We start from the raw sequence: 144179 nt of genomic DNA on the forward strand, positions 1-144179 counted from the left end.
TACCATATTTAAAATTAAAATTGATTCATTTGTAGAATTTTTTTAATTGAACCATGTAAAATTAACAGCAATAAGCGCATTAGATACTAACATATTTTTCATTTAAAAAACCTTATAATTTTAACATAATAATGACGAGTTTTGCAAATGTCCTCAATAATTTTGGTTTAGCAGACCCTTGAGATTGTCTCCAGCAATCCTCAGGCTACACTTTACAGTACAGTACAGTACAGTACAATACAGTAACAAACAGTATTTGTTACTGTTTAGAAGTTGCTTCTTTTCATTGGGAGAAATCTCGGCTGTAAAAGATGGCACTGGACGGTGATACGTCCATCCCAAAAGACACAAGAAGAGATCAGACTTTACGCTTGCTCTACTAACTCAGTGTTTCTCAAACTTGCCATCCTTAAGACATGGACCCAAAGGTGCTCCCCCCACCAAAAGATAACCTTACTGTTTTTTCCTTAAAGAAAGATCTCCACCATTCAGTCCGAACTGAAGAAGTTTCTTGGATGAGAATCAAAATGACTTCAAAGAAAACCAAGAAAGTCCAGTTGCCTTTTGAAAAAAGCACCTTTGGGACAACCATGAGCTGGATGACTGAGAATCTCCATATAAAGGTGAAACTCGAAAAATTAGAATATCGTGCAAAAGTTCATTTATTTCAGTAATGCAACTTAAAAGGTGAAACTAATATATGAGATAGACTCATTACATGCAAAGCAAGATAGTTCAAGTCGTGATTTGTCATAATTGTGATGATTATGGCCTACAGCTCATGAAAACGCCAAATCCACCATCTCAGAAAATTAGAATATTACATGCAATCAATAAAACAAGGATTGTACATAGAACAATATCGCACCTCTGAAAAGTATAAGCATGCAGTACTTGGTTTGGGCCGCTTTTGCAGCAATTACTGCCTCAATGCGGCGTGGCCTGGAAGCTATCAGCCTCTGGCACTGCTGAGATGTTATGGAAGACCAGGATGCTTCAATAGCGGCCTTCAGCTCTTCTGCATTGTTCGGTCTCATGTCTCTCATCTTTCTCTTGGCAATGCTCCATAGATTCTGTATGGGGTTCAGGTCAGGCGAGTTTCCTGGCCAATCAATCCCACAGTCATTGAAACAGGTTTTGGTGCTTTTGACTGTGGGCAGCTGGAAAATGAAGTCAGCATCCCCATAAAGCTTGTCTACGGAGGGAAGCATGAAGTTGCTCCAAAATCTCCTGGTAGATGGCTGCGTTGACCCTGGTCTTAATGAAGCACAGTGGTCCAAAGTCCTGTTGCTCCTTGGTCCAAAGTCCTCTTTTCTGATGAGAGCAACTTTTGCCAAAAGCACCAAAAACTGGTTCTATGACCGTGGGATTACTGTGCTTGATTGGCCTCTCCATTCTTCCTCCATAATCTGGGTCCTTGGTTTCCAAATGAGATGCAAAAGTTGCTCTCATCAGAAAAGAGGACTTTGGACCACTGTGCTTCATTAAGATCAGGGTCAACGCAGCTGTCTACCAGGAGATTTTGGAGCACTTCATGCTTCCTTCTGCAGACAAGATTTATGGGGATGCTGATTTCATTTTCAAGCTGCCCACACTGCCAAAAGCACCAAAACCTGGTTCAATGATTATTGGATTACTGTGCTTGATTGGCCAGGAAACTCGCCTGACTTGAACCCCATAGAGAATCTATGGGGCATTGCCAAGAGAAAAATGAGAGACATGAGACCGAACAATGCTGAAGGCCGCTATTGAAGCATCCTGGTCTTCCATAACACCTCAGCAGTGCCACAGGCTGATAGCTTCCATGCCACGCCGCATTGAGGCAGTAATTGCTGCAAAAGGGGGCCAAACCAAGTGCTGAGTACATATGCATGCTTATACTTTTCAGAGGTCCGATATTGTTCTATGTACACTCCTTGTTTTATTGATTGCCTGTAATATTCTAATTTTCTGAGATGGTGGATTTGGGGTTTTCATGAGCTGTACGCCATAATCATCACACTTATGACAAATCACGGCTTGAACTATCTTGTTTTGCACGTAACGAGTCTTATCTCATTAGTTTCACCTTTTAAGTTGCATTACTGGAATAAATGAACTTTTGCACGATATTCTAATTTTTCGAGTTTCACCTGTAGACACTTAAGACGAGGATGTCAACTCCCAGCATTCCCCAACCAGCAGGCTGAAGATTACATGATTCGAAGTCCACCACATTTCTTAAAGTTGCTCAGTTGGGCTAGCTGAAATCTGTCTTGACGATAAAAATAAGATTTTCCGGGCGTCCTGTCCCTTTAAGGCACAGCTCTGCCAACACCAATACAAACCCACTTCCTGGAATAGACTGTTGAACTCCCTTGAGGAGCTCCACGGAAAGCTTCGGTCTATTTCTCTTTCCGGCGGCAGGATCGAAGCGACGCGTACCGGAACGGACCCTCTAGTTCGCTTCTACAGCTCTCTATGGTAAATTGGACTGGTCGGCTGGGCGGGCTTATTCGCTCGCCAATTGATTCCTTCTCTTGGCTACTATGGCGCCTCCGAAAGGTAAGCGAAGCGAGCCTCGGATCCTAACGCCTGATCCCGCTGGTGCTCGGATCGCAAAACCAGCTGCTGCGATCGACTCTGCTTTACCACTTGTGCAGAAAGAGAGAGATCCATTTCACTGGGGCTAATAGTTGGGCATCCCCACGTGCGGGTGGGGGATTCCATAAGGAAAAGGCAGAATTCTAAAGCTCCCCCTCCCGGAATGAAACTCGGTCTGATTAGAAGAAGAAAGTGGCTAGTTTAAATAAGGCGCAAGCAGACATCTATTTGTTGCCACCCATTCTGCTGTCTGTGGATAGCTGTTCCGTTGCACTATAACAGGTTTTCCCAACCAAAGCTTTTCAGGTGTATTGGACTTAAAAAAAATGCTGGCTGGGAATGATAGGTTTGGAAGTCCAACGGATGTGGTCCCATGTTGGGAAAATGGTCGGAGTGATTTTGGTTGGAGTATCTGGTACCTTAAGAGCCTTTAGGCAGAGAAAAATGCATGCCTTCCCGTCTGTATTGCTAAAATAAGTCTTGAGAGCTGTTGAGAGAATAGTGGAAATAATGCTTAATTTGTGCAAGTGATGTCCAGATCTAATGACTGCTTCTCCCATTCTTGTTTTCAGTCAAGTAAATGTTCTGTTGTCAAGTGTGTGACAAGTGATTTATTTTACATATGAATTGATCAGGCTGAAATAACAGAATAGCATAGGAACATAGTTTGGAAGCATATGAGCTAACTATGGAATGAAATTATATTTTGCTTACCAAATTAGATTTGATATTAGAAATTGTAGAAAATGAAGACAGTTTTCACAATGATCTGGACATGTGAAGAAAGTACACAAATTGTTCACTGAACTCAGTTTATTTTGAGAAAACTACAATATCTCTTGCTTTCAAATATTTGTGCCATGAGGGTCCCTAATTTAAATGTATTTCTCTGTATTTCTAATAGTTCCTTGTGGAAGTGGTTCACGTTTTACAGATTCATCCAGTTTTTGGCATGTTCATATGTAGGCTTAGTATATATACAGAAAATTTTTAGTTCACTAGAAGGTTGTTAATAATATGGTCATTAAAAAAAACACACCTGAATTGGCTTCATGAAGCATACTATAAATATGCAATGCTATTTTGAAGACAAAGCTAAATTATTATATGGTTACCGTTGTGTCTCTGCAATTTAATGTTTTAAATAGTTAAACGAGTCTTTCTCTTAATTTTATTTAATCACCTTGCCACGTTGGCACCATGTGTAACACTTTTGCATTCTGTCCTGGTAACAGAATAAACAACCCCTCCACTCCCCAATATTATGAAAAGTAAGTTTCCTTGTTACTACTCAAAGGAAGAAAAACTTTTAATAGTGCTGTTATCACCTGGTTGCTCTGAGTGATACTTGCATCTGCTGCAGAACTTAGCCTCGTGTGCCACATGTTGAGGCAAATGAGATCTTATCTTTAAAAGATGAGCATAAATTATATGATTGCACAGCGTAACCTGTAATACCTTGGGGGAATATTTACACAAGGTGGAACTCCCTTGAAAGAATAACTGTTTGAGCGACTGAATTTGGGAATGCAAAGCTGTATTAAAATAATGGTATAATTATCTATATATACACGGTGTTGTGGGAATACAAAAAACAACAACAACGTAGTAAAGCAAAGAATCCAAGGCAAACATCACTAGTCTTCCTTGATCATTAGAGATAGTACCAATTCTAAATCATTACCTGGAACTGGATGCTGTCAGGATTTCTAATTATTAATTTCTTTTTAAAAAAAAAGAATTTTATTGGTTTTAAAACATTTATGGGGAAAAGGTAAAAAGGTACATAGAAAATTTTGGTAGCTCCCATGCTAGTAGTAGAAATCCCTCCAAATCTCACAATTTTACAAGTTTAAAAATAACATATAAAGATAAGCATAAACAGAATTCTTACTTTGTATCAACCATGTGTTCAATCATCTCTTTCTTTGTCACTTTCTAGTATATCAACAATTACAATAATATTTCAAATACATTTATTTTTGTGTCCTGAGCCTTTTCGATGTTGCTCCCTCCTCCCTGTCCCCAGGTGGAGCCGTAGCCCCCCCCCTCCCCATGTCTTGTACATTGCTGCCTTTTCCCCCACCTCCGCTGTCTTTGTCCTCTAGGAGAGAAAAATATTTTTTAATAAAGGCTTCAGCCTTATCCACTGTCTTAATTCTGATTCTGCTTCCCTCCCAGAAAATCAACATTCCCTCTGACAATAACCATCTAAACCAAATTAATTATTAATTTCTTATATAATTATTAAAACAACATCTGTACAAAGAAATAAAATTCCAGATTATCCTATTTGAAAAATTGGGTAGAATTAGAGATATCTTTATGAAATGCTGTGCAATGAATATCCTCATGTTAATTACTAGAGACATGAGGAGAGCCAGTTGCACACAGCAGCTAGATGACCTTGGACCAGTCACTCTTTCTCAACTTGGGAAGGAGACAAGGGCAAGCCACTTCTGAAAAACTGCAGTTCGGGCAGTTGCCAGAGTTGCCAAAAACTAATTCAGACAGTTGCCAGAGTCAACAATTACTTAAACTCACCCCCATCCCAAAGACATGAAGATGTGAGGCTTTTTGCTCCAGGACAGCTCACTTTTACTCACCTTCTTGTTTTAGGTTGGTTGGCATAGAAGTAATAGTGAAGCACAAAATTGAATCTCTCCCAAATAGGCTGTTTAGGTGGGAGATGCTTTGGTAATGATCATGAAAAGAAATAGTGGTTGACATATGGAAAAGTTGTTGCAGTGCACACTGTGAAACAGACCTGACCAACCTGACCAATTGTTATATATAGTGCCTGTGAAGATTTGTGTATCACTCTGTAATGCAGTATTTCTGAATCCTGGCAGTGTTCAATTTCCAGAATTCCTCAGCCAACCGTGGAAGTTTAAATTTGCACATCTTAAGATTGCCAAGTTTCAGAAACTCTGCTCTAATGGTTATCAGATATTCCTCTGATATTCCTCTGTGGACAACCAGCTGTCATTGTTGGGGTACCTAGAATTAATTCATATTCATTCTCTCTCTCTCTCTCTGTATCTCTTTCTCTGTAGCTCTCTCTCTCTGTCTCATCAGGATGATTCATGTGAACTTATTTGTGACTGTTGAAGGTGGTGTTTTAATTCTTATATTTCAAAGAAGGATCCTTTTGCTTTTTCAGAAAATGTCAGCCTACTTTTTAAATTGTACTGCTTGACGGTGATGACCTTAGTGGCTGCAACATATACAGTTGCATTGCGGTATACAAGAACAACTGGAGCAGTTCTGTACTTTTCTTCTACAGCCGTTTGCATTACAGAAGTTATCAAATTATTCCTAAGTTTGGGCATTTTAGCAAAGTAAGTATGAATACTGGTGAGGATAGTCAGATTGCTCTTTTCTGATTTATTTTCTTTCTTTAAAAAAAACCCTCCCATAGTTCCTTTTATGATTCATATGTACTATATTAGATTTGCTTCCTTAAACATATTATTTTCCAAGCAAATAGAAACATTCCGGGTTGAGTTTTTGTTCTAGATTTTTTCTCTCCCAGCAGCTTAATAAATAGATGTCATCACTCAAATTACCTGTTCATTGTTCTGGCTAAAGACCAGGATGTTAGTATGAATTGAATTCTGAAACTTGAGTGGAAGTGATTTAGTGCAGGCATGATTTTTGGCAAACATCCAAAAAGATCCTGTATTCTTACAAGAGGGCATTTAAAGATTGGCAGTTTATTCATGCTGTTTGTCCTCAATTATGACTTTCTTAGAGCTTTTGAACAAGGCAAACTTAGAGTTCATGTAACCCAAAGAATCTGAAAACAGTCTCAACAAATTTATAACTTTCTGTCCTTATTTAGAGATACTTCAGAGCTGCTGCCTTGAATTTGCTGCATATTGTACTATGCTGCCTTTGTGGCATACATAGGCTGTTGGTCATGACAATATTTAGACAATAATTGTTCCCTTGCTTTGATATAATACCATCTGATGCTTAGATACATCGTACAAATGAACTCTCCTGCTTTTCTTCTTCTGTGTGTGCTGAGTTTCTTAAGAAGCCATAATTGAGGAGTCAGCATTGTACCCTCCAGGGATATACATAGGTCAGCAACTTAAATTACCCTCCTTTTTGTCATGACCACGATGGATGGAGATGATACAGTCTAAATGCATTTGGGAGGGCAATTAGTTGGAGAATGCTGGTGTAAAAGATTTATAATGAATTTTATTCATTCCTCAGTTTTATCAGCTATAAGAACCTGGTTCCTTCTCCACAGTCTATTCCCTGAAATTACTTTTTTTCCAATTGACTTAGGCACTGAGAGGAATCCTGAATGGGAAAGAAAAATGGCATTCAGATGGGGCTGGCGAAAGAATAGGCTCCACAACTGGCCATGTGTCCCTACTTCTCCTAAAATTGGGCATTTGGCATTGTTATCAAGAGAGAAATGTTCTGACACCAAGTCTTAATTATCTCTGAAAAGTTTGGGTTGTTCTGAAATCAGAGTTTCAATAAGTATAGTTTTCTAAATATCAAGACGCCTTGCATGTTTGCCGCCCTAAGTTACTTATAAAATAGGAAAAGCAGGATAAAAATCTAACAAATGTAATAAATAAATAAAAATAAAACCTTGCTTCTTAGGGCATTATGTTTTTTCTTATGTGTGAAAAAGGGAGTGAGTGGTAGCTCTCCTGCCCTTCCCCCACCCTTTCCTGCACAGATAATCAAACTATACATGAAGGAGCACCAGCAAATATGGGGCCACCATAATGGATGATAATGGGAAAGATGTTTAAGGGCAGGGAAGACCTATTCAGAATTACTGTAGGCCAATCCAAGTCGTCAGACAGGACAGATTAAAGAAGTGTCATGTCCTTTTGCGCTTTCTTAGGAATCATCTGCTTAATAAGTGCATGTTAGCAAAGTGGAATTCTATCAAGCTCATCTCAGATAGAACTGTTTTCACTGAAACTGCTGGGAAACAACTTTGGCAAAGGGGAAAGTTCTGAGCACAGACCTCTCCGATGGCCTCTTTCTGGTCAAAGACCGAAATAGACTGACTTTGAACCTACATAATGCCTGTACCTCTCTACTATAAGAAGTGGCGATCCTGACTTCCTCTAAGCCAGGGGTGTCTAAACTTGGCAACTTTAAGACTTGTGGACTTCAACTCCCAGAATTCAGCAGAGCTGGCTGGGGAATTCTGGGAGTTGAAGTCCACAAGTCTTAAAGTTGCCAAGTTTGGACACCCCTGCTCTAAGCACTATGGTGAGCTAATGCTGCCTTTCACTGACTAGCAAGACATTATTAAGAGATTATTAAGATCATCCACCTGATTCCACACAGCTGTTCTTCATGAATAGACCAACTGCTGTTTTTAGAGCTGGCTTATGAGTGCAGTTTTTTTCTGCTTGTATTTTTTGTAGTTTGTATTCACTTCTGTCCATTTATAATTCTTAATAGAATTATTTGGGGAAAAAAGAAGTAGTAGTAGTCCTATTTCTCCTAAAATATTTTCCTTTTTTATTTTCCTCAGGGAGACTGGAAGCCTGGGTAAATTGTCAATGTCTTTGAAAGAAAATGTTTTAGGCAGTCCTAAAGAATTATTGAAATTAAGTGTTCCTTCGGTTGTGTATGCTGTTCAGAATAATATGGCCTTCCTGGCTCTCAGCAATTTGGATGCCGCAGTTTATCAGGTAACTTGTGATTGATGTTCTAAAGTTGAATCCTTTGCCATGTCAGCCTGTTGTGGCCCAGCAGCGGCCGGCTGAGCTGTTGGTGGACTCTGACAGCTCAGACCCTTATGAGACTGCTCTGGAGGATGAGGAAGACTCTGGAGGGTGTTTGGAGTCAGAGCAGGAACTAGGGAGGCCTGTTGGCCACCAGGTGGCATCTGAGTCAGGGAGCAGTGAGGAGGAACAGAGGGAGGTTGTCCCTGATGGGCGTATGCGTAGAATTGATAGGAGAAAGGAACAGCTGTGGAGAAAACATCATAGAAGGAAGTAAGGACAGCTGGCTAAGGGTGTGGCCCCTCATAAAGAGTTTATAGGTGGAACGACGGGGGGGGGGGAATCTTTGCAGAAAACAACAGTCCATTATACGAGCCGTTGAGAAAGCATTCCGTAAGTTTAATCTTGGGTTCTTGAAGATAGCTTTCTAGGCTCCTAGCCAAGGGATGGCTTTATCTATGTAATTAGTCATGGCAGACAGCCAAGCCTGTGTCTGCATATTCATTGGAATCACGGGACAGAACACAGCCAGAAGCAGTTGTTCACACATATGTTGGCGTCCCAAAAGTGCTTTTCCAAAAGGCAACTGGACTTTTTTTTTGTTTTTCCTTGAAGACGTTTCGCTTCTCATCCAAGAAATGAAACGTACTGTCCTAAAACTGAAGAAGCTTCTTGGATGAGAAGCGAAACATCTTCAAGGAAAAACAAAGTTCAGTTGCCTTTTGGAAAAGCACTTTTGGGACAACCATGACCTGGATGACTGAAAATCTCCTTAGATACACATGTGGGTGTTTTTCAGTCAATGGTTGCAATGTCTAAAACAGTGATGTTGAACCTGTTTCTGATGGTGTGCCAAAATTATTGCACATGTGCTATTGTGCACGGCAATTCAATCCTCCCCACTCACCTGCACGTGCATGCAGGACAACCCCCCCCCCCCCTGACACACATAAATGCACGCAGGATCCCTTACCAGGCTCCGGAGGCTTTCCTGAATCCTGGGGAAGATGAAAAATGACCCCAACGAGCCAACCGGAAGTTCGGGAACAAACTTCTGATTTGCCCGTTGGTGCTGTTTTTCGCCCTTTTCACTCTGGAGGCTTTCCTGAAGCCTGGGGAGGGCAAAAACGGCCTTGCCCAGCCCCCTGGAAGGCTGAAAATTATCTGGACGACATCTGGTACACAAGGACAAGGAACAGCAGTGCTACTGGAAGAAGGGTGGTATTATACTTCAACAATTTTTCAGTAAAAATAGTGTACCCTTTTAGCCATATGCTTCCGAAGGAAAAGTCAAGAAAGAAAGATAATAGAAATCTTCCATAAGTGCTTTAGGTCCTCCATAATTGTGCGAATTTTTGATGTTGTAGGGAGCGAAGTTGGTAACTCAATGGGTTGTTTCAACCGTTTCATTACTGAACAATAACAGGGAAAATACAAAACGTTGGAATGTGGGGAAGCAAATGATTAGATTTGCTACCTGGCATTCAGTGCCATATGCAAAATTAAAGATGACCTGGGTGTGCAATTTTGATTGATGACAACTATATTTGGCATAGAAGTAGAATGCTGCAAAGCACGTTGCAAAGAGGTGACACTGCAACAGTAACAGTTGATATAATGGGTCCCTTACTGGTAATCAAAACAATTACATTTAACCATATGCTATTAGCATTAGTCTGCGTATCATTTGAATGACACAATAATCCCTTTTTCCTTACTTGTCTCTACATTAAAAAAAATATTTTTGGAAGACTTTTCGGTGCCCTGTAGATGGGATGATGCATCTCTGAAATAAGACATGTCTTAAACCCAATGGTTTAGGTGACATACCAGCTGAAAATCCCCTGCACAGCCTTATGTACTGTCCTGATGCTGAACCGTAGCCTTAGTCGATTGCAGTGGTTCTCCGTGTTTATGCTGTGTGGTGGAGTCACGCTGGTGCAGTGGAAACCAGCTCAGGCTACTAAAGTTCAGGTAAGCTTTCTCCCTTAAATTTCATTTTTTGTTATTGGGAAAAAAAAAGGTGACTTGTACAAAGAACAGCAGTTTTTTAGGGAACAATGAGCTGGAAACCTGTGTTCCATGGTTGAATGTTTAACGGAAGTGCACATGCGTCAAATCATAGTTTCTGCTTTAATATTTAAACATGGGTAAGGTTTTTTTTTGGGGTGCTCCTAGGACAGGGGTGTCAAACTTGCGGCCCTGCTGGCCACGCCCACCCCTGGTTTAGCAAAGGGGGAAAACACCCGCTGGCCACGCCCACCCCTGGTTTAACAAAGGGGGAAAACATCACCCACTGGCCACCCCCACCCCTGGTTTAGCAAAGGGGGAAAACATCACCCGCTGGCCACGCCCACCCCTGGTTTAGCAAAGGGGGAAAACACCCGCTGGCCACGCCCACCCCTGGTTTAACAAAGGGGGAAAACATCACCCACTGGCCACCCCCACCCCTGGTTTAGCAAAGGGGGAAAACATCACCCGCTGGCCACGCCCACCCCTGGTTTAGCAAAGGGGGAAAACATCACCCGCTGGCCATGCCCACCCCTGGTTTAGCAAAGGAGGGAAACATTACCCATTGGCCACGCCCACCCCTGGTTTAGCAAAGGGGGAAAACATCACCCGCTGGCCACCCCCACCCCTGGTTTAGCATTACCCGTTGGCCACACCCACCCTTGGTTTAGCAAAGGGGGGAAACATCACCCGCTGGCCATGCCCACTCCTGGTTTAGCAAAGGGGGAAAACATCACCTGATGGCCATGCCCACCCCTGGTTTAGCAAAGGGGGAAAACATCACCCGCTGGCCACGCCTATCCCTGGTTTAGCAAAGGGGGAAAACACCATGATACGTTACATGACAATGTGGCACCATGAATTTGACACCCCTGTCCTAGGACGAGAGCACGCCACCTTTTCTCAGTAGAGGCGAGCTATCCCCTGCCACAATTGTTACGGGGGCTGAAATGAGGAAAGAGTGATTTCAGAACTTCCAGGAAGTTCTTATATTACTCTCTGTAGCAATTATTATTCCTTTCTGTCCTCCCTCTTTTTGCCTCCATCGTTTCCTCCTTTCTGACTCTCTTTTGCAAGAAAGCGATAAGTGTGAACCAATAGCAAAAGCTTCTGAATTTAGCTTAAGAGTCTAATGAAATAACTTAATCCCAATGCACCCAAAGGTTTCCAATTCCTGTCTGGGATCATAATAAGCTACTTTATGTGTTACATAAATGCAAAATGAGATCTGATGGGGGAAAAAACCCCAATTTTGTACATACTTACTTGGCAATTGGATTCGTTGAATATAATGGGACTTGAGTAAGATCTACAAAAAAATATCTTCACATCCACTCTCTATCCAAAATAGCCAATATTTTCATCCAGAATCAGTTTTACAAATGTGTTCTCTATTACTTCTTTAACAGAATTCAGTTAATCCTTCAAAAACACTGACTGTGTTCTTTGGAAGATAGATTATAGGTAAATGAAATGTTACCTATTTGTCTAATGGTAATGCAAATGGCAATAGCCAAAGGACCTAAAGAACAGCAAACCTTACAAAAATAGAAATAAGGTACCTGTGTGCAGTGGTTGAGGTGATTCCCTCCTTTAGTCCAGAAGGATTGGGCACTTGATTTTGTTTTCTTGAGATTATATATTTGCAGCATATCAAATGTTGCAGTTCAACTCATAGGCAAACAGTACAGGGTGGCCCAAATCTGTTCTGGCTTAATAAATTGGAGTCCTAAGTTTTGAGAAGTAGATGTTGCCAATGGAGGAGAAATAAATTAATGTTCTTCTTTATTACATCTTTAGGTGGAACAGAATCCACTGCTAGGATTTGGAGCGATAGCAATCGCTGTTCTTTGTTCAGGATTTGCAGGTAATAATAAAACACAGAACATTAAGCATGGTATTGGCTTCTCTGATCACTCTTGCTTCCTATTTCATACTAGTGCTGTTGCTTAACAGTCATTGGAACTTGAATTTTCACTGCTCAGCAACCAGGTTTTAATATGCAATGTCACATAATCGCATTGCTTAGCGATGACAATCCTGGGAGTTTCCATTGCTATTAGGGTCATTAAGTGAGGACTTCAAATGACCAGGACTTGTAACTTCTTCTTGCCAGTTTCAGTATGCAACTCAATGGAGAAGGCAGTAGAGAATGTCTCCCACTCCCATTGCTCTCTCCCCTAAGGAACCATCTATGCATCCTACTGCACTCACACCCTTTTGCAGTGCACAGACCCCACCTGCTGGCACCTGCACTATGTGGCAATACTCAGCCATATGCTTGGTTGCAGTCATGCATGACAGTGCCTACTGTACACTCTGATAGATTTGTATGGTGGTGATCATCCATGTGCTTTCTATTTGTGGCATGTGGCAGTGCTCAGTCCATGCCTGACTGCACATGTGTCGCATGGCTGCGACCACCTGCATGCCCTGATGCACTTGCCCCACCCAGCCCACTTGTGCTCCATAGCTCTGACCTGCCTACTGCAAGCTGCCTTAAGGAAAGTCTTGTGTTGACAGGGACTTGCAACTTCCTGCCAGCTTCACCATTGACTTTACTTGTTGGAAATTGTAGTCATATGACCACAGGGTGCTGCAGATGTTCATAAATATGAGCCAAGCACATGAAATATGATGGGATGCAGCAGATGTAGTTTTGAGGACAGGTCATAACTTTTGGGAATTTGTTGTAAACTTGAACGGTGGTTGAGCAAGAACTATCTGTACTGATTCCCCCCCAAGTCTGTGCACTTGTTTGCAAAATTTGAAAAAATACAAAGCCTAGGAAGTTTACCTTGCAGTTCGCTAGCTTGGGATGTAGAAATGCATCAAATATTTCTACATCAATGTCATTGATGCAAATATTTGATGTATTTCTATACTGTCCATTGTGGAAGTTATGATTCAGCTAGGCTTCTTATTTTGGCTGTCAGAAAGTTAATGCTTTCAGAAAAACCTATGGACCTCCTGCCTTTGGCATTTAGCCATAAAAGGCTAACAATCCTATTCATCTTTAAAATTGATTGATTGACGTGCTTCTTTTCCAAGGTAACTTGCTGATCTTTTGCTACTTTCCTTTCAGGAGTGTATTTTGAGAAAGTGCTAAAAAGCTCTGATACATCTTTATGGGTGAGGAACATCCAGATGTATCTCTCTGGAATTGCAGTGACATTGCTTGGAGTCTACACAGCCGAAGGAGCCCAAGTACTGGAGAAAGGATTTTTTTATGGCTATACGCCATATGTCTGGTTTGTCATCTGTAAGTACTGGCTTTAAATTGTAATTGTTACAAAGTGTTAATAGTTTGTGATGTGTTTGTAGTAATGCTACCGTGTTTTCCCCAAAATAAGACCCTGTCTTATATTTTCTTTGTCACCAAAAAGGCACAAGGTTTTATTTGAGGGGGAGGGGGAGCCATCCACTGGCTCACCTCGCTTGCCTGTGTCGCCCCCGGCCTCCTTTTCGTTGTCAGAGGCCCTCAGGAAGTTTTTCAGCTTCGGATAGTTGCAGCCAAGCTTTGCATACCTGCCCATTTCTTCTGCAGCCAGCAAGTCTTTCCCGAAGGCCTCTCTAGCCGATAACAGAGCTCCGGATCGATCTGGAGCTCTGTTATAGGCTAGAGAGGCCTTCAGGAAAGGCCTTTAGGAAAGGCCCCTCTAGTCAATAACAGCTCCGGATCTATCCAGAGCTCTGTTATCGGCTAGAGAGGGTTCAGGAAAGGCCTCTGTAGCCGATAACAGCGCTCCGGATTGATCCAGAGCTTTGTTATCCCACTAGAGAGGCCCTTTAGAAAATGCCTCTGTAGCCGATAACAGCTCCTGATCCGGAGCTCCGTTTTCGGCTCGAGAAGCTTCAGGAAAGGCCTTTAGGAAAGGCCTCTGTAGCCAATAACAGAGCTCTGGATTGATCTGGAGCTCTGTTATCGGCTACAGAGGCTTCAGGAAAGGCGTTTAGGCACAGAGTGTTGCGGGAGGTCGGGGAGACCAAAAATGGGGGGGGGGCTCAAGAGGGCCCTTTGTGACCAGCACAGGCCCTGCAGGCTGGTCCTTTGATATTTCCAGGCTGAATCCAGCCTGTGGGCCTTGAGTTTGACACCTCTGTTGTAAGCAAATGTGCAAAGAGGTGTAACCTTTTGAAAACAGGTACGTGCCTTTCAAAATCACACCAAAATGCCAAAATTCAACAGTCCTTTTTGGGGAAGATGGAAATAAAATTAAAAGCAGCTGCATTATACATTTGCAAAGCTCAAAGTCCAGTTTCTTATTAACTCTCCTAGTATTCATCAAAAGGCATATTTAAAAAAAAATTATTTATTCATGTGGGAATGATCTTGGCAGATAGAAGGCAGAGCCACAGACTAGGCAACAATCAGACAAGTGGCAGCTTAGCCTGCAGAAGAAATCAGGATCAGAAATAAGAAATATGTCTCAGAAAAGACCCTCTCAAAGTTCTTGGACTGTAAAGGCAAAAGTGTGGTGACTTTTAGACTTGCAAGATGCTGTTAAAATAATCTGACAATAAAAGTTGGAGCTAGTACTTCTGGATGTGCTTCTTTTCTGGACTATCTCGCAAAGCTGACATAAGCTCTATTTTAGTTCTGTTTCTGCCAGTTATCCTATCCTATTGTCTGTGGTGTATGGAGGCTAAGCAATAAAACAAAAAAGAAGCCTCCCCCCTCCCACCCATGCCAATCCATTGTTTAGATTCCATATCAGGTTGGGTGGTTATGGGGTAAATACCTATTATCAACTGCAATTATAATCTTCAGATGGTGGTACATACTACATCACCCAGGCATGTAATTGTGTTGACAAAACTGGTACTCAACAAGAAACTCTCTTGCTCATTCGTCCAAATAAATGCTGTAATAGTTCTTTCTACCATGTCAGAATTTATTGTCCTAACCGCATCTCTTTTTTTGTCCTAGTTCTTTCTAGTGTTGGGGGCCTCTATACTTCGGTTGTTGTTAAATATACAGACAACATTCTAAAAGGTTTTTCTGCAGCAGCAGCCATCGTCCTCTCGACGGTTGCATCAGTCATGCTCTTCGGTTTACAAATCAGTAAGTAGCCTTGGACTATTTTGCGTTTTCATTCAATCATTTATGATCCATAGTATCATGGGATAGGTTTCAATCAGTGATACATTTCCAACGTTACATGGTTTAAATTGCTGTTTATCTCCAGCTTTATTCTTCTGCTAGCACCATTTATTTATGCAGCTTCACAAAGAAACTAGTCAGATTATCTTGTCTTGAATTATTTTTTCAAAGGTAATCCCTTTTCATGTTCAAACATTTTGTCTTTATAATGTATTTGTTATCATATTTCATTGATTCCACTGAAAAATATTTTTCTGTAAGATTGTTATGAAATGACAAGAGTTATAATACAATAGCAGAGTTGGAAGGGACCTTGGAGGTCTTCTAGTCCAACCCCCTGCCTAGGCAGGAAACCTTATACCGTTCCAGACAAATGGCTATCCAACATCTTCTTAAAGACTTCCAGTGTTGGGGCATTCACAACTTCTGGAGGCAAGCTGTTCCACTGATTAATTGTTCTAACTGTTAGGAAATTTCTCCTCAGTTCTAAGTTGCTTCTCTCTTGATTAGTTTCCACCCATTGCTTCTTGTTTTGCCCTCAGTTGCTTTGGAGAATAGTTTGACTCCCTCTTCTTTGTGGCAGCCCCTGAGATATTGGGGGTGTGTTGTTGTTTCTCATACAGATAGTCCTTGTTTAGCAATCACAATTGGGACCAACAACTCTGTTACTAAGGGAAGCAGATTCTAAGTAGGAAATTAGATGACCATGCATTCCTTTTCCCCCCTTTGGAATGCTCACCCTGGTATTGGGATAATTAACCAGAAGAGAATTCATGTTTAGATTTACATTCATTGGCAAGGAAGAGATTACAAGAGAGTTAGCAGGCACACAATGGGGAATACGGATTGAAAGCAATGCATTGGTGCCCGCAGGCATGAGCATGTTGTGCAAACAGCTCAGTTCAGTCCCTATTGTGTGCTTGCCTGCTCTCTTGTAATCCCTTCCTCTCCAATCTCTACTCTGCAAGGGAGGAGAAAAAGAATAACAACAGGTTAGGCACAGGACAACATTTACTGACTGCAGTGGTGATCACATAAACTGATGGATGCTGCAAACGTCATAAATGTGGGCGTTGGCCATGACATTATTTTTTCAGCGCCATCATAATTTTGAATGGTCACTGAATGAGGCAGTTGTTAAACAAGGACTACCTGTATAAGTAAGCTGAATCTTAATCTTGCAGTCATGAAGTGAAGGTGAATGTGAAGAATTTTTCAATCTTCTTAAGGTCTCAGTCATACTTAAATTTAAGATGAAGTTGGCACTTAACAGTGGTACTTTGGTGCTTGTCTTTTATTGGTTCTGGGAGGCGCAACGAATATTAAAAAGGACAAGTAGTAAACAAACCGTGTGACTTACCACATGACCCTGTTTCAGCCGGGAAGGACTTCCTGTCCCTTTTCCTATGCCAGCGACCTTCCCAGCATGGTTGATTTCCTGTCTGCCCTCTGTGGCTATCCCCTGCTTCCTTTTTCAGGGACCTTCCCTGCCTCCCACTTCCTTTTTCAGTGTGTCAGGTACTAAATGATGAGTACTGGGACAACATTTTTATGTCAAAATGCTTTGAGTATCATATTTGATGAGCTTTGAAGCAGTCGAGTATTGAGGTACCCCTGTATTTAATAATATAATGCCTGTCCCAGAGAAGCTGTAAAATGGAAGTAGATTGTAGCAAGATACGAAAACTACTTTCCAGCAGTGAAACACAACCAAAAAAACATTTGGAGAATTCATAATCTAAAGCTGCAAACCAGACTTTTTATTTCCAGTGATGAGGCTGTGATCAGCACACTTTGAACGGTGCATTTTCTTTTTCCCTTCCAGCTATAACTTTCTCTCTGGGCGCACTGCTTGTCTGTGTTTCAATATATCTGTATGGATTGCCTCGACAAGATACAACAAAAATCCAGCCAGCAGAAACAAAAACGTCAAAAGGGAATTTTACTAATGTGTGACGTCTGCCTTCATGAAGAATAGAAAAGGAAATACAAAATAAAAGAGACAGTTTGTATGTCTGTCCCCGCCCCGGATTTTCTTTTTGAATGAAAGCCTTCAATTCTTCATGGAAAGCTTCTGATGGGACCGAAAATGAAGCCGGTTATTCATTGGGTAAAAATCGACACTGAAGGAAGATTCTTCGCTAATCTGTAGAATCTCACTTTTCCTTATAAACTTTGGTCTTTTGCTATTGAAGATGCCTTGGTGGAAAAGAAGGAATGGAAGGCACCCTTACACGTAAATAGGGAGATGGTCATGGAATTTCCTCCTGTGTTGTAACATTTTATGTAGGCTTTGTTGCCAGAAATGCTTGTGGTTGCAAGGAAAGGATAATTCAAATTTAAAAGTCTTTTTCTCCATGGATACCTGACATGAAGATCTAGCCAAATGCTACACTCCTTTAACCATCAAAATCATGGTTGTAATAGGAAAAACACAGTTTTGAGACAGAAGAATGCTGTTGCTGGAGCTTTAAAACTGAAAATGGTAATTTATTTTTTAATATCCCCAGGATTGCTACTTTTTGAAAAACCACAAGGAAGAAAAAAAAATACTGTGATTTCTTTTAAGAATTTTCTATTATAAAAGGGAAGGAGATAGAGCACTGTACATACATTTACTCCTGCATTGAATTAACTGGTAAATACATACATACCTTCTTGTGCAGTATGGCTTGTGTGTGCACTGTTACAGTTTGTTTGTTTTTTTAAAAAGATATTTGATTAAATACATTTTAGAGAAAGGGAACACACCCAATTGATTAAATATCATTTAGGTTTATATTTACTGATTTTTCTCAACTCACTTTTCTTACTGGAATCGTTGAGAGGTAAACATTTTTAAAGCTTTTCTAAAAACGTTTTAAGAAATTAAAATGCATTATTTCTGTAAATGGAGTTGTTACAGAGGGAACCAATCAAACTAAGGCTTATAATTAGAGTCTGATAAATCAGATGTCAAGAAGTGATTTTCAACCTTAAAGCCAGCAAGTGTAACTACTTCCAATTTTGTCATGAACACAGCTTAAGAGGTTTTTTTTTTAAAGGCTGTCTGACTCTAAATGAAATGATTGGCCTTACTTTGCCCAGAATTTGGAGGAAGTCATTGTGATATTGTAAAAGTGCCCCACCCAACTTTTGGGGAGGGAAGGGAAAATCTTAAGGCAAAACCTTCGGGCAACAACTGAATATGAAAGGGGGGGAAAAGTAACATGGAAGATAGATTTGAATACCACCTGCTGAAGCTGTATTCAGGTAGTCCTCAACGTATAACCATTTGTTTAATGACTGTTCAAAGATACAGTGGCACTGAGAAAAGTGACATGATTGTTCATTGCAGCATCCCTGTGGTCCACATGATCAAAATTTGGAATGCTTAGCAACTGGCATGTATTTATGACGGTTGCCGTGTCCCGTGGTCATGTGATCACATCTTGCTGACCTCTTGACAAGCAAAGTCAGTGGGGAAGCCAGATTCACTTAACAACCATGCTACTAGCTTAACAAATGCAGTGATTCACTTAACAATTGTGGCAAAGAAGGTCAGGAAATGGTGCAAACCCCACTTAACCCACTCTTGCTTAGCAATGGAAATTTTAGGCTCAGTTGTGACCGTAAGTCAAGGACTACCTGTAGTTATTTATAGGGCATTTGGAAGAAAAAGGACAACAGAACATGGGAATAAGTGCAGACAAACCAAATGTGGAAGCCCTGTTTGCAGAGATTACTGGGAGAAAATACCGGTAAGTAGAAGTTACTATCATTAGCAATTACTCTCCACAGAGAAGAAACTTCATAGTAAACCTTTTATTTGTTCTGCAGCTCTGTACTTTTTTCTGTATTGTCGTAAGAAAAAGTACAATGGTAAACTTGAAAGCGGTTGCTTTATTTTTACAGTGGAAATAGAATGGAGGCATTTTTTCTGGGAATAGAGGTAGCTCAGTTTCGCAGGACACACCTCGCAATCAGATTCTTTTGGGGAGATTAGTATCGAGGTTTTCTATAAACGTTTCACCCTGCATCTCCATGTAGGCCTCTTTTACAGATCGGTGGGGCAGGGGAGAGAGGGGTGGTTCCATGCAAGCACTCATGCGCAACTCCATTTGTGCAACCGGCATTCACGCGCAACTACCGGTCACAGAAATGGAGCACACGTCCACATGCTCGCCCACTGCTTGTGCAGTTGCAAACAGCTCACAGCCCACTAGTGGGCAGCGACCCAGAGGTTAGGGACCTCCACCCTATACCATTTCAGACAAGTGGCTGTCCAGTCTCCTCTTAAAAGCGCCAGTGATGGAGCATCCACAACTTCTGGAGCCATGCCGTTCCACTAATTACCGTATTTTTCAGAGTATAAGACGTACCAAGGTTTTGAAGAGGCAAATTTAAAAAAAAGTAGGTAGGTAGATAGAGGGAGAGATAGGGAGGGAGAGAGAGAAATACAGTAGGTAAGTTAGGGGAGAGAGAGTAGTTAGGTAGGTAAGTAGATAAAGGGATAAAGAGAGAGAAATAGAGAGAGATAGAGGGTGGGTAGGTAGGTAGGTAGAGAGAAATAGAGAGAAATACAGCAGATAGGTAGGGAGAGAGAGAGTAGGTAGGTTGGTAGGTAGAGGGAGAGAGAGAGAAATATAGTAGATAGGGAGAGAGGGTAGGTAGGTAGATTAAGGGATAGAGAGAGAAATAGAGATAGAGAAATACAATATGTAGGTAGGGAGTGTTGTGTAAGTAGGTAGGGAGAGGGATAGAGGGAGAGAGAAATAGAGATAGAAATATAGTAGATAGGTAGGTGTTTCTGCTAGTACAGCACTTGATCAATGTAATTCTCATCAATCAATTAAAGAGCTTTCCAAAAGGGGGGAAAAAGTGTTTGCACTCTGCAAACCTCCCCAAAATGGCTTGCTTTTCATGAAAACGTCAAGGTTACCTTGCAATGAACCTCTCTTCTGAACCATTGCAGGAGCCAACCTGATTTGTCCCTTGGTGTTGATTTCCCAAAGCCTGGAAGATCCAGTTATATGCAGGAAGCACTGCTTGGTATAGCATAATAAATATTTCTCGTCTGTATTTTTGAAGGGACACAATACCCCAAAGCTGTAAGGCACAGTCTTTGAGGATCAGGATGTATACAAGAGTTGACGTTCTCAATAGTGAGGAGTAGGAGCTATATGGTCCTATAGCCATGATGGCAAACTTGTGGCCCGCGGAGCCATTGCCCAGGTCGTTCCACTGCGCATGCGCGCATGCCTCCTGCTGGCCAGCGGATTTTTGAGTCTCTGCTGGGCGATGCGTGGGGATGGAGGGTCACGCACATATGCGCGTGGGGTGGGGCTGCAGTAAGCATTGAATTAGGGGTCGGCACACGTGCATGCTATCGCTTTCGGCACCCGAGGGACAAAAGGTTTGCCATCACTGTCCTACAGATGCCCCCACCCACCACTGTCTAGGGTAGCCAGGCTGCTGTAACATTCATCCCAATATTGGAATGTGCTTGCCTTGTTAGTCCTAGTTGGTATCTAAAAGAAAACAGGAGGAGGAAGTGTAAGTATGTTCACTGCCTTGAGCTATTTATAAAAATAGTAAAGTAGGTTAAACAAAAATCTAAAAAGTAAGTTAGTTTTAAAACATGGCATTCCTTAATAAAACATCAGATTGCAATGGCCTACTGTGCAAATGTACAGGTAATCACAGAGGGTGCGCTTTAAAATTTTTTTACTGGGAGAGGCTGGTGATTTTCCTTGGGGCATAGCAGCTTCATATTTCTTAAAGTCTGAAAAGTTTTAAAGGCAGATGAAGCGCCAGGTAAGGACTGCATCCACAGGATTTCCATAACTCATAATGGCAAAATAGCTTTTAGAAATAAATATACCACATATATTTAAAAAAATGCCCGCATTTCAAGCCAAGTGCATATGAGGAACAAAAGGGAAAAAAACCCACACTCCACAGGTCTTAATATTCTCATAATGACAAAGCTTTTGTATTGCAAAAGTACAAAATGGGATTTAATTTTTAAAGCACTATTATTTGAGGCCAATTGCACAGCTGCTGAAATTTCCAAGTGGTTCTCAGAGCAGGTCAAAGCCATAGTCCTACAGCCTGGCCCACCCATGGTGCATCTACAGCCATTTAATTCAAATACCAATAAAACCTGGAACTGGCTTTAGAAAAGAAAAATTCATGTCACGGGGGCTTCCGAACATTTCCATTACTTTGGAAAGACCACGAAGTCCATGTCAGAGATCAGATAATCTTCATAAGCGATACACAGGAAAAGCATCAAGGAAATTGCCCCATTACATTTTATCTACAGGTGTGATTCCTAGAAGCTTCATTCCATTGGCTAGAACAGACCGAGCAGCGTGAAAAAGGCAGAGCCTTGCCTGAAAAAGAAAGAAAAAAGAAAAGAAAAAAAAGGGGGGGAAGATATAGAAGAAGAAATGGATTTTTTTGTCATTTGCTTCTTATGAAAGCAGCTTCTTATTCATGCCCCCTCCCCCCTGCTCCATGCTAAGGTAGTATAAAACACTTTAAAATAAGAACTATAAAAATGCCCATTTGTATCAATTAAATTTGCAGCTTGATTGTTGTGAGGATCTACTATTTTTAGTTCCTCCAGAGTCTCGTCCCACTTCCCCACAGGAGACCCTGGCCATCAGCACAAAACAGATTTTGTATACATTATTTGGTCAATGGAACTTTCCCACTTTATTGATGCAAGTGGTTTCTTCTTCCGTGAGAAGAAAAGAATAACAGAGTTGGAAGGAACCTTATAGGTCATCTAGTCCAACTCCCTGCCATTCATTTATTCCTTTAACTCATATTCCACCCTTCAACAGCAACCTTTCCACCAGAGGTTTTTCTCCAGGTTTACTGCTTAGGGATAATAAATTACATTCAAACACCGAGAATTATTATATTGTAAGCTGGATCATGAGATGGATGGCATATAAATTTAATAAATAATAAAATAAAATTAATGTTACCTGAGCGAGTTCCAGAGGGCTGCCCTTCACAGGGAGATTTTTATGAGCTGCAGATACTAAATGGCTAAAACAGAAATACCAAGCCTCAGAACAACACTTTCCAGAAGAGAGCAATCCTAAACCAAGCAGCCACAAACAGTAGTGCTGATTTCTAAGTGAGCTACACATGCTTTAAGTTTCAGCTAGAATAAGAACATTTTTTTTGGCAAAACACAGCAAGAGCTATATGGAGCATATAGAACTGCCATTGTTAGCTAGAGGATGCTAATCCTTGTTTCTGGCCAAGGAGAAGAGTTGTTTGAGGGGGAAAAATCCACATTCATAACCTTTGTTCAAGCTCTACAATAGTTGCTGACCATCTGTGTTGAACATAAGGCAGGGGTGTCCAAACTTGGGAACTTTAAGACTTGTGGACTTCAACTCCCAGAATTCCCCAGCCAGCTATGCTGGCTGGGGAATTCTGGGAGTTGAAGGTCACAAGTCTTAAAGTTCCCAAGTTTGGACACCCCTGACATAAGGCCTGATTTGGCCTTTGTGTATTCTGCTGCAAAAGCCTTTCCCAACCTTCTAAATTCTAGCTATGTTAGGACAACTCCAAGAATTCCCAGTGGGCAGAAGCAATAAGATTTCCAGATATTATTGCCTTCACATTCTGGAGGACACAAGGTTGGGAAAGGCTGTGTTGACTCACTTTAAGTTGAATTTACCTTATATATTGGCTGCTTTCCTATAACTTGTAAAGCCAGCCCAGTTAAACATCTAGTGGTTACATATGCACAACCAATTGAATGATTAGTTTAAACCCTATTCGTGACTTGTGTAGCCTGGTTGGTTAGATTATAAGTCAATGTATTATGTAGAACATGGCTTAATTCACATATTTCTCTAATGGTAATGGTGTCTCAATTTAGTCTTGACCTACCATGTGCACAGTAATTAATGGAACACTGTATTTTTTCTTTCTTTTTACTAATATCAATTTTTTATCCAGGCCCATCTGCTGCACAGTATAACATACATGAATCTTAATTTCATCCTTTGAGTTATCTATAAAAACAAAATTATGCCACATATGTACATGAGATAAAAGCAACCTTTCAAACACTGGATAGTAAAACTCTAGGGATAAAATAGCCCAATTAGACTGAGCATGCTCAGTATCCATGAGATGCTGAATAACTACTACAAGAGATGAAAAATACAGGTGTGGAGGAATAAAATACCATGGAAAGGGCACAACTGGCTAGCTAGGATTTTGCTACAACATTCATTTCTTTAAATATTAAAATAACGAAAAGTATAATTTTGCTCCCAGATTTAAAACGTTTTCCTGTTTCTGGTAGGTTGTTCCAGGAAATGTCATGTTTAGAAATGGAATGTATCTCAACAAGAAAAACTAGTTTCTTTTTATGATCTCTTGAAAGTTTGTCATCTGATTTTGACAAGGACATTTTTTTTGTCCGAAGGCTTATCATGAACTGATTTTCCACCAGTCACTCAGGCCAATAATGTACAGCATTCAACAAAATGCCTAAGGCATTTGGAATATTTCATAATGAGATACCAATTTTGAAATTGATGGGCATTATTAAAACATAAAAGTAATATTTTTGAATGAGTTTCGTTTCATGCCAATAGAAAGACTTTGAGTAGGTTGATCTGAAAGACTGATTGGCTCAGAATCACCTATGAATTTCCATGGTTGAAGAGGGACTTGGATCTCAATCTCCTCATGCTGCCTAGTCCAACACCTCCACTCATCACTGAAGCCTTCAGTTTCAAAAAAACTGCATTTGATTATATCAAACTATCTGCTTTGAGGCCAAACACTTTTAAAATATGGTATCTGTTCTGTTCAAAGGCTCCAATGTTTGTATATTTTACCTGAGTTTAAACAGATAATTAACAATATGCTTCGGCTGATGATCTTGTGAAGATTGGTAAATAATTTCATCATATCTGAAGGGAGAAAGGAACACATTTAGGAGCACTTGATTAAAAAAAAATAGAAGCCACATCACACCTGTCTCTTTGAGTGAAGGGCTGTATATTAAAACCTCCACAGTTGGAGTAACTATTCCAGGAAAAAAAATACTATCAAATAGCTGCTACGTATATATTAGCTTTGGTTCAGTACCAGCCATACAATTAACCACTCTTTTGCTATTCTGAAAAGGTGGTTAGATTATTTCCTCAAATGGCCCTGCATTTGCGGAGAACAGAGTAACAGTGTCATTTTTTTCTCTTTTATTTTAGCATGGGGGATGGTGGAAGATGAGAGAGATATTTTTCTTTTTAAAAAATTGATACCTTTTGGCCTCAAATAATGTTTTACAATATCAGAATCCCATACTTATTTCTAACTAATTAGTGGCTTACATAAATGCCCTTGCCTGCTCTTTCCTTATTTCCTCTTCAATGAGGAAATCTAAGAAGCTATTCTGTTTTCCCTCCATTTCTCCTCAAGCACCTTAAGCAACCTTGCTTTTGTCACTGTCAAGGGCTTTTGCTATTCCTTACACAGTGTTCCTTCTGCAGACCCAATTCATTGGACTGTGCAGTGTTCACAGGCCCAAATGCAACATATTTTGCCTCCTTTGTTTTATACACTTACATGTCTTTAAAATATATTTTTGGTAAATATTACCCCAAAATGTCTCCTATAACTCAATAAGTGCAGCTGGGCACACATACAGTTTAATGTCCGTGGCACTATGCTTCACATCATGAATAGCCGGAGGCACCTTTAAAATGCCTGCTGTTCCAAAAAATAATAGCTAATATATATCACAGTCATTTCTGCAGGCATCACAGATGAACAAGATGCCAATGGAATATAAAGGATGCTTAATGATTTCTGGACATTTCCTTATTCTAAGGAAATAAAGTATCACTTCAAAACAGTGATATTCTATTTCCAAATTTTTGAGGCTACAGTTAGCATTCTGTTGATTCTAAACCAGTTAGGATAGGCAGTTAATTGTCTTCAAGAACTGTTGCATAATAAGACCAAACATAATTATCAATATATATATAAATTGTGTTCAGTGCTGTTCTACATGCAAAGACTGCATTAAAAACTTGAGAAAATGCTGAAGTACCTGAGAAGATGTTGAAGTAAGGATATTGCTAGTGGATCTTGTAAACAAGCAGGGTTCATGGGAGTGCCTTGATTGACAGAACCACATATTTCTTCTAAACTAGGGAGGGAAACAAAATTGTCAGTAACACTGATGGTCAACATACCTTTGAAAGTTCCTTATTTATTTATTTCAACTGATAAGCTGCCTTTCCTGTAGGAGCTCGTCAATAAGCAAAGAATCTTCATGCAATTTGTGACTACCCATTAAAACATCCCTGAGTTAGGATAGGTTGAGAGGGAAAGTCTCTAATCCATTAATAATGCAGCAGCAGGTATCTGGGAGTAAACTTCCAGTATGAAAAGCCTTTTTAGGCATTGGTCTAAAATCGGAAAATTATTATTATAATAAAAGAACACTTCCTCGGTACTCATCAGCAATCAAACATGGAATGCCTTATTTAAGATAACAAAGGAAAGTAGGGATGCGGTGGCTCAGTGGCTAAGACATTGAGCTTGTCGATCAGAAAGGTTGGCAGTTTGAATCCCTAGCGCTGCATAACAGAGTGAGCTCCCATTACTTGTCCCAGCTTCTGCCAACCTAGCCGTTCGAAAGCACGTAAAAATGCAAGTAGAAAAATAGGGACCATTTTGGTGGGAAGGTAACAGTGTTCTGTGCGCCTTTGGCATTTAGTCATGCCAGCTACATGACCACGGAGATGTCTTTGGACAACGCTGGCTCTTCAGCTTTGAAACGGAGATGAGCACCGCCCTCTAGAGCTGGAAACCACTAGCACATATGTGCAAGGGGAAGGAAAGTAGTTTAAAGGAAAGTAATAACTGAAGCAAAACACTTGGACTTGAAACTTGTTCCACTTCAACTGACGCAAATCATGCAAGAATGAAATAAAACAGCACAGCACAATCTTAAAAGGACCTTAGTTGTTTTGTTGAAATGGTACATTAATACAAGTATTTGACTGATCACTACAACAGAGTTAAAACTGCAAAGTTGTAGTTTCAGAAGAAACAGGAAACTACCGAATCTTCAGAATAGTTCTTTGCTTCTTGGTGGACTGTATATAAACAACAGGGCAATTATAGCAGGATTATATATTTTATTCTATACGTTTAAAAAAAATCTTAAATGGTTTTTCTTTTTGTACTTGGTTGAGTTCTGCTGTCTTTTTAAAGTTAGGATTGTTTCCATTGCTGTACTCCAGAGCTACACTCTTATTACTGAAAATTCTTCTGCAGCCTTTCTGGGAATACAGCACTCTATGGTTGCATTCATGGGAACTCTTCAAAGCAGCTAAGTGCTTTGGGACAAGAAAAGGAGAAAGTTCCATTATATGAATTGGATGGAACTCTTTAGTAAGACTTGCCCATTTGCCTTCTGTATGTATTTCATCTTCTTTAAGCACACTGAAGCCGAAGCAGAAAAGTTACCAATCCCTTTTATTTGCAGACAACATTCATTCTGACCCAAGTGAAGGCCAACTCAGAAAAAATGGGGCCCAAATCATCCCTCCATACCTGTGCAGCCTAGCATGTGTATATTGCAAGAAGACCCCAGTATCGCCTTTGCTTTGAAGAACGTGATCCCAGCTAAACCGATAATCAGACGATAAAAGAACTCTGAAGTCCTGAAATGACAAATTATTCACGAACTGAGCAGATCACTTTCAACGTTCCTGAAACTGATCTTGCCATTTAATTGGATGACAGACCTGAATGATAAGTGCTGCAAGCCCAATCCGTTCTGCGGCCTCAGGAGGATTGTCACATTCTTTTGTGGCTGACCAGATAAAAGGAGAAAAGCCATTATTTCCCCAACGGGTACACAAGGCTGCTGGTAGAAACTGGTTCTGAAGCTCTTCTTTATGAAGCGGTCTGCTTAGTTATAGGAGATAATAGGAACATACTCTTCCTCATATCTTGACTATGGTTAACAAAATCAGGAAACCATATATACATAATTTCATAATTTATTTTTTTAGAATTGTATCCTGCTGCAATTTTAAAAACCTCTTGGAGGTTCGGCTTCCTTTTACACTTCTAATATACCGTGGCGTCAGCTATCATTAAATAACTTTATTTTTCAAAATGATTGCAGAAGTCTTTTAAATTGTTCATATGAAAGTTTCCAATATTCTTCAACTCTATACTGTGTAACATTACATATGAAAATTAATGGAGGCTTGTGCAATTAGATTCATGTTTAACGTTATCTTTTAGAGAAATAATGTAGAATGGAATTGTGTTGGAGACCTATCCAAGCAACGTCAGATGTTAAAGCTACAACTGATAGATGCAGAAGGGAAAAAACCAATGCAAAACGTTTCAAAATAGTAAAGTACCATCTATTAATAAATAAATAAATAAATAAATAATAAATATGAACTGAAAAAACTAAATTAGTCAAAGGTGTCTTGAAAAAGGATATAATTTCACTGGCTGACAGAATGCCATCAGAGTAGAATGATGAAAAGATCCAGATGTCTTTATTTGTAAAGGCTGGATTATTTTCCTGATTACTTAAACATATTTTCTTACTAGAGTCTGTTTTAAATATTGAAATATAGGGTACAGAAAAAGAGGTCCTTATATGGAAAGCAAAAGAAGCTGAACTAATTGTGGCTTAGACTGTGCTATAGAGTGGTGAAACACACGTACTTGTAGTCTTTTTTCTAGAACCAGAATAAAATATTAATTTAACAGAGAAAATGTATTGGCTAACTTTTTGTTGAGGCACGTCTCTCTAATACCAGGGAACAAGTTTCATTTAAAACATCTTCCAAGAAAATCACTTCTCCTTGTCGAGTTTTCATGCCTTGAATTCTCCCAAAGGGCACATGTTGGCACCTACAAACATAGAGGACAAAAACATCAGTCCATCTTATGCTCAACAACTCCTGATAACTGAGGGGTCTAATAAACATCATAGATAAAAAGTGACATTCTCTTAGAGACAACGAACATATCCCACAATAAGAATTGGCATTTTCATACTTTTAGAGTTAAACCTGATCTCAGAAAAATATGCTACTTCCACCCTCCGCCATAGAAGCTCTATTTCACAAGAGTTGCTGAAGTGAAGGAAAAGGGGTGAAGGAAATGCTGTAGATGCTGCTTTGAGCTTCTAAATGAAAAGTAGAACATGAATCTAACAAATAAACTACTAATCCAAGTACGAAGTGCTCTGTACTTACATATTACAGTTTCTCATACTCTACTTTTACATATGTAGGAATGGAGGTTTGCTTTACAGTTTCAGACTTTATTCCCTCCAAAACAGGATTAGATACCAGATATATCCACATGTGTACATTACATAAGCATTCTTTCTTTCATTGCCCATGCTATAGCTGTAATATGAACTATATATACTGTATATTTTTAACAAGAAGCTCTACCATCTCAATAATTATGTAGGAAAGCTTGACATGGCAACATTGTGCCTTTATACACAGAAGGCAGAGAACAAACACACACACACACAATTACCAACTTTATTTTTTATTAACCCAATAATAATTTAACCTAAACCAGTTAGAGCAACTTCATATTTGCTTAACCACCAATCAATCACTTCCCAATGTGGTAATTTACATTAGAAAAGATGAATTTTCACCTTCTCCTATCTGCTGCTGCTGATTCAACACAAGGGTGGCTTTTCCTAAATATAAAATGTTCTCTGAGATGCATATCTTCAATATTGAATGAGAATCTTAATGAAGTGGTTGCTGTTGAAACGTTCTATAAGCAACCAATTAGCCCCCCAGCAGGAAACAGAACTAATTCCACAGCCTTACTCTAGCATAAAGGCAGATTCCAGAGCAAATACTGAAATGCTATATAAGGAAATTATATCTCAATTTTCTAAAATTATTTATTTTATTGCATGAATAATTTCATATGAGAGTTTAAGGATTCACAAAGGGTTTTCCCCTTGCAACAGGGGTGTCAAACTCAATTTCATTGAGGGGCTCATCAGGGTTTTGTTTGACCTTGGGGGGGAGTGCGTGGCCAGCCCAGCGACACTCATGTCAGGGCACCTGTGGTGACCCGAGTGTTCTGCCAGTGAAAACAGGCCCCGGGACTCCGTTTTCGGCTGCGACAGTTTCCTGCAATAATCTGCCAGCAAAAAGGGAGCTCGGGAAGGTTGTCCACGGCCCTCCTATGCTGCATTTTCACTGGCAATGGCACCGTGGACCGGTAGTTTGATATTTTCAGGGTGGCCCCGTGGGCCATTTCTAAGCACCCTGCAGGCTGGATCTGCCCCCCCCCCCCCGCACCTTGAGTTTGACCACCTTGCCTTATAACAAACCTCTTAGGTAGGCCGAATTAAGAGGGGCACCACACTTCCCAAGCTTCACCAGGGATGGGATATGAACCTGGGTCACTTCTGCTCCTACCTAACATCTTAACCACTGTTAATGTTCTTGCTTAAAATTAATTGTTTTCTGATTTTTCCAGAATGTCAAATTCTTGCAATCCATACTCTGCCCATCTAAACATTTAGAACATTTGGTTTGTCATATTTTCCTCTTCTAATATTAAAAATACCATTGTTCAGTTTTTTTTTTTTTAAAAACTAAACATCTTGATATGTTCACATTTACCTTTCTGCCCAACTGAAACCAAGTAATTTCAGAATCTGGAACATCTGTTGAAAATGAGAGCTCTGACTTTTATCTGTCTTAGAAGAGGGGGAAAACAATTTAGTCATTTAGTGCATAACAATCAAAGGCAAAAGAACATTGTCACAACTGATTTCCAAGGAAAAGGATAATGCTATGAAAATTGAATTTATCTCATGTGAGTTTTCTTCAGAAAACTGGAAAAGTTCCAATGTTCAAATCATAACTGGGGCAATGGAAATATTATTGATAATATTTCATATTATATCATTGTTTCAATAATAATAATAATAATAATAATAATAATAATAATAATAATAATAATAATAATAATAATGTATATCATAATGGTATATTAATATTACAACATTTTTGTTTATATATATATATATATATATATATTATATATATATATATATATTATATATATATATATATATATATATATATATATATATATATATATATATATATATATATATATATATATATATATATATATATATATATATATATATATATATATTATTATATATACAACAAAGATTGTTCTTCCTGCATTAACCCAGAAAGCTCAAACTGTCCAAGAAGCTGCTGATATAGTTATACAGAGGAATTATTGAGTCTGTCATCTGTACATCTATAACTGTCTGGTTTGGTACAGCAACTAGACAGGACAGGTACAGACTTTAATGGATAGTTAGGACTACAAAAGAAATAACTGCAGTAAACAGCGATTACTCTTCAACCCAATTAAAGGACACTTGGTTGGAAAATACTAGTTTGAATTGCAGGTTTCCTGAATCTACCAGCAGTGCCTTATCAAGCTTACAGAAGTTTGGAATGATCCACATATGACCATAGACCCCTGAGATACAAATATTCTCCTTTATTGGGGAACAGCATATTATATCATTATTTTCTTAGAAAACGCTTACCTTTTGAAATGGTTAGCTGAAGTCTAATAAAATTTTTTGAAATGCTTAGATGCTTATAAAATGTACACCATCATCAACTAACAAATATAAAACATAAAATACCTACAACATATAACATAACATCAGGGTTATATTTTTCCATTCGGTCTATAGCAGCAGCAAGATCTCTGGAAATGAAACATAAAGAAATGATAAATCCTCCAAATGAAATATTCATTTGTTTGATTTGTTTTTTCAAGCTTTATAAATAAACTTCTATCTTTCAAAATCATGAGCAGTTATATCTGTCCATCAACAATATTCTATTAAATATATCAATAGGAATAAAATAACGTGCTGTTTCCTGATAAACAATTACATAACATGCTTGCCTTGTTAAGTAAAGCGAAGTTCCATCACTTCGCATCACAGCAACCTGGTCTCCATTTTCAGAAAGTTGAACTTTCCCTACTCCTTCTCTGAAAATGATGAAAAAAAGCAATGAACAATCTACTTGCAAGAAGGAATTGTACACTTGTTTTCTTAATATCCACTTCCATCCATCCATCCATCCATCCATCCATCCATCCATCCAGCCAGCCAGCCAGCCAGCCAGCCAGCCAATAGATCAATGATGGTGTACCTTTTAGACACCAAGTGTTCAAACTGCATACACGTGCATGCCAAAACTGAAAGGTGTGCATGTGGGTGCGCATACGTGGACATGCACACGCATGCGCAGCAGAGCCTTGAAGACCAGCTGGCTGGCAGGAGACTGGGCATCCCAACACTGGCAGCGTGGCAAGAGGTAAGATCTTTTTCTTTCATGAGCTTCTGTTTTGTCGTTTGCAGGGAAATGGAAGTTCACAAAAGAAACGCCACAGAAAACTGAGCTGGGGCAGTGGAGTCTGCGGCCACCTCTGGCACATGTGCCATAGGTTTGCCATCACGGCAATAGATGACAGCTAGACAGCTAGCTAGACAGACAGTGTTCTGATATGTCAATAATTAAGATTTTAAGGATATGCAAGAAAAATATAAACATTCTTTGAAGTTGTGGTTTTATGTTAATGGGAAATAAAAAAGGCAATTAAAAGCCCTGAAAAATAGCTCAATGTGTTTTTTAAAAGTGCTCCCCCCCAACAAAAAAGAAAGTTACATCCCCATGTATATAATACACCCCCAATTTACCTACTGGAACCCCCGTACACCTGGACAATATAGAAAAACAGTCCCTGTCATCAAAAGGTTTTTCATTATCTCATTTCATTATCATGTACAAAAGACTCCGCCTCCTCCAAAGCTGTTGGGATAATAAATTGTAGCTTATTTTCCCCAACTTCTTATTTCCTGCTACACTCAAAATTGGTTCTGTGATTAAAATAAAAGCTGGTTTAATGAATCAAATTTAAAATTGAAGATTTGACATTAGCTTCTTCAGCAGTTAATCAGAAATGACTTTGAATCACACGTTTGAACTAAAACACAACCAAAATATAGATCTTGGGGAAATAACATTCCTTTACAAATTACAATGGCAAAGGAAGAAAAGGAAGAAGGGAGATCTGAACACGATACATATGTTCAATTCACATATACACTAACTGTACTCCTGTGTACAAATACTCCTATTTGTGTTCCAGAATTTTTGGGGCTAGGTTGGATTAAAAAAAAATCTCAGAATTCAAAGACAAGCATGGCCAATGTTAGTTCTGGCTGAAAAAGAAAGAGATTTAGCTCCATAGATCTGGAGATATAGGTAGGTAAGATTGTCCTAAAGAAACTTTATGTTAATACATAAAAAAGACCACAGAAAGTCAAAGATGGTATTGATGACTTTCCTTTTGTCCTATGTGCAGTCTGCTGGATGGAAGGAAAGGTACATATGAAAGTATGGGGAGCTAGCTGGCAGTTCACCATTTACCTCCGGCCTGCAAGTCTTATAAACATTACAGATTCCATTTATCATCTTAAAGATGTATACTCCCCCCCACCCACACAATAAAGTATCCCTAAGTGAAACGTTCCTTGTTATCTGCATGTCAGTATTCACAAAGTTACATTAATTATTTAAATCAGCAACTATTAAAAATATAGTTCAGACAAATGGTCCAGCTTTAAAGTGATACAGTTTTGATTCAACATACAATACATTAAGACAGAATAAACAGGCATTTCAAAAAACTGGAAATAAAGAATCCATTCATACATTTTCGTAAGAAGTCCTTTTGCATCCAGTCTCTTTAGAACTTCTTTGCTTTTTTCTTGATAAAATGATTCTCCAGAATATTCATTAAAGTAGATTCCCAGACGCTGGACAACCCATCAAGAAAAGAGGAAAATAATTATGATCAGCAAGAATAATCTCAACTATGAGCCTTTTGACAAAAGGCTGTAAGCCCCAGAATTCCCTCAGCACAGCCATGTAATCTTTGCATTTCTGATGGGTTCCTGCCTGGAAGACTTTTTAGAGTCTGAACCAAAATAGACAGAGCAAATGAAAATGGAACTTAAAAAATAATAATCAAGAGATATGGGGAAAAAAAGAGAAAATCATACTCAGCCATGTAGGAATATTGCAATACTTTGTCAAATTTAATTGCTGACATTTATATTATTGTTCCATTACCATGCTATTAATTCGCAAAAGGTTTTTTATATTGATTTCTACCAGTGGTGGGTTCCTGCCGGATCGCACCGGATCGCACGCTCCCTTTCGGCGCTGAACCCGGAAGTACGTTCTTGCCCCGCCCCTGGCGACGGGACGACGCTTGCCTGCGCTCCACCAGCTCGGCTGGGACCGGAGACGTTTCCTCAGCGGAGCGGAGCACCTGAAAGGGACGCAGGCTCAGCCTGCCAGGCTGCCACCGCTCCACTGAAGACATTGCTGAGCAGAGAAACGTCTGCGGTCCCAGCCGAGCTGGTGGAGCGCAGGCAAGCGTCGTCCTGTCACCAGGGGCGGGGCAAGAACGTACTTCTGGGTTCAGCGCCGAAAGGGAGCGCGCGATCCGGTGCAATCCGGCAGGAACCCACCAATGATTTCTACCCTACAGATATTCCACTTAAATCAGCAAGACTCCATATGCAAGTTATGTGAAACAAAAAACAAAACAAAAACAATGCATCAGAACAGTATTTTACTCCAAATGACACACACTTATCCATCTCATGTATCTCTTTACATCTGCTTCATCTATCCTTGGCTGTCTCAACTATAACTCATCACAAATATTTTGCTAGACTTTACAATATAATTTATTTCTACATTGTCAATTATTGCTTAATAAAGTTCACTTACAAAAAATGTATTTTTCTTTCTTAGTTAATTAAAGTGCACTTTCATTAATGTCAATATACCAATGCTGCATTCTTTTATTTTTATTTAAGTATGTTATGTCTGCTGGATTTTGTTATAGGTTGTTCTAAGCTGGTTATTGAGTAAAATAAAATTATCTCTCTTCCTGACTCATATAGTGGCAATTTTCAGAAATACAAAGATATTCAAGTGTCGTTATACCTAGAATGGGGTAATTCCTAAACACTGAAAAAAAGGGTCAAGTCATCACCTTATATACCCGAGCATATTCTTCAATGCTAACATCTCTAAAATGTTGCCACAGTGACACAGCGTCTTCTTCCTGTGCTTCCAATTTTCTAAAGAAATCTTGTGCTAGAGTTTTTATGTTTTCATCCTCTTCTGAAGCTTTGTTGACCTGTACATAAACCTGTATAAAAATCAATGAAAAATACAGGGCAATTCAATCTGACAATTCAGTCTTCTCCATCAAGAAAAGATTACAGTCCATGGTGAAATATTTACTTTGTACGCAAGACATTCCAGATTCAAAATCCAGTAATCTTTACCACAATGACAAGGATCACAAGAAGCTCAACAAGGAAAAACTGCTACCCCAATATACAAGAGCTGATACCTCTCTCCAGAAAATGGCAGACTCCTAGTCCATATTCCTTGGCTGTCAGCCGTGCTGATGGGAGTGGTGTCCAAGAATACTTGGTTATTTACTTTAATTTTCCACCATGCCATCTTCCTAATAAATGTCACTTCCTTAAAGAAGGAAAAAAGGACATGTTTCTACTTAGCCCACTGAGCAAAACCAAACAGTTATAGGAAGCTGCCATATAGAAGGCCAGCTCATTTGTTTGGCCACTGTTCACTGTGTCCTGATTGCTAGTAGTTCTCCAGGATCTCAAATGCCTGTTCCTGATACCTTCTCATTCTATTTAGTTAAATAAGCCAGAGACTGAAATTGAAAGTCTACGCGCAACACAGTTTTTACCTTTTTAAGGAATTCATTTTGTTCCAGAAGTCTGGTAATACAAACAGGAAATCAAAATAAAAATATTAAAAAAGAAAGAATTGCAGGGTCGATAAATTTATGGTCATTCGCATTATGATTCTAACAGAGTGCCACTATATTAACATACCTCAAAAAGATGCTGCAAAGGATTAGATTTTAGTTTTTCTTCAGATCCAAACCACTGGAAGCCAGCTCCCAACAGCCCTGAAAAAAGTAATTATTTCACATATAACAAAAGATTTTTTTTGAATAAAATCAGCGAATAATTTGCCCTTCTTCTATTTTCAGTAATAAAAATGTGGATGGTAAAATCATTTAAGTTTATAACGTAAGTCTCAAGAATACACCAACCAAAAACACATTTGTGCATGCTATAAATTTCAACTCCCACAGAATAAGCCACTGGCGATAAGGATATTGATCAAGTGACATGCAAGTTCTATAAAAGGACATAAATTGTGTAACTTAGATACTGAAACAGGATTTGTACTGGCGGTAGGCAAGGATGTGCATAAAACAAAGGCACAGAAAATTTGTCCTGCATGGCACAAACCTACTCATACCTAAAGATTGACTTTTACACCATTAAAAGTATGTGATACTGTGGCAATCAGTGACGTGCAGTGAGGTTTATGGCTGGTGAGGCTGGTGACATCATCAAATGATCATCATGAAGAGAGGACTGTGACAACTTTGATCTTTGCAAGTGTGCAAGCAAAATACCCCAGGATCACGGGACAGCAACTCCTTCCGCTGCGCTGCAGAGAAGAGCCACACTGTGCTCCTCAGCACTAGCCTCAGATCAGCGCAAGCCGCGGTCCCCTTCATGTTGGCTCAGGAAGGAGGGGAATGGGACCGCGTGTGCAGGAGGCTTCTCAGCGCTAGCCTCAGATCAGTGCGAGCCACAGCCCCATTCCCCTCCTTCCTGAGCCAACATGAAGGGGACCGCGGCTTGCGCTGATCTGAGGCTAGTGCTGAGAGGCCTCCTGCACATGCGGTCCCATTCCCCTCCTTCCTGAGCCAACATGAAGGGGACCGCGGCTCGCGCTGATCTGAGGCTAGCGCTGAGGAGCACAGCGCAAGGAGCTGCTGTCCCTGCCACCGTGATCTTGGGGTATTTTGCTTGCACGCGCAAGAAAGAGATGAAAGAGAAAAGGGGAGAAAGAGAGAGATATAGAGAGAAATGAAAGAGAGCTGGAAGGAGAGAATGGGAGAGAGGAAAAAGAGAGGGAAACAAATCAGCGCTAAAAGCCACCCCCGTCCTCCCTCTCCACAACCTTTCCAGCAGCCATTTCATCTCCACCAAAGTAGATACATTACACACACATGTGCGCAAGCGAGAAGGGAAGAAAAAGGGAAGAGTTGAGTCACAGGAAGAACGAGCGCCCTCTATTAGGAGGCAGGAGAACTGCATGCCTACCCTACCTCGGGATTTTTTAGGCTTTTAACCTTCGCTTAACAAGTCCTCCTTAACAGTTCTCCTGCCTCCTAGTAGAGGGCGCTTTTTAGAGGCTTTTTTAAGCCTCACCTCAGCACTCGCCTTTTCCCTTTTACATTTTTTTTCTTTTCATGATGAGAGCGGTGAGGCTCTGCCTCCCCTGACTGCACGTCACTGGTGGCAATATAGCATCATACAGTGTGGGGAAAATGCATAAGGAATGTAAGGAATGAAGAAGCAAAAAGAGGTTACACTGGAGGAAACTAAGTTGCTAAGAAATGGTGTATTCCCAAAATTAAGCAGTAGTTTTCTACACAAAGAGGATCCAATTCAACTTATCCTTAGATGTTTATTCTTTACTTACTGATTTCAAAGCAATCTCAATCAGAAAGTGATTCTAGCTGGGTTACAGAATAGGATTAAAAATAAAAACACACACAACCCAAACACTATAGAAGAATAAACTAATATGCACCCCGCCAACCACCACATTTGGATCATCTCCCTATATTTTTGAAGATCCATGAAAACATGGCCCTTCCTCAAGACATTTGGAGATCCTTGAAGAACTCACTGAGATTACTAGTAGCATATCAGGGCCTTCCTGTTGTTATGTTATTGATTTTTAAAAGTATATTTTAAATGTATGTTTATTATTTCTCAGTCACTATAAATGTTCAAAAATGTAGACATGTATCTGAAGGAAAACATCCTGGACTATGGGGAGTCTCAGTCAACCAGCTCATGGTTGTCCCAGAGGTGCATTTTCAGGAGGCAACTGGACTTTCTGGTTTTTTTCTTTGAAACCATTTTGCTTTTCATTCAAGAATCTCACCATCCAGTCAGAGATGAAAAAGCTTCTTGGATGAGAAGCAAAACGTCTTCAAAAAATAAACAAACAAGAAAGCCCAATTGCCTCCTGAAAAAGCACCTTTGGGATAAAATATCTGCCGTTGCAGATCCTCCCCGATGCTGAGGAGTCCCGACACCCGCAAATTAACAATGGAAGTCTGCACTGTAAAAATAACCATATATAGATGTTTATGAATCTGGCTTACAGAATCCTGAATCCTGTTTGTCATGTAAGGATTCACCACACAAATGTTCCCATTCAATGTGTAGAGAATGAAGGGGATTAGGGACAGGGGGAGCTGTGTCGTATCAGAGCCTGGGACTATTCTGCTGTGAATAGTGAACCTCCCTTTGTGTCAATAATGTGAAAGGCCCCACAGAGGCAGCCAACACAATCTAATGTTTGGATGTCATTGTTTGCACACTGATCAGATTACCTGCAGATCAAATGGGATATTGAATCTATTTGGGCAATATTAAACTTTTTGCTTTGCATTCTTGCTTCGTTTCATTAGCAAACAGTAATTTCTACTGCTTTGCAAGGGAGTTAAAGGAGAATGATTTACTGTATAAATCATAGTTATTTTCATATTCTGAATGTTAAAAGGAATTTCTGCAGTTACCTATTTACATAATTTCTTCAGCTCTCTCCTCCTCCCTATATTATTTCTGTTTTTTTGCTTATCTTTTTTCATTTAATTTCATTGTGAATTCTTGAATTAAACAGTAATTTATTCTTACACAGAGATTTCCTGGGTTAATTGCTTGTGCTCTGTAAGAAGACACACAGGGAGCTAAGTGTGGCAATAAAAGCTAAAATACAATTGTTAAACTCAGACATTATTATCTGATCTCAGCCTGCGAGGAAACGGTGCACAGACTGTAAATATGGAATCAATAAAGCTAGGTTAAAACCTATTCAAAATAATAACTGCGGAAAAACAGAAGCTTTGTGCTAACAGTTTGCTTGCCCAGCAGATTTCAGAAGGACACAATTTAAAACCACACACGTCCAATCATAGAAACAGTGACAAGAGAAACAACAATGAAAACAATAACAGAAACTAATTATTATAGTAATATATCAGGGAAGATCTGCTATTTCAAAAAAATATGAAATTTTGATGTTTTGAGCCACGATCATATAAACTCCAAGCACCCTGGAACAAACATCGAATGTCAGGCATGTCTCCTTCAATATCCAAGAAAACAACAACACCTCAACTCCATTTGAATAGAGATAAATACTTTTACTAGATATGAATTGATAGCAGCGAAAAGAAAAGCAAGATCTGAGCCAAAAAGGCGCAAACATGTACCTATCAAATGTTTACCCAGCACCCACCCCCAATTCCCCAAACCAATGTCCAATCTGCATCTTCCTAAGGTGTCATGTGGGGTGCATCTTCAAAAAGCCTCATCAGGTTGGTATGCGAGACGGTTGGCCTTGACCAAGTCCAAACACAGGCCACCAGCACGCACAGAAAATGGTGAGAACAAAATTCCCTTCTTCATAACTCCTCCAGCACCAGTAATTCCCCCTCCCAAATATCTCCAGCCCCCTCCCTCCTCATTTCTGTGGCAGCCGATAGCAAGCAAGGCAAGTAGAGGCTGACATTGGGAGTTTTTTGCATGGGAATAAAAGATTATTTACTTCAACTGAAATAATATATTTTTCCATAGAACATTAGGATCTCACTACAAATGGGAAATACAATCCCAGAACAGCTCTACAGTCAAAAGAACATGGCTGTTCTGGAATTTGTTACTGAGAAATTTAAAGTTTCTTGCACTCACATTCTTATTGTTTTTTGGTGTAATCAAACACATATAGATACAGATGGGATGGTTCAATACCTAGGTCTCGTTTTATGGATTTTTAGAATGAAGTCCAGTGATTTATCTTTAATGTATAGAACAATTATCTTAAAGAGCAAAGGAATTTACAAACTGTACATGTCACTGTTCTCAGTTTAAAAAAATAACTTAATCAGTCTTGGCCAGCTTTGGGTCCTCATATGCATTTCCACAATAGAATTGAAATCTTTTCATTAAAAAAAAGCTCATTACGACAAGGTTGAAAATAAACAGCAATAGATTATGTTACACTAACCATAAGACCGATTTAAAAAAATATTTACCAAACTGCATGCCCCAGTCTCCAAGATAATTTATTCTTGTTACTTGATGCCCAATCGCTTCATTGATATTTGCTATGAAATTCCCTGAAAATAAATCACAGTAGATATTTGTCCCAGCTGTATTCTTATCTCCAAATGCTCATTGTATGTAATCTAATCTCCCTTTTCTATTTTTTTTATTGTACAGGTACAATCAAGTCAATTACTGTTTGAAGATACAATTAGTATTGGTACCAAACAAACGGTGGTTACGATTGGTCTTCAAAGTTCCAGTCATCCCAGCATCCCTCTAGTCATGTAATCATGATGTGGCAAATGGCTCACACTTACAACCAGCACAACACCATGCAGTCACATGATTGTCATTTGTGACCTTCCCTGGCAGGTTCCTATTACCTAACTTTCATAAGAAGAACTATGAGTCCACAATAATAAATTTAAGGGAATGCAAAACAGAGGGAGAAAATTTCGAGGCTTGAAAAGAACTGATTACTCCTGTAGGCTATAGTTTTTTATAGCTTTTATTTAATGTACATTATCTAGAAAGGTTACAAGTTGATTCTGAGTCTTTCTTTTGAACTTTTCAATCATCTAAAGTTCTTAGATGCAAAATAATTCACTCTCGCTGTTTCAACATTTGAGTTAAAACTAGCTGGTTATTTTTTTCCTTACTCCCAAAGTCATTTTTTTAAAGACTTTGTTTGATTCTATCTCAATCTGGTCCTCTTTTGAGAAACTTCCAAAATGCACACAAGCAATACCCATTCAAAGCATCTCAAAGCTTATCATGTAGCCTAAGACTAAATATCAAGTAACTAAGATTAAACATCAGCACCTACTGTTCATAGGGTAGTTACAAATACTGTCACTTAGACTACATCACCATATTCAGAAGGTTTCCTCATTTATAGGCTACTATTTAGTTATGCTTAGATATTACCTATTAATGTAGAACGCAGGTGACCAACATGAAATTTCTTCGCAATGTTGGGTGAACTGCAAGAAATGTGAACATTCATCATTTAGGTTCCATTCCTCACCTTCCAAAAAAGGAATAGAGAAGTCAAACCAGACTTTACCTCAAAGCTTATTTATTTATAACCCTCCCTTCATTATTTTTACAAATAAGTAAAGGTGGTGAACATGTCCAATACAGCTTCCTCCTATTTTCTCCACAACAGCAACCCAGTGAGGTAGGCTGGGCTGAGAGAAAGAAATCAGCCCCTGGTAACCCGGCTGGCTTTCATGGCTAAGGCGGGACAAAGATATTCTCCATTTAGTTCATACTGCGAAGCATGTAAAGGAAAACACGAATGACATGCTAATAAAGGCAAACAATATAATATGTCAGAGTAAACTGAACCATGGGCATTTCTACTGCCAATAAACTAAACACTTATGAACAAAATCAATATTGAAGGACATCCTTCAGAAATATATACTGAATGCTAAATCACAGGTCTTTTAAAAAACCCCAAATTGCACTTTGTATTTATGATCTTTCCTATATTTTATTGCAATACAAAATAAGAAAATTGTGTCACAACTGAAGTGGAAGCCTGCATATTCATTCAAGGAAAACTGAACCTGAGTATATCATATGTTCAGATGTAAAAAGATTGGTTTCAGTATTCCCTAAACCAAAGCGCATGCTTTACTAGAAAGTAATAAACTAAACCAATCTTAGGGCAATGAATCAATGCTGATTTTCAGACTTATATAACCTATCTGTAAACCTGCATGGTATTTTAATCATGCTCCAAAATAAACAAGCCTGTATACTCACCTAAAATCAATCAGAACCTTTCCTTTTGGCAAGCCTGAAAAAAGTTCGCTCTTTATTCCATATTCAGAGCCGTCTTCAAATACTTGCTGCAGCACTGTCTTAGGAAGCAAAATACACATAGCTACAATGGGAGTAAAGAATTAAGCGATCATTTTAAGACTAAGGTAATGCCTTTCATTGATATTTGCAAGATCATGAATCTCTCATTCCACAAAAACCTTCAAAGACTTCACAGCAGCTAAGCAGACATCTGCAAATGCTTTTCAAATGCACAGATAGCAAGCAGCCAATGCTAATTCATCTTTTTTTAAATTATTTTTTTGAACTGAGAACCCTCATTTTTCAATCTGCCCATGCTCTATTCATAAAACATGGTATTCATATCCATATACCGTATATACTTGAGTATAAGCCGAATTTTTCAGCCCACTTTTTGGGCTGAAAAATCCACTTCGGCTTATACTCCAGTGAACAAAAAATCCGAACGAACCGGAAACCGACGGACGCACATGACCCCGCTAGAGTGAAACGCCGCCCACGCTTTCCCTTCCTAGCGTTTTTCCCCCCTCCCGTAGCTCTCGCAATCCGTGACGGAACTGATCGCCGAAACCAGGTACAGCAAAGAAGCGGGATGGAGTGTCAGGGGAGCCGAGTCGGCAGAGGGGAGGGTGGCGCTGGAAGCGCGTTGTGTATCGCGGTAATATATATATATATATATATATATATATATATATATATATATATATATATATATATATATATATATATATATATGTATGTAAAAAAAGTACCAGTTTTCTATTCGTGTTTATGTGTATACAGTCCCACCGCACTCCTCTTTTCCACATGCCTCAATTAAAGCAATTTTATTGTTATCCAGCTGCTGCATTTCCCAGCCTCGGCTTATACTCGAGTCAATAACTTTTTCCAGTTTTTTGGGGTAAAATTAGGGGTCTCGGCTTATACTCGAGTCGGCTTATACTCAAGTATATACGGGTAATTATATTTTTAAATAAGTTAGCAATATTATTATTATTGTCAATAATTACTTGTTGATATAAATAAGAACATTAATACTCATGCAAAAATGAATTATTTTTTTCAAAAAATCCTGCTTTTAGATGATTTCTACTCCTTTTTATCTGATGTGTTTATTTGTAAACTGAATGTTACTATTTTATATTTTTAAACTGACGTCATTGGGAAGATCGTTTAAGTTAAAACTATGGAATAGGAACTATATGCTCTATACGGGTATCTATTATAGAAAACACTAGCTTCAAATTTAGCATGTTTTTTTTCTATTCTACAGTTCATAAGACATTAGCTCTTACCTTTGCTAATAAGTCTCGATTTATTGTGAAATCTACTGTTCCTTTACCTGGGCTGATTTGGCTTATGACTGCATCACATTTTAGCTAAAATAAAAGTAAAGCATATAGACAGAAGATTATGTTAAAAATAAGTAGAATTATCTTGTACACTGTGTTATGTAATTACTCATTTTCAAGCAGCCTCTGCAAGGAGGGCAAGGAGGTAGAGCAGCATTGCACTGGGTAGCCTGCTATTTTTCTATGTGCATTTTCACACACAGCAACCACATTCCAAAGGGGCGGAGCTTGCGTCAAAATGCCGCTGTGTCTTTCTGACAAAAGTTTTCAGGTGTTATAGCAACTGTAGCTGGGTCATCCATGCAAACAGTATTTAACTGTATTTCAAGCAAATTTTGAAAGACCATAAATTGCAATTGTTGAAAGGTAAGAATGGCTTTTTTCTTTTCACTGGTAAAAACAGCAGGGTAAAAAATTGACACTCCCAAAGCCTTTGTAATCGGTAGATACCATTTTTCATAGTATTTATGCAGTACAAAACATTTGATAAACACATTTTATTGATGCTTCCAATCAATGCTTATTAATACATACCTTGTTTGCCAGCTCTTCTGCCTGAAGATTAATATCTGAAGTTGTGTAATTTGTAGAATTTGCATCTAATACAGGACTCATAGAAAACTGGAAATCAGCAGTTTGCCTTTGAAAAAAAAGGGGGGAAATGTAAAGGTTCAGACTTTTTTTCGTGACAGGGGGATCAGGATTCCCAAGGTTTAGAGTTAACATAGCTAGAAATAACTATAATTTCTTCTCCAAAAGTTTCTGAAGCAGCAAATAATCTGTAAAACTAATATTCCTAGTTAACAATATACAAGCTAGACCTTGTAGTTCCTATTATTCAAACGCTAAAGGTAATAAAGTAGCCCTTAGGAGATGTGTTTGCCCAATGATGCCTAATGTTAACCACCCTTATGGAAATGTTAGGAACTTTTAGTCTCTCAGATGTTGCTGAACTACAACTTACAATAGTCCTGGACAGCAATGCAAGGGATACTGAGAATTACAGTTCATGAATCTGAAGGTCACTGATCCTACTCCTGAGTCTTAAGCAATGCTAGAAATAATGTGAATTAGAAACAGAGATTGAATGAGTTAGGACTTTATCCCTAGTTTTATTTGCTATTTTGTATATGTGACAAAAGAATCTCAAGAAATTAAATTCTAAAGTATAAATATCCTACCTATTTTTTGATACTGGAACAGCAGAGATTGATTTTATCAGGTTTTCTGGGGGGATCTTCAATACACGCGAAAGCTATTTGAAATAAAATTGCTAAATTTAGTGTGGAAGAATAAACAGGCAACAATAATGCCATCATTTTATCTTCTATTTCATTATATTAAAATGTTTTCACGTATAAACCCATACAGAGGCTACATTCTTGCAGTGCACAGATGGAGATTCATCTTTCTTTCCTATTTCCATAAGAACCGACCAATATTTATTAGAAGAATGAATGCGATGCATCAGGGGTCACCAACCTTCAGCCATTATTGGGCCATGGCCTATTTGGAATTGGGCTGTGGAAGCAGCGGGTGAGCGCAAGCACAGCTCCATTCAACCAAGCAGCAGAGGGGTGGGTGAGAGGGCGCAAAGCTTTATTTGTGCAAGCTGTGGGCACGCCTGCAATTGGAGCTGTGTTTGCATGCATGCGCACGCTACTTGCACACAACCATTCCCTCTCACCTCCATTCCCCCGATTCGCGAAGCTGGAAAGGTTGGGGGCCACTGTCATATATTATCCTTTGTGAAACTGGAGTTATTTTTTGTATCCAAGATCAGCATTCAGATAAAAATGTATAGCTTCACCATACATTTCCTTTCTGGAACTGGAATTATCTTTTCCACTGAAGATCAACATTCAGATAAAGAACTACAGATTTGAATCTAGAAGGTACAGGGGCTTCACATCCAAGCAAGTGAATAGATAAGTCTAGCTTCTGTAAGACAAGTGAGGGAATATCTATTGCTCCCTTTTAGGTAGCAGCACCATACTTGAATATGGACAACTACCCAACTTGAAGCAGATCTTCATAAGGAACAAGAAACAACAGAGCAATGATTCCAATATGGAAACAATCCCTGCAACAACAGTACATCTCTACTTTGCCCCTATACCAACATCACAGACCCCAGCAAATACCTACAGAGAATTAGATGTGTCTTGATGTGTTCATCTTCCAGTTCACAAGAATCAATAGACATAAATTTGACATCAATACTTAAACCAAGGGCAAAGCTATATCGGAGCATTTCAATCTCCCAAGACATTACAAGACAGACCTCAAAGTGATATTTTTTGGAAAAGCAGGTCTTAGTAGCATAGATTGTTAAACGTGGAAAGGGTTCATGGTATTTAAAAAGGAATCAGAAAACACAGTTTTTTTATATATTATAAACTCATAGGTAAAGGTAAAGGTTCCCCTCGCACATATGCGCTAGTCATTCCCAACTCTAGGGGGTGGTGCTCATCTCCATTTCAAAGCCGAAGAGCCAGCGCTGTCCGAAGACGTCTCTGTGGTCTTGTGGCCGGTAGGACTAAATGCTGAAGGCGCATGGAACACTGTTATCTTCCCACCAAAAGTGGTTCCTATTTTTCTACTTGCATTTTTACATGCTTTCGAACTGCTAGGTTGGCAGAAGCTGGGACAAGTAACGGGAGCTCATTCCATTATGCAGCGCTAGTGATTCGAACTGCCGACCTTTTGGATTGACAAGTTCAGCGTCTTGGCCACCTTATAAATTCATAAAGATGTGTAATTTCTCTCATAAGTAACCTACATCGCATAATCAACCTGTCTTCCCCTTCCTCTCTCAATCAACCTACCCATCTTAGCATCTGATGAAGTGAGCTGCAGCTCATGATAACTCACACTTTTTTAAAATAAAAATTTTCATTGGAAAAGGGGCCACCAAATTCCCGATTTTTCCCCCCTGCGAAAGGAGTACATTACAGACGTTTTTGAACAATATTTTCAAAAATATCTCTTTGAAAAAATAGACAGGTATTTCAGCATCTCTGGCATGCCAAAGGACAATGCATTACTTTACTGATGTCCAAATAAGTTATATCCACAGCATTTCCCTGATGCATGGAACAGTTTGCCTTCTGGACTTATTTATTTATTTATTTATTACTTGAACTTATTAGTCGCCCCCTCTCCCCACAGGGACTCGGGGCGACGTACAAAAGTATTATATAGCGTACAGAGGAGGTAAGAATAAATAAATAAGTTACAATACCTAAAAAAGTTAAAACCCCAGTGAAATTAACCCTTAAAAACTAAAATTACCAATTAAAAATGCCCTGGGCTGGAGAGATTGTAGTATTATGCCAGGTCAGCTAGTCGAAACAGGTAGGTTTTCAGCTTCATACGGAAGGAGCGAAGGTCGGTTGTTGTCCTGATGTCTGGGGGGAGGTCATTCCAAAGGGTGGGGCCCACTACAGAGAAGGCCCTACTCCTGGGCGTCGCCCTCTGGCACTCTCTGGAGGACGGCACCCGGAGTAGTCCCTCTCTGTGTGAGCGGACGGGTCGCAGGGATGTATGGGGCAGGACGCTTGCGGGTGCTCCATCGCTGGAGGTCTTCAAGAAAACACTGGACAGTCATTTATCTGTGATAGAATAAGCTCTCCTGCCTTGGGCAAGGGGTTGAACTAGAAGACCTCCGAGGTCCCTTCCAGCCCTATGATTCTATGAAAAAGGACGATCAATACCTGAGCGGCAATGCACTTCCGGAAACGACACCTCGCCATCGTTCTTGTTAGAGGGGCGCTCTCCGTTTTTCCATTCCTCCGTTATGGAACAGCCCACTTGGGGGGAGGAGCCACTCCAGCCTGACTTCCCTTTCTGGTAATAGGGGGCGGGCGCAGAACTCGCCTCAGAAAAAGAATGCGCAGATGACGAGCATGAGACGGACGACTAGATTGTACCGTTCGCGGGGCGGGGAAGAAACGGCTGCACGCCGCTGATCCCGGAAGTGGGACGGGGGCTAGAACTGGCTTCCCACCCGGAAGTCCGTTCGCGAATGTTGGCGGGTCTATCTTGGCGCCGGAGGAGGCTTCAGCCTTCGCTATGAGCACGTGCTCGGTTTCCAAGGTGAGTCGGAAGGAGGGGGAGTGGATTCAGTCGCCTCCCTCGAGGAATCTAACGGACACCTTGCTTTCGGGTCCGCGAGGGAGTTTCAGTTCGCGGTCCTGCGGGTCGCTTATTAAGAAAAGCTCACTTTTTGGCTATTGCATATTTTGTTGTTTGATATATGCAATATTATCATGTTATGGGTAGCTTTTAAAACGGTGTTCTCTTCATACTTTCCCTGAAAGCGAATCTATATCAATGTTTTTTTTTATGAGAGTAAACAGTATTTATCAAATGACCCTGTCATATTTAAAGGTTTTTTTTAACATAAAATATCTAGTAATAAAAAGGCAGTAAATAAGAACAAACTCTTATTTTGTTTGGTTGTACATATTTTTTTGAAAATGTTGCTTATTGTTTTGAAACTGTGAACATTGTAACGTGTAAAATATATAATTTTATGTATGCTGCATTTGATTTTTTTTTCATAATAGAAAATGTTTATTTTGAAATCCATATTTTGAAGTAAAATTTCTTGAAAAGTATTTTTCCTACCATGAAGAAAACATTCTAAAAAGTCCTTTATGAAACTGGCAATTGCAGATATTCAATTCTTTGTAAAAGTGAATGTGTCATATTTGTTAGTCCACTTAATAAATCGTTTGTTCATCTTAGAATAAATCTCTGATTGTTCTTTGTTGAGACATTAGGGAATATATGCACAATAAAACGTAATTATCTTCCTTTGATGCCTGCCCTAGGGAAGTCCACATGGAATTCACATACTTGTTTTTAACTTGAGTTGATTTGGCCCACGAACACATGATTTCTTACGTATTATTTGCAGTAACTCATTCACATCTACTTAGTTTACTGAAACTGCAATGTTAAAAATAACTATATAAATAAAAGAGTTTCTAGATTACAAAAGATTGAAATATGGAGGAGCAAATGGTAACAAAGGAAATATAAAATTAAATAAGTGCCTCACTTATTCTAGGTCATTTCTGTCTGTGTAGAATTAGGACAAAATATGTAATGGAATCAATACTTCTCTCTCTCTCTCTCCCCCCCCCCCCCACCCCTCTTTAGGGCTGCTTTGTATTCAAGCCAAATTCTAACAAGAGGAAAAGGTCTTCAGCAGGTTAGTGTGAAATTTTCCTGCAGCAAACTGAAAATTACATGACTGCTTATTTGTTGTATGTAGTAAAATGAAAAATATGACTGAGGGAAACGTTACCATTTTAATATGACAATGAAACACAAATGAGAGATTATGCTTAGAGGGGGAAAAACCAGAAGAATAGTTGTATATATAAATACAAATGTGGCTACATACTCTTCAAACAACAGTTTTATTTCATCTTGAGCTTTATTTTCTAGCTGCAGATTTGAGCTTGTGTTTAAATTCCTCTCTCAAATGAAAAGAAACAAATCTCAGTGTTTTTTTCAGTGCTCTCTTAATTTTTTCTCTGAGAAGTTTGTTTTGTTTTTGTTTGTTTGTCTTTATTGGATTTATATGCCGCCCTTCTCCCAAAGAACTCTTTGGGAGAGAAGAACTCTTAATTTACGAATACTCAAGAGTGAATGCTATATTTTTCTTTCTTTTTTTCCTAGCTGACTATTTCAGTAAGGGAAACAATGACTTGGATAATAGTGAGTTACGACTTGATACTTGCCTGTTGTTATGGAAACAAATTAAATCTGAAACAGCGGTGAGTATTGCTTTTAATGTTGAATGAGGAAATGGATTTCATGTCTGTTCTCTTGAGATCACAGTAAAATGTTGCTTTTACAGGGAAAGGCTTCTCACTGTAAATAGTTCTGTTATAAGTACTGGCAACTGGCTGTTTGCTATCAGCACTGTGATAGTTACAAAGGGGGACAACACTTGTCATAATTCACACCAGAGTTCTGTATTTATATAAACTGAATGAGTCTTCTCTCTCGACTTCTTTCTGTCAATGACATATGCTGCTGTAAAAGCATGGATATTTCTCTACAGTTACAGGTTGAATCCATAACACTTCGAATGAAAATAACCAGGATGCTTTTCTGCTAGAAAACGAGGGATGGATGATACGCTGCTTTAGCTCCCCTTTCCTTTGGTGTCCCCCAATACATCCTACCAGTTCTGAAAGCTTTTTCAACCTCTTGAGCAATACGAGAAGGATAATTAGGGCTGCAGGAGAAAGTGTGAATTATAAAAAGTGATGACTCTTGTTCTCTCTCCTTTATCACTTGTGAAACCCGAGGATTCTAAATGTGGATTCAAATGAATCTTAAGAACAAGTTTATGCAACAATGCAGCTAGTTAGAATAAGGTTTCTTAGATGAATATTTAATTCTTGTCCTGATGAAGGATGAGTCTTCTCTCTGCAGTTAGTGTATTTATGCAGAGGGAAATATTATTAATCTGGAAACAGTTACTTGTGGCATAAGTTATTTGAGGATAAATCTAGCTGCATCAATAAATATAATTTCTTACTGTGGTGTTATGTACTTCTGCATGAAATGTTTCTGAATAAACACTATGCAGAAATGCATATATACCTACGTAGAAATTTCTACATAAGATAAATATATAGAGATGGAGTAATAAGTTAATAGATTTTGTCTGTATGGGAAAAATAGTCTTAGCATTTCATCAGTTCTTTTGCAGACTAATAATATATAATTTAACTGAAATTGTGGGTTCTTTTTCCAGCAGGTTTTTTTGTCTAGAAAAACCTGCAATAAAAACAGGTTTATTAAAAGTGCTATGAGTAGCACAAGATGTATAAAATTATGTCGTACAATGTTTGAATATTCTGCCAAAACATGAAAAATGTATTCAATTTACTTTAAAAAAGGTTGATATATTTCTCAAAGCCTTAGCTCTTCTACTATCTTGGGATCACTAAAGTAGAGTAAAATGAAGTAGGTTAAAAGTTTTCTTCCTTCTGATGTTCTACAAAAACAGAATAAAATTAGTTGCTAAGGAAATGTATGTACTTTAAATACATTTCAGTATTTACCTTCAAATTCTCATTATTGAAACCAGGAATTTAATAGATTATTGAAATTAAATAACCCAATATTAATTAGTTCCCTGAATGGTCAGTGCAATTTCTAAAGCTAATAATGACCAACATCTTTGGGTAACTGCTGCTCCTGATCATGATAACAAATGAACACAGAAGCCCAGAGGAAGTGCATTGTCTGTTCCATCTTCTGGGTATCAGAAACTTCTAAGTTTCCCTTAAATATACATTTGTACTATTCTGTACCTGTACCTGTGATTAGCTATAAAGTTAGTATAAAGTTACAATAATTTGGTTGTTATTCCTGTTTATAATGACTCATCTATAAACAGAAGCTTGAGATTGTCTTTTTTGTATAATTGCTTGGTGATATAATGCCACCTTACCATAATTGAATTTCCATTCCAATTTGTTTCAGATTGTTGGTATATGCTTTGTTCTGCCTCTAGCTTATGGCAGGCAGAAAATACTTCATTGGTAAATAAAATGAAATATTGTCATGGTTTTGCTAGATGCCCAAATCAAAGCTTGATTTCTTATCACTGCTGTTTAAGTTAGTGGAATTAGAGCAGTGGTTCCCAAACTTTTTCAGTCCACTGCCCCCTTGGTGCTACAGACTGATCCTCAGTGCCCCCCACCCAGTGGTGGAATTCAATTTTTTTTACTACTGGTTTTGTGGACATGGCTTTGTGGGCGTGGCTGGGGGGGTCATGTGACTGGGCGGTTTGCATGACAGAAAGAAGATAGTAACAGTAAAATTCAAAACTAACAATTAATTGCACATTTATTCAAAATCCAATTTAAAAACCTTTTTAGTTAATGTTAATTCAACAAAATTGTTGAACATGATCCAGTGATACCAGGTTTTCAAAGTCTGATAGTTATTTATCAAGAACCTTAGTAACTAGTGACTTAGTAAACTCGGTAAAATTTAGTCACTGTTCAGTAAATTCTTAATGTGATGGATGGGCTTGATGAAGTAGTACCAGAAAAAAATGTCTTTTCAAAGGAAGTGGCAATCAGCTATTTCCCAAACTGTAGGCAGAACTCCAGGATGTGGGACCCGGAGGATCCCCGTTTTTAAAAACCTGGTTACAGGCAGAGGAAGAGCTCAAGACTCTGATCCTCTCTTTGTCTGCACAAGCCACAGGGGGAACCTGTGGTACCCAAAACTAGAACCCCTGATTTTTAGATTTAAACCTTAAATATTGAAGTGGCCCATTTCTTCCCGACTTCCAATGAAACCATTCCATTTACTGTCACACAAATCTCCCTTGCGGGTACGACGGATTCCTTCCCCCCAAGTATTTCCCATCCGCCTCCTCAGCTTCCCTGCTGTATTTATAATTGGCAGGGCACTCTTCTCTCTCGCCACAGACTAGGGCCAGGGAGCAGCCCGAGCACCGGCGGCAGGAAGGGCAGTGGCAGAAAAATCTGGGCCAGAGGTTTTGTTGGAGGCGGGGCGGAGGGAGGGAAGACGTGGTTTTGGAGGAGAATAAAGCTCTGTCGCCATGCAGGAAGACCTCTGCCGTTGCATCACTAGGTCTCCCTGCAGCCCCCTTTGCATGCTCGCCTTCCCCCAAAACCTGCTCCGCCTCACCTTTGCCCTCCTCCGCATTTAATGAAACTGGCGGGGCTTGGGCCGAAGCAGCCGGGGGGCGCTGCAGGCTTGACATGCGGTGGGTGGGAGAGAAACAGAGGCTTTAACGGCGGGACGGGCGGCGCCCTCCTTCCGGGCTGCTGGCTTGCAAGGGCTGCTGCTCCAGCGCAGGCCGGCAGAGAAAGAGAGGCAGCCCCCTCCTCTACCTCCTCTTGCAAAGAGACTCAGCAGCCCTCCAGGACCCTCCTCTCTCTCTCCCCCCCCTCCTGGGCTTAGGAACCCACCTCTCCACTCTCCCACTTCCGGGCTGCAAAGCAGATGGGAGGCCGATACTCTCGGGCTTTGGTGCCTCAACTCGCCAAAGGAAGCTCGGCTCCTATGGCGACCCTGGTTCGCTTTTTTCAATCTGGGTTTTAAAAAAATAAATAAATCAGGGAGGAGGGGCACAAAACGGAATAGCCAGGAAAAGCCCTTGCTTTGTGGGTAAGGATTTCGAGAGGATCTCCCAAGCGGGGAGAAGGAGCCTTGGGAAAGAAGCGAGTTGGCTTCTCTGCTTTGCTTTTAAATGCACCCATAGGTGTGCGTTTTTCCGTTTTCTTCCCTATCACTGGTATGAGGCTGTCGTTGGAGGCTGGATGGCCTTTCTGGGGCTTGTTATTTACACACAACACACTATATCCCCTTCTATGGCCCTGTCATTCCAAGTAGAGTCTTGGGTCCTGCGAGGGGGCCACCTCCAGCACTTCTCTGCCACCTTCCTTGCCTCTTAGCGCCCCCTGCCACCCCCTTTGCCTCTTAGCGCCCCACCTAAGTCATCCCACCGCCAGAACAGATTTTAAACTGTCAGGAATTTCAACCAGTAGGTTTTTCACATTAAGGTGATTTATATGTTTGATTTTTATCCTACCTTTATTATTTTATAAGTAACTCAAGTGAATGAACATACCTAATACTGTTTTCTCCTCCTTTTTTACCCAATAACTACCGTGTAATAATGAAATAGCTAGAGATATAGAGTTATAATGGAATCTATTTTATGCCCTTAGCTCAGTGCTTCTCAATTATTTTCTGTCATGCCCCCCCTAGGAAGAAAACATTTCGCGCCCCCCGCGCGACTGTAAATAGTATCATTTGTCTATAAAATTGTTATAAGTACCGCGCCGCGCTGCTCCCTCTCCCCAGCCGTAGAGTTGCTAGGCAACCAACGCCGTGTGGGACGCCGCTTGTGAGTGAGTCGGATAATCCGATCTGGACATCCAATATGACAGTGTTTGCTGAGGTCAAACGAGCCCCCCTTTACGGAGCCTCGCGCCCCCCCTGGGGGGCGCGCCCCACTATTTGAGAAGCACTGCCTTAGCTTAAGATGCAAAAATAGAATCTGTCTTGTTCTCTATAAAATATGTTAGGCAAATCTAATACATATGTTTTATTTATATTTATATTTTATACTCTTTTTCTTTTTTACAGCAACTACAAGATGACTTGAATAAGAACCTATTTGATAACCTCATAAAATTTCTGAGACAATCTCATTTAGATTTCAAGGAAAAGAAAGCAGAGTGGATGTGTCGGATGAAGTCCAGTGAAATTCCTACTGCAGCTGTTGTTCTAGGTAGTGCTTTTCTGGTATTTTGATTTAATTAATTAAAAAAAACACTTACTTTAAAAGTATTTTTTTAAAAAGAAATGAAACACTTTACTGTAGCCGTTGTATCACATTTAATGCAATTAAAAATAACTGATAATTAATTAGTATAACCTTTATGAATGGCAACCATGTGCTTTTTTTGGTTTTCTTATAGCACAATGTTTGAACCTCTATCATTGGTTCATTCCCCCCCCCCCCAAAAGAGTAACACACACCCTATCGTAAGTACATGCAATTTGTGAACCAAGCTAATTAGTTCAACTACATATTTGCCCCAGTGACGTAGGATGTTATGTCATCGAACGTAGTAGCAAAACCACACAGAAGCAAACTTCTCTCACTGTAAATGTGATATTGAAGAGTTTCTCTTTGTGTCTGACTTCCAAGCTACTCTACTCTGGAGGAAGAGTGCTTGGGAAAATGTAAACTATGCAAAGAGAAGAGGATTCTAAGTTTCTCATTTACACGATGCTAAAATGTTTGTGAATTCTTTTTAATAGTTCTGCGTAAATGTGACCGATAACGTGATCTATTTTCCACAAAACCCCAAAACTAAACAAGGATGTCTAATATTACCCATATTTTTTTCTCTGAAATCATGTGGCTTGTACTGGTAACACATAGGTCTAACTTAATTTCTCAATGATGTTCTTACCCTGTGTACCTTCTTAAAGGCAATAGGATGGTTAACTTCATTTTAAATTCTTACAGAACATGTTTAAATTATCATTGATATAAAGCAGGGGTGTAAAACTTGCAGTCCCCGGGCAGGATGCCTCACACCCTGATCATGCCCATCCCCAGTTTAGTGAAGGGGAAAAAATACATCACGTGATGACAACAGTGTGACGCCACGAGTTTGACACCCCTGGTATACAGTATAATATGCTTTACATTTTATTGTTCCATATAATCCCTGTGTATAGCACCCCAAGGGATTTTAAGTCAACTTTGGCATAGCCAATTTCAAATACTCTACTAGCAATATTTTATCCACTGTTTCAAGTCTTTGCATTTTGCAAATTGTTAATGCATTCCTAACTAACAGTTAATTTGTTGACAAGTTATTTTATGTATGTTCCCTGCAGTTCCAGATTGTAGTCTTTTCCAATTTATATGTATATAGCACATTTTTTTTCTTTCTAGGATACTTCACTTGTCTTCTCTTAGGTCAGCAGCCTTTGATGCTTCAGACCATCCCACGATTTTTGTTTTAGTTTATTTTTACTTAGTTTTTCAAAACACAGGGCCCCTGCAGTATCACAATCTGCTATGGTCCAAGTTTTAAATGCAGTGTAACGTGCAGCAAGGGGAGCTAAAATGTTAAGTTCAAATACCTCTTACATGACCATAATAATGATTAACCTGCCTCCATCTCCAGCTTTTCCATTCCCACCATTATCTCATGGTCTTTGGTACAATCTGTTTTTCCCCTGAGAGAAAGAAGGAAAAGATGAATGATAATGCCGCATACAATTTTAAAAGTTATGGAAGTACATTCTTTATAGACAGCATTATAAAATAACCAATTTTGGCTGCTTCCTGATATTTATAAATACATTTCTGTATTTGTTCCTAATACCACACAAATAAAAATTAAGTGAACAGGTTCAATATTTTTTCTTTTTGTAGTCAAGCGCTATGCTTTTCTTTTCGTCATTTACATTCTGGTATTTCTTCTGTATTACAGTAAGACTCAAATGTGTGCATTGAGTTCTGTCATTATTGCTTATTATGTGGAAAAATAGTTAATAGTCATTGACACATTTTTGTTTGATTGATTACAGCACATGCTTTACACTTTGTCTTTCTTCTGACACGCTTGCATTTTTTCCTTTCTGTTTTTAAAGAAATGAAAAAAAGAAATTGACTTGGATAAAATAGATGAAACACAGCATACGTTTATAATTATTTCTGGAAATTTCAGTGTTTGTACAAATTATTGTAATAATTTAAAATTATTTACTTATCTTATTTTGGGACCAGTGGGTGCCTTTTGCAATGGTAGTGGATACACTTTGACTTTCAGGCCAAACCTGCTGATCTCAGGAATATAAAGAAAATAGACTCTTAACATTCTTGCACAGTGAGATATTCAGTATATCAGAATAAAATTAAATGAACACCAGAGGTGGTATTTAGCTGGTTCTCTCTGCTTCGGGTGAACCGGTAACGGCGGCTCCAGGAGGCTCCACCCACCCTGACGTAATGCACACTGCACATGCACAGAAGGCGGTATGCATGCGCAGATGCTCACTCACATTAGGGAAGGTAGGGAAGGTAAGGAGGGTAAGTGAATCCCACCGCTGATTAACACAGTGTAATTTGTTTTTTAATCAGCCTAGTGTTCAACATTCTGCTTTTCTTTAGCTTTTTTGCTGCAAATGTAAGATAGTAATATGATCACATTAAATTGATTTTCCTCAAAGAGCCCTTCCTTTAAATATTTTGGATACGCGGCAAGCTATCATAGGGAAAATCAATTGTTAAGAGTATATAGAATTCCATAATACCTAGTGCCTAAAAATTCTCCAGTGCACTGCTTAGAGAATCCAAGGAATGGTTAATTTTGGTCTGCTTTCCTCAAGACTAAATTGAATGAAACTTGGCCACGCCTCCTTTTGCATTCGCCGATCAGTTTTTCCAATTCAGTCTGCCTAACGAGACATAGTCACCTTCTCTCTTCAATTTTTCTATCATGAAAACCTGTTCCTTGATTCTCATTGCAGGTAATATGAATTTATTTGTTTGTGTGTGTTTTTGGTTTCACAGGTTATTCCTAGTGCGCTGGTTTCCCTGGTCCGCCGGTTAGAACTGCTGCTTGTTTCCCTTCCTACTGGAAGGCACTGTTAAGTTTGGCCCAATTGCCCATTTTCCGGGCTAGCATTCTGGATATTGGGTGTAAGGGCTGTGAGACCGGTGCGCCATTCTCGGGTTCCCTTGTTGACATGTTAGGAGGCTTGGTCAGCCATCCTCTTGCCGTTTGCATTTGAATTCCACGGGCGGGGCTGAGTGGAGGCTCAGCGAGTCTCCCTATTGGCTGTCACGTCTAGACTAGCCTCGCCTGTTGCCGCCAAGCCGGGCGTTTTTCCTGGGAGCCTATTGGCTGCTTGTTTGAATTCTGGCCGTTTTTCCCCTGGCGCCAAACGAGCCGCTCCATTGCGTCGGCAGTTTTGGTAGCTTGTGCACCGCATTGTGAGTGAGTCCACGAGCTAATCGGCAGCGTGATTGCGATCTAGCTTTGAGCTCTCGGATTGTTAACTCTTTGTGGCTAAAAGTCAGTGCTCCAATCATTGTTCCCTCCTCTCAAGACCAGAATCACAGGGGTCCTAGGCAGGTTTGCTGGTTAATTCCCAAGGGGCTATAAGACTTCCTATGGCCGAACATTCCACCTGCCCTGCCTCTGGGGAAGGCATCTCCCCAGGGAGTTCCCCCTTGGCCGCCCCTCCTTCGCCTACAGCAGGGAGGGCTTCCACCAGGGTCGCGACTAAAAAGTCTAGAGCTAAATCCAAATTGGCGGCGGGCCGATAGGGGTGCAAAAGACAAGCCTTGTGCTTCTGATAAGCAGGCTTCTAAGAGCTCAGATGCCCCAGGGAACACCCCCCCCCGCCGCTGCTGCAGTTGGAGGGCCTTCCGTCCCTGCTACATCGTAGCTCCCCCTTGCGGTCACCCAGGGACTGGTCTCCCAACAACATTCAAGGGCAGGGCCTTTCAGCCAAAGAGGTGGGCCTAGACCTAGACTCCACACCTAGTGCTTCGGATTTGAGTGGGGTCATCAGCCCCCAAGCCAGGCAAGCCACCCCAGAAGCCAGGCATGCATCACCTGAGGCAACTTTCATCCCCACGGCTGCTGGGCTCCGGGGGGAGGATGGATAGATCATGAGCCCGCCCAGGGAGTTTAGAGATCTTATTTCTGCACCATTTCCCAGGGGGTGGATTCGGAACTGCGTAAGGGATCCAAAGGCCCGAGGTCCTCTTCTAGGCCTTCTTCAGCGCTTACTAGGGATCCCCCCTCCCCATTACACTCCACTCACAGCGAGCAGTTTCTGTTGGGTGATGAGGAACAAGGGGATCTGGAATTTTTGGATGATGAGGGTGGACCCCTGGATACCCCTCTTCCTGGAGGTCTCTTCAGACCGGCCTTATTTAAGTCCTTACTTTTTAAAGCCAGGACCACTGTTAAAATGGGTGATAAGGGCACTCCAGTAGAACCTTCCTTGGGGCTCGACTCCACTGAGAGGCTGTTTTTCTGAACCAGTTCATTACCTCACCCAAGCTATTTTTAGATATTATCCAGAGGCAGTGGGCTCAGCCAGCCGCTGTTCTTCCTCCTAGTAATAATGACAAATGGCTGTTTGAACCAGGTCTGGATCTGGAGGGGATCCTCCAATTGCTGACTGTGGATGCCCCTGTCGCAGCCTTAACCTCTCCCGCCATTGTACCTTCGGATGCCTCTGAAGGCTGAAGACAGTAAGGCGGAGCAGACATTCTGCAAGTCACACCAGGCGGCTGCCTGGGCGATTAGGGCGGCCACGGCCACATCCTTTTTCAATAGGAAGTCGCTAGTTTGGCTCAGACAATTGCAAGCTAGGTTGGCACCTGAAGACATGTGTCTTCATCAGGATGCGAATAAACTAGTGGTGGCATTGGAATATTCGGCGGATGCCATCCTGGCAGCAGCCAAGTTTGCTTCCAGGGCTCTGGCTACTACCGTCACTTCCCGCCGTTTGCTTTGGCTGCGCCATGGGCAAGCTGACATGCGCTCTAAATGGCGTTAGCATCCTCACCCTTTAAAGGGGGGAAGCTCTTTGACAGAGCCCTGGATCCCATTCTCACTAAGAATAGGGAGAAGAAAAAGGTCTTGCCCTCAGTGCAATGTCACAGGGCCCAGCCTTACTATCTCAGGCAGCCCTTTTGTGGAGACTCAGGGTCAGCAGGACCCCAATACCACAGATCCTACAACTAGTCCTCTGATATAGCCCAAGACAGATCAGGGTTTAGAGACAGGTCTAGACAGCAGCAACAGCCTCAGCAGCAGCAACAGCAGTCCCAGTCCCACCGGGGAAGTTGCGGTGCCGGATATGGACCCTTCTGTCGATAATGCTGACTCCCAGGTTGGTATTCTCATTGGTGCTCGACTCAAAAACTTCGTCCACCACTGGGAACAGTCGACCTTGGATGCTTGGGTTCTCCAGACCGTGCAGATCGGCCTCACTCTAGAATTTCTCTCCACTCCCCCGAGAAGGTTCGTCAGGTGTTCCATCCCGAGGTGCACGACCATGAGGGCCCTCATGGACGCCGAGATTCAGCACCTTCTAGAAATTCAGGCCATCGAACCAGTTCCAGCAGGCCAGGAAGGGAGGGGTTTTTACTCCAGCCTGTTTTTAGTGCCCAAAAACTCAGGGAGGTGGAGGGCGATCCTAGATCTCAAGAGGCTGAACATGTACCTGGCGTACAAGTGTTTCAAAATGCAGTCGCTGCAAACCATCTTGGGCTGCATTCGCCAGAGAGATTATCTGACATCAGTAGATATCATAGGCATACCTTCATGTGCCGATTTGACACTCGCACCGGAAGTTTCTCTGCTTGTCATACGCGGGGCGCCACCTCCAAATACCGGGTGCAGCTGTTTGGCCTTTCTTCAGCCCCATGGACATTTACGAAGATTTTGGCCGCATTGACGGCCCATTTAAGGTCATGCCCCATCAGACTTCTATCTAGACGATGTCCTGATACAATCATCATCTCTGGAGCAGGCCTGCCGGGACCTTCGCACGACAATCCAATCACTGCAACTCCACGGCTTCATGGTAAATATGGACAAAAGTCAGTTAATACCGGCCACGTCCTTGACTCACCTGGGGGCGGTAATAGACACTGTTCAATGTCAGGTATTATTGTCACCCAAACATTATGCCAGCATTCGAACTCTGGTGAATCAGGTACTGTCACAGAGGACAGTTCACCTCTCCATCCTCTACACATTACTCGGGAAACTGATATCTTGCATAGGACTCGTTCCCTGGGCCTGACTTCACGCGCATCACTCCAATGGTTCCTCCTTCCACATCAGCAGAGGCACAGGGGTGTTCTGGACATTATGATGAGGCTGTCCTCCAAAGTGATCCAATCTTTTTATTGGTGGACCTCCTCCGCCTTGTGGAAAGGCTGTCTGTTCAGAGAACCGGATCGACTCACGATCACGACCGACACCAGCTTGTACGGTTGGGGCGCTCACACTCATTCTCGAGTTGCTCAGGGACGCTGGAGCCCCCAGGATCTGATGAACAATATAAATTGGTTAGAATTTCGGGCTGTCCATCTAGCCCTTTGAGAGTCCAACAACCTGGTGATGGGGCGGCATGTGTTGATCTTTACGGACAACATGGCTGCCAAGGTGCACATCAACCGTCAGGGGGCACGCATTCCAAGAGGCTGATACACTTTGCCTGTGGGCGGAGTCACACCTATCCATCAGGGTGGATCACATCTCCGGCGCCTCGAACCTACAGGCAGATTGGCTGAGTTGCGAAACTGTGGACCAGGCAGAGTGGCGGCTCCACTGGACTTATTCCAGGAACTGACCCGCTGATGATGGACCTATTTGCATCTCCGACCAACACCCACCTGCCTCGATTCTTCAGCAGGTTCTGGTCTCACGGGGCAGAGGGGGCCGACGTCTTGCATTGTTCATGGCCCTGCGGCCTTCTGTATGCGCTTCCGCCTCTACCGCTAATTCTGATGGTGATTTGCAAGATTCTTTCGGAACAGGCAGAAATGCTGATGGTCGCTCCCCACTGGCCCCGCAGGTCCTGGTTCTCTGACTTGACCAGCCTGGCTGTTCCCCCCCCCCTTCGTAGGATCCCAGACAACAGAATAATCATCACCCAGGGGGCGCTGATACACCCTGACCCACAGTTGCTCCAGTTGGCCGTTTGGCCATTGGGGGGGACATCTTGAGACGGGACCATTTCTCGGCATGAGTCATTTGTACCATCCAAGCAGCCAGACGCCCATCCACTATACGGATGTACAATGCGACCTGGTCAGCCTTTTGCAGGTCGTGCCATCCCCTGGGAGTTACTCCAAGGTCAGCTTCTTTTCCTCAAGTCCTGGATTTCCTCCAGGATGGTTTGGACAGGGGACTAGCCACAAACATCTTATGGAGACAGAATGCGGCGCTTTTCATGCGGAGACACTGGCCGTTCTCTGGTGCTCCATCCCAGGGTTTGTGCCTTTCTCAGGGGTGCTTCCAACCTTAGGCCCCTGATGGTGCATCGTTACCCGTCGTGGAAACTTCCTGTCGTACTCGAGGCCCTGACGTCTGCGCCTTTTGAGTCCATCCGATCCATCAGTCTTTGTTGGTTGATGCTGAAGGTGGCCTTTCACGTGGCCATTACTTCAGCTCGCAGGATATCAGAGTTGGCGGCACTGTCAGTTCGGAGCGACCTCTGCATATTCCATTCTAACAGAGTGGTCCTCCGGTTTGACCCTTCCTTCATTACGAAGGTCAACTCCTGGTTCCACAGAGCCCAAGAACTTGTGTTACCTGACTTCTGTCCTCAACTGCAACATCCTTGAGAACGGAAGTGGCATCATCTCAATGTGCGATGAGCCCTGCGACGATACATCAAACGTACTGCATTGTTCCGGCGGTCAGAGGCCCTGTTTGTCACCTTTCTTCCCGGCTCTATGGGTCAGAGGGTATCATCCACCACCATTGGAAGATGGCTGAAAGCCTGTATCGTCAAGGCATATGAGGTACAGAGGTGCCCGCCACCGCATTGCGTCACAGCTCACTCAACGTGCAGTGTGGCCACAACTAGGCCTGGGCCACGCAAGCATCGGTTGAGGAAATTTGTAGGGCAGTGACGTGGTCATCTCTGTCGCCCTTCATCAAGCATTACAAACTAGACGTCTATGCTTCGGCTGAAGCGGCCTTCGGACGTCGGGGGCTGCAAGCAGTTCACTCGGACATGGGTTCCCTGGACTGGACTTCTACCCACCCTTAAGGTAGTACCGTGTTTCCCCGAAAATAAGCCACGCCCTGCTAATAAACCCAATCGGGTTTTTCAGAGCATGAGCCAAAATAAGCCCCTCCCCCCAAAATAAGCCCCCCCAAAACCGGAGTGGGAAGAGGGGGGGCATGCCCCACGCACCCCACAGCCCTTGCCGTACCTACGGGTACAGTTTGCCGGGCAAAAAGAGGGCCCACCGCAAAAAGAGCGGTAGGCTAGCAATACGTTTCAAAAAAACCCTGTTCTGTCCCGATCCCGCGGCAGCAATGCACTTCAAAAAACCCGTTCCCTCCCTTGCAAAGAGCCCAGCGCAAAAGGAGCAGCAGGCGAAGCAAAGTGCTTCGCGCCCCATTCCGTCCCATGAAAAAAAGAGTCCGCTGCAAAAAGAGTTCAGCAATGCGATCCCCCCTCCCCCACCTGATCCCTCTCGCACCCCATTCCCTCCCGAGCAAAAAGAACAACTCCCACCAAGCCCCAATGATAACGGCTGCCTGGCTGCTTCCCTTCCCCAACCTCCCTTTAGGGAGGGGGTAGCAGTGGGGGGGGGGGGGAAGCGACGCGTATCTTAGTGCTACCAGAGATTGACAGCTCCGCTGTGTTCCTTGCCGTTTCGTCCAGGGAAGCCCCATGTAAAAAAAAAAACCCCATGAATTCAACTAGCGAGGTTTTTTTTAACAAGGGGCTTCAATGGGCAAAGAACGCAGCGGAGCTGTCAATCTCCGGTAGCTCTAGGACACGCGCCTGGTGGCTCCCCCCCCTCTACATTGGTAAACGTTGCTACAAATGAGACTCCAAACAAATGATAGAATGGGGGGGGGGAACGAAGGCAGAGGACAGAGAATGAAACAGAAAAGGAAGAGAAGGGGGGAGGGAGGGAAGGGAAAGGAAGGCAAAGGACAGAGAATGAAACAGGAAAGGGAGAGAATGGGGGGGGGAAGAAAGGGGAAGGAAGGGAAAGGACAGAGAAAGAAAGAGCAAAGGAAGTGAATGGGGGGAAGGAAGGCAAAGGGTAGAGAAAGAAACAGGAAAGGAAGAGAGGGGGGGAGAATGTTTCTTTCTCTGTCCTTTGCCTTCCTTTCCCTTCCTTCCCTCCCCCCTTCTCTTCCTTTTCTGTTTCATTCTCTGTCCTCTGCCTTCGTTCCCCCCCCCCCATTCTATCATTTGTTTGGAGTCTCATTTGTAGCAACGTTTACCAATGTGGGGGGGGAGCCGCCAGGCGCGTGTCCTAGAGCTACCGGAGATTGACAGCTCCGCTGCGTTCTTTGCCCATTGAACCCCCTTGTTAAAAAAAAACCTCGCTAGTTGAATTCATGGGTTTTTTTTTTACAAGGGACTTCACTGGATGAATGGGCGAGGAACGCAGCGAGGTAAGAGGCGCGCTTCGCTTCTCCGCCCCCCCCCACCCTAAAGGGGCGGCAGGGAAGGGAACCAGGCAGGCTGCCTTTACCATTGGGGCAAGGTGGGCGGTGTTGGGCCTCGAGGCGCGCCTTTTACCTTTCCAGGTCCGTCGCAGTCCTCGCCATTGTGTCCAGGGAAGCCCTGGTAAAAAAAAAAACCTCTCGCGAGTTCAAGAAGTTTGATTGAACTCGGGAGGAGGTTTTTTTTTTTTAACCAGCCGCTTCCCTGAGCACAATGGCGAGGAACGTGACGGAGCTGGAAAGGTAAAAGGCGCGCTTCGCTTCTCCTCCCCCCACCTGCCACCCCTCGCTCAAGGGGCGGCAGGGAAGGGAACTAGGCAGGCTGCCTTTACCATTGGGGCAAGGTGGGCGGTGTTGGGCCACGAGGCGCGCCTCTTACCTTTCCAGGTCCGTCGCAGTCCTCGCCATTGTGTCCAGGGAAGCCCTGGTTAAAAAAAAAAAAAACCTCTTGCGAGTTCAAGAAGTTTGATTGAACTCGGGAGGTTTTTTTTTTTTAACCAGCCGCTTCCCTGAGCACAATGGCGAGGAACGCGACGGAGCTGGAAAGGTAAAAGGCGCACTTCACTTCTCGCCTGCCCCAGAAAATAATAAGCCCTCCCCTATAATAAACCCAAGGCCATATTTCGTGGGGCAAAAGAAAATAAACCCCTGTCTTATTTTCGGGGAAACACGGTATGCTTAGGCATATCCCATTCCTTGGATTCTCTAAGCAGCGCACTGGAGAAAGACCGCTGTACTTATCTGAACGGTCGTTCTCGGTGCACTGCGTGAGAATCCAACCCCGCCCTTTGCGATTTGGTCCAGGGTTGTTGGGGCTGGGAGGTTTCGAGGTTAGTGGACTTTCAGGTGCTTTCTTCTCGAAACAGCCATTCCTTTCATTGAAAAAAACTGATCGGCCAAGTGCAAAAGGAGGCGTGGCCGAGTTTCATTCAATTCAGTCTCGAGGCAAGCAGACCAAAATTAACCATTCCTTGGATTCTCACGCAGCGCACAGAGAACGACCGTTCAGGTAAGTACAACGGTCTTTATCTCCTAGCTGATCTAGCTGGACAAGCCTAATTTCCATAAAATGCAGCTCTTTTTAAATTTGACATTCAACTGATTTACTGTATATTTTTACTTCCTTATGTGTTAGATTACTTTAGCACTTACAGTGATTAGTCTATATGTCTGAATTTTTTCTGAAAATTGACTTCTGATTACAATTGATGAGGGATATCATTTTATGTGACCTTTTATTATCAAATGGAAATTGCAATTGTGACTAATTTTTTAAAAATCCCTTATGAAATTCATCTTTGTGAGAAAGGCCTAATTCTCCTGCTGCCAGTTCAGAGTATATTAACTTTCTTTTGCCCAGTGGCTTTGCCCATCAATCTTAATTTTAGCATTTTTTCAGAAATGTTAGTAGAACCTAAGCATCTCTTTTTATTTCATCCTGAAAATGGCTCTGCAATTAAAATTACATTGTGTGCTACCACCTTCACTGATATTGAATGTGTTTGTATTTGTTTTGAATTGCCAATTGAGTTTGCAATTTTCTCTATTGCTTTTAGCTATCCATAAAGAGGAATGTTATAGTTTTTGCTACTCTTTTCTCCTAGGTGTGAATGTTACAGACCATGAACTAACAATTAAAAGTCTATCTGAGGTTCTTCGAGATGATGTTACTCCTTTTGTGGTGTCACTGAAGGCCAAAGAATGTCCAGGTAAACATTGTAATATATTGGGGAGACTTTTACCATAATAATTTCAGCAACATGGTAGGTACTTCTAGAAAACTGTTTGTATGTGCACTGCTTCAGATCCCAAGAAGAAAAACTACTTTTGAACTGTGAAGGGGCACAAAAATAGTGCCTTTCAGCAACCAACATCCCCTTGATGTTGCTGTAAATTAAGTAAAATAAAGTTAATGTGCAAATTTGCTTCCTATAAATGATTTAGATTGTATAATTAGGTTTCCTTTTCATGTAAGGTTTTCAGTTGGTTTGATATAGAATTTGCATTTGTTTATGTAGGAGGATCCCAAATTAAACAACAATCAGTTATGGGAAAAACTGGAAAAATATAATTCTATTTTTTTTTTTTTAGAATAATTCAAAACATTTCACATTTTTATTGCCTTTTCAATTTTGCCTTACTTTAATTTTTTTGAATTGGGAAGGCATAAAGCAGCTGCTACAAAAGCTGATTATACAGCTCATGGGATGTGATATAGAGGTGGATTCATCTGAGGAAGAAGAATGCCCCAAGAATTTGCCCACACGGGTACGCTGCTCTGTAACATCGCTTATCGATTGGTATAAAAACGTAATCAAAGTAAGCTTCAAAATTATTTACATAGTGCTTATTCTTTTCAAAATTTTGTAGGCATTCCATAACTTGTATATTGTGTCAAAGTGATTACATAGCTTTTTTTTATAAAAAAAATGGACTACTAAGATGTAGAAAGACAAAAATAGTATTTTTAATAGAAGCTTTTTATATATGTCTCCTATATTCCTTGTAAATCTTGGAAATAAAATACTTAATTTGGAATGGTTTATTAATGATGGATGAACCCAACTATTATAGGAAACATATGTATCATGGTATTTATTACTTTTTTTCTGTCATAGATATTTTGCATTCTGGAGTTACAAATTTTGAAGAGATTATTTAGGAAATCAAGTCCAACCACGTTTTCAGTACATGAATCCAAATTAAAACATGCCCAACAGATGCTTCAGTAAATGGGAAGTTACAACCTGTGTGAATAATTTGTTCCACTCTCTTATTGCTAGAAGCAGATTCATCAGTTACTTAAGACTTTATTCCGCATTCCGCAATGTTGGACCAGAGATACTGATTTTTTTCTGGGGGAGATTATTTCTATTATTCGAATAATAGAAATAATCATATTTTCTGAAATCCCCCTCGGTCAGTCTTCTAAGACTGAACCCATCTTTTTTCAGTCTTTCTTCATAAATCAGTCTTAGTCCAAACTAATTTATAGGATTATTGTGAAGAAAAGTAGAGGCAGTGTAATGTTTACTACTTTCAGCTCCCAATCATAGGATACCAAGAAAATAAATATATGATGAGAGATAGCAATATTTTTGCTTTTATATATTCTAGCAATGTGTAAATTGTAAACACAAAAACATTGCTTTTTTCCCTTTGGATTTTTATGCTGTTTTTTTTTACTATCTATTGCTCTCAGTAGGTAAGCCAAGTATAAACATTTTGAGTTGGTGTCACCCATCATTGGAAGACATGCCTGGAGAACAATGTTTTTGGATACTATACTGTATATTTTAGTCTTGCATGGCACTCTCTTGTTTATTTACCTTTTTTGTCCACCTCTAATATCTGATATTTTTACTACTAAAATGGAATGGGAGTTAAACATATTTTAATAAATAAATATTTCAGGAAAATGGGATATGTTATTTTGCTGTTTTTTTATTTACTTACTACATTTATAACTCTCTTGTTTTCTTTTATGTTGGAAAATGTGGTGGTACCTGGTTGGATTACACAGTTTTAGATCATGGTCTAAGAGACTGTATTTTTTCCTCCCAATTCATTGTTTTAATGTATGCAATATGATTTGCAGAAAACGGATACTGAATCTCCATGTAAGAAGAGAACATTTTCGTCCAGACACTGGGAATCACCTCCAGTTGTTATTATTTTCAAGGATATAGAAAGTTTCACAACCAAAGTTTTGCAGGATTTCATAATTATGAGCAGGTAATAATAACAAATCAAAAATTGAAGATATTCTGGACCATGTTCATTTTCTTACAGGAAATAAATTAATAATTGGATTCATGTTTACTTTTTCTTTATTGTTTGTACTAAGTAGAGATGTTGACTGGAGTGAATTAGCTTTGTGTATGGAATTTACATTGTAGGGAAGGTTTTATAGTAAAAATGTAGTCCAATTCTTGGATTATTTTTTTTTCCAATTCACTCATTAGGTTTGCAAATATTTATTAGTTGGCCTGTGAGCAAATTTAATCCAGAGACAAATTTGCTCAGCATTAATAAAGAATGAAATTCAGAATTTTTAAATTTTGATTAGACTCTTACTTATCATATCGTGATTCCACAGCAGTACAAAAATAGGTACTAGGCATGCTGTCAGGCCTGCAGAGGTTCCTTTAAGAATCTTTGGCCTGCCACACTTTCTTATAATTTCCTATGATGTTTTACTAGTGTAGTCATTGGGAGGGGGGAATCGAAAGGAGTAGAATTGTGGAATGTCGTCTTGTCAATTTTTCCTAGCAGCCAAAGTCATCTTTTGTCTCAGCACCTCGACATTTGACCGGAAGAAGCTGGGTGGAGATGCCAGCGTGGAAGAAAAGGATTGGGGCATGTGATTGATTATGGGTGGGGGGATGGATCATGAACTTTCAACTGGGGTAACTCCCAGGATGTAAATCAGAGTTGAAATTCCACAGTAGGTTGCCAACATGCCTGTATTATTAAATTGGAACTTTAAGGATGATTCTGCCTTGGACTTTGATTTATTTCTACATGGTATTTGGAACGCTGAAATAATGTCAGCGTTCCAAATACCATGTAGAAATAAATACAATACATTCTTGAAATAATGTCAGTGTTCCAAATACCATGTAGAAATAAATCAAAGTCCAAGGCAGAATCATCCTTAAAGTTCCAATTTAATAATACAGGCATGTTGGCAACCTACTGTGGAATTTCAACTCTGATTTACATCCTGGGAGTTACCCCAGTTGAAAGTTCATGATCCATCCCCCCATCCATAATCAATCACATGCCCCAATCCTTTTCTTCCACGCTGGCATCTCCACCCAGCTTCTTCCGGTCAAATGTTGAGGTGCTGAGACAAAAGATGACCTTGGCTGCTAGGAAAAATTGACAACAAGACATTCCACAATTTACTCCTTTCGATTCCCCCCTCCCAATGACTACACTAATAAAGCATCATAGGAAATTATAAGAAAGTGTGGCAGGCCAAAGATTCTTAAAGGAACCTCTGCAGGCCTGACACATGCCATTTGTCATGTTACAGCAATAAATACATTCTTGAATATATCCAGGTATCATCAGTTAAAATCTCGCAAGCCAAAAAATTACTGTGTGTGGAAGAGTATTGTTACTCTTCAGAACAGCGGAAGCTGGATATCTATCCTGAGGCTGACCTGACCAAAGCCATTTTTGACAGCTTCATTGTTGCCACACTGGAGCTGAAGGATAAGGAGGGGGGATTTGAGATAGTTGGGATTCTGTAGCCAAAACAAAATATTTTCTCTTGAGAACCAAGGACATTCTAATACCTGGTCAGAGGAAGGTGGAGTGATGTCACCTGGCAGCCAGAACACACCGTAATTGGACCATGTGACTGATTGTTTTAGGAAAATGGGAAAACTTACTTTTAATTATGTGAAAATGGCAGAAGTCTTCAGAGATGGTTTTCACTAGATCTGTGTCAATATGATATTTCCAATAAAGCTATTCTTAGAATTCTGCCTTGGAGTTTTGCTTGATATGGAATTATTACTTGGAACCCTGACACTGGACAAATGATTAAAATTAGCAGAAATTGAGATGATGTGATTTATATACTGGTCAAAGCATCTTTCTATTCAAATGTGCAATTCAACTAGATGAGATTTCAGACTAGACACAGCTAGTTTGTATAGTATGATAGCCAACTGGGACTTTAAAGCTTCTGTTTTCTGATTTCTGACTGGGACTGCATGGAATTTTACAGACTGCATTTCTGCTTTGTATAGATCACATTAATAAATCACCTTAATATATGATGATCGGGAAAATGGAATGATTACATATAAAGTGCAAGTCTCTTTTTTTAGTTTTTGGAATCAAGGTGGTTGTTTGTATTAGTACAACACTGTTGATAAATTATGTGAACTTGAAATATATGGATGAAGTCAAATGCCAGCTGATTATCTTATACACATTTTAATTTTTCCCAACTGTTAATTTTTCCCTTAGTCATTGTATACGTGAATTTCCACTGGTCCTTATTTTTGGAATTGCTACATCTCCGATGATCATCCATAAGCTGCTTCCTCACACAGTCTCCTCTTTGTTATGTATAGAACTTTTCCAGTCTCTTTCTTCCAAAGAACATTTAACTAAAGTGATTGATAAGGTAATGCTTTAAGAAAAGAAGAAGGGGTATATTCTGTGCAAATTCTTGATAAAAACTAAAATGTTCATAGCTGTTCATTGTTAAAAAAATGTTTTAAAAAGTCGGTTTTCTTGAGGAGTTGTACATGTTTTCCTCAATCTATTGTAATTGAGCCCGGAATTATTGTAACTTGTGGCAGTTATTAAACAGGCCACTACATGACCATAACCAATTTTACTAGCTTTTTTGCAGCGGTCATTAAGCAAATGCTATAATTGTTAACCAAACACTATGGTTTTTAAGTGAACCTATTTTCTCCAGTGGGAGTTTTTTTTTGCTAGAAACCAGAAGTAAATGCCCAAAATTGGCAAAAGTCCCCAAAAAATGCAATGAGACCCTATAAACAGCCATAAATGTAAGCTGGTTGCCAAGTGCCCAAAATGTGATTATTTGACTGAGGGTGTGTGCGTGAAATTGCAGACACTTTAAGTTCAAAATCAGATCATAGGTAGCTTGGGGGAGCTCTGTCATATCTTTGAATGGATGCAAAAGGAACAGTCATTTCAGCAAGGACTACCTGTACTATACTTTTATTACAATTGCCACTGTAGATTTCAGATCATAATTCTATGTCTATATTCAGTACAATAATTAATTCCACTAGCAGAGCTGAACATGTGGGTGATTTTTTTTCTTCTTGTTGGCCCTGGAGCAAATTTTGGATATGTGGGCAGGAGAGCTATTACACAAGTAGTCGTCTGCTTGCCAGATAGTGGATTTTACTCTCAGACTTCAGTGAGCAGTAGGTTTATCAAATTAAAATATATTCAGTACATAGGTAACAGTCTGAGATTGGCTAATGTATAGATTCCAGTCAGTATCAACTGGATCCATAATATAAAATGTATAGAGAAAAAATCATTATATAGTTGTTAATTAGTCCATCAAATTATGTAATGGAAGAGAAAGGGGCATGTAATTTTTATAAATATTTGTCTATTTAAAAAAAGGAAATTTAACACAGAATTTTGATTTAATGGTATTCATGGTATTTATATAGTGTTTAAATCAGACCATTTCAGTTGCAATTGTTTTCATCTTAAAAGTCTATTATACTATGTTCTTCCATTTCAAAATCAGTTTTTTGCACTTAAGAAAATACTTTCTGCACTGTTTACTTGCTTTTGAACTGCTATGCGTTAAAGTATATTCTGAAATAATACAGGGTGCACAAATTTGGGTTTTAATTTTATCAAGCCAACTAGACCTCCATTTTCTCAATCTTATTCTCTGTTCTTTAAAAAATTTCAGTTGCTTAGTTCATACAAAAGTACTAATACTGTTGAATTTAAAAGAACTTTTGCCATTATGGAGTCTCCCATTAAGAAACTCCATGATTTAGAGAATCCCAACTGTGGAAATAATTAGTCATCTTATTTCAGATAATTTATAATTATAATTCATAATTTATTAATGTCTATTTTTTTCTACATCAGCTACTTCTGACGAGTCAATTCCCATTCAAAATTAGTGAGAAGGTTCTGCATGTGCTGACAAACATATTTTTGTACCATGACTTCTCCGTCCATAATTTTGTCAAAGGATTTCAGGTAAGTGTTAGTGAAAATAGCTGACTAACTTTAGAAAGCTGAGTGATGGTAAACTTTGTGTCTAATTTTCACCATGAATGATGATACTGTGTATGAATGAGAGATTTACTGAATATTCCTGCACACAAGAAATTTTCCTACACATTAAAAAGTAATATGAGAGGGAACAGTATATGGTAAAGTACTTCTCAGTGACAGCCAGTTTTTAATCTTTAGATATTTTTCTGCATATTCAGTCATAGGAATGTTGTCCCTGTTTACAAACAGTTGGGAAAGTGTTAAATTGTGTTTTGGGAATCAGGGTGACAGGTGTGATTCTCAACCCCCCAGTCCATGGAACAGCACTGCTTCGCAGCATGCTAGAAACTGGTCCGCACAAACAAGCGGAGCCTCATCTGTGGGATACAGGCAGCTAATGAGAAACCATACCCCTCTAGTCCATGGAAGAATCTCTCTCTCTTTGGTTTCTGGTGGCCGCTGGCTTAGACTATCATTTTAGCAATAGCACTTAGACTTATATACCGCTTTACAGCCCTCTCTAAGCAATTTACAGCATATTGCCCCCAACAATTTGGGTCCTCATTCTAGCCACCTCGGAAGGATGGAAGACTGAGTCAACCTTGAGCCTGGTAAGCTTTGAACTGCCACATTGCAAGGCAGATGGCAGTCAGCAGAAGTAGTCTGCAGTACTGCACTCTAAACACTGCGCCATCATGGCTCACGGTTTGGAAGATTTTGTTAGAGTGCCTAGAGTGGGGAGGGAATGGAGATTTTGCAGTATCCTTCCCCTGTCATGCCCACCAAGCCATGCTACACCCATCAAGCCATGCTATGCCCACAGAACCGATAGTAAAAGATTTTGAATCACACTACTGATGTGGAAGAGTTCGGATTTTTAACTTTGGGCACTGGGAAGGCAGATCAGAGGCAAAGGACTGCATTGCTGTTTCAGGGACATGGGACAATGGAGCCTTTGTCTCACAAAAATGCCAAAGGTATGTCAGCTCTGGATTTTATTAGAAGAAGGAAAATACAGAAATAGATGGCGGGGGGACTGAAAATATCAGCAGCCTACTCTGCGATTAGACAAATAAGAATCAAATAAGAGAAGGAAAGGCTTTTCTTCAGGCTGACAAGCTTTACAAGCACATTGCTTGATTATGGAAATTCCGGTCCCACTTTAAAGATTGGGTCCGGCATACATTTCCATCAGCAGAAAAGTTTTGATACAGCAGAATTTTTCAGTTGGATGAATATGGGCATCAGGTGATACTTGGAAATTTCTTCCTCACTTTGTAAGGATAGTGGAAAAACTGATGCCAAGATGTAGCCAATATGGCTACGGAGGGAGGGAGGAATCGATTGCATAAATGCTATTTATGTCAGAAAAATCATTCTGAGTTTGGAATATTTTTACTGGCAGAATAAAACTCTGAATGGGTTTGAATGTTGAATATTCCAAATAAAGAAGTGATCATTGGTAGAATTAGCAGTGACTATTCCGGATGATGGCCAAGAGTCATCACTGGCTCAAAAGTGCATGCACATGTGCATACACAAAAGATTGGAACCAAATAGATATGAAGAGCCACGGTGGTGCAGTGGTTAGAATGCATTGCAGGCTAATTCTGCATTCCACTGCCAGGAATTTGATTCTGACCGCCTCAAGGTTGATTCAGCCTTCCATCCTTCTGAGGTCGATAAAATGAAGAGCCAGATTGTTGGGGGCAATATGCTGACTCTGTAAACTGCTTAGAGAGGGCTGTAAAGCACTGTGAAGTGGTATATAAGTCTAAGTGCTATTGCTATGTGTTATTGCTAATCACGCTTACATCCCTAGCTCAGCAGTAAGCCTTTTTTTTAGTGTCAGACATCATGTTGTGCTTACCTCAGTGATCAGTTAGCCAAAATTCCTTTTTCTAGAACTTACCTGCATTTTGCAACTCAAATTGGATAGAAACCACCTAACATGTTTTATTGTACTGCCCTTATTATCAAAGTAGCTGTCATTCTCTCATCTGTTGCGTATTTGAATATTTGCCAAGATGATTAGATAGGTTTTATCTTGTTTTCCTCTTATCAGACCTTAAACCTAACTTTGCATTTAATGTACCTACATATTAGGACACTGTATTAAAGAACAAATTGCTACAGAATTAGAGCTGCTATAAAAAAGAATAAATATATCCAGGGTAAGTTAGGTTACATGTTATGGGGTTAGAATTTTACATACAATTTTAAATTAGTTTATTATAATTTTTCTGTCCAACTTTTCTGATACTGGAGTGAATTAATGTATATGTGTGTATATTAACAGAATTACAGAAAGGACTTTGAGGTCTTCTAGTCCAATCCCTGCTCAAGCAGGAAACTCTGTACCATTTCAGACAAGTGGTTGTCCAATCTCTTCTTAAAAACCTCCAGTGTTGAAGAACCCACAACTTTTGGAGGCAAGCCATGTTTATCCTGCTGTCATGATTTACAACTATATTAAAATTCATATTGTTTCAGCTTCAAGAGTTCAGGAGAATGGATTTATTTTTCTAAAAGTTATAATAATATTTGAATTTTTTTGATCAGTGTTCTTCCAGGTTTTCACTTTACATTTCGACTTCCTTGTTCTTACAGCTGTCTCTGCTGGAGCATTTTTATTCACACCCTCTCAGTGTGCTATGTTGCGAAGTGCAAGAATCTGAGAAAAGAGTACAACTTTTATCACATAATCAGTTTGAAAATATTCGAAGGTTGTCATCTTTTAGAAGGTACATAATTAGCTCAACTTCTTGTCATTGCATTTTTTTTGCCATTTCTTAAATCTTTTTGATTTAAGAAAAAATAAACCATTCCAATTTGAAGTGAATGATACAGGAAAATAAATGTCCTAAATTGCATGTATGTGCAAATGCATATCATCTTCATATTATTTTATTAATTTATTGATAAATATATATGGCCACTCATCTTAAATGAATAATTCTGGTCAACCAACAAAATACTCTATATGTAAAAACATTATAAAACATAAACCAAGACAAACTATAGCATTAAAAACATTAATAATACAAAAGCTAAGGTGTAATCACAATAATAATAACAATAACCAACACACAAAAAGACACATTCTGCTTTGCTAACATCCAGCTCTTAATGCTTAAAGGGGAAAAACCATGTCTTCATGAGCCTCTGAAAAGCCATCTGGATGTCAGGGCTGGTTATTATATAGGACAGGTGCCACAACAGAGAGGCATGTTTCCTGGGGCCCATCTAAACCCCTTCCTCATCGTATGATTCAGATTGGAACTATTATTAAGGAGTTGGAAATTAACCTCTCGTTAATTACCAGGTTTGAAATTAGCTTTTTCTTTTCTTCTGTTCAGGTTTGTTGAAAGCCAGGAAGTAGAGAAGCAAGCTGCATTGCTGACAGATGACGAATGTTTAAAGGTAAAATCTAGTACTAAAAAAAGTCTGGTGTTTCTTATTTCTTCTGTATAAGATCCAGAATTTGATTTATATAAGTGCGCCCTCATATCACTCCTCAAATCTTCCAGATCTGCTCCATTGTGAGAATTAAGTAGAAGAATCAGGTTTGCCACTTAGAATTCCTATAACACGGAAAATGATACATTACAAAATTGTATTTTTATTACAGAGAGACTACATAGTCATTACATAATTTTAGTCATATGGAATAAATACATTTCAGTCTAGTCTAAAAGAAAGAAAAACATACTTCCCAAAATGTATCTATTAAAATAAAAAAATAAGGAAAATATGCTACTGTAATGACCGCTTTAAATGTTCGCTATGCTTTCTGGAAAAGCACCTTGTAGAGAAGAATTCTAAAACAAAGGGGTAATTTCTTTTGATGAAGGACTGAAAAGAGAAACAGCCTAGAATACTTATCAGCAAACCTCCTGACATAATGAACCCTAACTTCATCTTCTGCCACTTATCGCCCATGCCAGGGCTAATGGGAAATTCAACATATCCAAAGAGAATAATTTCCCCATTTGTAATTTTGAGACTTAAGGAAAATGTGCAAGGATATCGTACGGATTCAGGAGCTGGTAACTGAATGCTGCATTGTGTTTTCCTCTTAATTTTAACTGTGAAAAATGAAAAGATCTCACATGCTGTGTTCTTTAAAATTTAAAAACGGAACAGCAGGTTGATGAACATAATCTGACTACTATAATTTACTTGCTATGATAATTATTCTAAAATGGGACATATTTCAATAACAGCTAGAGAAATAAATTAACATGAGATTCAAAGAGAGGCTGGGATACAGGAACATCAAAAGGCAAAACATAAATCGACTTTATATCAAGCCTTCAGAGGCAGCCAGTACTGAAGAAGCTGTTTAAAATCCATATTTTAAATAGCTGAAAACAGCCACTGTGTATGATGGGTCATAAAAAATCATTTCTGCAATGTCCCTGCATTATTCAATATGTGCCTATCTTTTTATTCTTTATTAAGTTAGTTAACAGCAATGTAAGACAGACATGGTGTTTTGATTTAAAATTGTAATCTATGCTAGCTGCTTCATAACTCATACTAACCCAAACATGGATTGTTTTGGTTTTGGCTTAGTTCAGTATTATGTGTGACCACAAGCTGTAAAGCATGTTTAGCAACCACTGTAAAAGAAAATACACTTAGCATGATGCATATATCCTGAGGAGGTTTACTCATCATGCTAAGCCACAATGTAGGTTTGCCTGTTTATGTCTTATTCTGATATGTGAACCCAACCATTATGATTTGTAAACCACGATTTACCATGTAATATAAGCCCAGTCAATAGCAATTCATAAGGTACAGTTAACTAAATCATGGCTTTTCTACGCGATCCTAGTCACTGAGTCACCTACTGTCATTAAAATAATAGTGAAGTAAAGATAAATCTAAATGTACTTACTGAGTTGCAGTGCCAAACTGCATGATCTTTGCTCTTCTTTATTCTTGTGTACTGCTGTCCCAGGACTTAGTGACAAATTGGCTTGCTGGTTAGATGTGATGACAGCCAATTGTTTTGCACTAAGGAAGAAGAACCTGAATGAATTGGGATGTATGAGGAAGAGAGAGGAATGTGTAAGGAAGCCTTATTGATAATTGTCATGCCAAAACTTGGAATGTTGTGTTACAGGTGGATTCAATTAGTAGAACCTATTTGTTGCTTAAAGAAAATCATTGTATATTTGCAGCCAAATACTCAGCATGTTTATTTAGAAGCAAGTCCCACTGAATTTTCTGAAGCTAAATGTTCAAACATAGAAAATATATAATAATGAGATGGGTTTTGAATAATTAATGAAGTAAAAGAGACTATTGAACGATGAATTGATGATAGCTAGTAAAATCCATTTACAAATACATCTCTCGGTGATATGTCTGTATTTGACTCAGTCTGAGCAGACAAAAAAGGTTATAAAGCCAAATAACAACAAAATCATACTTCATGATAAAAAATGTTCTCACAGCTTTAGGTTTAATATGCATAAAGATTGTGCTCTTTTTCATAAAAACAAAGCATTGTTTCTGGGGAAAAAGAGTTCTTGTTTTGTAAAGGCTTCAGTTCATAAATTATCTAGAAAAATTATTCACCTGTGGAGAAACCGTACAACAATAAAGCAGTAAAAGCACCAGTGTTTTAATGCTACATTATTCTATTAGATAGAAAAAAATCTGTTATATAAAGCTTTCCCAAAACAGTGTTAAATCTTCCTTCTCTGGAAATTGTCTAATTTATTTCAGTTTTAATACAACAGTTGAGTTTAATAATAATAAAAAACCCTATCCTCCCTCCTAAAAAAAGAAGCACAGCAGTTCAGCTTTAGCATTTCATCATAGAACAAAATGACCTGTTGGATCTCTTCACTAAATTTAACGAAACTAATGTACAGATGGATTTTCTCCTTAAATCTGTAGAGTAGCCAAATGAAATATATGGGATAGAACAATATGTTTCTGTCTCCTGGAACAAACAAATGTCTAGCTTTTACAAATGCTTGCCTCTTCTGTGAATTATTGTACTTTTTATTGTCCTATTTTATTATAACACTGAGTCTTCTGGTTTTTCCAAAGATTATTGTAATCTAATATTCCCTATAAACTGCAAGACCTTTAGGACTTGATTCTGCACATTTTGCAAATATTTTTCATTTATTGAAAAAAAACTAGCACACCCACGCTTCCTGGGGAAAAAATGCTTATCTTTCAGTTTACTAGGTACCAGAGATACATTTTTTTCTCTGCTACTTTAAAATGAAATGAAATGCATTGTTAAATTCAATGAAATTACAACAAGATATTGTTAATGTAAATTGAATATTTTCTTATAACTCCATTAGCAGTGGAGTCACTAAAATAATTTGGGATTTTTTTCAAGTAGAATAATTCAAATTAGCTGTTAGAGGTTTGAGGATCATTCAGTGCAATTTTTTTTGTACAGGCTTTGAGAAAGAATAACGATACTAATTAGTTAACTGACTTTCAAATTTTTATTGCTAATCTCATCCCCCTTTTCTCTCTTTTCTTTATAGCTCCCCTTCTAAGTTTTCCAGTAGAGTAGAGGGAGGGGTCACGCGAGGGTTTAACACAACCTGATTGGTCCATTAGACTGAGAGAAAACTTCTTAACCTTCTGTCTCTCCTATTGGTTCCCAGTTTCCTCTCAGTCTTTTGGTCCAAGCACTGTATAGCCCCCCTTCTAAGTTTTCACTTGTGACAAAAAGAAAATCTCTTTGTCTCAATTTCCAAAGAAAAATGCATCCTAGAACCCTAAATAAAGCAACTTCTACTACTTGTGTAGCAAGTATGAATTGAGGGCCCTTGGTTCACCTTAGTTGTATTTAATAAAATGCTTTTCAATTAAAATGACTTATTTATAAACCAATCTTATTTATAGGTCAGATGCTTTGAATGTTAAAAACAGCACCTAGGAGGTTTAAGAGTTTATCCATTTATTTCAACTTGTTATGGCTGTCCACTCCAATATATTCTGGGTAGATTACAAAGTTTAATACAAAGTTAAAACAACATGGACAAGGCAAGACAGCCTGAACTAAACCCAGTCACATGACATGCCAGGGTCCACCCCAAACAGCATAGCCTTGAGTTTGAGAACCACGTTTTAAAGGCTTCTAAGAACTCCAGGGGAGTGGGGTCCATCCTGATTCCTTGAGGGGAGATGCTGTTCCAGAGTGAGTGGGACACAATAGAGAAGTCTCTCTTTCTTGGTCCCACAAGATGGCAACATTTAATAAATGGGACCTGGAATGCACCTCCATACCAGGCTGGCAGAAATGGGAGTGAGGCGGTACCTCAGACAACCAGTCCTTATGTTATTGTATCACTGATATCCAAGGTTCATAATTAGTTGGACTATAGCAGGGGGTGTCAAACTTGGGTTGTCATGGCATTGCCACATGACATATTCCCTCCTTACCCCTCCTTCACTAAACCGGGCATGGGCGTGGCCAGCATGTGACATATCCGGCCCACAGGCTGTGAGTTTGACACTAGATTATAGATTTAATGAGAAAGGGCTGCCTTGCTGTACGGAAGCATCTCCTTCAAATAAACACATGTTTTCCTGGAATTCTGCTCTAGCTGTAAAGGACAGTGTCATGATCCCCCCCCTCCCCAAAAAGGCACAACTGATTTAAAGAGTTGCTGATAGTTGACTGTCTCTCCGTAATTGTTTGTATCCATCCTATGAGATCCAGCAGGAGACATGCTCCAGATCCCGTCTGGCAGAGTGGAATGCCATCTGCTTGCTCATGTATCTGTGAATAAATCCCATTCAATTTCATTGAGTTTACTTTTGGGTATAATGTAGAATAGCAATGCAATTTGTAAAATAGATTTGTAATGAGTAAATGACTAATCAGACACTTTCTTTTATAATTTTTAGGAAACAGTACAAGCATTGCTAAAAAATCTCTATAGTTACCATGAAAATTATTTCCCAATTTTGCGGTGTCTTCATGCTTTCACGTCTTCTCTTCCAAAGTATCCATTAGGCAAACAAGTATGTGCTCTTTGTTTTGTGTCTAATATTTCAAAATCTTGAATTTGGTTTGCAGTCCTGCTGCTTTTTCTTTATTTTGCCTGCAGTGCAGTAAGATAAAACAACATTAACTCTTTTTAACTGCCAGGCCACTCAATATATTAAAAGAGAAAAGGGCCTTGAAAGTATTTTATAGCTCTTTTGACATTGAAATAATTAGGTTTGGTCAAATTGTCCCGGCTTCTTCTGAGAAGCAAATACTGAAAAATGTACCTCAGGGTGGGAAAGAGATAATAAAAAAATACATTTATTGTAAAGCAGTTTATTTTTACAGTGTGAATCTGTCCACATTAATTGTATGAACTTTCTTTATTATTATTGAACTAACATTCCTGGGTAGTGTAGGAGATCCGTGAAGCCTTACCATTTATAAACCTTTTATTGTAAGTAACAAATTGGTAAAAATGAACATTTCATTAATTTAATATTTACAAAACATTTCCTGCATTACAGATCAGAGAGCTGTATTGTGCATGTTTGGAAAAAAGCGTATGGGAAAGAGAGGAATATGAGTCTGCCATGCAGCTGGTGAGGTAGTTCTCTTTCCATTTCTTTCCTGTGTTCAAGACATAGTAAAGTCTCCATTAGCTATTTAAAAGAACTTGGGGTTAGAAATGTGTTGCCAGAGGAGTAGTGGTTTGGGTTTTTGTTGTTGTTATTGTGTCTTTCTTTTTTTGGCAACCGATCATATTTTTTAAATATAAAATAAGTGTTTAATGTCCTTTGTTAGTGGAACTGCCAGTTGGATTGCATAGCCAAATCCTACTTTTTCCCCCCACTCAGATTGTTTGATCTTTGCATGAAACTATTCAGCTCATGGGTCTGCTTCCTTTTTTATCCTTCAGCCGTTTCTCCAAGGACTCAATGGAACAACTCTTTGAATTTAGTTAATCCAGTGATTAAAATAAAAATATAGAAATTTAAACCTGAATCACCATGATCCAGGCCTAATGCACTAATCAGTATACCACTCAGGCTGTCCTATTGCACATGTGTGTATATAAGTCTAGAAATATGTTCCGCCCTGTTAGACTTTATTTCTGTAACTAATATTGAGATGTGTTAATTTGTGTGGTCTCCAAGACAGGAAGGCATACCTGATAGGACAAAGGTGGTAATGCTGAGTTGAGAATCACACTTGTCAGAAGAGTGGCTGTGTACAGTATTTTTCGGAGTATAAGACGCACCAAGGTTTTGAGAGGCAAATTAAAAAAAAAGTAGGTAGATAGATAGAGAGTTAGAGAGGGAGAGAAAGAGAGAAATACAATAGGTAAGTAGGGAGAGAAAGAGAGAGTAGTTAGGTAGGAAGTAGATAAAGGGATAGAGAGAGAGAAATAGAGAGATAGAAAAATACAGCAGGTAGGTAGGGAGAGAGTGTGTGTGTGTGGGTAGGTAGGTAGAGGGAGAGAGAGAAAAAAAATACAGTAGGTAAGTAGGGAGAGAGAGTAGGTAGGTAGATGTTTCCAGGTGTATTTATCCATGTGCTGGAGAAGGAAATTGCTGACAATCTGCAGCACCTAAGACTTTGTTTTTGCTGGCACAGCACTTGATCAATGTAATTCTCATCAATCAGTTAAAGAGCTTTCTGAAAGGGGGGAAAAGTTTTTGCACTCTGCAAACCTCCCAAAAACGGACCGTTTTTCGCGAAACGGGCCCATTTTTTTAAAAGGCATGCATAGCCTTGGGGGAGCTTGCAGAGTGCTCCTGGGGTGGGGGGGAACAAAAACGAGCAAAAAATGGCCCGTTTATGCAAAAATGAGCCATTTTTGTCAAACAAATTACATGCAAAGCCTTATGGAGGCTTATAGAGTGCTCCTGGGGACTAAGGGAGCAAAATTGAGCAAAAAACGGCCCGTTGTTTGCTCATTTCTGCCCTCTCCAGCCCCCGGGAGCTCTCTGAAAGCCTCCTAAAGTCTATGCACGGCCATTTTGGTGAAGGGGCAGGGCTTCGGGAAGCAAAAAATGCTGTATTTGGTGTATAAGACACACCCAGATTTTCAGCCTCTTTTTTGAGGAAAAAAGGTGCATCTTATACTCCGAAAAATATGGTAAATTGAATGGATAGACGGATGGACGGATGGATGGGATAGGCAAATATGATTTCAGGAATTGGTTATGGAATTTGGGTAATGTTTCTTCCCTCCCCTTCTAATTATTTTTCTTTTCATTTTGGATTATGCTAATTATAGCATAATCCTATGGACACAGACTTTTTTTTGCCCAATATACTTTTATAAAGATTATCTAGAAGTGTAATTAAGTAGAGATTTCATTCGAGTATAACTAAGAAGATCTGAAATACTGTGGCTTGGATCCAGGAGTACTTTTGTACAAAGCCAAGCAAAGCCAAATTTTGTGTTCACACTGCATCTGTTAAAAAGTTAACCTGCTTTTTGCCTAGTCTTTATAGTATTTTATTAGGATTTATCAAATTTTTGTGTGCATATATAATGCTAAATAAGAATTTTATCTTTTGAGAAGATAGACAAATACATTGTACAAAACACTGTCTTGTATTGTACATTTGTTAGATAACAGCACCTAGTCTAGGCTGATCTTGTAATGCTAAGCAAGGTTAGATTTGCTTACTATTTGAATTGGATACAATTAGGAAATTCCAGGAATGTAGCCTATATCGGGAAGTTGAAAAAACAACAACATGGAAGAAGATTCAAGTCTGTAGAGATTCTCAGACATCCAGGTTGTCCCAAAGGTGCTTTTTTTCAGGAGGCAACTGGACTTTCTTGTTTTTTTCTTTTGAAGACGTTTTGCTTCTCATTCAAGAAGCTTCTTCAGTTCTGACAGGATAGTGGGGAGTGGAAGGATTTATATTCCTTGCAGACAGCTGGACATTTGCATCCCTGTAGAGGGTCCTTGAAGCAGGAAGGAGATGACTGGTTATTTCCCTATTGCTAAGACCATGTTATGCTTATGTTGTACAGTCACCAGTCATCAAGCTCAGTTTTTTGTTGTACATTTGTCTACACTTGTTTCACTATAACTTTTTTCTATAGTAAATTCTTCATATTCTTGGTTTCTTATTTTTTTAGGATGTTGGCCAAGGATGAATTGGTGGCTATTCTTGAAAAATGTGTGGACATTCTTATATCCTCTTCTGCAAAGTGTCTTAGAAAGGCTTTAGAAAAATTGGAGAAATATGTGCATCTACTTAATAATCTTGAAGGTACTGAAGTTTTGTTAGATATCCTAATCCCATTGTTATTTTCTACATCCATATCCGCTGAAGAGATGTAGAAAATACTCTCATTATAAAAAATGCCTGGCATTATGAAAACAAATAAGGAATAAATTGGCTGGTCCCTTGAGATATTTTAGGCTTCCAAGTAGTAAAAAGAAGTCTACTTGTTAATGTTGAATTTAGTCCATTGGTTTGAGAATTGAAACAATAATGGATAGATTGAAATATAATGGATTGCATTTTAAAATTACATTTCTTGAGGAACACAATGACTTTTAGCTAAACTGTTGCATTGTTTTTGCTGTTATTGGTGAACTCAGCATAAAAACATAAAACTGTGCAAAACTGAAATGTTCTAAATGCCAAATTAGAAGTTGAAGAAAGACAATTAATCAACGATCGATTGAAATTAAAAGGCAGGTTGTGGTTGAAGGTAATGAAATATTTCATAATGATAACAGCAGTTTATCAGTGGAAGCCGTTGCAAGGAAGTGGTGGTCTCTCTTTTACTCAGCATCTTCAGAAAAAGACTGGGTAAATGTTTGTTGGGTGATACTCTTATTTGGATTCAAGTGCGTAGTGGGAGGAAGGAGAAAACAGATTCAGAGGCCTACATGGATCTTATTCTGTGTGATTCTGTGACTACCATTATATTCTTGGTGTATTTAACGGAATTGCATGGGGTGTTAATTACATCTTACACAGTAAAACAGCTCTGGGGATTTCCAAATTCAGGTTTCCCTTGCTCGTTTCCCTTTCCTCCAGGGTGTTGGAGATCAAATAAAACGGAGATAAACTGAAAAGGCACCCACTTTACTTGCCTTTTCCTCCTTCCTTTGAAAACTTTACCCCAATTTTTTATTTGACCAGTTCAGAAGCTAGATAAGCTTGTAGATTCCTCATTGGCTGCCTGTTATACTACTTCAGCTTCAACTGCAATTATACACGGGCAAACAATAGATACAAACTCAAGGTAAATCACTCCAAACTTGATTGCAGAACATATGACTTCAGCAACTGAATGGGCGTTGGTTTCTTACCTGATATGCCCTTTTTCAGGACGGTGGAGACATCATCCAGGCATGGGTATGACTCCGTCAAGATCCAATCAGACTGGGTCTACAAGCTTTAAAGGCATGCCCACGAGGCTCTTCCTCCCAGCTTAGATGAAGGCGTGACTTGTAGACCGCTGTGTAAGCAGTCTTAGATGATAGATATTATCTCTCCTCAAGGCAAGAACAGAGAAAATTCAAGGAGTAAGGCATACATAAAGGTCCCGAGAAAGGGCGTATCAGGTAAGAAACCAACACCAATTCTCCTAGTAGGGGGAGACATCATCCAGGCATGGGACATACCAAAGCCCAGTTTGTCCCATCGGGAGGGACCTGAATAGAATTTAAGAAGCCTAAGTAGAAACCACTCACTGCAACATGCGCCGGCCGAATGAAGCATCAGCTGAGGCATATCTGTCGAGCCTGTAGTGGCGGATGAACGGATAGTAGTCCACATGGCCCCCCGGCAGATTTCCTCTAATGAAGCTTGAGATGACCAGGCAGCAGATGTGGCTGCACTGCGGGTGGAGTGCGCCATGATATTGGGCGGAACGGGCAGGGAGAGAGCGGAGTAGGCTCTAGAAATAGCAGCTTATACCCAACGACCAATGTCAGAAGAAGAAGCCTTGGAGCCTTTCTTATTTCCCGGCTGGAATTTCACGAACAGAGCCTCAGAGCGTCTGAAAACAGCAGTTCGTTTAATATAAATGCGCAGAGCATGTCGCACATCAAGATAATGCCACTTACGCTCCAGTCGATGCGATGGTTGAGGGCAAAAGTCTGGAAGCACCATTTCCTTGGCTCTGTGGAATACAGAATTTACCTTAGGTACAAAAGCTGGATCAAGGCGGAGAACGACCTTATCTGGATGAAAGATGCATAAATCTTGTCTGATTGACGATGCCGCCAACTCGGAAATACGCCTTGCCGAGGTTATGGCTACAAGAAAAACCACATTTAAGGTTGTCATATAAGGACGCAAAATGTAAAGGCTCAAAAGGAGTCTGAGTCAAAGCATCCAGGACTTTGGAGACATCCCAAGTCGGGAACCTGTGGATTGTCGGTGGTTTGATGTTTGTGGCACCTTTCAAAAAGCGACGGATAAGCGGTTCATGAGAAAGGGGCTGAGTGGAACCTAATGATAGGACGGAGGAGAGCAATTCTCGACCTTAAATTTATAAACAAATTTATAGTTTACAGGAGATTTAAAATGCATTCTCTGCTATCCATCTTGGAGAGCATTCGGCCTAACGACCTCCTCTCCTCGGTGGACTTAACGGAGGCATACCTCCATATTCCTATAGTCCCAGATCACAGGAAATTCCTCCATTTCTCCTATGTGGGGAATCATTTTCAATACCGTGCCCTTCTATTTGGCTTGTCCTCTGCCCTGAGGGTCTTCTTGTTGATATCCTGATGAGAGCGGGAATCAGCAGGAGGAATTCTGTCCTGCAGTTGCTTCAGCCAACAGAGCTGCCCTGTTAAAGAAAGAAGCAGAAGAGGCGGTCTGAACAGCCCATGCTGATGATTGATGGCCTTTGACTAATGATTGTTCAAAACGTTCATCCTCAGGACGAAGAGTGTCCTCTGGAGCATTAGAGGCTGCATTAGATGAAGAAAGCAAAACCACAGGTAGGTCGATGGAAGGGACTTCCAAGAGCATAGAGAGCTCTGGACTGATATTGTACAATTGTTTGTCCAGAGTAGAAGGGAGAGGTCCTGCCCCAGGAGATGCCCACTGATTTTAAATTACTTCTAAGAACAGTTTTGGGGAAGGAACCACGTCCTTTTCAACAGGTGGCACGAAAAGAGTAGAGCTATGGTGTCAGATTTGTCAACCTCTGTAGTTGAGGATGGCTTTGAGGCTGGGATGCCAGAGCCTTTTTTGGCCTTGAATAAGAGGGAGCGAAACAAGGCAGGCTTGAATAGGCCCACCAAGGCTGAAAGGGCAGGTGTTAAGTCCTCATCATCTGAAAGGTCAGAATCACGGGTTACCTGTTCCTCAGGTTCTGCAGCAGATGGCCGAGAAGAACTTCCAGGGGTAGCCCCCTGAGAACGGGAGGATTAGCTCTTGTTTGACTTATTGTGGAACACCGAGGGGTGTTAATAGCCAAGCCCCGGTGTTGAAGGCCCACTGCAATCCCCCGTTCTATAGCCGCTGCTATGATGTCAGCCATATCATTAGGATTGACAGAAATAGCTCTGGGGTTAGAGGAACCCACATCTATGTCCGTGGTGACACTGTCATCCCCTTCGGAATCATACCCCTCTTGAAACCCAATCCCATCCTCCGGATTCAAGGGAGAAGCAGGAGTGGAAATATCCGCATCAGTGTCAGTAGAGAGATTGACCACTACTTGAGGAGAAACCACTGGGGCAGAGATAGGAGTAGTGCAATGCTTGGCCTTAGAGGTAGCCTTTCGTGGGATAGAATCTGAGGCCTTGTCATGGTCTGAACCAGGGGCAGTAATGTTTGAGGCCTCCTGAGATGGAACAGACTTAGATGCCTTAGCTGGCTTGGCTGATGGTGGCTGAGAAGGAGAGGTTCTCTTTTTACTCCGTGATTCAGAGGACAGAGAAGGAAAAACGATGGCAGGAGGAGATGGGATATCCCCTTGAGGTGTTGAGGCCTTGTTGGCTGACATTACTCACAATTGGTAGCACACAAAATAGTCGCTGCAATTTTCCCACCCAAAGAAAATGGCCGCCAGAATAGACCAGATCTGAGGAGAGGCTGAGGGAGCAAACCGACAAGGCGGCTAAATACTTAACGGAATTTACTGCCCGACAATGGCTCCGGTGCAGGGAGAATGATCGCCCCAACAGAAGCACCATCTGCAATTGAAAGGAGGAACACTGCTGAGGCAGCAAGGAAGAGCGGCGGCATGCAAAACACCCTGCGCTCAAACGGCTTTTGGGCAGCTCAGCGATTCGAAGACTCTTCAGTCGGGAAGATCGCGACAATCGTAGCCTCTTCTGGTGGCGTGGCTGCAGCGATTGGCTCTTTGGGCGGCGCAGCTGCAGCAATCAGCAACTTGACAAGAGCCTGAGGTAAAACCTTGTAGGTTAGTCGCTAACAATATCTGCGATGGTTTGGACCAAGAGAGAGCGAGGCAAGAGCCTGTTGGAAGGCTATGAAGCCTCCAAAGCGAAAGTCTAAAGCCAATTGAGTTCAACTTGGAAAGGGAGCCAATTAGAAGAAATTTGGAAATTTTTAGCAAGAATTTAGTTTAAAATTATTTAGCAAGGAGAGATACACAGACACAGCTAATCCAAGGATTGACTGGGTCTAAGCTGGGAGGAGGAGCCTCGTGGGCGTGCCTTTAAAGCTTGTAGACCCAGTCCTATCGGATCCTGACAGAGTCATACCCATGCCTGGATGATGTCTCCACCTGCTAGGAGAATGGTCAATGCCTGGAATGCACTACCTGACTCTGTTGTTACATCCTCAAAGCCCCGTAACTTTAACCTTAAACTGTCTAGCATGGACCTCACACCTTTCCTAAGAGGTCTGTAAGGAGGCGTGCATAAGCGCACCAGTTTGCCGACCATCCCTGTCCTATTGTCCCCATTTATTTGTACCCATTTCCTGTGTTCATGTCCATGTTTATACTTATACCTGTGATCTCGTAGATGTTTGACAAACTAACTAAATAAATAGAATGGGTTCTTTGAGTTGTAAGAAATAAAAATTTGGGAAAGATTATAAGAATTAGGCAGTCAATAACTACATGGTGTTTTTTGTTTAAAAAAATAGGATTATTATTTGAAAAATAGTCTCAGGTTCAGTTATATAGATAGATAAAATTACAAATATGAATATCTAAGACGACAAAACATCAGAAATAGATAGAAATCTTGCATACATACATCATACTGCTGATAGTATACCTGGCTCCTCGCTATACATCAGCGGCCCTGCCTGAACTCCTCGAGCTAATCGCATCGGTGGCGGTTGAGACCCCCAAACTTTTAGTGATGGGGGATTTTAACCTGCCATCGATGGGAGAAGCGTCCGAGGGGGTTCGGGAGTTCATGGCTTCCATGACAGCCATGGACCTGACTCAATTGATCCAGGGCCCGACACATGAGGGGGGCCACACGCTGGACCTTGTTTTTGTCTCTGGCCAGTGGTTGAGTGATCTGGGAGTAGGGGATTTAACTATCACTCCCCTGTCATGGTCAGATCACTCACTTCTCCGGCTTGACTTCCCTGGTGCTACCCCCCGCTGCGAGGAGGCGGAGCCGGAAGACATCAGATGGTTCCGCCCCAGGCGCCTGATGGAACCAGATAGGTTCCAGATGGAGCTTGGGCCACCTCCTGTAGCCCTGACCCACCCTTGGGTAGAGGACCTGGTGGTCGCATGGAATAATGCGACTACCGGGGCCTTAGACCCAGTGGCGCCTTTGCGGCCTCTCCGGCGGCAACGATCCACCCTGGCCCCTTGGTTTACCGAGGAGCTAAGGGTGATGAAACGCCGCAAGAGACGCCTAGAGAGTTGTTGGAGATCCTCCCATTCCGAGTTTCACCGAGCACAGGTACGAACCCATTTAAGGACGTACATTGTGGCATTGAGAGCGGCCAAACGTCAATATTGTGCCGCTCTCATTGCATCCGCAGAGAACCGCCCTGCCGCCCTGTTTTGGGTGTCCCGCTCCCTTCTGTTTCAGAGGCTGCGGGAGGCCCCTTTACAGGGCAGGGCAGAGGAATTTGGGAAGTATCTGCAGGATAAAATCGCTCAAATCCGGAAGGAATGGGTCCCTTTCAGTGGTCTAGTGGAGACATCCGAGGCGAGTCTTGAGAGACCATTCTGGGAGGAGTTTGACTTGGTTGCCATCGAGGATTTGGACAGACTGCGTGGACGGCTGCGACCTACCACATGTTTATTGGACCCCTGCCCCTCCTGGCTTGTACTGGCATCCTGGGAGGTTACACGCGACTGGCTCCTGGGCCTAGTGAACGCTTCGCTGAGCGAGGGGTCTCTTCCGGCCGCCTTGAAAGAGGTGGTGGTGAGACCCTTACTCAAGAAGCCTTCCCTGGACCCTACGGAGCTAGCCAATTATCGTCCTGTCTCCAACCTTCCCTTTCTGGCGAAGGTTGTAGAGAGTGTGGTAGCTTATCAGTTTCCGCGACATCTGGAGGAAAATGATTATCTAGACCCGCGCCAGTCCGGCTTCCGACCCGGGCACAGCACGGAGACGGCCTTGGTCGCGTTGGTGGATGATCTCTGGAGGGCCAGAGATAGGGGTTGTTCCTCTATCCTGGTCCTATTAGACCTCTCGGCGGCTTTTGATACCATCGACCATGGTATCCTGTTGCACCGACTGGGGGGGTTGGGGGTTCGAGGCACCGTTTTGCGGTGGTTCGGCTCCTACCTTTCCGGCCAGACGCAACGTGTGTTGACAGGGGAGCAGAGGTCTACCCTAAGCCCCCTCAATTGCGGGGTGCCACAGGGGTCGGTCCTCTCGCCACTCCTGTTCAACACATACATGAAGCCGTTGGGTGAGATAATTCGTGGTTTCGGGGTGGGATATCATCTGTACGCTGATGATACTCAGCTGTACATTTCCACCCCGAACCACCCCAACGAGGCCATCGAAGTGATGTCCCGGTGCTTGGAAGCCGTACGGGTCTGGATGGATGGCAACCGACTCAAGCTCAACCCTTCCAAGACGGAGTGGCTGTGGGTTCCGGCCCCCCGGTTCAACCAATTGCTTCCATCTTTGGCCATTGGGGGCGTACAACTGGCCCCCGTGGAGCGGGCGCGCAATTTGGGCGTCCTCCTGGATGCCCGGCTGTCCATGGATGACCATGTGAGAGCCGTGGCAAGGGGGGCGTTCCACCAGGTTCGCCTGGTGCGCCAATTGCGCCGCCTATTGAATCGGGATGCCTTACGCACAGTCACTCATGCGCTGGTGACGTCTCGCCTGGACTACTGCAATGCTCTCTACATGGGGCTTCCCTTGAGATGCACTCGAAGACTGCAGTTGGTCCAGAATGCGGCCGCGCGGGTGATTATGGGGAGTACAAGGTACTCCCATGTGACACCTCTCCTGCGTGAGCTGCACTGGCTTCCTGTGGTCTATCGGGTGCGTTTCAAGGTTCTGATTACGATCTTTAAAGCGCTCCATGGCACAGGACCTAGCTACCTGCGGGATCGCATCCTGCCCCATACATCCCTACGACCAATTCGCTCGCACAGAGAGGGACTTCTCCAGGTGCCGTCCACCAAACTGTGTCGGGGGGCAACGCCTAGGAGCAGATCCTTCTCTGTGACGGGCCCAGCCCTGTGGAATGACCTCCCCCCTGATATCAGGACTACCTCTGACCTCCGCTCCTTCCGTGCAAAACTCAAGACCCACCTCTTCCAATTAGCTGGCCTGGCTCAACCATAGTTTTACCTTATCACTCCTGACGGGTTTTTTAAATCTTGTAACTTAATTGAGGGTGTTTTAAATTGTCAATTTTAAATTCTATTTTATATTTTTGATACCTCCTCCATGTATATGTATATGTGTACGTACGTGTATGTGTTTATGTTTCTGTATATGTATTGTTTCATTTGTATATTTTATGTGTTTTTATTGTACGCCGCCCCGAGTCCTTCGGGAGAGGGTGCGGCTAACAAATAATTTTATTATTTATTATTATTATTATTATTATTATTATTATTATTATTATTATTATTATTATTATTATTATTATTATTATTATTATTATTATTATTATCAGAGAGCTGTTTTTGAACATTGTATTTGTGTTTTATTTAGTTCAGTTAGACTCTACTATCATAAACCGTGCAGATTATATGAATGTATGGCACACACATATGGCTTGTGAAGGAAGAAGTCTCTCTATATGTTAAAAACAATAACTAAAACTGCCTGGAAGTCAATTGAACTGAATTTTGTAATTTCTGAGAATCTGCCCAGCAAGGCTTAATATGGAATTAAGTGTTGCAGAAGGATTTCACAATGTTGCTTCATTTTATCTCTCATTTTTCTTTGAGTAAATCCTTAATCTTATTTTGTTTGATTGTAGGAAGCCAGAGGAGAGGTGAAAGATAACAGTCTCCCACCCCCCACCCCCCCAAAAACATGCTGGATTCGACCTTGATTTGCATTTTTGTGCATGAAATTACCTACTAAATCCTAGATCTCATGGTGTTCTTTGATTTTGATTGCCATCTCCAATGTCACCTTCAATGAAAGATCTTCCAGTCCTCTGAAATCCTGTTGGGGGGAGGGGGTTTGCTGAATATGTATCTAGAAGTCCATCCAACCAAATCCCACCTCTTTTTCAGCTAGTGCATAGAGCGTCTTCTTTTCTCGGTTGGATCCTTTATGGAAGATAATTATACTTGCTGTTTTTCTTATACAAATCACAGAAGCCAGTGGTGATCAAGAAAAATCCATATCCTCACTGGACGAGCTTCAGAAGAAAACAGATCTGTATCATCTTCAAAAGGTCAGCATATTTAACTGTTGACTTTGTAATTCTAGAGTTACTGATTAAGTTGATTGGTATATAGAATATGCCCTCTGAAATCAAAACTAATCAAAGGTAGACATTTCAGCTTGAACCAAATGCAGGATTAGAATTTTAATATATTCCAACGTGGGAAAAGAAGATGCTCCTCCAGACGGTACTTATTCGTTGTTCTTTACCATCTCTGTTCAACATTTCTGAATTTTCTTAATGCCCATATATATTACATATGTAGAAATATGCATGTTAACTAGTTTTGAGGTCACAGTTTCAGTTTTATTTTGTAAAATTGCTTCTGTCTTGCTGGTTCCCTCTCCATCTCTTTCTGCCCTACTCCTTATTCCTTACCTTATTTACAAAAGGAAAGAGGACATTGATGAAATGTGTTTTGTATGTGCGTGTCTCTCAATTTTAATTATTGTTTTTAATTTATTGGATTCTCTGATTATATCTCATGTGTATGTCAGTCTGCTACAAAAATGTAGGAGCCAGTCCAGTAAGAATAATAGTAACAGCTCCAATTCTTCTATAATCAAGTAACAGGAGAAATGGAAAGACGGTCTTTGCCTGACTTTGCCAACTGTGGTGTTGTTCAATAAAACAAATCAAACCAAGGAAAATTAAAATGGTTGCTTAGATCACTGTGTTGTATTTGCTTGTTGTAAAATAATTGTGTAACTAACAGATACAGCTTAATATCTAAGAACCATCTAGTATTTCTATACTTCGTTTTGCTTTTGTTAGATTTATGTGTGTGTCCCCCCCCCATTTCCTGCAGGAGCTCAAGGTAACTTATATGGCACTTCCTTTTTCCACAACAGCCACTCTTTGCAGTAGTTTTGATTGAGAAACATTAACTGACCCAAAATAACACAGCAAGCTTCCATGGCTAGAGATGGACTTGAACCTAAGTGTCCCAGGTTATCGTTTAATACCTTAATCAATACCTAATTCTAATTTAGTAAAAGTATCTTTGCATTCCTGTATGATCAATAGTTGCAAAAGAACAACTGGTTCTAATGTAAAGAATAGACATTCCTTAAACAATTTAAGAAGCAATTCAAAGGACACATTAAGGCATTTGGCTGTGCGCGCGCGCACGCACACACACACACACACACACACACACACACAAACTGCTTAGTACATAACATGGAAATACCTATGGAGATGATCTGCTTTATGTTGTAGACTTTGTTGGAGATGAAAGAGTCAAGGAGAGTAAAGAAACTAACAACATTTGAAATGCTCCGTTTTGAAATTGTTGACTTTATAGATGGCCTTGTGAGGTGAGCATTGTTTTTTTCTAAGGAGCTTGTGAAATCCATTTTGTCTAACCCTAACCTTTTCAAAGGGGGGGGGGGGGAGAGGTTGTGGAATTGAAATTTGGGTCTGAAAATAAATTGGTAAGGACTCGCGCGGGTAATTATGGGGAGTACTAGGTACTCCCATGTGACACCGTTCCTGCGCGAGCTGCACTGGCTTCCTGTGGTCTATCGGGTGCGTTTCAAGGTTTTGATAACAATCTTTAAAGCGCTCCATGGCTCAGGACCTAGTTACTTGCGGGATCGTATTCTGCCCCATACATCCCTGCGACCAATCCGCTCGCACAGAGAAGGCCTCCTCCAGGTGCCGTCCACTAGACAGTGTCGGGGGGCGGCGCCTAGGAGTAGAGCCTTCTCTGTGGCGGGCCCAGCCCTGTGGAATGACCTCCCTCCGGATATTAGGAATACCTCTGACCTCCGCTCCTTTCGTATTAAGCTTAAGACCCACCTATTCCAAGTAGCTGGCCTGGCTCAACTTTGATCTAACCATATCGCTCCTGACGGGTTTTTAATTGGGTATTTTAATTATATTTAATTATTTAGGGTTTTTTTTAATCACTGTATTCTAATTGTTTTTTATTCATCAGCCGACCTCCTCCTTGTGTATGTCTCGGTATATGTCTCTGTTATATGTTTGTTTTGTCCACATATTTATTTCATATGTTTCATTGTACGCCGCCCCGAGTCCTTCGGAAGAGGGTGCGGCTAAGAAATAAATATTTATTTATTTATTATTTATTATTTATTTGCCTATGTCTGTACTACAAACAATTACAAAGCATGAGTAATATAGAAATTGTTGCACAATTTTACATAATAAATTTACTGGTAGGAAAAAGCTGTTTGAATATAATGGATTCTAGTTTATAAGATGGAGAATAAAACTTATCTCCTCCCTTTTCTCATTTCTCTCCTATAAACTTTTTTTGGTTGTTTTAGTTGTGTTGAGCTTTTTTGTTAGATTCCAACTTCAGTATGTCAGTACACCAAAATTAGGAGAGGGTTTGGGGGCTGCAGGTTGTCCAATTTGCCAAAAATATTTGGGACTAAGTTATAGTATGTCTACCACCAGCCAAGTCTATACAGTTGCTGAGTTCACTTCTGGCCCCACACAGAGGCAGGTGTTTGTTTTTTAAATTTTTAGGATAAGAGTTGCCCTTTAAATTTAAGTGGCACGCGAACATGATTACAGTCCAAATAAAACAACTATGACAAATGAGCAGGACCAAAGCAACCAATAAATTTGATTTTAATTTCATTAATATTTAATTTAATTTACCATATGCAATCATATGCAATTAGATGACTACTCCTTATGTACTGTATATAATAATTTTCCACTTCTGTCATATTCAACTTTATAATTTGATGGTAAATTTTTGAGGAGACCTAAGGATTTCAGAAGTTGCAAACAAACTCCTTGCTGCATATTTTGCCTTGTTGTCAAACAAATATTACTTTGATGATAATATAGTCAGCCTTTGCAGTGGCAGCTTTGCATTTGCGGAGTTTCCTCAGTGCTTTGGAGACATGGCTACAGTATTTTTTTTATGAGAACCATTGTCCTTAGGAATAATATAATAATAATATTAATGAAATACTTCAGTTCCTATTTAATTCTGAAAGTGGATTTTAAGGTGGCCTTAAAACTGTACTGTGCTTTGTATAAACTATCTAAAGACATTATTTTAGCATAATGGAAAGCCATTTTAATTTTTTTCATTAAATAAGGAATTATAACCAATGCTAGAAGTTAAAAAATGTGGCTTGTAGTTCTTAAACTATGGTGGAACAGTTTTAAGCGTGACTTATTTCCAGTCTACATTTGACTTATGCACAATCTTCTAGGATAAGTTTATAGCTTTAATAAGAATATTGTAATTTGAGAAAAAGGAAACACTGAAAGAACTGAATAAAAAGAATAGAAGCAGAGGAAATATGTGGAGTTTATTAATATATTGCAGGATTTTGCAGGCCAAAAAAAGCTCATTATTCTGATTTTAGAGTGAAACCAGTTTTTAAATATGATCCAATGTGCGGTTGTTCCAAATAATAGAATTAAAATCTGAATAGCGTGTAGTGGAAATACTACATGTAGATGTTGGTATCACTAAATTTTATCAATGACTGTAGAATGTTTGTTTTAATCAAAATTATCAATAGTATGTAGAAAATTCGATGTCACCATCTTTTTAAAAAGAGGTAATATAGTCTGCCAACTTAGCAGTTTGAAAGCATGTAAAAATGCAAGTAGAAAAATAGGAATCACCTTTGGTGGGAAGGTAACAGCGTTCTGTGCGCCTAGGGGGGTTTAGTCATGCTGGCCACATGACCACAGAGACGTCTTCAGACAGCGCTGGCTCTTCGGCTTTGAAATGGAGATGAGCACCACCCCATAGAGTGGGAACAACTAGCACATATGTGCAAGGGGAACCTTTACCTTTAATATTTTCTGAGAAGTCTACAATTAAAAAACCTTTTAACACTTAAAGCTAAAAGTGGTACATGATGCCAAAGTGCAATACAATACATACACATTGCTCATTTTCTGAGGTTTAGGATAGAATTAGGAACTGAATTCAATAAACATCCTTCTCTCTTTCCATTTTGTGTGCGATTTAGGAATTACCTTGCACCTGCAGAGATGCAAACACTACATGAGGTGATGTATTTCAGTGCAGCTAATACCCTCCAAGAGCATTTAAATGCCACCCCACGGGCTGCTCTTCACACTGCTCTCAACAATCCATACTTTTATCTGAAGGTAGGAAATAAGAACAAGGCAACAATCTTGTAGCCTCATTTCTCATCACATCCAAACTATTGAAAGTGTCATTCCTTGAAGGATTTGTCCATTTCTCATGCCACTGTATTTTCTACATGACTAGTTGAAGCTGTAAGAGCTGAGCAACATACTAAGTACTTCCTTGTCTTCGTGCGTCTGCTCCTGATAGTACTTGAATGAAAGACCATCAGAAAAATTCCTAGACTGGAGCCAAACTAAGAAAGGACAATCCAGAAGAAGCCACAGGCAATCTACTCTTTTTATAGCTACCAACCAAACTAGAGGGATGTGACAGATTAGCTACAGCCACACTGATGCCAATATGTGTTTACTAGTACACAGATGGCAACATATTTAGACATTGCTATAAAGTACTACAGAAATGTCCAATATTTTGTACTGAAATAACAACACTTTATAACAAGTGTTATAAATCATGATAACTTCCCTGTTATTGTTGCTTGTAGCTATAAAAAATAACTAAAACAGGATAGTGATAGTAATTACAGCTCCTGGAGAGGATTGCTGGACCACTGTCAGAGAGCTCAGTCCAAGAAACTCTTACTTTGCAATCCTAGGAGCATCCCAGACAGTAGGAAATAAGACACATACAGGAAGTTTAGCTTAGCTTTCTTTATCAGATAGTTGCCTTCTCTATTAAAAAGTAGTATTGTTTTCTGTCATCTATTACAGTGAGCCAGAGATGAGAAAATAGGTCTTGTAAAATGGAATAGATTAATACTGGGATGGCGAACAGGTGGCACGTGGAGCCATTTGTCAGGGCACGCGAGGCATTGGCCTGTCAGCTGGCCAGCACGCATGTGCGCGCTGGCCAGCTGAGTTCAGCATTTTTTAAAGCCATTTTTCGCCCTCCCCAGGCTCTAGAGGCTTTATAGGAGCCTGGGGAGAGGGAAAAGAGCCTCCCCGCCTGCCCCGGAGGCCCTCCAGAGGCTTCAGGAACTTCCCTGAAGCATCCAGAGCGCAAAAAACTGGCCCTATGGGCAAACCGGATGTTCGGGAATAGACTTCCGGTTTGCTTGTACGGTCATTTTTAGTCCTCCAGAGGCTTCAGGGAAGCCTCCTGAAGGTCTCTGAAGCCTCCGGGGGGATGAGGTTGTTTTTGCCCTCCCCAGGCTCCTATAAAGCCTCTGGACTTTCCCCCCTTATGGCACGCGAGCCAAAAAAGGTTCGCCATCGCTGGACTAGTAAATAGCCCATAAATGGGAACAGTTGCATATGTTCACTTACAACTACCTGGCCTGCTGTAATTACATTGGGAGACGGAGGTTGTCACTGTTTAAGGTTCACTTAACACAGCTGTGGGAAAATTATGCCTGCATTATCACTGTGATGTTGAGAAGCTGCCATGTGCATTATAGAACACCAGCTATATAGCTGAGATGATGGTATAATTACCACATCAATGAAAGATACCTGGCACCTATTTTTGATTTTGAATTTTGTTTATCAGGATGACTCCTTGAAATGTGATGCAGAATCCCTTTCTGGTGCAGCTCCTGATATTTGTATAGCATACAAGCTGCATTTGGAGTGTGGCAGATTGATTAACCTGGTTGACTGGCTGGAGGTAGGTAAAATGATTTAATGTATACCTGTTATTCTGCTGGATTTTTTTAAAGCCGCTCATTCATGCTTTTAGATACAGCATAAAACTCTACAGTGCCTAGAAATCAGTAGTGGGTTACAGGCGGTACGCCCCAATATGGGTGTACCGGAGCCTACCCGGAGCACCAGGTACCGTTCCGGTACGGTGCTCCGGAGGGCCCGCCTGCCCGAGCTCCTTACCTATCCTTTAAAGCCTTCGGTGCTTCTGGACATGCGCATGACACATACAGCACCTGTGCGACGCTCTGAGCAGCTGGAGCGCCACGAAGGCTTGTGGAGGCGTTGCTGGCAGGTAGGACGCATGCGCATACCGCGCACGCCCATGTGGACAACACCAGGCCTGTTCCAACCGTACCGGGTTACGTGATCCGGAACCCACCACTGCTTCAAATCAAATCTTTATTACAGTAATAGACCAGAATAAGGACAGGGTACAGATAATTAAAAAGCATTGAAGATACATCAGTGCAGATCCTTCATGTTCTTCCAGGGTGTTAAAACCATAATCTCTGTAAATCCTTGCAGATGTTTTATACCAAGATTCAATAAATGAATGCACGTAATGAGGCTCATTTCCCCCCTGCTAAGCATCTTACATTACAATTCCCATTTTTGGTGATATTTTCTTATTGAAGAGCAACTACACATCATTGGAGTTTGTTTTGAAGAGCAGGGAGATGCTCCTTCTAAACGGATTTTATTTTCTGGAGGAAAATAGCACAGAATGTGCCTTGTTTTGTTAAATTGGGACTTTGGGGAGAATGGAAACAGTAACAGCTCATTGCTCCCTCTGGCAAAATGGAAAACTCTCTTCATTTCTTGATCTGTGAGGCCCAGCTAGTGCCACCTTGGTTAAAGAAACCAAGGCCATTTTCTCTGGATTTTTGCAGAATATGCCAGTGATACTTTGTTGCTCCTTTTTGAAAAAAAATGGGGGGGGGAGATGGAGAGAGAATTAAAAACATTTTTTTCTTTTGCAAGCAATTGTGGTTTTTTTATATTTTTAACTTGTCCATAGGAAGTTTATTTTCTGCCTGTAAATTTGGGCAAGTAATTTCTGGAGTTTCTCAGAACGTCCCAATAGAAATGGGAAAAAAAATCAATTTATTTCTCTTCAGTTGTGGTAAGAAGAGAATAGCTTTTACTTCTTCACATATAGCTGCTGATTTTGGCATAAGCACAATTTGCAAAAATGTTCTATCTATGGAGAAAAAAAAGAGACTAAGTTTTTGTTAGATACCTGCAGTAGCCTCAGACTACATTCCTTTAGCAAATAGCAAAAATAAAAAGTATCCAAGTTTGGAACTAGATGGGTAAGAACTGAGACAAATAATGAATGTGGATAATAAAGCCAACCTTTTACCTCCGCTTAGGACTCTCATTTGCTTTTGGCTACCCACTTAAATTAGGATGCAATCTATTTTGCAACTTGTGAGATTTGTTCTGGAATTTAAGAGAAATATTTGAGAATCTTGTTAGGCAATAAATTATATTAGTTTAAAAAACACATTAAAATATATACAAGTATTATGTCTCCCTGTTTACTTGTTGGTCTTTGATGCCCTGCCTCTAACAATGAGAGTGTAATATGTAAGCTAAGATGTGAACTTTGTACAACTTTTCTGAATGCTTTTATGACGTTATTTCTCTAGGCTTTTTCAACAGTTGTAACTGCAGCTGGAAATACAGATTCCACAATCAAAAACCAGACAGATGACATTATTCAGTATCCTTTTTTAAAATATTCTTCTAAGAAAATCTACCTGAAAACCACAGTATTTATTTTGAAAATTATATTTAGATTGTAAATAAAAAGAACAAAGTAAAACATTTTAGAGATTGTACCAAGTTAAGGATTGGTTAAGGTTTTAGAGGATGAAATCAAAATTCAAAATAACCTTGACTGATTTGAACTGCATGCCAAATCTAGAAGGATAATGTTCACTCTGACAAGTATAAGACTGTGCACCTGGGTTGGATTAGGGAAACCTGGGCAGCAGTATGAAGACCTACAGCTACCAGGCCACTAATTGAATACAAGCGAAGAGTGTAATGCAACAATTAAAGGAAACCCAATAGAATGAGCTTTATTATTATTCTCTCCAGATCACAGAAAATACTTGTATTATATACTTGCACTGGTTAAATTGCATTTGAATTGTTGCATCTATTTTTGGACACTGACGAAGGGAGTGGGTTCGGGAGGCCTCTCCCTGGAAGATTAAGGGGTCTAAAAGAGCCCTATGGAAAGCAGCTGAAGATGCTAGACATCTTGTGCAGGGAAGAAAACTCAGGAGTTAGTTGGAATGCAGCCTTGCTGTCAAGAGCTGTTTAGTGATACAGCAGCCTACTGAGAATAGCTCTAAACTCTCAAGGTTTTCAAATAGGTGCTGTATGATATAATGTAGTGACTTCCTGCAGTGAGCATAGGATGTTTAAACCACCTGTATCTTCACTCATACACATCAATTGTTTTACAGAAATCTTTAATCATAATTTCTATATGTGTAACAGCTCACCCAGTCTTTCTGATTTAGGTGTATCTTCTTACGCTAATATTTCAGCATTTCATTCAAATAAGTGCTGCTACTTCAGATTAGTTTACTATAGCAGCATGCAAGGTGATCTACTGAGGAATCTGGAATGTAACAGGTTAATGAGGAAATAATTGAAAATAATTTTCTGGGAACTTTAGGGCAGATTATTAAGGATGCTAAGCAGTAGATGCAAGCAGAAAAAAGGGCTTGGCCACAGAGTAAATAACTTACTCTACTTAACCTACTCTTGAAGATGAATTCCAGATATATCCAAATTTGCTGTATTAGTTGAAGATATATTACTTGGTAGATTGAGCATACATCTAATATTGTTAAGGCTATTGCAAAGAAAGGTGAGCAATCTATAAATGTATTAAGTTGACTAAAACTATCCCAAATTTGTTATGTGTAGTAAATTATTAAATCTTGATTGATGGAGATGCCATTTCCTTGACTAGAACTCCCAAGTGCTCGGTTCATTAGAGCAGTATCAGAACTGGAATTTTTGGGATTCATAAAACCCACAAAACAGAAAACGGATCACGTGGCAAGACTGACATGGGGCAGTTGTTAATAATAAATGATTCTGTAATAGCGAAAAGAAATAATATCCACTGTAATGGCATAAATAAAGTATACAAAATGACTTCCTGGATTATCCATATACATTTCAACATGTAGCTGACCTTGGTTCACCTGTTTTATTCACTGTTTTCAATTTATTTGCTACCTTCCATCTATCAAGGCAGCAAATTTAGATCACTCAAGCTTCAAAAATGCAGGCTTCCTTTTAGTTGACAGCTGGGTTGCAAGCACTTCAAAAGTGCACATTTCCAGACTTCCCTCCTAGCTTGGAAGAAAGGCACTAGAAAAAACTGCTCATTTAAGTCAATTTAACCTTCAATGAGTAGATTCCTTAATGCCATGGTACCTTCTTTTTTCATCAATCTTGTAGAAAAAATAATCCGAGGTTTAAAAAGTGCTGCTTTATATATCACATTGTCCACACTTCTAGCCACATTTTTTTAGTTAAATTAGAATGTTTCATTCATACTAGAACTGCAACCTTAGAATCAATTTTCTGCTATTGTATCATTAACACATTCCACCTGTTCTCTGAACATTTTTGGCTTTCATGCAGGCTCCCAATTTTATCTCCACAACAATTCTATAGAATGGATTGCAAGGGGATGAATTGGCCCAATGTAATATGGTAAGCTTCATGTACATTGTGAGAATTTCAACTTAAGCCTTCTTCCAGGTTCAATTTAGAATCGTAAGCACCACATAACACTATTGTTCTTCTTCTTTGAACATATTTTCACTTTTGTTAAAGACAAACTGACATTCTCAAAATAATGATTTTGGAATGTGGGAGGGCCTCTCAATAAACCTATTATCCCAAACATAAATATGCAAACACATTTTTGCAAGGGACAGACACTGCAACTATTTGCAAGAAAAATGACGTGTAAAGCAAATTGCCAATAATGCACAAAGGCTTTCTTCGCCATCCCATAGGGAGGTTTCCACTTGCAAGCCTACCAACTGTTCACGAACACTGCTGCAGGAGAAGAACAGACTTAGCATTTCGACATGTAAACACTTTAATTAAGGTACTATATTCCAGTGAACCTCCATCTGTGCCCCTCATCCCCATATTAAATACATGTTTTACATCACTTTCCAAAGAGCTCACAGCAATTTTCTTATAGTTCACAGACCTTAGGGAATCAAAAGCACTTGATCTTAGCAGCAGTGAACTACACCATGTGCTGTAAGTCCGTTCTGTGGCAAGTTATGTCCGATTGCTTAATACTCTTGCCCCTTTAGTTTTTCAAAGGCTCAAAGCCAACAATCCAGTGCAAATGTACAGCGGAAGTATATTAAAATCCATGAATCAAAATGGCAGGATTTCTGTAATAGAAATTACATATGTGCCCAGAAGATGAAAGAATACGAACTACTTGCTTAGAATAAATAATTTGTTTCAAAGCAGAGAGGTGAATAGATGGATATTTAAATGCAAGATGCCTGCAGATCTCATGTAAAACATGAGTGTTAACATGAGAATATAATTAGAATGCTTTTGTAGTGATTTCAGTAGCAGCAGCACTGTAAAAAGTCAATAAACGTAAGAGATTCACCTAAGAATGAAAAATAGTTCAAAAGGTCTAATCTAGTTTTCTTTATCCATATAAAAAGCAACTTCTTTACAACCTTGCAGCTGCAAGTAAGAAAATCTGGTAACTCCCTAGAAAAAGGTTCACATTGAATTCAGGCACAGTAACAGAAGTAAAAACATTATCTGTTAAATAAGGTCTGTATGGGAACATGTTCTTTTTAAATGTGGAAAAAAAGAGCCACAGAGATAAACACTGAGGCAATTTTCTCCAACCTCAAATTGCTTCCAAAGCAATGAAATTTTCAATACCTTCAATCTGAGATGAAGAAAGTTTCTAAAAACGTTATAGTTGCTCCTTAACATATACAGCTTCAGAAAACATCTTAGCTAATCTCACATTTCTGAGTGTCAAAAAATATTATTCAGGCATATTATGTAAGGTATGCCTGTCAAGAGAAGAACGTGAAGAGATTACAACTGCTTCACCCATAATTTCTGCCAGCCTCACTTGCAGGAAGGCAGCTGCCTACAGCAAAAAAAAAAAAAACCCACTCCTTCAGTATTAGTGAAGGCTTTGCTAACAGTTTAGAAGCTTAATTTTCCACGAGGAACAATATAAAAAGAGTTGTGAATACAGGAGGTTCTCTAGTGAAGAATTCACTTTTCTAAATAGGAGAAATGAAGGTAGCATGCCCATACCCTCTTCGCTCATATAACATTACGTTAAAGGAATGCTTGATGAGGACCAAAATTACCTACAAAAATCTCAAATTAGTCCTACACATGCCAGTCAACCTTAACAAAGCTTTCTAGAACATTCGTATCTATACCTTTCTTTTTGAACTATTAGCTAATAAATATTAAACATAGATTTATTTAGTACACTCACATCTATTTTATTTGAATGATGGCAAAAATGCCACTTATATAGGTAAAAACACAGGTTAGAAGTAAATGTTTTATTCTTTCAACTAAATTCCAGTACTACAAGGGCAGTAAAACAATGATACACTGAAAAATTGCAGCAATAAACATTTGTTAAAGACTGATAGAATAAATAAAACCTACAAAAATGAGAACTTATATAAACCAATTCTTAACCCCCCAAAAAAGTCATGGAATACAAAAATGCCCTCCTTCACTATTACTGTGGGCTAATTGCTTAGACGTTGTCCAGGGATTACATTCTAATTTAACTGTGAATACAACTTTGCAGTGCACAGTTATGAAAACCACACTAACTTCAGTCAGAAGTGTCATTCTACACTTTTATTTACACAACCAGTTAAGGGCAGAGTTCTAATACACCAGCTTTAATCCTTTTACTTTTCAAACTTATTAACAGAAGCCAAATTGTAATGATACAGCAAATGAGACCACTGGTATTAACAGGTAGCAAAGGTCCACATCCAGGTGGTACTGACATCAGGGAGCACTCCAAAACCAGTTGCTGCATAAGAGTGGTTGCCACTGACAAAAGCTTGAAATAACCAGTGTATACAGAGGAGAGGGGGGGGGGGGAGGAGAGGGAATATGGCATTGTTGCAAGTCTTTAAAGGACAGCTTGCAACAACAGAACAGGTTTCAGGGCTGCCCACGTATGCAGAAAACATGATTCATGAAACATCTGAAAAGGAAAAAAGAATCGAGTCAAGAAATAAGATAACCAAAGAATTTACACAACTAAAGCTCAGCAAAAAAAAAAACAGTTAAAACTATATCCCTGTGAAGATCACTCCACTTTGGGGATGATTTCACTCTTGTAGAGAAGTAGAGTTCCACTACCCCGTTCTATCTACTTTGTCAAGCCACCAAAATCTAACATCAAGGAAAATAGCTTAAAATACTTACAACTTGCAGGCTGTTCTCCATATCGTCGCATGATCTGATCATGCGTAAACTTCACAAATGCGTCATACTGTTCTGTGATCAAGGAATATTTAAAGTAAGGTACCATATAGAAAAGTGCTTGTTTACAAGACAACACAAGGAAAATATCCTTTACTTTAAATACTGCATCCAGGGATGGAATTCAATGTTTGTCACAGGCAGATTAATAAGCTGAAACATGAATCTTATTTTACTCCATGCGTCTTTAAATTTTGTTTTTGGGTTTCTGGTATAATCTGAAGAAATACAGAGTGAATATCAAGGGGATGATGATTTTCTTTCCTTCATGAAAATAAACCATTGTCCCCTTGTTCTATCCATACTGTATCAGCTCCTTCAGTATCACGATTGAACAATTAAGCATTTTCTCCAATCTAGGGCTGTATATTTGGATGACCTCAAAGGGTCACAAGTGCTTAGGGAAGTGATGGCAAACCTTTTTGAAAGCTGTGCTAAAATTAAGTGCACATGCATGTGCCATCATGCATGTGTACGCCCACACCTGCAATTCAATGTGCCCTGCCCATCTGCGCATGGGCACACGACCCTCCCACATGGGGGGTGGGGGTGGGGAGAAGACTTTTTGCCCTCCCCACACTCCGGAGGCTTTCCTAAAGCCTGAGAAGGGTGAAAAACGGGCCCAACTGGAAGGATGTTCAGAAACGATTTGTTTCCGGCTTCTGAAGGGCCTCCGGGGGAGGCTGTTTTCATCTTCCCAAGGCTTCAGGAAAGCCTCCAGAGCCTGGACTGGGCGAAAAATGGATCCAACCAGGTTAGGAAACGAACTTCTGGGGGGCCTGGGGGAGCTAGTTTTCGCCCACTCACTTCAGGAAAACTTCCAGAGCCTGGGAAGGGTGAAAAATGGGCCCAACCGGAAGTTTGGGAACAAACTTTTGATTGGCCTGCTGGGCCCGTTTTTCGCCAACCCCAGGCTCCGGAGGCTTTCCTGAAGCCTGGGAAAGGTGAAAATGGCCTCCGCCGGCCTTCCAGAAGACCGAAAATTGCAGAGCTGACGGCTCCGTGCTGGCAAATATGGCTCCGCATGCCACAGGTTTCCCATCATGGGCCTAGGGACATCATGCTGCAGTATTTTATTACATTTTTGTTAGCACTGAAAGTAATTTTCTTAACTATACAGAAAAGGCTAATAGTATGCTACCAAGATTTTACTAAAATATTTCTAGTTATCTTAAGGACAATTGCTTCAAAAAATTCATTCAAATATCATTTCCCTAGGGGGAAGATGCTCTATTGCAATTGAAACCTCCTCATATGAAAGGAGATATAGTTCACATTCTATATTAACAAAAACCTAGATTCTATCCTTATGTGACTAAATAGTTTACAAGAGTTAAAACAGGTGATTGGAATCCTTATTAATGAATGATACTCAAAATGTGAGGAAACTTGCAGCATATAGTAACTGTTGGTATCTTAATATTTAGTCAAATGCTTCTCAAAATGTGAGTTAACAAGAGTGTTAACTGATACTTATAGTAATCTGTATGAAGTACATCATGTCGGTCTCATAGTGGTGCAGGCAATACAATAGCAGAGTTGGAAGGGACCTTGGAGGTCTTCTAGTTCCACCCCCTTTATACCATTTCAGACAAATGGCTATCCAACATCTTCTTAAAGACTTCCAGTGTTGGGGCATTCACAACTTCTGGAGGCAAGCTGTTCCACTGATTAATTGTTCTATCAGGAAATTTCTCCTCAGTTCTAAATTGCTTCTCTCCTTGATTAGTTTCCACCCATTGCTTCTTGTTCTACCCTCAGGTGCCTTGGAGAATAGTTTGACTCCCTCTTCTTTGTGGCAACCCCTGAGATATTGGAACACTGCTATCATGTCTCTCCTAGTCCTTCTTTTCATTAAACTAGACATACCCAGTATTCTACCCAACCATTCTTCATATGTTTTAGTCTTCAGTCCCCTAATCATCTTTGTTGCTCTTCTCTGCACTCTCTCCAGAGTCTCCACATCTTTTCTACATCGTGGTGACCAAAACTGAATGTAGTATTCCAAGTGTGGCCTTACCAAGGCATTATAAAGTGGCATTAACACTTCACATGATCTTGATTCTATCCCTCTATTTATGTAGCCTAGAACTGTGTTGGCTTTTTTGGCAGCTGCTAAACACCGCTGTGTGCAGTGTGATAGTATCCCATCTTCCTCTCCATCCTCATCAACTGTAATTTGTCAAGCGAAGAAGTGAGCAATTTAGAAGCCACCAAACGTTAGCTAAGAACATTCAGAATTCCTGAACATTAATCTTTATTGTGGTTAAAGATAGCTAAAAACATCTAAAAAACTAAATGATTTCAAAGTTAAGTGGTGTAAATTAACCATGCTGTTCCTACAAAGCAGAAAGATCATTATTTGAAACTATAAAGTACAGAAATTGCCATTCAGAAAACATGCAATCATACAAGCCAAGTAACAGGATGGAAAAAATAACAGCTCACATACATTTTGCTTTTATCATACCTGCAAGTTTTGTGGTCAAAATTTCTTCATATTCTTCACGAATTTTCTCTTCGCGTTCTTTGAGCAAACGTTCACAGATCATTCCAACTTGTCTGAGAGTAAAGAGGGGCTGTTCTTTTTTCAGTGGTGGTGACGCTGCAGATGAAGTACCTTTGAACAAATTATTTCGAGAGGTAATTCAATTATGCTTTAGAGCATGGGTGTCAAACTTGCATTGTCATGTGACATACCACAACTATTTTCCTCTTCGCTAAAATCGGAAGGAGGGGAGGAGGAGGCAGCATGTAACATATCCAGGGCCGCAAGTCTGACACCCCTGCTTTAGAGCATCTTCTAGAGGATTAATGCAGATAACAGTTCACTTTCTAAAGTACTTTAGTATTAGTTTTTAGCTTATAACTGAATATATATAATATATATAAATATATAAAAATAAGTAATTAGTTTATAACAATCATATAGCTTAAATTCTAATGAAAATGGCTGCATTTATAGCCCACTGGTTTCAGTACATTTTAAGTACAAGCTTCTGAATTAAATGTTGGCTATGTATTAAAATCAGTCATTATAACTATAGAGCTAACTTAGTGTAGTCAACAAGGCACCAGACTTGAAACTGGGAAACCATGAGTTCTAGTCCTGACAGGAAGCCAGTTGGATAACCTTGGTCAGTTACTCTCAGGCTAGAAAGCAGGCAGTGGTAAACTACTTCCAAAACCCCTTGCTCAGAAAAACTGCAGGGATTAGTTGAAGCAGTCACGAGGAGTAAAAAACTAACTTAAAGGCTCACACCACCACACACAAAGTTAGAACTATAGAAGTATGTCGCTGTGACTAGGTGGCAATATAAATCAGATGTTTTATTTACAAATGGCTAAAAGTGAATGTGACCCAGAATTGTCATGAATTCCACACCCCAATGCATTTCCTGAAGATAGGAGAGGGGAGACACATCTCACTAAATTTTCTTTCCCCTCAACAGTCCTATTACTTCAGCTATATTAATTTTGTTAGATGTACATCCTGCCTTTTTTCTGGATGCTTAAGAAGGCATACCATAGAGTGGAATGGTTTGAGCAAATGGCTAGCTCAAAGGCAGCTTTCATGGGAGAAGGTGAACTAGAACATGGATCTTCCCAATCTTAATCTAGCACTCAAACAAGCATATTACATTGCTTCTCCTTGATTGAAACATTAGGCAATCTCATAGCAATGTTCCTAGGGAAATGACAATGGATAGTTAAGAGCTTGAGAAATTAGCAAAATTATTTTTTTCTTCTTTCCAGTGAGGCTTAGCATTTTGAGAGTTCCTCTCAAAAAATGAAAGAAGATCCAATTCAATGCATTTCTGAACATAAAACATGGGTGATTCCAAGTCAATTTATCATGCAAAATTCATTCAATAAAAGATGGGAAAAAGATATAACTCAAATATTATAAACAGTTCATAATTTAAATACTACCTAAATGTTGTAAAATTTTGAATTAATAAGTTGCACAACATTAAGATAGGAGCTGTGAAGACTGATGAGGAACCTTCTCAGTAGGGCCCATGTCTATGCATTGCTCTGCCTTCCAAGGTGATGTCTCCAATCTCCAGGCCCTCAAGATCTTTTTATTGCATGTATATGGAAACTAATAATTCTTGGACTTAATCAGATTTGTTGGTGGTTCATATTGTTTTGTTTGTATTGTATACTACCTCAAGCCTGTAAATTGACATACTAGAAATAAAAAAAATGAAAAAAGATCTAGTGTCTCTTTTCTTTCTCTTTATTGCACCAGCCCCTGCAGGTGTGTTCTGGAAGATTTCTAACCCAGAAAGGATGGCTCAAGCTGCTGGAACACCAAAATCTGTTCTGCAAGCAGTATCTATTCAGCTGGATAAATGTCATTAAAATGTAAGTTAAACTCATTCTAGTAATAATAATACATCACTGTGATTCTTTTAATTGTCTGTTTAGAGAAAAACACAATTTGACCCAAATTCAAATGCATTCTTATTCTAAAATCTTCACCTGGCAAAGCTGGTCCAGAAAGGAGAAATGCTTGTGACTGTGCATCAGTGGAACAACAAGGATCTGTTTGGTGAAAGTTTTCTAGATGTCTTCTCTTCTGCATGCGTTTGTATTCCTGTTTTATATTGTACAGAATTTGCTCTAGAAAAAAGAAACACACTGAACGTGATTATGAATTCTAACTCAGTCATTTCAAAACAATTTAAATTGAGAGAAAATACTGTAACGAGTATACTCTAAAGGTAGTGTCAATTGTTTCAGAAGTTCAATTTATCAACTAAACATTATACTACAATTTCCAGCCCTATTCACACCTTTCATATAGCTGCAAGTTATAGATGTAGATAAAGAAAATAGCATTAGGCCCACTGATAATGTGCTCCTTTCCCCTGGAAATTTGCAAGAAGATTAGCAGACCATAACCAATACCTATGTTCTCCTTCCACAACATAACACTAGCAAAAACATAATTCATATATCTTTCCAGATTTGAGACCAAGAAAGGTATAAAACATAGTTCTTTTATTCCTACATGTATATAATATTGTTCCACTAGATCCCTGATGGCGAACCTATGGCACGCGTGCCACAAGTGGCATGCGGAGCCATTTGTCAGAGCAGGCCAGCGTGCATGCGCGCGCTTGCCAGCTGAGTTCACCTTTTTAAAAGCTATTTTTCACCTTCCCCAGGCTCCAGAGGCTTTATAGGAGCCTGGGGAGGGCGAAAAGAGCCTCCCCCATCCCCCCCAGGGGCTTCAGGGACCGTACCTGAAGCCTTCGGAACGCTTAAAACCACCCTCCGAGGAAACCGGAAGTGACTTCCGGGTTGCTCGGAGGGTCGTTTTAAGCATTCCGAAGGCTTCAGGGACCGTCCGAGGCTTCCCTGATGCCTTCGGAGCGCTTAAAACGACCCTCCGAGCAACCCGGAAGTGACTTCCGGTTTGCTCGGAGGGTGGTTTTAAGCGCTCCGAAGGCTTCAGGGAAGCCTCCGGACGGTCCCTGAAGCCTCCGGAGGGCCTCCGGGGGGTTCGGGGGAGGTTCTTTTCACCCTCCCCAGGCTCCTATAAAGCCCCTGGAGCCTGGGGAGGGCAAAAATAATGTAAAAATGGGGGGGGGGGTCGCGCGTTGTGCGCGCAGGCGCACTGGGGGGATTGCGCGTTGCATTATGGGTGCGGCACGCCCACTCGACCCCCCTGCGCTCCCCCCACTTGTGGCACGCGAGCCAAAAAAGGTTCGCCATCACTGCACTAGATAGTTAGGTTACATTACAGAAGCATCCTGAGTTTTTGCAGTATAGGTAATCTTTGATTTACAACCATTCATTCAATGACCATTTGAAGTTATAACAGCACTGACAAAAGTGACTTATGACTATTTTTCACATATCCCTTGCAGCATTCCCATGGTCATGTGATCAAAATTTGGATGCTTGCCAACTGGCATATATTTATGACAGTTGCAGTGTCCTGAGGTCATGTGTTCACCAATTGCGACCTTCTGACAAGCAAAGTCAATGGGGAAGCTGGATTCACTTAACAGTGTTACTACTTAACAACTGCATTGAGTCAGTTGTTAACAATTGTGGCAAGAAAGGTTGTAAAATGGGGGCAAAATTCATTTAGTAACTGTTTTGCTTAGCAATGGAAATTTTGGGCTGAATTCTGATCTAAGTCCAGGACTATCTGTAATTGTTCACTGCCTACATATCTTCAACAAGAGCAATCAAGTATATTTTATATTGAAAGCTACTACCCCGTTTCCCTGAAAATAAGATCTCCCCGGATAAGGCCAATCGTGCTTTTGAGTGCATGTGCTAAAATAAGCCCTCCCTGAAAATATTGCTACACAACAGCAGCCACGAGGTGACCACGCTCGCCACCTCCTACACCTCAAAAATAATAAGACCCCGAAAATAAGGCCAAGTGCTTATTTCAAGGGTAAAAAGACCCCTGTCTTATTTTCGGGGAAACACAGTATATTTTTTTCTGCTTTGAGAATAGCACTATAAGCACTATCTTTCTTTTCCTTCATCCAAAGCAATGATTAATATCTACAGAAGCAACCACTATTGTATTGCAGTGGTAACTTGGTACTCAACCACTTTGAAACTCATCGAATTTGATACTCAACACATTGTGACATGAAAATATTGTCCTGGTACTCATTGTTTGCTTGATACTCAAGGCACAAGCTAGAACTTGTCTGTGTTGGCTGCCTTGTGACTTACTACATTATTCCTTATGGGAATAATTTGGTACTCATCGTGACTTCTAGAACCAATTAAGGATAAGTTCCAAGGTACGACTATATTTGAGAATCTTTCTTGTCCATGACCAAACAAGTATATTTTTGTGTGGCTATTATATCTCCAAGCACATTTAATTGCTTTGCAGAAAACTCAGAAACATATTTTTATTTTGCCATCAAATGATACCTAGCACCAAGTATATAACAAAAAGCACATTATTTTAAATTATTGTGTATAAAATTGTAACATTTGAAGGTCTATGCCCTGCAATTCACATATATTATTTTGGAATCCAGATGCACGATTCATGGTTGCTAGCTATTTCAATTTACCGAACAACTTTTCTTACTATGGACTCTTATTCTTTCTTACAGCCTTTCCCAGTGGAAGCTTAGTTTAATAACTAAACTCAATCAATAATTGAATACACTTATACCCAGAAAAAATACTGAAGGGGGGAAAGAAAGAAAAACAGTAGAAACAATCTCAGATGTACAATCTTCTAGCTAGGAAATCTCTAATCTTAGAAAACTGTGAGCCACTATTTTACAATAATGAACTTCTTAGGCAAACAAATTCATTTAAGGGCCATTTGAGACCATAGTGGACATAAGGATATACATATTAGCAACATGAAACTCTAATACACTAACTAGCCACCCTTGCTAAAATTATTAGCAAAGCTGCACTTTCTATTGAAGTTGTACTCTATTCACATTGCTAAAGGCAGGAATCTTATTTTCCCCCCTTAATTGTCCCATGATAGCAGCTGCAGCTCCTACTACTAAAAGGAATTAGCAAGAGTTACTGTAGAAAAGCTACCAATTTGCAAGAATCTGGTTTCAACTTGATCACAAATCTATTAAATATGTCTTCATCAAATCACGCTCAGAGTTTATTCCACACATTGGCATATAAAAATCATTAACTTTTTTTATAAAATAAAACTTTTATAAAAATGGAAAATAGATTTTAAAAGGTTCAGAAATAGTTCAGAAAAATGATTAGAATTTAAAAGATAATTTCTAATTATATTCTAGGATACTAAAATATGAAAATGAGATCAGTTAACAAAGTGCTCTAAAAGTGCAAAGTCAATTAAAAGACAGTATATGATGGAGTACACCTGGAAAAGAGGGATAAATTTGAATATGACATCAAAGATAAAGCAAAATGAAATGATGAAGTCTTCAGCATTTGAGGAAAAAGCTTTTATCCACAAATATGTCATCAAAATGTTTAGTATATAGTTTTGTCAGAGATAATCTTATGAATTTACCTGAAATCAAAAGAAATCCAAAGAACTGATTATAAGCATACATGGTTGCAGTATTCCATTAATATAGCAATAGTTTGGGGCTTTAAAAAAAGCCAAAGTACTAAATGTAGTTTGTAGCAGGTGCCCTGAACAAAACAGGGAAATCTAAATTATTTCTTCCAAAATGTATTTGATGTAATACTTGCTATTGTTCTAAGGCTATTATTAGAGTTGTTGCAGGATCCACATGATTTAAAAACATAAATCAAGCTCCTTTAAAAAATAAAACTTGAACTGACGAGGAGAACAAACCCTGAAAATGTCCTCCCAAATAAAAAAAAATACTTTTTCTAAGCCTGCTTTTTCATCCAAAGAGAACCCCTAGCATGGATTCTCTTACTTGGACCACTGAAATGTGGAATTATCTGGGTCAATATTCCAATGCAGGATTAAAGATTTCTGATGAAATTTTAAAAAGCCACATGACTCGAGTGACCAAATCCCACAGGTACACAAAGAATCTGGAATAATACATTCAAAATATAAACAATCACAGCAAATCTCTTATTTTCTTTCCAGAAAAAGCAATAAACTTTGCATTATCAAAGAGGAATCTTTTTATTAACAAAATCTAACTTGTATTTAAAGACACACCCCAAGGGATGATTGTTTAAAAAAATAAAAAAGCCTTATCAGGATTTTGTTAAATATTACCTTTCTTCAGAAAACAAAAACATATTTAATACAATTTTTAAAATGGCTGCTATCCTATATATGATTGCAAAAATATTCAACCCTCATCTTCGAATTTGAGCTGATTTAACTCCAAATGGCTTCACTAGTGTTATAGAGTTTGTACTAGATTCATTGTTATTTATAAAATAATTTTATGGTATGAATTTACATTAATTTTTTTCTCAAACATCAAAGACGCATTTTCACTATAAATGAGAACAAAATCTTCCCAACTAATTAAAATATTGTGGTTTGAATTATCTGAATTTGAATAATTTAATTATTTAAGCGTACTGGATTAAATCCTCCCAACTTCCTTTACAAGACTGTTGTTAAATGCTGCTAGATAATGACCTTAAACAATATGCACACTCATGAAGATTTGCCACCAAAAGGGGACACATCAGGATTTTTCTAGGATTAGGATTCTAGAAGCTGATGTCAGGAAGGCAAAAGGTTCAAATGAGCTGAGGTTGGTAAAGAATGCTAAGAACAATATTGAAGGCTTCCTGAACATATGGTGAAGAACCAAATTACTAAGAGACAAATGATCCTCAAAAAAAAATTGGGGAAAGGAGAAACTATAGACTAATCAATCTGACACCGATGTCTTTTCATAATATTTTTATCCAAATATATATCCCAATTTTCTAGTGACTCAATGAAATATGATGCAACATTGTTCCATCACAATAATGTAAACAGCACCACTTCCACATTATGCCTATTATTTTGCCATCTATTTAACCTCAGTTTCCCTTTGACACATAAATAGCTTGACATTTTCAATGTATGTTACACTATTATTAAAAGTGTCATTATTATTTAGTAATCAGTGGACATATAGCAACAAGACATATTAGTTCAAGACAATCAACCTACTCTTCCAGGTATAGCATCCTTCATACTGACTATTCTTGCTTCAAGCAATATACACAGAACTGACATTACGAGGTGGATTCATGTCGATCATGCTAGCAGAATAGCCAGCACCTTGTTTAGTATGGATTTTAATTTTTAAGAAAAAAAGAGAAAAATATAGGAAAAATATTATCATTCTGATATTATTTAAATCAGATATTGGATACACAATTTTACTTTTGAAAAAAATAAATATTGAAGAGGATATTTAAAATATTCTGTATCATTCCAATTTTATTACATGTGCTGCCAAAACGAGCACAGGATATTTAAAATATTCTATGGAGACTTTAACTGGTAAACAAAAATCAAACATAATAATCTGCATGCTTTTTTAAATTGACACTAAAAGTATGGTACATTTAATGTAATAAAGGAAACTGTATCAACGCATCAATAATATTTCTAACTAACTTTACTATTTTTTAATTGTGAAGTACAAAGTTTTTAGCTTTTCAAATAAGGCACCACCAATATTGGGATACAAAGTACTAGGTGACCATTCAATCAAACCAAGTTTTAAAATGTTATTGCAAAAGAAGTTTACTGGTACAATGTCCTAAGACTTTGGCTCATATTATTACATAGGTTGCCAGAAGCATTTATGAATGTAAGCCAAGTCCATTAACACTGGATCTTGGCAGTAATTATTACAATGTTCTAAATATGTCCTATGATGGTTCAGTCATACATTTAAGTCATCAAATGATGAACAGACTTATGTGAACTAGTTTAAAATAGTGCTCACTAGGTAATTTAAATGTTCAAAGTCAAGCAACTGTGAAAAAATGTGAAATAGTTATATTGTAAATAAATGTAAGCCTCCATCTAGTAATTTTAACAACTTTATACTGCACAATATGATTCTCATTAAAATTGATGTATCAAGAGTATGCTAAATCAAAATTCGCTTCTTGATAGTTCAATTCTGGGTATATTTTCTTTAAGTTCCTGAGTAAATCATGGGACTCTTCCAGGTGTATACTAGATGTATGATTGTACTTGCAATAAAATAATTAGTACTCTATTATAAGGTTGTTTAGTCTGAAATAGAACCACATGATGGGAGTATGTATGTAAAAATCAGGAAACTCAAATTTAAATCCCTACTCAGCTATGATGTTCACTTGATGGCTTTGCACCAATCAATTCTCAGTATAATCCAATCTTCCAAAGTTGTTGATGGCAGCATAGCACATCCATATTTTGATCTTTTGGGGAAAGGTATTGTAAAAGTGTACTAAAGGTAGGTACAAGTATATTAATTTTGTATTTTGTTAAATGAAAAACACTGTCTTAAGTTTGATTAGGTGGACTTACAAATCCAGCAAATTAAATACATTATTAGTTAATTTACATACTAAGAAATTACCACCTGGAATGGTAGTGTTTTATTTTTATGGAGAGAGGACTATTGCTTTTTCTGGATGTTTCCCTTGGGAATTTAAATCTTTTTTTCTGTATGTTTCTGTATGCTAAGTTGCCCAGAGTCACCATAAGTAATTTCAAAAATTAATCAATCAATAGATGTATTTATGCAGTAACTAGAAATCAAGTACAATTTGAGGAGCTTCTTCCTTTTTATACAGTTCAACTAGCCAAAGCATAACTATAATTTCCAAACTGAAGGAAAATTGTAGTTCGCTAACAGAAAAAATATTTTTTATTTGTGTACAATGTCAATTCACAACCCACTGATCCAAAGCCTTGGGCTGAAAAAACCTAAGATATGAAGTTCCTGTAGATGATGATAAATGTCAGACAGAAAATCAATATGAAGCAGAACAGAGCCTGATGGGTATTAACAAATACTGTAAAATTCTATGCAACATTGACATGAAAACTGTCCTTTCTCCCCTTCATTCATTACCATATTTAATTAACAAGTCTGTATTAGTTACATAATTACAACTTAGTTAGATTTTTATCCCTCATTTATTAATTTGGAAAGTTTTATTTTTAAACAGAAAAATTCAAAGGCCTTAATCCTAGAGGGCTATAGGGGAAAAGACAAATACCAATATAACTAGTGGTTTCAAAATATATTCCAAAAACTGGAACTTTTCTATTATAGAATATTTTTCCATGACTTTTTAAGAAATGCAACATTTCCTAAAAACAAGACAAGTATAGTGGTATCCTGTTAAATAAAAAATACTTACTTGTCATTATCACTTTATATATTTACCAGGGGATATTTCAGATATGCAAATAATAGTCTGTTTCTCAAATCAGACTTTCTAGTTCTTTCCCCAAGCATCTCAAATCTCTGAAATCCACTTCCACAAAATTGAAGGAGTTAAGGCACAGAAAAGAATCCATTAATGAATATACCTTCATATATAACATTTTAAAATAAAACTTTATTTCAAAGACGTTAGCATGTAATCCTATATTTTATGGGGGGACGGTACTTGTGCTATTTATTTAAGTGAACTACTGTAAATCATTGAATTAGAATTCCCAGCATTCCACACTGTTGGCAATGCTGCCTGGATATTATAGGAGTTGTGATTAACGTTAGTTTGTCCACTGACACTGCCTTGATACAGAAATTTTCTAAAATGTTTAATGAAATATCAATTGCAGCCACTACAAATAGTAATACAAATAGTGGCACCTGTGTTGTGTGTGACATCTGTTTTCCACCAACTGCCCCATAATAGAAATATGACAGCTAGTAACAAACTATGAAATATGCCAAAGGCATTCTGCAGCATCTATCATTCCTTAAAGAATATCAAGTTATCAGAAAGTAGTATTAACATTAAAGCCATGCTATAATGAATTCATCACCAAGGAACACCACACATTTCTAAGAAAATCTATACAATACTCACTGAAAATTGTAAATGCAAATGTGACACACCACAATTAACAATTTAAGTATTTCTAGTGATGCTATAAGTAGTAGAATGCTTCACAGGGTATGGGTTAGACTAGATAAACCACCAAGACCCAGCAACTCTTTCATTCTATGATTCTGATGATTCATTAGGCAGTAACACTCTTATTCTTCCACAGCAAAGATGTTTCAGGTGTAAATTCCCTGTAAGACAGGTTCAACCAAGAGAATGGACATTTCAAAGCTGCTCAGTAAGTTTTCATAGTGGCAGAGCAGAGGGGCTTGTACTTGGATTTCCCTAGCTTTACCCAACAAACTACATTAGTTCTCATTAATTTATGTGCTTATCTTTATTAGATCAGAACGTTACATCATAATAGATTTTTTTTATGTGATGCATTTCTATAGGCAGAAATCCAAGTTTTTAATACAATGAAAATGTATTTGTCAACACACTTCAAAGAAACATACCTGAGTGACAGATTTTGTACAATTACACAATTATGTGTATGTGTGTGGAATTATTGATCTCCTGTCTTAATTAGTATCTTAGAAACCTCATTAAATATTTAAATACAAGGCTGTTTCTGCACAATTAACCTGTCTATATTCTATTTTAAATGGAATTGCTTAGCTTAGCCAACCATCCATTTATATCTTTCAACAGCGTTATTTTTTAATAGGTTTTTCCAGGAGCTCCTTATGTTTCAAAAGTGTGTTTTCAAATGACTGCAAGCTGTTTAATGACTTGAGATGCCTAGCTGTCCACTGCACTGAATCAATTTAAAACCCCTACTTACATTAAATATTCATTAAGATGAATAGTTCTTTTCTACTTTCAGTGAAGTCACCCACTTTATGTGGTAATAAACAGTTGGCTGCATTTAGTTTTAACAATGGTTACTTTATAACAATGATGAAGATACATAATTTGTCCCACTTGACTCTAAAAGCTGCTCAAATATTCCAACATTTCTAGCATCCCATTAAAATCACATAAATTAGGTAGGCTATGCTCAGTACGGTATCATCTAATCCTTTCCCTCAAATGTCAAGGAAGAATCAAATTATTTGCTTGCAGAATGTTGAAAGTAAGATGAAGTTCACACGAGTTTAGGGCTGGTGCCAATTGCTTATCCAATTTATAGGCCATGATATTAATATTTCAGATTGTAACCTGTAGTCTCAGGAGAAAAGATGAATATAATAACCTCTGATCTTGTAGTAATTTAAAATTTCCATTAAGAAAGCATCCTTCAAAATCAAAGACATTTCCAAGGCCTAAAGCTCATTTCAAAAGAATTTACTATGTAATCATATTTGTACAGTGTTTCCTTACTAATATGGCAATGCCAACTATCTCGACAGTGCTTAGAACTGATCCAAAACCAACATTCCCAACAGGCAGGTACACTTTTAGACAATTATGGAATGAGAATTGTAGAGATGAGTGAGAAGAAGAAAAAGCCTTTTCTTAAAAGCCGAGAGATATGAAAACAATACTGGAGAAAAGGCCAGGTACAGTCATTATGAGAAACCACACAGTGAGGTGAGGTAATCCCTACCATCAGAGGGACAACCCAGCAAGGCTTGGTGTTGCCACTAATTTGTCTTTGTGAGAGAGGAGCCTAGATACAACCCACCTTACCCATACGTACTACCTTATTTGCTGCTACTCTAAACATACCCTTTTATAAACCCACTATCACTAAGCTTCAGGAAACGTGGGCACTCTCGGCCTTTAAAATCCCAAGCGGTGTTAAAGAGGAAGAAGGGGGGTGGGGAAGCAGCTGTCCTCTCTTCTTGCAAGGCGGCCCGGCCTTTTCCCAAACGGCCCTGGAGTGTGGGGAGTGATTGATGGCAGACCCCGACCAGGTCCGCCCCTCCTGCGCTGCGAGACTCGGGGAAATCGGCCCCGTCGTCTCAGGCAAAGGAGCTCACATTACTCCCCGCAGTTAATGGGCTTCAAGCAAACCGATCGATCGGTAGCCTGCACCGGGAGGGGATCCAAGAAAGGGCAGACAGACCGAGTGGAGGGCAGAGGGGGGGGGGGGAGGAGAAGAAAGGGGGCTGCTGCATTCGAGCCTTCTCGGCCGAGGAGAGCACCGCCTCTCCCTCGCGATAACTCCCCAGTTCCTCTTTTCTCGCTGCCGCACCAATACCTCTCGCACCGCCCAGGCCGGCCTTTTCCCAAGAGGGGGCGGGGGGGATGGGGAAGGCAAAGGTGCGGTGGGAAGAGTATTTACACACCCCCCCCACAAGCACAGACACCCCACCGCTCCCAAGGCCGGCGCCGAAAGAAAGGCCGGCAGTCCTCCTTCTCCCCCCTCCCGTCCCCTCGCAGCCCAGGACGAACCCCTTCGGGGGCCTCTCCCGTATTTGCCACTTCCCCACCCCCACCGCGGAGAGGGCGGCCATTTCCATTGTGCCGACACCGCGGAGAAAGAAAAAAAAAGCGGGGGGGAGGAGAAGGGAGGTAGGCGACGGCTTCTGTGGGAAAGCGGAGGCCGGACCAGACCCCCATTCGGAGGGGAAGGAGAAGCAGCGGCCGCCGCCGCCGTTCTTCCGAGGCTTTAGAGGAGCCCAAGATTTGTCTCTGTCGCTCCCCTCGTCCAACGCCCCTTCCCCGGCCCCACCCAGCCCCCCCCACTCCCAGTCCCCCCCCCCCGTGTTTTACCTGTGGTGAGGCGAGTGGACACTTCCCCGAAGGGCGAAGGCTCCATGCGCAGGTATTTCTGCGGGGACGAGGCAAAAGAGGCCGAAGAGGAAGAGGCGGCTGCCGAGGCGGACAATGGAGTGCAACGCCGTCGCTTCGGCGAGGCCGGGCTCAGCAAAGGGTCGAAATCGAGAGTCCGTTTTAAAGTCGCGCCGCACGCCATGGCCGAGCCGGGCGGAGGGGGAGGGCGATGGAAGAAGAGGAGAAGGAGGAGGAAGAAAAAGGAGAAGGGGCTCAGCAGCTGAGCCGGCCGCGCCTTTCGCACCGAAGGAACGGCCAGAAGGACTGACACGGGAGGCGAGGGAGAGGAGAGCTTTCCGAGCTGCCGCGTCTTGTCAAACGGCCGGTTGCCACCGCTCTGCGCCGCTTCGGCTTTCTCCTGCCGGCCGCCGGCTCCGCCTGCGTCTCCAGGGAGCGGCCCGGAGCTTTGGGCCCGGCTCAGCTGGACTTATAGGCTCCGCCCGCGGAAAATCCGCCCCGGGTCGTATCCGGGAGGGTGTCTAGGCCGGTGGGGGCGGCTTGACGGGAGGCTACCCGGCCTGGAGCCGCCGATGAAGAGCGATGACTGCGGTGGTGGCCGTCGCGCGCCTCTCTGTGACTCTTCCACACCAGCAATATGGCGTCAATAACAACGCCGCTGATTCAAAAACCAGCTCTCGCCAATGCGCTTGCGCGGCGTGGAGGTGGTGGCCGACCTAAAGGATCAGGGGAGTTGTGGTTTATTTGGGGCGGTTTTTCCGCCCTCGTCGTAAACACTCTGCAGGGAAGCAGGGACCACAATACCCACAGTACATTGCGTGAAGGAGTCGACTTCCGGGATGGAATTTAAATCCCTACAGAGGAGCCTGGATTTTAGGAACGAAAGTGGGGTTTTTTTAAACGTTGAGAGTAAAATAATACGGGAAGAACTTCGTTTGCGGAAATTTTAAAAGGCCCATGAAACGTAAAAATGGTCTTTATAGTGTTTGGCGAAGAAAGTCTTTTTTTTCAAGTTGCTTCCGAAGCACATTACAGATTTTGGAAGAAAAAAAATTGAGCGTCCTAAAATAAATACTTGTTTTATAATATACGCGTAGAATTATTGGTGATACAATATTGGTTTTTTTTAAAAAGCTAAGATACTCATCAAGCAATATTATTTCTGAAGAGCTTTACAGTTATGGTTAGGCTTTGTATTAAAGTAAGAGCACAAAACACACAATAAACTGATGAGGTTTTGATTTAATTCGATTAAACTATACCTGTTAAAATAAACTGAAGTAAGATTACAACTAAAGAAAGAATCTTAAGATTTTTCTGATGTTTTTTCCCCCAGTCCGGGAACTGTAGTTGGCCCTAGGCCTCTAGATCAGTTTTTACTAAGCTGTGACCTCCCAACTATGCTGGGTGAACTCATGATTGAAATTTTGAATAGTTAAAATATGCAAGTAATTAGTCTTATAGTACTCCATAGAGAAACAATATTTGTGTCTTGAATGCATTAATATGAATTTATGTGAAAATTATTTTCTAGTGCCTCATGATCCTACCATTGTGAAGTATTTATTCAATTGATATGTCTGGCTACTCCCTTAGCAATCCTCAGCAGATAAAGGCATGACTAGCCACCAGAGGTCAAACTTGATACAAGAAGCAGTAGTAGCATTGGCTGAGTTTGTACTAAACTATGTTACTGTTAAACATCATTAGCCAATTTGGAATAGTGATTAAAACACCAGCTAGAAACTGGGAGACCATAGGTTCTAGTCCTGTCTTGGGCACAAAGCCAGCTGGGTGATCTTGGGCCAGTCACTTTCTCTCAGCCCTATGAAGGAGGCAATGGTAATCCACTTCTGAAAAACCTTGACAAGGAAACTCCAGGGATACATCCAAGCAGTCTCTAAGAATTGGACGTGATTGAATGGAATAAAACAAATGTTTATAGTTTTGCCTGGGCTTTTTGCCTATATCTTTTTAATGTAAATGATAAAGATACTCTTGTAGGTATGTGACTGGCCCAAAGTCAGCCAAATGGCTTTGTGTTGGAAATGGGACTAGAACTCACTTTCTTCCAGTTTTTAGCCTGATGCTTTAACCCACGGGTGTCAAACTCACTGATGTTTTGTGACTTTTTTCCCTTTGGGAAGCTGGGGTGGGCGTGGTCTGCATGTGATGCATCCAGGGCTGCCAGCCACCAGTTTGACACCCCTGCTTTAACCACTACACCAAATTGGCTAATGATGTTTAGCAGTAACATAATGAAGCCATTGTTACTACTACTACTTATATCAAGTTTGATATCTGGTAGCTATAGTCATGTCTTTGGCTTGGCAACAATCTAGAATTGGTTTGCCACTCTCTCCTGTCATGTTTACTTGATTTTCCAACTAGTCTACATCCTTGGAATTCTCTTCAGGTTTCCCATAGAAGTAATAACTAGGCCTCCAGGTGACTCTACTTACTTTTTGAGACCAAAGTAGGTCAGCCAGATGCTTTTTCTGATTCTTCTATGCTTGCAGATTGCCCATGTTTGAAGAATCCATTCATATTTCTCTCACATTTATGAAATGAACAATTGTTTTTGAGGATATCTAGGAAATAAGTGAAAATTGCAGTGTAAGGGCTAAGATTGACATATCAAGGTTTTTAGAAATTTATTCCAAACTATGTGCTGACCACATTTGTGATGTAGCTTCACCTATTTTGCACTCTGAATTCCTCCCTGCCAACTCCAGCCCTTGGCTTCCAAAGTATTGCCCACCTGTTTTTAGGTGAAAAGTTAGTTTGAATTGAACAGGAGGATAATATTTTTAGAAATGGCTGACTCCATATGATTAGTACTGAATTATGCCTAGTTTTTGTTTTGTGAAAACAGCCTAAAGATATGGTCTGTTGTCTAATCTGTAAAAAGTAAAATTGTTTAACAACAATGACATTTCATAATCAAGTTTGTTACATCCAAGGACTAGAGGGTGCAACATGCCCACAAATTTGCAGATGTTAGGAACATGAACATTATATTCTTTTGAATCTGTTCATGTCTCTTTTTAGCTGTACAATATACGAGGCATCGAAATGTTTGGTATTGAGACATTTTGATAGAAGCAGAACAACATGAACATTTATTTATTCATCAAATTTGTATAGCCGTCCATGTCACAAATGCTACTATGGAATACAAATTATGGCCAAGAAAGCATTATCATGAAACCTAATTCAGCTAAAGACAGGCAATTTGCATCTTTCCATTTGTTTAATATCCTAAGAACACCTGGGAATAGATGAAGTTAAAAAAATAACAATGCTATTACAAATAGCGCCAATAATGGTTTTCTGTGCATTTATTTATAACTCATATTTATATCTGTAATTAAATGCAAATGACAGTATTTCAGCTGGAATATATCAATATTGTTTTGAAGTACAAAACTTTTGTAACAATATTTTAAAATATAAAGAAGTGTGAAAACTGAAAATGGTGAAAACGATTTTTAAAATACCAGTAAATGTACATACTTTTCATTAACAAACATTTGAAATTAGGCACATAAGCCTCTCTTAAAGCACTTAGAGTTCTGTATAAACATGGCCGAATTCCTGAAATAAAAGCTTTTAGTGTCAGATATGACAGGAAGTTGTGTAATTAGCTTGTGTATGCATTCTGGATTAGAACAGACTTGCTTATATTGTAATGGGATACTTCACAGAAAACATTACTAGAACACCGAATTTTAAAGTATATCAGGGAAATGGTTCTACACATTTACTATTCTTCTTTGGAAGGGTATTAAAATGGTTTCAATAACACATTGAATAACAATTTCTCACACAGATATTAATTATATTAGCTTTTATAACTTTTTCCTTCCTCGAATGCTGTGTTGGGAACGACTAGCACAGATGTGCGAGGGGAACCGTTACCTTTAATGCTGTTTTAAATATAGTTTTGAAATATCTCGTAGACCTTCTTTCCAAATAAATCAGCATAAGAACCTGGTGGGAGATACCTTCAGAATAAAATTGCCTCCTAATTCAAAGTCAATGTGCGTGGGTTAGGTGGCTATATAAATTTCTTTAATCAATTAAATAAATAAAGAGAAATTGAGAACCTGGATCAATTATTAATGTTTACCTACCTGATAAAAATGGTTAATTGTCAATATTTTAAGGTTTCTTCATTTCATTAACTCTTTCATTAGTTCATACACCTTAACTCAATCAAGATTCTCTAATGTATTAGGAGAATAACTCTCATAATTCCTGACCACTACTGACATTGATTATTCTGACTTGGAATTATGCGGGTTACAGTCCAAAATTAAATGAATGAATAACAAAAGTTATAGATAAGCTAGCCAAAAAAGATAAAAAATGTGTCTGGTTTTAGAATAAAATTTAAAATTGTATTGAACAAGCAGTACATTTTTTCAGAAAATATAATATTTCTAACGATGATTGTCTGGTATTTGTCAAACAGTCCCTGTAGCAGATAGAAATTTAAACCATTGGTGGGTAAAGCAGCTAATCTATTTCCTTCAATATTTCCTATTTGTACAAATAGAAGTTTAACTAATACTTTTTCTTCGTTAGATGTAATAGCATCACACTTCCACAAGCAAGCAATATCAGTAAGTTCAAGGTAAGGGGAATATTGAAATTAGTAGAAGAATACATAATGTTTCAGAAAAAGCACTTTGAGGAACATACAAAGTTTCTCTAAAATACAGTTAAAAACTCAGGAAGCATCTAATAGCAAGTGGCAGCGCAGGAAGAAAAACAGGGTGAAAGGAGAATGGAATTGTGTACCCAAAAAAGCATAACACAAAGCAGCATAGATTTGCAAACCACCCCCTCATTTCCTCTAAATATTTTTTATCCTGTGCATTGAGGAGTGTAATTTTTGATGAGCCTATACAGAGAGATGATTGGCTCTCCCTACATGAGATACACTGGTTACATTTATTAGTAGTGCTAATCCACAAGTCAGTATTCTATGAACAAGCAGTTTGGGAGCATGGTGCTTGTATGCACCGCCTTTACTTTCACACATAAGAAGAAGGAAATTGCCCTCTGCAAGGCTGAACAAACTGCTCTTTCCAGTGATGTCCAAAAGAAGCTAGGAGCAAACCATGGTTCCAGATCTTTTGTTTCTTAACCATTACTAGAACAAGGCAATTCTACTTTTCAGCTCTTGCATGGTTACTTCAAACCCACAGCAAGAATCTTTCAAATTTTCTCTTTTCTCAGGTACAAAGGAAGATAGAATGGGAATCACATGCAAGCCTGAGGCTCATACCAGATGATCCCTGTGGTGCTACACCATGTTTTTGTGGTCTTTGATTCAAGCAGCTGAATTATGTAGGGCACTTCACTCAATCTGGTTTGTTAGGACTCCATGTTGAGATGTGTTATTCCAGCACAACTAGAAGGTACCAAGTAAGAGAAGACTGGCACAGTTTTTAAAAACAAAGAAGAGTAATATGGGGGCTTATAGGTTAATGAATATATGACCATATGAGTTGCTTTGATGGAGTAAAAACAAACAACATATGCTGTTTATTATTTACACTCAGTCTTATTTCTATGAAATGAAAGTACTATGTAGGTATGTTACTTGTGGGCAAAACAGAAGCCTTGGCCCAGCAGAGTATATAACAACTACTCCTTCTGCAGCTTCCCATATGTAGGCTTTTAAGTAGATCATAAAGGAAAAGCTTTGCTGGAGCAAAAGAATATTGATTCGGGAAAGCAGCAGATCTTTGTGCTGCTGTATTTGTTTGTTGCCATACACCCTAAGCTCAACTGGAACATACTGTATTTTAATATGTTTATAAGTCAAATAATCTGTGATATTGCACAATTATTTTCACCAGCAACAAGCAGTTGCTTGTTGCTGGGGAAGCACTGAAGGAAGCGCTGAAGGTGAATTCAGTTTCAAGGGTAAAAAAATTTCAGAACATCACATGTTGTCTTTCCTGCTCTCAGCTGTAGCTCAAGTAAAAGACCAACATATGGTATTCACGGCTGCAAAGTTCTGAATGTAATAAAAATTCAGTTCTGTGTGTTGTTAGAGAACCTTAAGATTAAATAACGGTACATTTACTGTGCAATTCTGTGTTTATTCAATCAATACTCTGATTTAAGTAGGACTTATTTACTACAAAATGTATGTTGAAGTGCAATTTAATAATCCAAAGATTCTCCAGGATAAAATTTAAAATAAAATAGTCTCTCTTGAGTAAAATTCAATTCCTGGTTCATTCATAGCCATGTAGTTTTCTTGGCAATAACTTATAAATGGTTTGCTTTCTTGCTGGACTACTCCCATGTCTTTTCTACAATCCTTGCATGTCCTGGTGGTTATCGATGCATGTATTTCCAAGCTCAGATAAGTCTATCTCCATACTACCATATAGCTGACCTTTGGGTGAAATCATCTTTAGAAAGGGAAAAATAAAGAAAACTAGAGTACCTACAAACCAATCAGGTTAATGTTAATATCTCTGGAGCATCTGATTAAGCAAGTGGTTTGTGAACATTTAAAAAGAAGCATTTGCTTGGGAGATGCTACCGTAGGATTTTTCAAGAATAAAGGGAAAGGGAAAGGCTCCCCTCACACATATGTGCTAGTCATTCCCGACTCTAGGGGGCAGTTCTCATCTCCGTTTCAAAGCCAAAGAGCCAGTGCTGTCTGAAAACATCTCCATGGTCATGTGGCTGGCATGATTAAACACCAAAGGCACACAGAATGCTGTTAACTTCCCACTAAAGGTGGCCCCTATTTTAATATTTGCATTTTTACATGCTTTCAAACTGCTATATTGGCAGAAGCTGGGACGAGTAACGAGAGCTCCGTTATGCGGCACTAGAGATTCGAACCACCGAACTGCAGACCTTTCTGATCGACAAGCTCAGTGTCTTAGCCACTGAGCCACCACATCCCCTTTTCAAGAATAAATAATGTCAAATAAATCTTTGTGGACAGAGTGACCAATTTTATTGACCATGAGAATTCAGTGAACATAACATACATATTGACTCCAACAAAGAATTCACCAAAGTCTCCCCTGAGATTCTAGAAGACAAGATGGCAAAATGTGTACTGAACTACGCTACCATGAGTTGGATCATTTGGGTCTTGATGGACTCCTCTAAAGCAGATTGCAGCTGCATATTTTGCAAAAGAAGAGAGTGGAGCTGCATCTATTGATGACAGTTCTTAATCCCTGTCCCACACAGAACTGAAGTTGCAGAGCGTTTCTTGAGCCAATCTGATTTTCCTGTCCAAATCATCTAATCAGAAAAATATAGTGGATCCAAAGGATAATCTCTAAATCCCTTCCAACCTTTCTGTATATTCTATACTATGAATTATATGACTCCTACCCTCGGCTTTTTGCTTCTTGTTAAAAGAAATATTTGATTAAAAGTGGCAACTTCACATCGATTTTGTTTTGAATCCTAATAATTCAAGAGTGCCATCTTCAACCTCTCGGGAGTCTAGGGTGGTAATCCTCAAACAATTTCCTCACTTTCCTCCCTTCATTGTGTATGAAGCTTGCATTTCAGGAGGATAAAGTGGCTCAAATTGTGCAGTGAAAGTAAAATAATTTATCTGCAATAAGGTGTTATGTGGTATTGCATAGATTTTTGTGTATGGCACTAAGCAATTTATAGACAAAAGGAAAGAAGGAAAGCGTTCCTTTTTCTGTTCTTTCAGAGATGCTGCTGCTACTTTCTTTGCAGAAGAAAAATAACTTTTTGGGGAACAGATTCCAACTGGATTCCAACCCTTCCTGGAATTTGTTCCTTACCCTGCGGTTCTTCCACTCCTAGTGACAGTCCAGGCTGCTTTCATTGCAACATTTTGAGGAAAAGAGGGAAACGAAATGAAAAGATTGAGATATCTGGTTCTAATTTTAAAACATCTTAAAATTATTATAATCTTAAACTAATTTTTTAACTATGCAGCTTCACCGGTCATCTGGCTTAAACTTTACCATCTTCATTTACAACATGTTTTGTTTGCTCCATCTCAAGCAGGGCCAAATGGGAGCTCATTGAAGGACATTTTCTAAATATGAAAATGCAGGCTCTGTCTTTCATAAATAATTAGATACTCCCACATGCAATGCCCATCTTCACAGGACTAATATTGGTTTATATTTTTCCTACTTTGTATTATTATTACATTAAAAGAGAGAGATTTCGTCTTCTTTCCTTGCAGGGGTTACCTCGATACCATATTTTTACAACATGGTTTTGACTATGTTTTTGCTGTAGGCTGTGTTTGCATCTCAGTTATTTTCAGACCAAGGGGGACATCCATATTTATATTTGCTGGCCTTGTCCTGTGCTCAAACCAACATGCCTCTAAATTGGTTGAAGCAAATTCTATCTAGATGAAGGCATTTTGGCAACAGTTTGCAAGGTGTTTGGTACAGATTTCAGACAATGTTGTCCTCCTATTGCACCTTCTCGTGTCGCTGTACCCCAGTGGTGGGATTCAAATAATTTAACAACCGGTTCTCTGCCCTAATGACCAGCTGGGTAGGCATGGCTCTGTGGTCATGTGACCGTGTGGGTGTGGCCAACTCAACCTCACTCAGGTCAATGGGCGCTTTGCCTTAGCTGTTGCAATGTAATAAGGGTTAACCGGAGAGGCATCTTCTGTAAGCAGAGAAATAAAGATTAGGCTAGAAGCAACACCACAATGTTTCCTTCCTGCCTTTTTTACAGGATTAACCCTGTAAAGTGGGAAAAAAACAAAAAGAGATTTCTTCCAACAACCGGTTCTCCGAACTGCTTGGAAAGTTAACAACCGGTTCTCCCGAATAGGTGCAAACTGGCTGAATCCCACCACTGCTGTACCCTCTCACCTCTCTCTTCTAGGAGAGCAATGGCCAATCATTTTCTCTTCTGCGCATGGGTCTCAAAATTGCCCCAAAATATGAACAAGGTATATTTATGTATATAAAAAGAATAAAAATACAAATATGTAGGCACAACAAGAAGGTTTTTTTTTTAAAAAAGCATCATTCCAGCATACACTTTAATAATAATTCTGCTTTGTCTGTGTGGCTAAATAACGTAGTGATGAAGATCGAAAGATCTTAATCACTATGTTATTTAGCCACACGGACAAAGCAGTATTATTATTATGTGTATTAGCATACAGAAGGGCTCCAGTTCAAAAGCTGAAGACAAATTTTATTTTAAAACATATTTTCTTGAGCAAGTCGTACTCCCTGTCTGTGTGTGTGTGTGTATGTGTGTGTGTGTTTTCTTGTTGGTTTTTGTTTTTAAATATAGGGCTTTTACTATGGGCTTTCTGGCAACTGAGAATGAAACCCTTCTACCTTGGGTGACTGTAAAACCAGTGAAATGCAGAATTCTCAGACATATTTTTAAAATGACTTGGGAGACAGTTATCTGCTTAAGAAAAGAAACACAGTCATTTAAAAAAAAATTGGCTGGCTTTCAGGGTTGCGACCTTCTCCATGCTAAACAAAATTCTTAACCTCTGTGCTGTTTCAGCAGTTTGGTATTGGGAAGTACAGAAGCATTAGAGTGCATGAAAAGTGTTTGGGTCCATTGAAGGGTCAGTTCTTGCTCAGCAAAGAAATCTATGAGCTGTAGACCTTAGCCTACAATAGGCTGAAATCCTCTACTCTTAACTGGACAAACAACCAGGAGAATGTAACAAGGAGGTGTATCCTTCTGAAGGGGAGCTGAGAAACATGCTTTGATGTTGGTTTGGAACTGAACGGTGGATTAATAAAGGATAATATCATCTGTTTCTATCCTCCCAAAACAGTTGCCTGCCCATCCTGTTGATGGGGTGGGGGGCAAAACAAATTTCTTTTTTTAAAAAGAAGAAGAACCTATATATTTCATTGCTTACCATCTATAACAGTGTTTTTCACACTTATCAAATTAAGACGTGTGGACTTCAACTCTGGTTGCAAAATTTGAAAAACACTGGCCTACAATAAAACTGGGGACTTCTATCCCAAGGTCATGTTTCTAGAAACACCAAATAGTGTCAACTTTCAATTAAAGCAACAAATCTTAGTAAAAGATTTGTGCAGCGGGGCACAATGATGGTAAATGTACATCTGTTCATCTCATTTTTAAGCTGCCTCTATTGTGTAAACAGGAAGAAGGCAATGTCAAACCTCTTCTGAAAACCTTTATCAAGAAAATTGCAAGGACTTGTCCAAACAGTCTGTAGGAATTGGACAAGATCTGGATGGAGGGGAATATATATATATATATATATATATATATATATATATATATCTTGTACAATCTGCAAGATTTTATCAACACCAAGAAAACAACAACAGTCTGTAGAGAAATGTCTGAGAGTGCTTTAATGTTCTTTAAGTTGCACCAAAACGAATGAAGATTTTAAATGTACACCTGCAAGGGCTGAAGGAAGTATGCTATAAACTGAATTACTTAAACTAAGTTAAACAAGATTCGTGTTTTACTTCTGAAACAGAAACATACCGTATATTTCCTTTGGCAAATATAATACTTATAAGGTTCTCCCTAGTTTTAATAAGATGAAGCAAATGACAGATGATTTACAGGATAACGTTTGACCGGCAGCAAAAGATCAAGTTTAAAGAGATCAGAAGGACATTCTCAGACTCAAAAGATTACTTGCTGGCTAGTTGACAATGAATCATTGCTGTTCAGAGGGCTTGGGATTTCAGAAAGCCTCCAGGCCATCTGAATGCGAAGGATGTGAGTTATACAATAACATTCTTTGCTCATGTAGCACCTGGTTTAAAAGTTTTTCAGTTTGGATGAGTAGAAAGAAATCCACCTTTGAATGTATCAATAACAGATCTATATTCTAGGAACTGTGGTTCACAAATAATGTTAAACTTGAATGCAACTTGTTGATGGTTCACGTTCTATGTTAACCATTCTACTTCAATGTCTGCACAACTTTTTGTGGACCATACTTGCTGCTAAATTGTTATACCAAGGGCCATCCCATCTCCCCTTTCTAAAAACTATAAATTAGACCAAAATAATAAAAAATTCATTTCATTTTAATTATAATTACTTGTAATTATTACTATTCCTGTTGTCTGTCTGTCTGTCTGTCTGTCTGTACCTACCTACCTACCTACCTACCTACCTACCTACCTACCTACCTACCTACCTACCTATGGAGTTTGTCTGTCCATCCATCATCCGTCCACCTACCTACTTACCCACCCACCCACCCACCTACCTACCTATCTATGGTGTTTGTCTGCCCGTCCTCATCCCTCCATCCATCTACCTACCTACCTACCTACCTATCTACTGAGCTTGTCGATCAGAAAGGTCGGCAGTTCAGCAGTTCGAATCCCTAGTGCCGCATAACAGAGAGAACGCCCGTTACTTGACCCAGCTTCTGCCAACCTAGCAGTTCAAAAGCTTGCAAAAATGCAAGTACAAAAATAGGGACCACCTTTGGTGGGAAGGTAACAGCATTCCGTGCACCTTCGGCATTTAGTGATGCTGCCACATGACTACAGAGACGTTGGCGGACAGCACTGGCTCTTCAGCTTTGAAATGGAGATGAGCACCGCCCCCTAGAGTCCTGAATGACTAGCACATATGTGCGAGGGGAACCTTTACTTTACCTATCTACAGTATCTATCTATCTATCTATCTATCTATCTATCTATCTATCTATCTATCTATCTATCTATCATCTATCTATCTATCTATCTATCTATCTATCTATCTATCAATCTATCGGGTCTGTCTGTCTCACTTTCTCTCCCCATCCCTCCCTCCCTCCTCAATTATGTTAAAATTATGATTAAATAGCAATTTTTGAAAGCCTCTGGAGGCCAAATGGAAGGCTTTCTGTTGCCCTGGCCTTCATATTGTGCACCTGTGTGATCCAGATGAGGCCACTATAATTTGTTCAACAATCCATATTTAAACAAACTATGCCTGATGTGATGTGTGAATCCAGCCAATAAATATTTGCTAAGGGCAGCAGAGAATAGTATTTCAATCAAGAGAAAGTTCCCAGGATATTTTTTTTTGAAGAGAATAAACATAGCACAAAAAGTCAAAAAGGGATAAATTCAAGGCATAGAATTCATATCTTTGGAATTCAGTTTAACACAACTGTTCTAACATTGCTGCCAAGCTATATATTCGGAATATAACTATTGATACAGTAAAACAAACATTGTTAAATATTATTTTCGTGGAATATGAAGATGCCATCCGAGCATTTAATCCTGTTAGATCTCTTGAAAGATATGAATAAGCAAAGTATGAAGAACATCTTTTGAGGTACCATTTTGCAGGAGAAGTTAAATAACATTTCCTTTGGGACACTTTCTTTAGGGACTATCCAGTGATGGCTCTGATTGTTTAGCGGAGATAATGGAAACATTTCTCATCTCTTTTTTTGTCATTTGTGAAGCTACTCCATTTAAAATAATTGCTAGCAGAAAAAAATAATAATATTACAAGGCAAAAGACATTCAAAGAGAAGATTATGTTTCTTCCCCCCCTGAATGAATCATTAGAGAGGGAGGTTGGATTTGGTGGGAAAGAAATTGAAGAAAGGCAGTCTCACAAGTAGCATGGCCCCATGCCATGTAGAGCTTTAGAGGAGACAATCTTTACTTTGAATTGCAGCAGAAGCTTAGTGGAAATCAAACTGCCTAGACAGCACACCGAAATGGTTTTGATCTGCTATATCAATTTTCATCTTATGGGATTTCAGTCACAATACGCAAAGCAAAGTAGCTAATATTGATGGCATTCTTCATCAATATTACCTACATCCCTGGAGAAAAGCAAAGACAAACTGCACTGTGTTGTGGGACTAATAAAAGTAGTACTCAACTTATAACCATTCATTTAGTGACCGTCTGAAGTTACAACGCCTCTGAAAAATGTGAATTATGATCAGTTGTCATACTTACGATCATGGTAGCATCCCATGGGCATGTGTTTAACCGTAGAATTTGAGTACTTGGCCACTGGCATACATTTATGACAGTTGTATTGTCCCTGGGTCTTGTGATCACCATTTGTAACCTTCCTAGCTGACTTTCCACAAACAAAGTCAATGGGGAAGTCAGATTCCCTTAATGACTGCAAATTCACTTCACAACTGCAGGGATTCACTTAACAACTGTGACAAAATAAAAGATAAAAAAAGGAGAGACAACTCACATGAAAACTGCTTTGCTTAGCAATGGAAATTTTAGGCTGAATTGTGATCATAATTCGAGGATTAGCTGTGATAGTGATTAGAGAAACAAGAGTCTTACAAACAGAAAAAAACCCACATAGGCTTCCTGCTACAAAAGTCTGTTTTGTAATCTCTTCCCAAGCAATGGAGCAAGCATGGGATTCTGAACACAGGGGGCGGAGCGAAACCCAGAAGCCAGCACTTCAGAAAATGTCATAGGGTGCCAATCAATACCTTCGCTTTTAATGTAGAGCGGTTGGGAGAAAAATACAATGTTCCTTTCTTTCCCTAACAAGGACAAAGCATTTAATTGAACAAGAAGAAGCAGAGCAGCATTTTATCAAGAGAACAAGCAGTGCCTGATGGCAGTTCAGGGACCTGGGCGCGCGTTCCAAAGATGAAGCAAGAGGTTCATACTGTAATGTCACGGCAAGCATCTTTAAAAAAAAATTTTTTTTTTAAATTAAGCAATGGGATAGTGGAACATTTTGTACTCGTTTCCAAATTGTGAACGTTCTCAAAACAGATGAATTCCAAAATGCCTGGGCTAAAATAAGAAACATCTCCTGTCTAAGCTTCATTAAAAACCATCCAAAACTTACTGCTAAGTAATATGGTAATGAATGCCTCCCCTTCCCCTCCCTTCGTGGGAAAAAGAGACTTGCTGTCTGTTTGATGTTATTTAATGGTCAGTGAAGGTCTCTTGATGGAAACATCTTCTTCAAAGGTAGTTTCTTTTAATAGAGACTTACTTTCTGTCGGTAAGCTCTGAGCCATTCAAGTAGGCGAGCTGCGTAAATTGAAGGAAAGAGCTAATAAAAGTATCAGAAAGAAAAGGGAGGGAGGGAGGGAGGGAGGGAGGGAGGGAAGGAAGGAAGGAAGGAAGAAACGGAGAGAGGGAGGGAGGGTACCCTGTATAATCCTGTCTTGACATCAAAATAGAAAATGTACAGGAATTCTTGAAATAATCAAGAACACTGGAAGTCTTTAAGAAGATGATGGATAGCTATTTGTCTGAAACGGTATAGGGTTTCCTGCCTAGGCAGGGGGTTGGACTAGAAGACCTCCAAGGTCCCTTCCAACTCTACTATTGTATTGTATTGTATTGTATTGTATTGTAATCAATATTCCCCAAACTGGCAAAAGATTTTAAGAACTGAGGTCCCCTAGCTGATTGGAAGCTATTCTAAATTACACAGTTTAAAAAACAAATATTCTTAATCTCATTGTAAAAGAGATTATAAACACCACTTCTCCATCAAAAACATTTCCTTCTATAATATACATTTCATTAATTGAAGTATCCTTCATAAACTGGAGATAGAGCTTTTTATTATAGCCTACTTGGATTCCACAGGAGACTTGGTGGCTCCGTGGCTAAGACGCTGAGCTTGTTGAACAGAAAGGCCTGCAGTTCAGCAGTTCGAATCCCTAGCGCTGCGTAATGTTGTGAGCTCCCATTACTTGTTCCAGCTTCTGCCAACCTAGCAGTTCGAAAGCATGTAAAAATGCAAGTAGAAAAATAGGGACCACCTTTGGTGGGAAGGTAACAGCATTGCGTGTGCCTTCAGCGTTTAGTCATGCTGGCCACATGACCACGGAGATGTCTTCGGACAACGCTGGCTCTTCGGCTTTGAAACAGAGATGAGTACTGCCCCCTAGAGTTGGGAACGACTAGCACATATGTGCAAGGGGAACCTTTACCTTTACCTTATACTTAGATTTCCACAGCAGATTGTAGATGTGCTGATATTTGTGATGTTCTGGAACACAAATACTGAATTTAAATAATGAAATCTATAGGGAATAGACTAATGGTGAAACTGTGTGAAGTAGAAAGACAATAAAGAAAAATATTCAGTTTCTGTTCCCACATACAGTAATATTATAGTAATTCTGGAAATGTTATTGTATTGATCTAAAAATTCCATCATTTTTAAACTCCTGTTTGTTGGCCCCAGAGGAAAGCAAACTAGATTAAGTACTTCTACTTCAGTTATGAAATAGGAAGTGTTGTGAAGGAAAGATAGTGTTAAATTACTGTAAGTTGACAACTTTGGCAAAAAAAGGCCAGACATTTATCAAATTTAATAAAGAAAAGTCTCCTAGCCTGCATATGATAATCTTCATGAAGAACAAGATACTTGCAAAACAAGAAATACCAATGACAAAAATAAATAAATAGAGGCAGCTAATAATACCTTTTCTGATTCACTAAAATGCCTGTCAGGAAGATTGCTGAACATATCATACTATTGATTCAGCTCTTCTCTTGTTAAACTTGATTCTCTCAGTGACTCCTAGGCTTGCCCAGATGGCAAACCAATTTATCTTAACAATGTGCTTTGAAAAAGCAGGATGTCTTGGCAGCAACAGAAGGAGCAAGGGAAGGAAACACCTCAGTTACTTAAAAGTTGCTCTGGTTGGGGCATAAAGGTTTTTACCATCCATGGAGCTACAATGGAATGCATTTTGGCACCTGCTTGTTTTAGCCCAGATTTGTTGTATAAACTACTAGGCCATGAAAATGCAATGCTTTCTTTCATGATTCAGATAGCTCAATCTGCACACTGCAACCTGTCATCTCTACGGACTACACCCTTCATTTAAGACAATGATGAGGATTGCTGAATATCTTCTATTTCAAGTAAAGTAGGTGTGGTAGGCATAATGCTGGCAAGTTTCCCACTGCAATCCTGAGGCAGGGATAAATCTAACTGATCTTGCAGCATTGATATGCATGTTATCTCCTGCACTTTTTGCATCATCTAGCAGATCTTAGAATCATGGCATCAAAGCAGTGGTGGGATTCAATTTTTTTTACTACCAGTTCTGTGGGCGTGGCTTGGTGGGCATGGTAGGGGAAGCATACTGTAAAATTCCCATTCCCTCCCGACTCCAGGGGAAGGTTACTGCGAAATCCCCATTTCCTCCCGGTCATTTAGGACTCGGGAGGCAGAGAAGAGATAGGGTGGGGCCAGTCAGAGGTGGTATTTACCAGTTCTCTGAACTACTCAAAATTTCTGCTACCAGTTCTCCAGAACTGGCCAGAACCTGCTGAATACCACCTCTGCGTCAAAATCCAACATACCTGGAGAGCATCTGATTTCAGAAGGCTGCTTTATTTCAAGAATAATTCAAGAGTAATCTTTCAACTGTATATGAAGGTATTATAAAAATGTCATTATTCTTTCTTCTTGATGATGTTTTCAAGTAAATCCCCAAATTATTTACTGCCATAATGAATGGTACTAATGTCAACATCATAAATTCTAATCCTGTTACATATGTAAGAATAGATCCTACTTCTCAGAAAATGCTTTTAAAAGTCACATTACATGCTGTGTATAAATCCAGTCTAAATATCTTAAGAGACAAAGGTACCTCAGAGACAAAAGCAGCTGAAGATTAACTCTTGGGAAGAAAAAGTTGAAATTTCAGTGTCCTACCTCTTGGGTCCATGTAGTCAATCCGAAGCCACCAACAGCTGTATTACTCAATAAAAGGGATCCCACCATTCAGAATATCACATAATGCCAGGTTTGCATGACCTATTTAATTGTGAAAATGGGACATCTCTAAGGATTGTGTCAAATCCCTAGCAGCTGATCAAACAAGAAAACTAAATTCTTACAGTCTTATTAGCCAGATTTATTAAAATAGAAAAGGGGGATTAGGTTAGCAATAAACAGGTTTACCTGGATTATCTGGATCTTTTACAGTGATTTCAGACCTAGGTTCAGCACTGAGATAACACTGATTATGCTTTTTGATATCTGACATTGATATTTTGATTAAACGAAGATAACTCAGTTCTCTGGTTTCTTTTTGATCTTTCCACATTATTGAGCTGTGGTGGCGCAATAGTTAGAATGCAGTATTGTAGGCTATTTCTGCTGACTGCCAGCAGTTCGATTCTTAACAGCTCAGGGTTGACTCAATCTTCCATGCTTCCAAGGTTGGTAAATCAGGACCCAGATTGCTGGGGGTGATATGCTGACTCTGTAAACCGCTTAGAGAGGGATGTAAAGCATTATGAATTATATAAGTTTAAGTTCTATTGCGAATCACAGTATTCTTATGGACTGGTTGTGAGCATTGTGAGATTCTCTTCTTTTCTCCAAGACTGGTCCCTGATGATGTTGATAATAGGGAGAGGTCAAATGTAAGGCCCTTGTTTCTTTTCTAGTGCTGTACACTTTGACATCCTTGCATCTCCTGTTTAGCATCTACTTGAATTTGCTGGGTGAGGTTATCTATTGGTACAGAGTCACATATCATCAGCATACTGATGATACACGGTTGTATTTTACAACTTCTAGTTGACCAAGTGTTGCTGTTGAAGTCCTTTCACAATGCCTGGAGGCTGTAGAGCTCTGCATGGAGAAGAACAAGTTTAAACACAGGTAAGACTGACTAGCTATGAGTTAATGACATCTGGCTCTGATGAGTTCTCAACCTTCTTCCTTATGGGGCTGTGCTGCCCTTGACTGAACTGGAGTTCAATTTGGGGTCTTCCTAGACTCACAGCTCTTCTAATTAAGAAAGACTATGCACAGATCTTTCTTGTGTACTAATTGTGACTTTTGGTTTAGGATGGAGTGCAACCACTATGCAGTAGGTGCTTACATATTTTAGTGGTTACAATTTTCCCCTGGTACGATTGGTTATTATTTTTGGTTTTAATATACTGTAAGGGCTCTCTATATTATTCCAGTATGCCTCCCAGAGCAGCCCTAGAAATGTGAATTATAAATTAAGATTTAGGCACTCATTTATCTGTAGGAACAGGGATTCCTTAATCCCCTTGTTAACAGCCTATGATGCAACGAGGAGATGGCCATCAAAATTCCAGATCAAGGAGGAGCATGCAGATGTTCTGAACTAATAGATTTTGTAAATTGTTGCTCTTTTCCCCAGGTTCTGAAAAGCCCCTTATACCAGCGGTCCCCAACCTTTACGGATTCTCAGCCTGGCAGGCGGGGAGAGGGGAACTGGCCCACCACTCACACAAGTCAAGCTGCGTGCCTGTGTACACATGCATCGGCCAGCCACTCATATGGCTCAGTTCCAAACAGCCAGAGAATGGGCTACAACCTGGGAGTTGGGGACCCCTGCCCTATATACTATTATTGTGGTTGTTTCATCTTCTTCCCTGCATCCCTTCGTCAGATGGATGCTTTAAAGGGAGGCAAAGAAACAGTACAAAGTTGTGCTGTTCGTGTTAAGTGTTGACCCTAATCAAAACACCTCTGATTTCCTTTTTTTTTTTTTTAAATCACTCTGTTGGAAGAAGGATAAAATTGGGAACTTTGCTTAAATAAGTAAAAGTATTCTTCTCTGTCATCTGACACTAAAAAAAAATGACTGGCAAGAGATCAAGTCTTCCAGCTCATTTTGTATATTGCCATTTCACTGAAGTAACGCCAGCTAACTGAGAGATGTCATGATTCAATATATTAGCCAATCTATGATTCTGGCTTCACTATTTCAATTATTAAATAATATGTACTTGAAAAATCAGAATTTTCCCCCTCCTCTTTAATGGATTTCTCCATTAGCGTCCATGCCAGTATATTTACTTTTTAAAATGTTAAAATACTGTATATAGAACCACCCCAATTAAGTGGAAAACTCTCTTCTGTCTTTCAGGCCTACAGTTTGCTAGAGAACCTGTGACTGGTTTGGTCATTTTTCTTTCCATATATAATATAGGCTGGTGGCATTTTCCCTCCTATGAGAACTCTCAGGAAAGCCTCAGGGAAGCCTATTTCCCCTCCTCCCCCTCCCCCTCCTCCCCTGATCTGTGGAACTGCCTGCTACTTTGTTGTGGGAGAAGAGGAATAAAGAAAGTGGCAGACTGTGATGGAAACTGTACTTCCTCTTCTCATTCCAGTCTGTCCCCAAGGATCCTCTCCTTCCAGGAAGGAAGGCGCTCAGCCATTGCCATTCCAGCCAGGCCTACCTCACAAGCAGGAATCTCAGTCACTTGCCTGTTTTTTTTTAAAATCTTTCCACCTACTGTAAAATATAGGGTTCCATTCTTTCTCATCCCTTCTCAACCCTCAAGAGAGCCACAAATCTCCTTCTCTTCTTCCTCCCCCCCTCTTGGCTGACCTGAAGAACTGCCTGCCACTTTGTTGTGGGGAAGGAAAACAAAGGGAGCATTCCATCTCCCCAATCTGGCATGTGCATAAGGCTCCCTCCTTCTAGGTACAAAGAAAGCCCAACCATTGATTGACGGCAGTGACGTGCAGTCAGGGGAGGCAGGCGAGGCACAGCCTCACCACTGTCATCATGAAAAGAAAAGAAAATGTAAAAGGAAAAAGGCGAGAGCTGAGGTCAGGCTGAGCTAGTTGCTGCCTCACCGTGGATGACTCTGCTTAACTGTTTAAAAAAGCCTCTAAAAAAGCGCCCTCTACTATGAGGCAGGAGAACCTCATCTAGTCTGACTTTAGGCGTTTTATGATCACTCGAGCAGAGTTAAGCAAGGGTTAAAAGCCTAAAAATTCCTGATGTAGGTGAGGCATGCAGTTCTCCTGCCTCATAGTAGAGGGTGCAAAGGAGAAAAACAAATGCGGTTGCTTTAAATTGGAACTGAGCATGCCTGGCTGTGGAATTCTAGGAGTTGAAGTCCACAAGTCTAAAAAAATTTGAAACCCACCACTGTCTCAGTGCCTCACCAGCCATAAACCTCACCGCACGTCACTGATTGACGGAACCCCTCAGATAGTCCTACCCAGGGGTAGGCTTCAAAAATTTCAGCAATGAGTTCTCTGCCCGGTTGCTGGGTGGGTGTGGCCATGGTGGGGGTAGCCTAGTTGGCCTCCTGCACCAATGGGGGGGGGCGTTTTTGCCTTCCCCAGGCTCCGGAGGCTTTCCTCGAGCCTCTGGGAGGGTGAAAACTGCCTCCCCCGCACCCAGGCCTGCTTCCGGCCTTCTGAAACTTCCAGATTTTGAGCCTCCACATGGGCCTTGCACTTACCTCACATCCAAAACGGGCCGTGTGGAGACTCCTGGGAGGGGAGTGGTGGGCGGGGCCAGCCAGGGTGGGATTGAGAGGTTCTCCGAACCGGCCATAACGTTAGCTATGGGTTCTCCTGAACGAACCCATAGCAACCCACCCCTGGTCCTACCTCACCAGCAGGTATGGCTACCTTGTATTCCCTCCCCAGCTACAAGCATTAAGATATTTCAAATTTTAGCATTGTTTCGAAAGCCTCTCACTCCTCAAGCATTGCTACCAGCCGATTCACCACAGGAACCAGAGGAAGGTAGGAAAGAGAGTGGTAGTAGAAATCCTTCCTTTCCCCACTATCCTGAGAAGCTTCTTGGATGAGAAGCGAAACATCTTCGAAGAAAAAACAAGGAAGTCCAGTTGCTTCCTGAAAAAGCACCATTAGGAGAATGGCAATACACCCCTTCCATCTTCTTTTGCACCATGCAACCTATGGATTCCAGAGGAGTGGAGTTGGAAGGCATGGTGGTGCTGAAGTGGTCACAACTTTGTCCAATTTCAATCCCATGAAAGCCATGGGCTCTCGATTTGGGTTGCATTCTGCAATTTAGCCCCTCTGAGGATTTTGATTCAAAAATTGTTGTTCCGCGATGCGCTGTTTCGCTCAGCTGAAGGTTACAAAGTATCAGACAGACACGAGAGTTTTAGTAGTATATAGATTTGAAAAGGAAAATACTGACAAAAGGCTGACAAGAAAGAGTTCTGTCAACTTCAAACTATAAAGAGGATGGTCCCGACTGTAATCAAGCCCCTTATGTGTGATCGTTCCGGATTTTTCCTCCCCTATGGTGACCCTGTGATGCTGAAATACTCCTTGACATAAAATGGAGCTGAGACCTTTATTATTGAACTGACACATGATGAGAGATGTAGGCTAGGTTTAAAGCTCTATGTGATGGGGATGCAGCTCTCAGAATTTTCAGTGTGAAAACCAGAATATTTTGACAATGGAAAGAGTCCACAGCTTTTCTGGCTAGGTCATTCTGACTTAGTAGTGACCTTTGTCTCTCAAAAAGGGAGCATAAAGAGAAGTGAGAAGATAATTAATATAGATCTGTTGAGTTTTTTTCATTAGTGTTTCCACCCTGTAGAGATCAAATGGCCCAGCTGTTTCAGCTCCAGCCTTTGAGGATAGAGTTGATGCTCCAAATGAACATTTAATTATCTGGATATAAATTAAATCCACATTACCTTGAGCAGTGCTGGGGTTGTAAAAAATCAGTTAATAAAAATTAACAGCATTTGATGACACTAGCAGTAGCTCCGATTTGCCTAAACATGTATGCAGCTTAAGAGCTCATGAAGGAAACATAAAAATGAGCACTTACTATTTCCGCTACCTTCTCTTTCCTCTTTTTGTTCTTAAAATGGGAATTTGCTCATAGCAAAACAGCATGTCATCTACCCTTACAAATGTCTTCTCCTGATTGCTCCATTTATTTATAGATCTGTAGGGAGAGGTGTACAATCCATTCTCTTCCTTCCTAGCGGTGGTCCCTCATGCTGTTTTTTCCCACCTGAAGGAAAAAGCCAGTAATATATTTTCAATTGCCAATAAATTAGTAGGGAAAAAAAAGAAATGCAATTGAGTTTAATGTGCAGTTTGGTCTTCTGAGAAAAAAAAAAAATTCCTGCCTGATTATCCAGGGCAGAATATTGTGGTTCAATATCTAAACCTCCCCACTTCCTATAAATAAGTTTAGGACAATATACCCCTTCTTGTATTACCTGCTGTGCAGTAGATTAGAATGAGAATCTAGTAATCAGAGAAACATTAATGTCAGACTTTATACCTGATCATAGGAAAAAAAAATAAACCATGGGTTTTTGGACACTTAGCCCTTAATTAAGCTTTAGCTAGACTTGGCAGAAGACTTTGAAATTATGACTTGGCCATTAGCTACATTAGAAGCTTTACTAGAAACAAGAACAAAACACAATGTAGTTTTCTACTGCAGTAAACAGAAGTAAGAGCCCAGTGTATAGCTTTAAAGTCTAGGCGTTTTCCTTCCATTCTTCTGAATTAATGGGCATTTGGCTGGTCTGCCTGATGGCCTTGAATGGCAGCTGAATGTGTCTGCATTATGGTACTTCCTAGGCGCAGAGGGTCTGTTTCCTACAGTGAATCTAATCTCACCCCTTACAAGGACATGTCAGATAGGGGTTTTGCAAAAATTTAAAATGCTGATTGCAATTAATGTTAAGAGTTTCCCTCCCTCTTTAGGTTAAGTGGAGTCAAATACATTGCCCTAATAAAAAATCTGAGAAATAATTTATCCGCAGTTTAAAAAGTTAGACCACAGCTGTGATGGCAAAACTGTGGCACGTGGAGCCCTCTCTGCGGGCACAGGAGCCATCGCCCCAGCTCAGCTCCCTGGACTAAAGCAACAATCCATAACCTCCAATCTAATGCTGTCTAAATGTTTCTAACCCTAATTCTCCTAAACCCATAATAGTGTTGAGGGGAAATAGTTTGGAGTAGGCTGAATTAAGGCATCAGATAAGATCATGATGGAGAACTCAAGTTTCTGTCCCAGGTGGCCCTTTAGCTGACCTAGCAACAATGATATGAAATAGATATTGTCTCCATGTATATTGCAAAGACCAGAGACTCATCATTTCTGCACATGTATCTGTCTTCTTTTGAAGTCTCTCTTTTCATCTTTTTCTGAGTCTGATTGACACATGTCATTAGCAAGATCACCATGCAAAGATAGCAGGCGTAGGACAGCTTCTGGCAGGATGTTTACCCATAAAATCTTCAGAGGTGTGCTTTTGCCTTAGAGACTTTAATTTTATCTTAAGGCATGTAGGAGTCCTAATTGGTACACAGGCATGTTCAGAGACACTGTGTCTTCCAAGAAATGGTGTCATCTCAGGTCTGGCAACCTGAGATGACCTAAGAGTTATTCTTTTAATGTGCCTTGTATCTGGCCCAACAAGGAAGTCCTGATGAATTGCTTTTTTCCTAATAGGTACCCTGACAGATCTAAATGAATTTCTTCTCATTGCTCACGCTGAAAGGCATTTTAAAAACTGCTGGGTTGGCAAAACAGATCTTTCTTTCTTCCAGCCAATAGGTCTTTCAAACTTGTTGGACACTCAGGCATTCGATGCTTTCAATTTGGGCACACATTATATAGTGTAGATTGAGCTTGCGTATCTTGACGGATCAGCAGAATTGGAAGTTTCAATTTGCTAAGAAGCAAATGTGCTTTATGATACTGCTGACCTACGTCTGTTTTGTTTGTGAGCTGCCCATACAAATCTTTTAAATAGAAAGTAATATGCAAAGAAATAACTAAATAATCTAAGTTTATAAGTGCAATATTCCTCAATGTTGCTGGAATATGGAGCTTTGCCATCCAGAGCAGGGAGAATAGTAGGAAGAAGAAGATAGAGAAGAGGATTCTAGAGATTGCTTCAATGAGATTGTCCTATATTGTTGGAGCAAACTCATCTCCCTCCTTTTCCCCACTGTTTCTTCTCCCTCCTGAAGATACGCAAAATCCATTGTTTCACATCTACCATTCCAATCCAGATTCATCATTATTCAGAATTGGGTGGTTGTTTCAAACAGCAAATGATGGATGATGTGAAGTACGCAGGGATGGTTTCCTGCCCTCTGATGTTTCTCTGTTTTGAATGACAACTGCCTGAGTTTCAAGGCTAGTCTGCTATCTTATATAAGATAGAAGATCCTAATGTACAACCCAAATGGAATTTGGAGGGTGCACCATTTTGTCCTGCACCTTTATCCAACAGAGGCATCAGGGATGTTCCATCTGGATTACACCTGTTCTTTTCATGGGCCCAAATCAGAGGTGGGTTCCTGCCAGTTCGGTCCGGTTCAGTTGAGTAGGTAGTAACTCGGCCTGCCATGCCCCCGAACCTGTTCCATTGTCTTTGGCGCCATCTTGATTTTCAGTTCTACGCATGCACAGAAAAAAAATCTTCATTGCCAAAATGATTTTTTTTTCTTTTCTAATGTGCGTATGCACAGACCTTTTTAGGTGCAAATGCACAAGTGCCAAACCGGCAGTAATGCTGGCAGCAACCCACCCCTGGCCCAAATGATACTTTTTGTAAAGAGTATAGGTATGGCTATAAAAGAATAAAGGTATGGGTGGATTTTGCATTTTGTTGCTGTTAGTCAGCTGTTATCATTCTAATTTGGTTCTATTTATGCCTTGGAAGGATTTTCACTGGAAAAGCGGGATGGAAATAATAAGAGCCAACAAATAGCTAGAAGGTATTATTCTGCTTAGTTTGCAATTATTTTCTTTTAATGGGGTAATTTATGTTGGTAAAGGAGCTTGAAAAATGACTGAATTATAACAGGTTTATCTAAACTGAATGAAATAACGGAGAAAAGATTAAAAAAATTCAAAACAGCAAGCTATAGGATCAGCTGGCTTTGCTTTATGATCAGACTAGATGTAGTACTAACTATCACACTCTGATGGTTATATTTGTTTATGCTTTAGAGGAAAGCTAGTGGAAACTGCCAGTGTGAAAGAAGACACAGTAGGGAACAAGCACTTCTTAATTTTTTTTCCAGCAGCTATTTTCAAAATTAAAATTATTCTTCTAAGTGGAAAAGACGTAATAGTTAAGTTTAAGAAGACTGTTTTGGCATGAGAATGTAGCACAGATCTTAGTAGCACTTAAGATTTCAATGTAGAGTTGAAACATTCCTGGGTGTTCACCCATCCATTCCATCCATTCCTTATTAAATCTTTTTTTTTAAAGAAAAGAATACAAAGTTAGTATGCTTGAAAGCAAAGCGACACCTATCTGCATTTCTAATAATAAAGCAAAGATAGTAGCAATAGTTATAGTTGCCTTGGATGCAACCCCAAAACAAGTGGAGCACCATTACAATATCATTGGCATTGACAACATTACCATCAGTCAATTACAAGAAGAAGCTTTACTTGGAAGAAGCTTATAACATGCAACAATATCTTTAGTATTATTAAACAGCATCTGCCTATCCCGTGACCGTGGGAAGGACTCGATTGGTGGATAAAAATACCAAATCCAATCTAAAGATCTGGCTGACTGTGCAATCAGTCATAATATTATAATAACCCATTTAATATAGTAAAAAACAAACAAACAAACAAAAGAATAGCATATCAGATCAATCGTTGCCCAGATCAACAAGGACAGTGTCAGATTGCTAGAATTTCTGGGTATTATGCAGAACTAGTAAATATTCAGAAAAATTGTGAAAAAGGAAAACCCCAAACAATAGTAGAATAGTAGAACAAGCTCAACAGCTATAGGAAATATAGGAGAAACAGCTGATATGAACTACAGAAATGATAGCTGAAGTAATAAGAACACAACCAGTACAGGTCAGCGTTGAAAAAAAACTATGAAGTGATCTCCTTCCCACGAAGAAAAAAAATTATAAGAGAAAATTATGGCCTATGAAGAATTATCAGCAGAAAGACAAAGGCAGATAACATTGAAAGTACTGCCCCCAAAAGACCTGGCACTTATAACAAAAGATGTTATTCAATCTCAAAGTGAAAGGTCACTCTGGAAGCCAAGATAAAGAAATTAAGGTCAGATGCAAGTAATTTAAAGGATAGGAACGCAAAAATGGAAAAATGTAAGCCTCAAGGCCTAATAAACCTAATAAAAAATATTGCCTTAACACCAGAAAAAGTGAAGATGCTTTGGAAATCAGAAAGCAACAGATCATACCAGTAGCTGGGAAAATTGGAAGCTATGAAGCACGAATCATTTAATTTAAACACAATTCAATAGTTCAATCAGACCAGAGGTAATGCTACCAAAATATACATGGTAATAAAAATTCTGAAAATGAGAAACCAAACAAACAGGAAACAATTCAGTTCTGGAAAGATCTGAGGGAAATTCAAAAAGACTATATTAAATATGTCAAATGGGTGAAATAATTTGAAGATGAATTTACTAAAAATCAAATGGAAGAACTAATAATAACCGCAGAAATTGTTAAAATAAATGAATAGTGTTAGTAGGGACATCTCCTGGAAATAATCAATTGCATGGTTTTTGCCTCAAATATCTGACTGGCTTAAATCCAATTATAGTTAAACATCTTAATGAAGTATTGCATAAAGGAGACAACAGTGACTG

The 144179-nt window shown here is 39.8% G+C and overlaps 4 protein-coding genes across 10 annotated transcripts; 2 read left to right on the top strand and 2 right to left on the bottom strand.

The window, feature by feature from the left end:
- Nucleotides 1-2312: 2312 nt before the first annotated feature.
- Nucleotides 2313-20334, top strand: SLC35A1 (solute carrier family 35 member A1). Its single transcript, XM_081941482.1, has 8 exons — nucleotides 2313-2544; nucleotides 5747-5924; nucleotides 8108-8267; nucleotides 10122-10274; nucleotides 12111-12177; nucleotides 13396-13572; nucleotides 15241-15375; nucleotides 17240-20334. Exons 1-8 carry the CDS (start codon nucleotides 2529-2531, stop codon nucleotides 17368-17370), a joined length of 1017 nt encoding a protein of 338 aa, XP_081797608.1. The 5' UTR covers nucleotides 2313-2528; the 3' UTR covers nucleotides 17371-20334.
- On the bottom strand, nucleotides 19277-46795 carry RARS2 (arginyl-tRNA synthetase 2, mitochondrial). Of its 7 annotated transcripts, none has more exons than XR_014174384.1 (21): nucleotides 46677-46795; nucleotides 44142-44215; nucleotides 43495-43600; nucleotides 42904-42987; nucleotides 41570-41667; nucleotides 40724-40779; nucleotides 39784-39867; nucleotides 35480-35556; nucleotides 34600-34758; nucleotides 33243-33346; nucleotides 31426-31512; nucleotides 31161-31221; nucleotides 30099-30175; nucleotides 28214-28338; nucleotides 27204-27271; nucleotides 27010-27119; nucleotides 25496-25589; nucleotides 24279-24353; nucleotides 23317-23441; nucleotides 22395-22458; nucleotides 21758-21791 (listed from the first exon to the last, which is right to left on the bottom strand). XR_014174384.1 is itself a non-coding variant. In XM_081941472.1 (20 exons), exons 1-20 carry the CDS (start codon nucleotides 46713-46715, stop codon nucleotides 21705-21707), a joined length of 1734 nt encoding a protein of 577 aa, XP_081797598.1. In that variant the 5' UTR covers nucleotides 46716-46795; the 3' UTR covers nucleotides 19277-21704. The 7 variants fall into 7 exon arrangements, 4 of the variants coding, with proteins under 4 accessions (XP_081797598.1, XP_081797599.1, XP_081797600.1 ...); XR_014174385.1 differs by having other exon boundaries at nucleotides 21761-21791; nucleotides 25496-25594; XM_081941472.1 differs by lacking the exon at nucleotides 23317-23441 and having other exon boundaries at nucleotides 19277-21791; nucleotides 25496-25594.
- Nucleotides 46796-46925: 130 nt separating this feature from the next.
- ORC3 (origin recognition complex subunit 3) lies at nucleotides 46926-99216 on the top strand. The gene is made up of 20 exons (XM_081941469.1): nucleotides 46926-47058; nucleotides 48130-48181; nucleotides 48655-48752; nucleotides 53128-53272; nucleotides 64349-64453; nucleotides 64909-65063; nucleotides 66343-66479; nucleotides 68733-68892; nucleotides 70368-70481; nucleotides 73110-73243; nucleotides 73859-73922; nucleotides 78402-78518; nucleotides 79011-79090; nucleotides 81608-81741; nucleotides 90197-90276; nucleotides 91489-91586; nucleotides 94245-94386; nucleotides 95879-95995; nucleotides 97686-97759; nucleotides 99039-99216. Exons 1-20 carry the CDS (start codon nucleotides 47035-47037, stop codon nucleotides 99142-99144), a joined length of 2136 nt encoding a protein of 711 aa, XP_081797595.1. The 5' UTR covers nucleotides 46926-47034; the 3' UTR covers nucleotides 99145-99216.
- Nucleotides 99217-101639: 2423 nt separating this feature from the next.
- On the bottom strand, nucleotides 101640-118506 carry AKIRIN2 (akirin 2). Its single transcript, XM_081941485.1, has 5 exons — nucleotides 117775-118506; nucleotides 107092-107232; nucleotides 105074-105223; nucleotides 102547-102618; nucleotides 101640-102322 (listed from the first exon to the last, which is right to left on the bottom strand). The coding sequence occupies exons 1-5, from the start codon at nucleotides 117974-117976 to the stop codon at nucleotides 102312-102314; spliced, it is 576 nt and encodes a 191-aa protein (XP_081797611.1). The 5' UTR covers nucleotides 117977-118506; the 3' UTR covers nucleotides 101640-102311.
- Nucleotides 118507-144179: the final 25673 nt, after the last annotated feature.

The sequence above is a fragment of the Natrix helvetica genome (genome assembly GCF_964273705.1).
Source record: "Natrix helvetica genome assembly, chromosome: 2".
Lineage (NCBI taxonomy): Eukaryota > Metazoa > Chordata > Lepidosauria > Squamata > Natricidae > Natrix > Natrix helvetica.

Coding starts and splice junctions, on each gene's coding strand:
- ORC3 (XM_081941469.1), top strand. CDS start 47,035: ATGAGCACGTGCTCGGTTTCCAAG. Junction 64,454..64,908: donor GAAGGCCAAAGAATGTCCAG/GTAAACATTGTA, acceptor TGAATTGGGAAG/GCATAAAGCAGCTGCTACAA. Junction 91,587..94,244: donor TTTATAGATGGCCTTGTGAG/GTGAGCATTGTT, acceptor TGTGCGATTTAG/GAATTACCTTGCACCTGCAG.
- SLC35A1 (XM_081941482.1), top strand. Junction 10,275..12,110: donor CTCAGGCTACTAAAGTTCAG/GTAAGCTTTCTC, acceptor TTACATCTTTAG/GTGGAACAGAATCCACTGCT. Junction 13,573..15,240: donor ATATGTCTGGTTTGTCATCT/GTAAGTACTGGC, acceptor TTTTTGTCCTAG/TTCTTTCTAGTGTTGGGGGC.
- AKIRIN2 (XM_081941485.1), bottom strand. CDS start 117,976: ATGGCGTGCGGCGCGACTTTAAAACGGACTCTCGATTTCGACCCTTTG. Junction 107,233..117,774: donor GTCCACTCGCCTCACCACAG/GTAAAACACGGG, acceptor TCTTTTTTCTAG/AGCAAATTCTGTACAATATA. Junction 105,224..107,091: donor TTCTGGACCAGCTTTGCCAG/GTGAAGATTTTA, acceptor ATTTGTTCAAAG/GTACTTCATCTGCAGCGTCA.
- RARS2 (XM_081941472.1), bottom strand. CDS start 46,715: ATGGCGAGGTGTCGTTTCCGGAAGTGCATTGCCGCTCAG. Junction 43,601..44,141: donor GTTCCAGTATCAAAAAATAG/GTAGGATATTTA, acceptor TTTTTTTCAAAG/GCAAACTGCTGATTTCCAGT. Junction 34,759..35,479: donor CTTTGCAGCATCTTTTTGAG/GTATGTTAATAT, acceptor ATTTTTATACAG/GTTTATGTACAGGTCAACAA.